The 116,899-nt window shown below is 39.1% G+C and overlaps 2 protein-coding genes, 1 non-coding gene and 1 pseudogene across 3 annotated transcripts; 1 reads left to right on the forward strand and 3 right to left on the reverse strand.

The window, feature by feature from the left end:
- Positions 1-7,909: 7,909 nt before the first annotated feature.
- On the reverse strand, positions 7,910-31,186 carry C11H2orf42 (chromosome 11 C2orf42 homolog). Its single transcript, XM_052647440.1, has 9 exons — positions 31,117-31,186; positions 29,859-30,693; positions 29,037-29,147; positions 23,801-23,905; positions 22,393-22,497; positions 19,014-19,121; positions 17,075-17,175; positions 15,578-15,740; positions 7,910-8,761 (listed from the first exon to the last, which is right to left on the reverse strand). The coding sequence occupies exons 2-9, from the start codon at positions 30,679-30,681 to the stop codon at positions 8,553-8,555; spliced, it is 1,725 nt and encodes a 574-aa protein (XP_052503400.1). The 5' UTR covers positions 30,682-30,693; positions 31,117-31,186; the 3' UTR covers positions 7,910-8,552.
- On the reverse strand, positions 31,134-84,062 carry TIA1 (TIA1 cytotoxic granule associated RNA binding protein). The gene is made up of 13 exons (XM_052647441.1): positions 83,888-84,062; positions 73,335-73,431; positions 70,601-70,699; positions 68,570-68,624; positions 68,367-68,399; positions 67,023-67,110; positions 63,803-63,878; positions 57,455-57,563; positions 56,978-57,073; positions 56,794-56,878; positions 56,291-56,414; positions 55,320-55,465; positions 31,134-31,394 (listed from the first exon to the last, which is right to left on the reverse strand). The coding sequence occupies exons 1-13, from the start codon at positions 83,911-83,913 to the stop codon at positions 31,199-31,201; spliced, it is 1,230 nt and encodes a 409-aa protein (XP_052503401.1). The 5' UTR covers positions 83,914-84,062; the 3' UTR covers positions 31,134-31,198.
- A 387-nt stretch (positions 84,063-84,449) lies between these two features.
- On the reverse strand, positions 84,450-84,520 carry TRNAG-CCC (transfer RNA glycine (anticodon CCC)). The gene has a single exon. It is a non-coding gene; the product is annotated as a tRNA-Gly (tRNA).
- A 1,630-nt stretch (positions 84,521-86,150) lies between these two features.
- LOC128055715 (phagosome assembly factor 1-like) lies at positions 86,151-87,520 on the forward strand (annotated as a pseudogene).
- The last annotated feature ends 29,379 nt before the right edge of the window (positions 87,521-116,899 follow it).

A 116,899-nucleotide genomic window follows, 5' to 3' on the forward strand; every position in this document is an offset into this window, starting at 1 on the left:
GCACATCTGACATACTATATAGCCCTTCATCCAACCTTTCTTCTTTCCCACCTTCCTTCCATAGTCTTTCTCCTCACTAGAGAGAAAGGTAGGGCTTTTGTTTGTTTTGTTCACTTCTATATCCCCCGGACACAGCTCAGTGCCTGGCACATACTAAAAACTCAAGACATGTTAAATAAACAAGCTGCTGACTAAACAGTTCATTTTCTCTCCTTTTCTCTGGGGCCTACCACTCCCTCTCCTGCCACAACAGTGTTTTTTTTCTTTGGCTTAACAGCTAAGAGATCAGATGACCATACATTTTACATCAGCTCTAGAGGGACTTCACTGAAATGGCAGAGGATATTTCTTCTCCATCTCCAACATCTCCATCTATTGAAATCCTATCCATTTGGCAAATCTTACCCACCTCTTCTGTGACACCAACTTTTCTTTAACCTCTCACAGCAATCTCCCACCTTGGAATCCATAGCACTTGATGCCTGTATCCCTCATCTAGAATTTAACACTTTCTGCCCTGTGCTGATAGTTTTCCTGAAAGTGATTGCAAAAGGAAGGTCAACAATAAGACAAGGGTAGTATTTCCTTGGCAAAGCTGGCTTCCTGCCCCTCCTCCCCAACTTAATTTCTTGCTGATTTAACAAGACCCAGATCTGGGCCTTACACCTTTAAGCCATCCCATGTGAAGGGATCCACCTCTAAAACACCTATTAACCAAGTTCACACAGAGGTTGCAAGGCATACAAACCAAATGCCAATGTAAAGATTGATACCAAGGAACTGTGGACATTCTAATGGACTAGAATGCTTGAACTGGCCTGACTGGCTGATCTTTTCCTCAAGGGCTAAAGAGTGCTTGGTTAACAGAAACTGAGAATAAAATTAATCAACCTAAAGTCACATCTCTCTTTATGGCAGGGCCCCCTTCCCTGCTACAGGGAGCAGTTTGATCAAGGCCATCACAGTGCTCAAGTTCCCTCAGATAAGGCCTGCCCTTCCTTAGGTAGCACCAGGGACAATGCTCTACTTCCAAAGATGGCCAAACCCCTTCTGCTCAGTTTAGACTCTAAACTGCTTTATCACTTAACCTAAATTACAACCACGTTCCAGCCTTTTCTTCTTGAGACTGCTCCCAGACATCTGATTAGTGCTTGGAGTGTCCTCAACCATTTGGGCAACAAATTTACACTTTCTAGGTTTACTCTCATGGAGAGCTCATCATCCTTTACATGTGGATTTTACTGGTATGAAGGCAAACTTATTTCTTGTCACTGTGGTGTGTAAACTGCACTGACAAAATAGAAGACATTTCTCCAAATAAGCATCTGGGGGACCATGCCTTGTAGGTTTCAAACTAAGGTCCTAAGACAGGACAGAAAGAATTGCTTTGGCAGCAAAGAGGAAGAAAAAAAACACCTTCCATTTAAAGTGGCCCAGGGTCAACTAACAAGGCTCATCTGCTCTCTCAATCTGAAACACAACAGCTACCTACCTTGTTCAAAACGAGGGAATATTTACCTACAAAGTCCTGGGCTTTGAGGAGTGACTTCAAAATACCTGGGCCTTTATCAGTTTGCCTTATCCCGGGAATGCGTCTATCTTCTGCTCTAGCCAAGTTCAAGATTTTACAAAAAGAAAGGAAACAAAAGAAAATGGAGAGAGGACTTATGCCTTTGTTCTTTTACTCGGGTCTCTTGCAGTCCTACAAACAATGAGCAGTGGGTACAGGTTGTCATTCTCAGGATGAAGTTCAGAGAACACCTCTCTGAGATAGCAGTAAACCTAACTTACACTCACCACACTTCTTTCACACTGCTGACTGGCAAATGAGCAATGGTTTGTACATGGAGCAGGTGCAGGAGAGGTGGCTTCTGCCAGATGGTGCTAAAAAAAGGCCCCAGTCTGATACACAAGTCTTTCCATTAACCCATCCATGACCAAAGCAAAGTGGGTATCGGGAGTGGTGATCCTTTGTCTTTGCGGACTTCTAGGGTCTCAAAGGCTGCCCTTCAGTGTTCCATCACTTAACCTGCTTTTTTGCCTTATACACATGGCAGGTGTAGCCAAGAGACTGGGATATGGAGAGGGTTTTAGTGTAATATGCCTTCACTCTTATCCTCTGGGTGGTCCTGAGCACCTCATACTCTAGAAAAGGGCTGACTCTTACTGTCTCTTTCTTGCCCGAGTCCTGCAATGGAACTTTAGTAGGGCCTCTGAGATCACTTGCTCTGACATTCTTGCTGTAAGAAGTGATGCACACCATTTACCCTGTTGAACCAGTTTCCTCCTCTCTATAAAAGGATAATTCAAACCTAGCTCACAGGACCAGCTGTGGGAATCTAATGAACTAACTTGTGTGAAAAGGCAAATACAGTCCCTGCTACAGAAGCACTCCAGGATATATTCGTTTTCTTCCTTCCAGGAGATAGTCCTACATTGTTTACTGTTAGACCAGCTTACTATAAGCTACTGGTGAGTGGCTTGTCCCCATGGCTCACTCATGCCATCCCAGGAAATATCCATAGCACTGTAACATGAGATGAAAAATTCTAGGAAGGAGCAGCTAGAACAGAAAGACAACTGCACAGTGCCACAAGGCAGTGTGCCCTAGACAAGGCTCCCAGCAGGAAATCCTGTGGCCTCGCAGTATCACAGGTGCTGGGGCCCAGAGAAAATTCCCCTAACCACCCTTCCGTGAATTCTCATCAGGCCCCACATTCAACTCATCAGCTAATGGATGAGCCCTCTGTCACCTTTTCTTCTACAGCCACTCACTGGGCAGGCTGTGGAGCTCATGCTAGGAAAAGGGAAGTTTCTCTCCATTAGAACCACACAAAGCATTTTAAGAACTACGCAGGGATTAACGGCCCTGCAACGTGGCTCTAAGGGTTAGGGTGACTCTAGGCCGGTGGGAAAAAGTGGAAAAGCAACTTTTTACATTTTGACTGGCCGACTACTACTAGGCTGCTAGGCACAGACTAGTGAGTCTGGGGAGTGGACCGTGTTTTGAAAAGGAGATCTGAACGACTCGCTCAGGGCAGACAGGCCAGCCAGAGGCCACGCACTCTTCTCCTTCCACACCAGGCAGGACAGCCAGGGCGAGGCTTGGGCGGGGAGGGGCCCGAGGTCTGGCGCGGCAGCTCTGGGTGCAGTCAAGCCCCACGTGCCCCGCCGCCCCGGCGGACCAGCCGGCCAGAGTCCAGGATGGGCCCCAACAGCGCGAGGATAACAGGAAGTCGGTGCCCGGCCTCACATAGGATGTGAAGGTTAGGGTGACGCCTGGGCGGCCTGGCCGGCTAAAGACCTCAGGGGAGATCCACGCCGGGCCGCCAGCACCCCTCCCCTCCGAGCCCGCCTCCTCAGCACCTTTGCCGCAGCTCGGGCAGCCGGCCCGGCCCCACAGTGGGTCACGAGGCAGCGTCGGCGGGCGTGGCCCGGTCAGTCCCGGCAGGACCTGTGCCCGGCGCCACCCACGGCCCCCACCCGGCGCGCGCCACGTCCGCGGCTCCGCCCCGGCCCCCGAGAGCCACGCGGGGAACCCCGGTGACGTCACCGTCCTCCAGCTCGCGCCTTCCCGCGCTCTCCAGAAAAGACGCGAAGGTGGTGACGTGTCCGAGGCTTTGACGCGGCTGCGCAAGAGACGTCGACAACAGAACGTCCTGCGGCGCCGCCTGGTGGAAGAAAAGCCCCAAGGTGGCCGGAAGCGGCGGAGCCGGCGAGAGGAGAACGTGACTGACGTCAGCTTGCGGAGCCGAGGGGGCGGTGGCCGCGTGACCAGCCTCCGCCCTCGGCGCCGGAGCGTCTTTCTTTTGCTGCTTTTATCAGTACAGTGTGGTAGCTTATTCCCCTTTCTTTTAAGGTTATAACCGTGCCTTTTCTCGAGCTCAACAATGTAAGTTACATTGTTGGTTATAGAAAACTTGGGGGGAAAAAGCAAAGGAAAATATATGAAGGAAAGGAATAGCAATATCCTTTTTCGTGTTTACTTCTGGCCTGCCTTTTGCTTTAATCAGGTTGTGAACTCGCTGTAGGGCGATGGTTTTAAGTACAAAAGCTCTTGAGGGACGAAAAGCACCAAAACCAAGTTAGAAAAACACGATAGAGGAGAAACAGAACAATAGGTTAAGGGTAATAGTATTTAATGAACGTTTAACAGACTGTCTCATTTGCTATGCATATCATCCACAGGAGGAAACCGGCTCAGAGATTTAAAAACTTGCCTAAGGTTACACGGCTCATAAACGGGTAACGGAGTAAGGGGTTTGAACCCAGCGGTTGAACTCTGAACCCTAAGATGGTAGTCTGGGGAGAGGGTGAAAAATTGCATGGAAAATCGATGGTGGCGGACCGGCTTTGTATTTCTATAACCGTCAGATGGTGACTAGTTCCCAGGAGCAAGGCTTCATCCATAGGATCAGCTTTGCAGTAGTGTGCCATAAAACAGCTCCCACTAATATGTGCCTTGAACCACATAGCTATATGCTTGTTACTGACCAGAAGCACTGCCCTCTCCCATTAGCAATGAAAGGTGAGGGTCTGCACCAGCGCTGGTATTAGATCCTGCAATTCGAAGTGCAACCTGCACTCTAGCAGCATTGCTTCAGTCCAGCAACTTGCATCATCCAGCTGGATGATAAAATTGCAGACTCTTGGACCCCACCCTGGAATTTCTGAATATATGGTCTGACTATATCCGTGGGTGATTTCTGTGCACATTAAAGCACTAGTGTAAACATGTCCTCCTCCTGCCCTTTCTTGTTGAGATAGGTGGGATGGTAGAAAGATGTGAAGGGAGCCTTGATGTGGGAGGGCAGGCAGATAGGAGATTTTGTTTTTTTTGTTTACCTGGGCCACATGACTTGTGGAATCTCAGTTTCCTGACCAGGGATTGAACCTGTGCCACAGCAGTGAAAGCCTGGACTCCTAACCACTAGACTACCAGGGAACTCCCTGTAAGGAGGTTTTAAAAGAGGATCAAATAAGGAATGTCAGGAACTATCAAGAGATGGGCCAGAAGAAAAGTAGGAAATCAGAATCTGTAAGATTAAAAAAAAAAAGGGACTATGTTGAGTTAAGCAGGTTCATCTTGGGAAATTCACCAACAAAATAGACACAGGACTGTTCTCTGTGACTGACTTTTCTGTGTTGTCTGTGACTTTTGGCTGAGAGAGTCCATTCATTCAAAGGGCTGGAGGAGGGCAGCCCCTGCCCATTCATTCCTTCCCCTTCAGTGGATAAAGCAGGAGTTCCCTGAATTCTAGTGGAGGGCAAATCTTGGCCTGTTTCTGACATAGGAGACCAGGAAGTGATAGAGGAGTTCCTCTGGGATGACATATACAGGTTGCACTCTGTAAGTGGCCTGGCATGGGGGCTGCTGTGGGTGCCTGTGTATGCACATGTGGGCTGGAGGGAAAGGGAAGTGATTGGCTGACCAGACAGAACAGGAATCAGTGAGAGAAGACTTCCCAGAAAGTCACAGAACTGATGACCTCTGGTACCTTGAGAGAGCCAGGTGGCAGGCCTACAGAACTTCCCTTAGGTGGGTGGTTCTTAGAGTCAGATTTTCTGAAGGTCTCTGAGTGGCCTCTCATGCCTCTGAATAGTGGCAAGCAGTTGAGATGCTAGCAATTTTGGTAGAGGCAGATGTGAACCAAAGTGTCCTGGGTGTAGGAGTAGCAAGTAGTTCTCACCATGCACACTGTGTTAGGGGCTTGGCTGTGTTGCCTGAAGGAGGAGTTAGGATGCCCATCAGTATACATTCAGTCTGAGGATGGTCAGTCTGTGCAGTAGGCAGCAGGCTGTGTGGACATGGGAAGATTTTGCACTGCCCACTCCAGAATACAAACAGTGACTGCAGCATGGAAAGGCAGCAGATGGGCAGCCCTCAGAGTTGGGAGAGGCCAACAATTAATGGAGGAGGTGTGCAGCAGATGGTACAGGTGGGAGTGTGTATGGGTGGGTGCAGGGTTTGAAGAGCACTGGACTGATGGGAGTATCTAGGCCCACTCTACTCTTGTAGTGAGGGGCAGGTCTGAAATGAGGTCACTGCTGATGGTGTCCCAAAGGTATTTGGATGCTGGGAGTGGTGCAGCAACCCTACTGGTACTCTTAGGACTGTGCTCGACCTGGTAGAGGGTGTCAGTGTAACTCTGAACCCATGCCAGATTTTGATGGACTGTGTTGATGGGCCAGGGGGGTCCTGGGTGAATACCCCAGCACTGGAGGGGGAGCCTCTTTGGGTAAATTATTTGCCCTAGCTATGTATTTTATGGCCCATGTGGTTCTAATGGCCAAGATTAGAGTCAAGTACTGCTAGATTGAGCCAGGATTTGCCTGTCACTCACAGGTTTAGCTTGATCAAAAAACTGTCACTGATGTCCTCAAAGACTGAAGGACTTAGAAAAGGCCAGCCACTGTTTCCCTGGGTATTTTTACTTTTCAGGCAGGCACTCTGCCTTACCTAGTTTTAATGTCTCCTCTTCCCTATACTTATCCAAGCCTTTCCTATCCTTTTTTATTTTGTCCACGTGGCAGGGTTTGTGGGATCTTAGTTCCCCGACCAGAAATCAAACCCGTGTCCCCTGCAATGGAAGCATGGAACACCAGGGAATTCCCCTTTTCCTCTCTTTTAGAGCCCAGCACAAAGTCTAATTCTCCCTAGACCTCGGGGTTCTCCTCAACGATCTTCCCCATTGTCTGAAGCACTTGAGAACTCTCCACACAAGCCAGCCCCTCAATTGTAGAGGACAAACAACCCTTAATTTGCCTACCCATTTCCTTCATGTAGGGGCACAGGTCCTTCTTTTACCAAAAATGCTTACAGACCAGTCTCCCACCTCAATTAGGTCCATCAGAGCTTTCTTTGGGGATTTTGGACTTTGTACTTTCGAGTTGAGCAGAGCAGTCAGTCCTGCTCTAGAGCGGAAGTGAAAGCCATAGTTTCACGTGCATTTATTGTTGTTGTTCAGTCACTAAGTCTTTTCTGACCCTTTGTGACCCCATGGGCTGCAGCACACCAGGCTCCCCTGTCTTTTACCATCTCTTGGAGTTTGCTGAAATTCATGTCCATTGACTCGGTGATGCTATCTTAACATCTAATCCTCTGTTGTCCCCTTTCTCCTTTTGCCTTCAGTCTTTCCCAGCATCAAAGTCTTTTCCAATGAGTTGGCTCTTCACATCAGGGGGCCAAAGTATTGGAGCTCCAGCTTCAGCATCAGTACTCCCAATGAATATTCAGGACTGATTTCCTTTAGGGTTGAATGATTTGATCTCTTTGCTGTCCAGGATGTGTTAGGAATCAGATATCCTACCAGAAGGAGCTGCATTGCGTTGATGGTAATGAAGCCTCAAGAGAGGTAGAGATGGGTCAGATGGACCCTGGCTGCAGGGGTTCTGAGGCCTAACCACACCCCTGCTCTACCCGAGGATAGTTGTCTAGCCCTATTTTAGTGTCCATGAACCAGTCATTCATTCCTGTTTTTGCCTGAGCTGGTTAGAGTTGGCTTTTTGTTATGTGTAATCAAAAATGCCTACCTATACACTTTTCTTGTCTTCCAAAGATAATGAATTATTAACAATTTATATTATAAAGCAATATGATAAAGTGGAAAGAACATGCACTTTGGAATAAAATGAAACATTTTTAATGCTATTTCCAGTAAGATACTTAATCTCAGAAAGACTGTTTAACTTTATAAAAGGAGTGGTGGCTAAATTCAAATAATGATGAGGACTAAATGAGAAAAATGATTAAGTGAGATTATAAATGAAAATGCCTGGGATGTAACAGGCAAATAGGAAATGTTCCATTCTCTTCTCCTTAAAGGCAGGCTTCTATTCTGTGACTTTCAGTATCTCCATTCTGTGATCAATGAATTAAAAAATATAAACTGAATTTTACCACCTGTTAAGCTTTTTGGAGAGTGAAGAGGGAAATAAAAATCAAGTGAACGAGCAATTACAAGCGTTAGTTTGAAATGTCAATCAATATTGCCTTGATACCTGAATCTCTTTTTCCAAGTTCACTATCACCTAAATCTCCCAAAAGGTTTATACTTTTATAATTAGGCCAACACAAGATATAATTTATAAAAACTAGTGACACTGTGCTTTATTTGAGAAGAAAATAAAAGGATATGATTGGAACTCTGTCAGGATGATCTTCAACATTTTGCCCTAACCAAGGTATTATTAATTTTCCAACATGTTAGTATAAGGTGGAGTGCTGCTGACTTCTTAGAACATTAGAAAAAGGTTGAAACAAACTCTAAAGGTGAGTCCTTCAGGAAGGTAAGTGAGCTGGTTTTCTGTTTCTTTAGAAACTACCCAGGAATATCATCCAAGTTAAATGAAGACTATACACAGCAGCACCAAAAGGGCTATTTACAAGAAGAGTTTTTCTTCAAAAGAATTCACTTGAATGCACTGAGAAACTGCATCTTAGCTAAGAGTAGTTCACTAAGGAACAGAGCCATCTAAGTGTCTAACTAGTATTTAAAGTTGTCAAAGGGTGGGGATGTGCAAATTTAGCAGCAAAAGACTCTTGTTTTGCTTCAAGGGAAAGTGATGGTGGTCAGAGGGGCCAGTTCCAAGGGCTGATCCAAGGGGGGCCGCTGGTCTTGGTACTCTGCCACATGCCCATTGCGGTGGTGCCCATACTCAAACTTGATTCGAAGCTCACCAATCTTGGATTGGGGAAGAATATCTGGGATCCACTCGATGATGAAAGGTGTTGGCTCCTTTTGATCTGGGGAAGTGTTGCCTGAAGATAAAAAAGAAAAAGAATTGATTAGTACAATTTTGAAATAAATTTTCACAAATTTTAAAAGGAATAAGAAGTAAAAAAAAAAAAAAACTATATGAGAAGGAAAAAAGGTGGGGGGGCGGGCAACAAGAAGAATCAAGACAAGCGAAAAGTGATTACTGCTCTATCTATCCAAAACAAAATTTCAGGGAACTGTCTGGTATTCTCAAATACAGTAAGACCCAGCCTTTAGGAAAATAGGGCCAAAGGAATCATAAGGAGAGGCCAAGCTAAGAGGAAAAGACAGCTGGATGAGATGAAAAGGCAGACTAGCAAGAAAAGGTCAAGTTTCAAGGAAACCAGAAAGAAACAGAATTAAAATCCAAATGGTTCTAAAATGTATTACAAATCCATAATAACCACAAGAGTGTTGTACTGGCATATATCTTGACAGACGAAAAGAACAAAACAGAAAGATCCAAAATGGATACAAAAAGAAGAATTTAAGATAAGGCCAAAATGGTATTTTCAATTAGTGTAAGAAATATAAGTGTTTCTTATAACAAATGGGGTGCATCAACTACATAATTATCTGGAAGAAACTAAAAGATGACAGAATCTTACTTCATAACTTACATGAAGATAAAGTCCAGAATATTAAAGGTTTAAATGTGAAAAACTCAGGTTAAAGAATGCTCTTCAATAAATATAAAGTACTAGCAGAATTAAAAATAAGCATATGGTATCACCTCTAAAACACGGAGACAATAAACATAGAAAACATAGTCCATTTAGCAAAAAACAGAAAAAAACAAAAAGAGGGGGCTTTCCTGGTGGCTCAATGGTATAAAGATTCTGCCTGTCAATGCTGGAAACACAGGTTCAGTCCCTGATCTGGGGAGATCCCACGTGCTGAGGACCAACAAAGCCCATGAGCCATAACTATTGAGCCTGTGCTCTAAGCCAGGGAGCCGCAGCTACTGATGCCTGTGCACTCTAGTGCCCATGTTGTGCAACAAGAGAAGCCGTTGCTATGAGAAGTCTGCACAGGGCAACTGGAGAGTAGCCCCTGCTTGCTGCAACTAGAGAAAAGCCTGCACCGCAAAGACCCAGCACAGCCAAAAATAATAAATAATAATAATAAAAAACCAAGAAGACAGCAGAACAACTATATTAATTATAGTAAAGGGGATATATTAAAATCAGAAAAAATTAATATAATACTGATAGATTCAACAAGAACAAAGTGTCACAAAAAAGTTAAAAGGATGGCAATCATCAGAAAAATGTAAAACGAAAGCTGGTGTCACTGTTGTAATACTGAATAAAGACAAATTAAGGGCAAATGTTATTTTTAAACTGATGAACTGTTGCTATAGTCTGAATCTATATTCTCTAAAATTTCTGCCTAATATTATTGTATCCTCCCCAAATTCATAAATTGAAAACCTAATCCCCAGGGTGACAGTACTTGGAGGCAGGGCCTTTGGGAGGTGATTAAGTCATGAGGGAAGAGCCCTGATGAGTGAGATGAATGCCCTTATTTAAGACCCCAGAAATGCCCTTTCTGAAATGTGAGGACACAGAGAGAAGGCTGCTGATGGCTATCTTTGAACCAGGATGCAGGCCCTCATCAGACATCGAATCTGTAGGAATCTTGGACTTCCCACCCTGCAGAACTGTGAGAAAGAAATCTCTGTTGTCTAAGTCACCCAGTATTTACAGTATTTACAGTATTCTGTTATAGCAGTCCAAATGGACTAAGATAATATATTTACATTGACATCTGTCAATAACTCTAATGTACCGAAAAACATTGCATTGCAATACTTAAAGGCTTTTGCAAGCTCAGAAGGCATTTAGAGAAACAAAACTGTAGTAGGAAATTGTATTACAACTCTATCTAAGTTTTATAAATCTTAAAGCTATACAAAATTTTATATTGGATAAATAATAACACATTTGCTAGCACAAATTCATATCGTACATTAGGTTAGTGAGAAAATATTTTTAAATTCCTTTAAAAATTTGAAAAGGTACATCTTCGGAACTCAAAGTAATAAAAGTAGGAATGGAGACTTAAGAATATAGAAATCAAAAGCCTCAACCAAATTGAAAATTTAAATACAAAGTACTGGGAACACAGAAACTAAACTATGATTATAGACTATCTAGATATTAATAATTACCTTAAATGTTCCTATTATCAAACATGAATTTTAAAAATTAACTGATAATTCCAAAAGGCATAAAAATTAAAAAGTTCCAAGAAAATGTTAGAAAAAGTTTTTAAAGAGTTTGTAAAGTTTAACAGACAAAAGTGGAAAATAGTTCAAAACATACAAATCATTTTCTATATAACTATTACCAAGACCCAAAAAAGATAGCCTCCAAAAAAGAAATTGTAGGCAATTAATAACCCTCTTGATGAAAGTGAGAGAGGAGAGTGAAAATGTTGGCTTAAAGCTCAACATTCAGAAAACTAAGATTATCGTATCTGGTCCCATCACTTCATGGGAAATAGACGGGGAAACAGTGGCTGAATTTATTTTTCTGGGCTCCAAAATCACTGCAGATGGTGATTGCAGCCATGAAATTAAAAGATGCTTACTCCTTGGAAGGAAAGTTATGACCAACCTAGACAGCATATTAAAAAGCAGAGACATTACTTTGCCAACAAAGGTCCGTCTAGTCAAGGCTATGGTTTTTCCAGTGGTCATGTATGGATGTGAGAGTTGGACTATAAAGAAGGCTGAGCGCAGAATTGATGCTTTTGAACTGTGGTGTTGGAGAAGACTCTTGAGAGTCCCTTGGACTGCAAAGAGATCCAACCAGTCCATTCTAAAGGAGATCAGTCCTGGGTGTTCATTGGAAGGACTGATGTTGAAGCTGAAACTCCAATACTTTGGCCACCTGATGTGAAGAGCTGACTCATTTGAAAAGACCCTGATGCTGGGAAAGATTGAAGGCAAGAGGAGAAGGGGACAACAGAGGATGAGACGGTTGGATGGCATCACTGACTCAATGGACATGGGTTTGGGTGGACTCCGGGAGTTGGTGATGGACAGGGAGGCCTGGCATGCTGTGATTCATGGGGTCGCAAAGAGTCAGAAATGACTGAGCGACTAAACTGAACTGAATACTTATGAATAGATAATAAAAAATCCTAAATAAAGTATTAGCAATTAGAATCTACATATATATTAAAAGAAAAAAGACCACATAGGATTTATTCCAGAAATGTAAGATTATTTCAGTATTAGAAATTGATTCCTAAAATTCATATTGGACATCAACTGTACTTAAATTTCATTGCACTTGGGTCTTTAGAGGTTTCTCAAAAGATGGTAAAAAGATATTTTAAAAAATTCAATTCCAGGGAGCTGCCTGGTGGTCTAGTGGTTAGGATTCAGCACTTTCACTGCTATGGCCCAGGTTCAATTCCTGGTTGGTGAACTCCTGCAAGCTGTGTGGCAAGGCCAAAAAATAAATGAATAAATAGAAATATTAAAAAAAAAACTATATTAAAAATAAATTATAGCTCTGAATAAAAATAACTTAAACTAAGAATATGATATGCTATGAAATAAAAAATTTCATCTGAAATTATTAATCAGTTCAGTTCAGTTCAGTCGCTTAGTCGTGTCCGATTCTTTGCGACCCCATGAATCGCAGTACGCCAGGCCTCCCTGTCCATCACCAACTCCCGGAGTTCACTCAGACTCATGTCCATCGAGTCAGTGATGCCATCCAGCCATCTCATCCTCTGTCGTCCCCTTCTCCTCCTGCCCCCAATCCCTCCCAGCATCAGAGTCTTTTCCAATGAGTCAACTCTTCGCATGAGGTGGCCAAAGTACTGGAGTTTCAGCTTTAGCATCATTCCTTCCAAGGAAATCCCAGGGCTGATCTCCTTCAGAATGGATTGGTTGGATCTCCCTGCAGTCCAAGGGAGTCTCAAGAGTCTTCTCCAACACCACAGTTCAAAAGCATCAATTCTTCGGCGCTCAGCCTTCTTCACAGTCCAACTCTTACATCCATACATGACCACAGGAAAAACCATAGCCTTGACTAGACGGACCTTAGTCGTCAAAGTAATGTCTCTGCTTTTTAATATGCTGTCTAGGTTGGTCATAACTTTTCTTCCAAGGAGTAGCTTTTTCCAGAAATGTATTCTATATGAAATACTAATGGCATTCCCCTGAAAAGAGTCCACTGGTCAAATAAATTGGGGAAAATTTAAGTTACATAAAGTTCAATACAAATCTTTATTTCAAGATCTGTTTAATATGCAAATTTATAGGATGAGTTACTAAGAGAGATACATTATATTTGATAGTAATTATACCAAAATCTGTAGAAGGGCATGGCAACCCACTCCAGTATTCTTGCCTGGAGAATCCCATGGACAGAGGAGCCTGGCAGGTTACACATTCTCTGGGGTTGCAAAGAGTCAGACACGACTGAAGTGACTTAGCGTGCATGCATACCAAAATCAAGAGCTTCCCATACACTGGCAGTAACAAGTTAGACACATGATAAACATCTTACTCACAAGAGCAGCCAAAAATATATTTCACAGGAGTCTGACAAAATAATTACAAATTCTAAATTTCTCCATGACATAGTTCACTGCCCTGAAAGTGCCTATAGCCCAGTTAGTGGAAAGACAGGTGAGTGAGTACTGGATGGCCAGGGGTGAAGGCTCTGACTGCCTGGGGTTGAAGATCAGCTCTACCACTTCACTAGCTGTGTAACTCTGGGCAGGTAACTGTACCTAACTTCACCTCGGTTTATCCATCTGTAAATGGGGATCGCAGTATCTACCCGAGTAGGCCGATGAGCATTAAATGAATTAATCTGTGTAAAGCACTTAAAATAACAGCCAGCACAGAGCTCATTAAGTGCATTTTGTTGCAGGTGTCATTACTATTAAAATACCTCAGTTAAAAATAGACAAAGCAAAAGCAATTCATCAAATACAAATGACTAATTGAAAAACTTACTCTCATTAATATTTGAGGGTAATGTAAATTAAAAGAATGATAGGATATTTTTTGCCTATCAGATCAACAAAGATTAAAAAAGAGAAACTTTCATACATGGTTAGCAGGAGTAAACTGTAGAATTAGCACCATCTTTCTGGAGAGCAGTGTGACAAAAAAAATCAAAAGTCCTAAAAATGTAAATAAACGTTGACTCTCCAATTTCACTTTTCTTTTTTAAAATAATTTTATTTATTTCTAGTTGTGCTGGATCTTCATTGCTGTGCAAGGGCTTTCTCTAGTTGTGGTGACTGGGGGCCACTCTCTGGTTGTGGTGCTCGAGCTTCTCATTGTTGTGGCTTCTCCTGTTGCACAGCTCAGGCTCTGGAGTGCGGCCTCAGTAGTTGTGGCACCCAGTCCAGTCTTAGTTGCTCCGAGGCATGTGGAAACTTCCCAGACCAGGAATCGAACCTGTGTCAGGTTTGATTGGCAGGTGGGTTCTTTTCCACTGTGTCACCGGGGAAGTCCTCCAATTTAACTTTTAAGAATTTATCCCCCAAAATATCCTAAATAAGTTGGGAAATAATTAAGGCCATAAAAGGTTTTTCTAAAAGGAAGTTAAATATAAAAGGAAGCATTGTTTATAATAGCAAAAAGTTTGATATAACTTAAACTCAGGGTTGATGAGAGTGAGATAACTTAATGAATGAATTTTATGCAGCTGTTTAAAAATGTCATTTTCACAACAGCCAAAAGATCAAGCAATCCAAGTATCCAGACAGATGAATGGATACACAAAGTGTAGGCTATACATATAATGAAACATTTCTCAGCCTTAGAAAGAAAATTTGACATATGCTACAACGTGGATGAACATTGAAGACATTATGGTACATGAAATAAACCAGTAACAAAAGGGCAAAAACTGTATGATTCTAACTAAAGTAGTCAAATTCATACAGACAGAAAGTGGAATGGTAACTAGGGTTGGGGGAGGCAGGAATGCAGATTAGTATTTAATGGGGACAGTTTCAGTTGAGGAAGATGAAAAACTTTTGGGGATGAATGGTAGTGATGGTTGCATAACAATGCCAAAGCACTTTATGGCAGAAAAATTTTATGCTTAAAAATGGTTAAAATGTTAAGTTTTATATTATATATGTTTTATAATAATAAAAAAGTCTAAAATAATGTTGAAGACAGACATGGAAAGTTGTTCATGACATACTTTTAAGTGGAAAAAGCTATTTAGATATGATACCATGTTTCAGAAACTCTTTCTATGCACAGAAAAAAAAAAAGAGTGTACGCCAAAATCTTAATGGTGATGTCATCTATGGTGGGTGGGATCGTGCTGTGTGCTAAGTCACTTCAGTCATGTCTAACTCTTTATGACCCCATGGACAGAGGACCCTGGTGGGCTTTTCCTGCAGGCTGCCAGGCTCCTCTGTCCACAGGATTTTCCAGACAAGAATACTGGAGTGGGTTGGCATTTCCTCCTCCAGGAGATCTTCCCGTCTTCTCTCTTATGTCTCCTGCATCGGCAGGCGGGTTCTTTACCACTAGTGCCACTTGGGAAGCATGGTGGGTGGGATTATCGGTGGTTTTTATTTTTCTTTATGCTCTATAGTGAAATCTATGATTTCTATATAATGAACAGGTATTACTTCTCTAATTTTATTTTAAAAGCAGTGGCTCAAATGAAACAAAACACCTTATCCCATGACTGCCTTTATAAAATGTATGAATGTGTCTTTTTTGCTTAAGGTCAAGACCCAAAGTCCAGGACAGCATAGTACACACAGGTGACCTTCAGAGGAAGATGTGCTATTGAAACCACCAACTTACTTACCAACTTTGAGAAAAGTTTTTAGTTCCAAGGGTCGCAGCACTGGTTGCTTTTCTATACGACCGTAGGTTTCTGCTATGCTCTCTACTTCTACTTTAGGACATTTAAACAGCTCATAGGTCCCATCTCGGTTCTGGATAAAACTCCGGGTGATTTCCAAAGGCATCTGGATATGGAGACAATACCAAGAAAGGTGAGAAAGGAAAACCTTCACAAGTAGACAAACACTGGATGACAGTAGGTTTTATTCATGCTTTCAAGTGCACTCAAAACTTTTCCTTGCATTTTCAAGTAAAGTTTTTCAACAATTCTGCCTTTTCTCCTATATATTGTTAATGGCTTTCCCTTTTTTTCTACAACTTTAATTTGAACTCCTGCCAAACCCTAGTGAACTGAACCCCTAACACCTTCATGGCTACCTAACTGCTACTGGCACAGATCTGCTCTAAAGTCATTTTATTCCTTCCTCACTGCTCTGCTGGCAGCAGTCTTCTCTTAAAAACTCTACTGACAACACCTATAGCTCATGTCTTGTGTGCTTCCACCATCCTTGGCACTGAGTCAGACAAAGCCTGAACTGAGTTTTATCTTTGCCACTAAACAGCAGGCTGAGCTTCCCACAGCCTGTTTCTCATCTGCAAAACACAGTCCATACCAAGTCATGGCTATGAGCTGGAATAGGGTGACATAGGTAAGTGATGTGCAACAGGCAGAAGCTCAGCAATTTGATTTTACTCTGGGTTGTTTCGGTGCCTCCCTGCACATCATGTGTTTCTTTCTGTGACATCCTGCATTTAAAGAAGTTCCTCCATTGTCTTTAGGGCTAACATAAGTCTTCCCTAGTGTTCACAGGTAAGTTCTACAGATAGCAATTTATTATTTTTCTGAACATAATAATGCCGTGCAATCAAGCTAATCTTAATGTATGAAATCACATGATGTTGAGTTTTCCACAATATTTCATTATCATAGGAAGGGAAAATCCTCAAGTTTTTAGGATCTGGTTTAAAAAAATGTTTAAAATTGTCTAATACTATCCCTGTAAAAAGGAACACAAACTAAGAATCATTTCTTTAATGAGAACTCAATTGCAGTTTGGAGAGGGACACTAAATTGTGCTGGACCTACTGACTTCACAAGTAGCATATCATCTCAAATTATACATATACTTCCCAGGTGCCTGCCAGTTAATCTAGGGCTCACCACAGATAGGAGGAGAGCATTATTTAATTTATAAGAAAAAGCATCCTTGTTTTCTCATCCCAAAGGCAAAGAAAAAAGGATGCTCCAATTTAAAAAAGAATACAACCTCAAGTTGCAGTGAATACCTATTAAAATCAGAGTTGGAACCATAAAGTCACGAATGTTCCTAAATAATCTCTTAGGATGAGCAAAAGGAATTCTCCGTAGTGTCCGCAACTCAACGAGCTGGTGCTTCCTGCACTTGCTTCTTTCTCTTCCCCATTCTGCCCTCCCAGTGTTGTAGAAATCAGCTCTTACCTCCGGGGTATCTAAGATTTGTTTAACCTGCAGGATATTCGTGATATGCCAGGTATACTTGGAAAAGGTTCCCAGTGGCAAGGCATCTTTGCGAACAAAAGCTTTAAGGTAAAAAAAGTGGACAAAATTAGACTACTGAAAAATAATAGCATTACCTGTGTTCTTTCACTGAATTTGTCATTTTAGTTTCTAGAGTGTTCAATGAAGTGATATTTGTGCCTTATAGAATCTTGCCCTCTAAAACAGAAATCCTGGGCTTTCCTGGTGGTGGCTCAGTGGTAAAGAATCTGCCTGCTAATGCAGAAGACATGGGTTCAAGCCCTGGTCCCAGAAGATCCCACATGCTCTGGAGCAACTAAGCCCGTGTGCCACAACTACTGAACGTATGCTCTAGAGCCTGGGAGCTGCAACTACTGGAGCCCGAGCACTCTAGAGCCCATGGTCAGCAACAAGGGAAGCTACTGCTGTCAGAAGCCTGTACAATGTAACTAGAGAGTAGACCCCACTCTGTACAACTAGAGAAAAGCCCACAAACAGCAAGGAAGAGCCAGCACAGCCAAAAATAAAAAAAAATCCTATTTTTTCTTTTTTGGCTGTACTGCATGGCTTGCAGGCTCTTAGTTACCTGACCAGGGATCAAACTCAGGCCCTGGCACTGAAAGCACTGAGTCCTAATCACTGGACCACCAGGGAAATCCCTTAAAAAGGAATTCTAGAAGCAAATCTATAAACAGGGTTTTGGCAAAATGTGGTGAACCATATGATATGGATTTTGCTATATGAAGTCTCTGATGCTTCCCTGAGATACTAATTTTGGGCATCTTAAGAAACTTCTTCCTTTGTTTCATAAAACTACAGACACAAGACTCCATTATAAAACAGCTTCTTACAACTTTAGATACATCAGAGGTCAAATCAGAGTCCTTAAAATAATTACATGGAGTTTAAACTTTGCTCATGTGGTTGTCAATCTGTTACCCTGCCTCCTGATTGTAAAGGAGTTCCACTGAAGGGCCTAAAAACATCTAAGGGATGGGTTAAAATTAATATATTAGATCTCAAGTGTAAATGGGAAGAATCAACATTGTCTCAAACGTTAGAGACATAAGGTGTAAAGATGGGAGATTGTTATGGCCCTAAATGGAGTAATTCACAGTAAGTACCATTTAAAGTGAAAGTGAAAGTGTTAGTTGCTCAGTCGTGTCCAATTCTGTGATCCCGTGGACTGTAGCCTGCCAGGCTGCTATGTGCATGGAATTCTCCAGAATTAAATTTCAGTCCCTATTATATCATCAAATATCAATTTACTGAAGAAATAGCTCTGATTTCCAGCTATAGACACTCTTGGGCTATTTGCCCTTGAGCAATCTTTTCTTCCTCCTTTTTCCTCCCTCATTTTCCTATACTACCTAATAAGTATCTTGAGATCTCTAGTAGAAAGATATTATATAAAATCAAGAAATAAGTACCAGAATACTGTAATGGTAAAATGTACCAACCCTGAGAATCACTCCAAAAAGAAAATCTCCCTCCATCAAAAATCAGGAATCGTGAAAAACAAGTTTTAGTATTTGACAAATACTATAATATCCTTCCAAGAAGTCAGCCCAAATAACAACTAGAGCTGAGCTTGCAATGCTTTTGTTGAAACTGGCTCATATCTAGAAAATACCCAGTTTCTTGGTGGGCACCATCATTGCCCTTCATTGGTGGTTCTTTTATCAAGTTGTGCTTTCTGAATCTTTCCGTCAACTCTTACTAGAATAAGCATGAGGCCTTTGAAGTGTATGATCATTATTCTAAGAGCTGATGGGTTAAGGCTTCATGCTCTGAGCATGTAACTAGAAGAGCTAATCCTGAAAATCCTGCACAGTTTTTCCCAAACATAATTCTGTAAGGTCCAGACATCTACGGCTATTCCTAAAGAAACATCTCGTACCTGTGGTAGAGTTGGGAAGCCGTTTCTTCGCGCTGCCGATGGATATTCTCTGTTGCAGGGCATCAAAAAAGGACTGAGGAATGTGGAAAACCAGTGGCTCTGGTTTGCCTACAGGAAATAAGAACTCATTTAAAGAAATACACGTGGGCTTTCTAGTGTGGAGGGAAAAGTGGAGGAAATGGAACTGATGAGCAGTAATAACTAAAAATACTACCGAGATTTCTTTATAGAGAGGCAAAAACAAGCTTTGATGGACCTTTATGAGTCTAGCACTGTCACTTGCCCTCCTCCTGATCCCTTGCAATTATAACGGATTCTTGTCATCTACCAAAAATAACTTTTCTAGTCCTCAATTTTGTAAATGCCACCACAGCACAGACTTCTCCCTTTAAAGAGGACATGAAATGAGATGAGAACACTGAGGCTGAGATGAGAAGGTAAACTTGATTCACTCCTGCTCACTCTCCCAGGCACTTGCTGCTTGCATTCATGCTCTCAGGTGGCCAGAACTATGAATGCCAGAGACTGCAAAGTTAGGACACTTTATCCAATAAGCATCAGGCTTCTCTCTGATCTGAAGGTAGGAAAACTGTCTGAAAATACTTAACAAACTTCTTTAAAAAACTTGCAAAACACTAGGTTAACAAAATGTCAACAGAAAGACTGTTCAGGGGAGAGGTTGAAAAAAATTCAGAGTTTTTCTTACTAACTCTGCCCAAGGGTCAAGCTCCAACAGAGCAAAAACATCCAGAACCAAGTGGATTAATAGGTAACTTCCACCTCCCTGGATGCAACTTAAAGAACAGTTCTTAAAGACAGTTCAGATACCTTTTTTGAAATAAAGATCAAACCAAGAAAAATAAAAGGTTTTCTGGAATTTCATATTAAGATTTTACATCCTTTCAATTGATTTTACCTGCTTAATTGAATGTGGAATGTTAATAACAAAACTGTCATTGCTTTTGAGCCACTATAATATTAATATAGGGGCCTCCCTGGTGGCTCAGATGGTAAAGAATCTGCCTACAACTCGGGAGACCTGGGTTCAATCCCTGGGTTGGGAAGATCCCCTGGAGGAGGGAATGGCTGTCACTTCAGTACTCTTACCTGGAGAATTCCATGGACAGAGGAGCCTGGTGGGCTACAGTCCACAGGGTCACAAAAAGTTGGACATGACTGAGTGACTAACATACTTTTGAATATTAATATATATACAGTTGATTTTATTTTTAGCCATGTGGCATGACTTGCAGGATCTTACTTCCCCAACCAGGGATTGAACCTTCGCCCTCAGCAGTGAAAAATGTGAAGTCCTAACCACTGGACCACCAGGGAATTCCCATATAGGCAGTTTAGAGAAGTTGCTGAAGAAAGGAATTTTATTTTATTTTATTTTTTTATGGTTTCTAGCCATTCTTTTTTAATATAAATTTATTTAATTTTTAATATAAATTTATTTAAAGAAAGGAATTTTAAAGTCTTTCATCTTGAAATTAGATTACAGGCTACATGCAAAGATCATTACGATTCTAAAAGTGCTAACTCACCAGAACTCAGCTGATGGGATGCTAGGGTTTAGGTTTATAAATTAATTTAAAAAAACCCTTGTAAAAGACACAGAATCACAGTGCTGGAGGGAGCTGATGGTGACTTTGACAAAGGTGGTGGTAATAGAGATGGTGAGAGAGGGTGGTATAAGGAATGAGATGAAAAAGGGCCATAGTTCATAGCTTACATTATTGTCAATGTTCTATTTTATGTTTTGGGAGGTGGGTTAGTAGGTATTTATTATATTATTTCAAACAATATATAAATAAATGAAATTTTAAAAGAAAAGAAAAACAGACTCTCTTTTTAACCTTCCCTAGTTTTTTTTTTTTTAATGATCTTCTATCTTTGCAACATGCAAAATCTTTAGTTGCAACATGTGGGATCTAGTTCCCTGACCAGGGATCAAACCCAGGCCCCCCTGCACTGGGATTGTGTAGTCTTAGCCACTAGACCACTAGGGAAATCCCTAAACTTCCCTAGTCTATTTTGTTTTTCTAAAAGTAACTTCTAAAATTTTATTTCTGAATAAATTTTATTTATTCTGAACCAAGGTATATAAAACTAAGCATGTATTTCAACACCTCCATTCTTGTTCCTTTCTTCACCATGAAGCCACAACTGCTCTAATCCTTCAACTCATCTCCTCCTACTGAGTGTCTGCTGTTGGGCTACTATTCCCTTTGGGGTGTTTTGTATTTAAAATGATATTCATAAACTTCAACATATTCAGCAAAGAACATAAAATGTTGTGAGGTTTATAAATAATGCCATGAGCAGTGTTTGAAGACCTGAGATGTATCACTTGGAAAAGAGAAGACCTGTCATGCAGGCCAGTGGGTGTATGCAGTAGGAGGGACTGTTACTTGAAAACGGGAACAGAAAATTACTCCATGTGGCTGGAGCGCAGACTAAAACCAACAGGAAGTATTATTAGCAAACATTTCCCTTTAGTACGAGGATGACCTTCCTCACAGCTCTCACTGTCCAACAATGTTATGAACTGCCTCAGAAAGGAGTGAGCTGCTCACCACTGCACAAAACCTGAAAACCATCCATCAAGGATGCTTTTCAGGCAATGGGCAAGGCCTGGTAGACGGTCCACTTCTGAAATTGCTGAGGTTCTAGGAGGCTATCATGATCAACCCGAGTCCAGCTTGTGTTCTCCAATCTTCCTTAGCATATCTGAGCTATGTGCTGTGCTTAGTTGCTCAGTCATGTCTGACTCTTTTCGACCCCATGGACTGCAGCCCAACAGGCTTCTCTGACCATGAGGATTTTCCAGGCAAGAATACTGGAGTGGGTTGCTATGCCCTCCTCTAGAGGATCTTCCCAATCCAGGGATCGAACCCAGGTCTCCTGCATTGCAGGCAGATTCTTTACCATCTTTACCATCTAAGGGAAGCCCTTAGCATATCCATGTAATTTTATATAACTATCTTCGTCTCACATGTTTAGATTTTTTCCAAACTTTTTTCCTCCCATGCTTAATCCTCCCATTAAGTTTGAGGATTTAGAATGACCTTCTAAGTAAGGCTTGTTATCTTCCTTATCAAATACACACCCACGCATACCCTAAGACCAAGGCTGTCTACTTTTACTTATTATTTGCTGTGGTTTTTCTTTTCCATCACTAAATTCAATTTTGTTGGTCCTGCATTTTAATTATGTGATTATTCCTTTATTTCATTTAGATTTCTACCGTCTTGTGGTCCAGTGCCCTCTAGACTGAAGCCCAATTACTTTTTTTTCAAGACAGAGTAGAGCTATACACAATCACTTTAATTTCTCTGACTTTCAGCAACAGCGCAGTCAGATGACCAGTACTTACCATCAAATTGATAGTGCATGGTTTGATGGATGCGTTCTGTGACACTGGCCAGCCAGTCTTGGAAGGATAAGGTCACTTGTGCCTCATCTAACAGCTGACCACAGGCTAGGAAAAAAAAAACTCTTCATTAATTTTTATCTTTTCTTACAGAATTTAAGTTAACAGTTAACTGAACTCTGAAAAAGCTAAGGAGTTTATACTATATAAAAGAGCAACAAGCCGAAAATCAATGACAGTAGGTAAATTAAGTGAAATGGAATACTGCAGGATTTTCTTTTTAAAAATCCATCTAGAGAAAGAAAAAAAAGAAATAGAAAGCTCTAAGAGACTAATGGGTTTAAGATTATTAACCACAGAAAGTTTGCAGCCTTTCAGCATCGAACTGCAAACTGAAGAATGGTTGATTTAGAGCCATTAATTGACCAGATTCCTGATGAGTATGTCTATATACTGACCTACCGTTCTATTTCTTATTTCTTCTCCTGAAGAAATGTCTTCAGACACATGAAGACATTTATCCCCTTTTATAAAGACATAAAGATGCCAAAACTACTATCCATTTAAAATTAAAATTCTCATAGGTAAAAGCATCTAATGATAAGCTGGATTAAAAGCTACTGTCTTTTTTCTTTATGTCAAAGTGATACTTTTAATTTGTTTACTTCCTGACCTTCTACCAACATTTGTTCTTGAAATGTGTAAGTTCTTAATTAGTTAGTTAATTAAGATTTGGTCTTGTACTATTTGCTGACATGACTGAAGTAACTTAGCAGGCACACACACATGCACCATCTGCTACTTATGTATTTATTGGTCTTGTCTTCGAAACCAGAGTGTGAGCATAGAGATGAGGTCTAATTTTTAATCGCCCAGCCAAATTATAAGAGAGTTAAGAAGATGTTGATCCCCAAACATACAGGCTTAACTCTTCTGCACAGAAAAGTGATATACATATATATAAATTTATAAGTTATGTTCAAATCCAGTCATTCTGTCTCAAAAATTCAGAATGATATTCCTGTTACTGCCTTTCAGTGTTTTCAAATTTCACTGATTTTGTATTTCTTAACAACTAATTATCATTGTATAACTGTAAAATATGTTTCTTCTTCAGTTTTGAACCACCCATACCAACTACATGTGGGTAATGAGCAACAGAAATAAAATATTCTACAAAATCCATGATGCTAAAGCATGTCAGTAATTTTTGTTGCATTTGTTATTTAAAAGACAATTTGGTTGTGAGCCTGTTTGAGGCAGTGGGAGGGATAGCACAGATCTTGGCCTCGGTGCCTGCTATTGTTTATCTAGGAGGACAACATGCAACATTTCACATGATTATATTGCTCTGGGCTTATTTAGGATAATTTTCCACCTCTTTACCCTATTCTGGGGAAGGGACACTTACCCTGCCTTTTTAATGAAGAAGCAACCACAGGCTTTTTCAGGCCACTTTTCCTTAGATTACTGCTCACTGCATCTGGAGGTAGCAGGGAACTGTTCGTCTGTGCACCTAAACCACAAGCACCATAGTGTTTAACAAGACGTCTGCAGAGTATAAATCAATTCAACAATTTCTGAAGTCTAAAACATATAAAAAGCCTATGCTAATTTCTACATTAGCTTAGCTTCAGTTTCTAAAAGGGATTAGCATTAGCCCTTATATATAACATTTAAAGTGTCTTACACTCTTTACAGGAAGTTGGTGGGGGGACTAGCAGTGAAAGGAAGAAAAGAAATTCACCCTTTGTTCTACGTTTCAGACAATCACTATCAAGTTTCTGGTGAAGCAGCGTCCATTTTCTTTTTTATAAAGAGTTTATTTTGCTGGTTTTGTGATTTTAAGGACCTGTGACTACATCCACCTTCATGAATCACTGCCTTGCCGTGGCGAAGGGGCTTGCGTAACTCAATGAAGCTAAGAGCCAAGCTGTGCAGGGCCACCGAAGACCAATGGGTCACAGTGGAGAGTTCTGACAAAATGTGTTCCACTGGAGGAGGGAATGGCAAACCATTCCAGTATTCTTGCTGTGAGGACCCCACGAACTGCACAAAAAGGCAAAAAGATAAGACAACAAAAGATGAGCTCCACCCCCCTCGCTCCCCGCTGCCCCTGAGCTCAGAAAGTGTCCCCTGTGCTACTGGGGAAAAGTGGAGGGCAATCACTAATAGCTCCAGGAAGAATGAAGCAGCTGGGCCAAAGCAGAAATGATGCTCAGTTGTGGATGTGACTGGTGATGGAAGTAAGTCTGATGCTGAAAAGAACAGTATTGCATAGGAACCTGAAATTTTAGGTCCATGAATCAAGGTAAATTGGATGTGGTCAAGCAGAAGATGGCAAGAGTGTTGAATGTTGACATTTTAGGAATCAGTGAATTAAAATGGATGGGAATGGGTAAATTTAATTCAGATGACCATTATATATCTACTACTGTGGGCAAGAATCCCATAGAAGAAATGCAGTAGCCCTCATAATCAACGAAACTCTGAAATGCAGTACTTGGGTGCAGTCCCACAAATGACAGAATGATCTTGGTTCATTTCCAAGGCAAACCATTTAATATCGCAGTAATCCAAGTCTATACCACAACCACTGACACTGAAGAAGCTAAAGTTGACCAGTTCTATGAGGACTTGCAAGACCTTCTAGAACTAACACCAAAAAAACCGATGTCCTATTCATCATAGGGGATTGGAATGCAAAAGCAGGAGGTCAAGAGATACCTGGAGTAATAGGCAAGTTTGGCCTTGGGAGTACAAAATGAAGCAAGGCAAAGGCTAATAGAATTCTGCTAAGAGAATCCACTGGCCACAGCAAACACCCTTTTCCTACAACACAGAGATGATTTTACACATGGACATCACCAGATGGTCAATACTGAAATCAGATTGATCACATTCTTTGCAGCTGAAGATGGAGAAGCTCTATACAGTCAGCAAAAACAAGACCTGGAGCTGAATGTGGCTCAAATCATCAGCTCCTTATAGCAAAATTCAGGCTTAAACTAGAGAGAGCAGAGAAAACCACTAGGCCATTCAGGTACAACCCAAATCAAATTTCCTGTAATTATACAGTGGAGGTGATGAATAGATTCAAGAGATTAGTTCTGATAAACAGTGTGCCTGAAGAACTATGGACGGAAGTTTGTAATATTGAACAGGAGGCATGGACCAAAACCATCCGCAAGGAAAAGAAATGCAAAAAGGCGAAGTGGTTGTCTGAGGAGGCCTTACAAATAGCTGAGGAAAGAAGAGAAGAGAAAAGCAAGGGAGAAAGGGAAAGGTATACCCAACTGAATGCAGAGTTCCAGAGAACAGCAAGGAGAAACAACAAGTGAAAGTGAAAGTCACTCAGTCGAGTCCGCCTCTTTGTGACCCCGTAGACTATACAGTGGGTAGCCTTTCCCTTCTCCAGCGGATCTTCCTGACCCAGGAATCAAACCAGGGTCTCCTGCATTGCAGGCTATTCTTTACCAGCTGAGCTATCAGGGAAGCACATAGAGAAACAAGAAGGCCTTCTTCAATGAACAATGCAAAGAAATAGAGGAAAACAACAGAATGGGAAAAGACTTGAGATCTCTTCAAGAAAATTGGAGATTACAAAGGAACATTTCCTGTAAAGATGGGCACAACAAAGGACAAAAATGGTATGGACCTAATAGAAGCAGAAGAGATCAAGAAAAGATGGCAAGAATACACAGAACAACTGTATAAAAAAGATTTTATTGACCCAGATAACCACGATGGTGTGGTCACTCACCTAGAGCCAGACATCCCAGAGTGTGCAATCAAGTGGGCCTTAGGAAGCACTGCTGCCAATAAAACTAGTGGAGATCATAGAATTTTAGCACAGCTATTTAAAATCCTAAAAGATGATGCTATTAAAGTGCTGCACTCAATATGTCAGCAAATTTGGAAAACTCAGCAGTGGCCACAGGACTGGAAAAGGTCAATTTTCATCCCAATGCCAAATAAGGGCAGTACTAAAGAATGTTCAAGCTACCAGACAATTGCACTTACTTTCCATGCTAGTAAGGTTATGCTTAAAATCCTTCAAGCTAGTCTTCAGCAGTACTTGAATCAAGAACTTCCAGATGTACAAGCTGGATTTAGACAAGGTAGAGGAACCAGAGATTAAATTGCCAACATTCGCTGGATCATAGAAAAAGTTAGGGAATTCTAGAAAAACATCTTCTGCTTCACTGACTACACTAAAGCCTTTGACTATGTAGATCATAACAAATTGTGGAAAGCCTTTAAAGAGATGGGTATACCAGACCACCTTACCTGCCTCCTGAAAAACCTGTATGTGAGTCAAGAGCAACAGTTAGAACCTTACATGGAACAACTGAACGGTTCAAAATTGAGAAAGGAGTACAACAGGCTGTATATTGTCACTGTGTTTGCTTAACTTATATGCAGAGCACATCAAGCAAAATGCAGGGCTGGATGAGTTGCAAACTGGAAACAAGACTGCTAGGAGAAATATCAACAACCTCAGATATACAGATGATACCACCCTAATGGCAGAAAGTGAAGAGGAACTAAAGAGCCTCTTGATGAGGGTGGAAGAGGAGAGTGAAAAAGCCGGCTTAAAACTCAGTATTGGAAAAATGAAGATCAGGGCACCTGGTCCCATCACTTCATGGCAAATAGGGGAAACAGCAGAAGCAGTGACAGATTTCCTCTTCTTGGGCTCCAAAATCACTGTGGATGGTGACTGCAGCCATGAAATTAGAAGACGACTGCTTCTTGGAAGGAAAGCTATGACAAACTTAGACAGTGTATTAAACAGCAAAGACATCACTTTGCTGACAAAGGTCCACATAGTCAAAGCTATGGTCTTTCCAGTAGTCATGTACAGATGTGAGAGTTGGACCAGAAAGAAGGCTGAGTGCTGAAGAATTGATGCTTTCGAAACTGCGGTGCTGGAGAAGACTCTTGAGAGTCCCTTAGACAACAAGGAGATCAAACCAGTCCATCCTAAAGGAAATCAACCCTAAATACTCATTGGAAGGACAGATGCTGAAGCTGAAGCTCTAATACTTTGGCCACCTGACATGAACAGTGGACTCACTGGAAAAGGCCCTAATGCTGAGAAAGATTGAAGGCAGAAGTAGAAGAGGGCGACAGATGATGAGAAGGCTGGATGGCATCACCAGTTCAACGGACATGAAATTGGGGAAACTCCAAGAGAAGGTGATGGACAAGGAGGCCTGGCAAGCTGCAGTCCATGGGGTCTCAAAGAGTTGAACAACTACAACACCAGTTACACCAGGATTATCAGATTTAGCAAAAAAAAATTGTTTTTAATTTCAAATAATTTTTTATTGTAAATGTGTTCCAAAGATTACATGGGAAATACTTGTACCCAAAAAATTATTCACTGTTTGTACGAAATTCAAATTGAATTGAGTATTCTGTACTTTATCTGGCTACCTGAGTGATCTAACATTTCTACAAACTCCTTACAGTCATTTTTAATGGCTGCCTGGCATTCTATCAAGTGGTTTAACTATCCCCAGTGGTTGGCCCTTAGTTGCTTCTAATTTTTCATTACTATAAACAAATACCCAATGAGCATCTCTGGACAAAATGTTTTTCCTATATCAAGGATTATTTCCTTTAAAAAAGAGTATTTAAAAGTAGAATTACTGAGTTATAGGGTATAAAATTTTTTTTTAAATTTCAAGTTTTCTGGGGAAAGACTTATAAGTAAACATTTAACCACAATCTCTACTCTATATTGCTGCCAGAATTCTCTCTCAAAAACACAGAAATAACCAAGTCGCCGTCTCTCCATCTTTCTCCAACTTTCCAGCACCTAAACCATGCACAACCGCTTGACCCGCCTCCAGCAATACGCCCTCTATCTATAGAAACATTTTTCAAGGTTCTTAACAAATACTGCAAACTACTTTTACAAATGACTAAAGCAACTTACACGACATTAGCCACACTGAAGAGGCCAATTTGCCTGTGGCCTCCACGTAAAAAAAAAAACTTTGCTAACTTGGCATCCAAAAGTATCTTGTTTTAATTCTGTATTTATAAAACATCTGCATTTCTCTCTTCACTAGTGAGCCTAGAGTTTGGTCCACATGTGCAGGCCAGGTAATATTTTCCTTTCATTCAGAGTCTAGGTCTTTTAACACTTATCAACTGTGATACTTTAGCATTTTCACATTGATTTATATGAGTCCTTAACTGACACTGATATATTTGAATTAAAAAAGAAAAAAAAAAACATATAATGCCACCTGCTGAAAATGCAGAAAACAAACTATATTTCTAAATTATCATGGAAAATATAATTAAACACTATCACAAATTTTTAAACAAACACCTATCAATGAAAACTTCGTAAGTCTATCCTAAGGCAGATTAAGGTGTAAAACTAGTCTGAAAATGATTCAGGGATGAACAAACATATCAATAATACAAGCAGAGTTTGAGTGGATCTTATACTTGGCCAACAGAACCAACCCTTAGCTTGACAAAGAATTATCAATAAGGGTAAAACTTTTTCAGACAACAACAACAACATTACCTCTTGTATTTGCGGAGATTCAGTGAAACATATAAAACAGTAAAACAATATCTCAAGGTCGCACCAGCAACAAACAAACAAAACCGCTTCTCACCAGATACTTCCTCCTTTTTCCTCTTCTTTGGCTTAGAGGCGGTAGACTCACAAGCTGATACTGGTGATTCTGAATGGCAACCTAACTGGGGCACAATAACCTCCTTTAGACCTAAAATAAAACAAATTTCTGAATTATTAATACTATCTATGAATAACTATGGGTCCCAACCTAGAGAAAAATTAATTTCTAAAAAATCCAAATCCCCAAAACAAATTATAGCATGACTGCCTGCTTTAAAATCAGTTCCTTTAAAGAACTCCCCAAACATACGTTCTTATTCATGGGCCATTAATATGATAAAACGCTCTACAGAGAAACGTAAAACAAAAAATTTGGGAGTTGCTGCCAGCTGAAGATCATTTAGAAATGAAAATAAAAGCACAAGATGAAAATGTTAAAAACAATGTAAGTCTTGTAGAAACTTTAAAAGATTTTTTGAGCAAAGTACTAGCAAAGTACTAGCACCATCTTCAAAGATAAGAAACAAGCGAGACAAAATAGAAGGTACTTTTTGTTTGTTCTTTGTTTTTACTAACATAGGGCACCTGTAGAAAAGTAAAAAATCAAAGCAAAGGTAACTTTGCTTGATTCATTGTCTCAGTGAAAATGCCCAAGTTTCTTGATTGTTAATTTCAACCAACCAACCAACCAACCTTCATGCAAGTGTGCTGACTGGAATTAAAAGAAGGAATGCTTTTCTTTGGATTTATCTAGCAGCTGCTTCTGAAGGTTGCTAGGACAACCTCCAAATGCCGTCAGTGGGACTCTTTAATTGCTGTTTTAGAAAAACAGAGTAAATGTGTCAACCACACCACCTACCGCTGGAATCAAAGTTTAGGAAGTCTGAGAATTCCTGAGCCAACGTCTCGTCACTGGCAAAGGCACAGATGCAAGCAAAGAAATGAATGCATCTCTGGACTGCCTCATCCTTGGACGCACTTGACTTGTGCGACTTTAGAGTCTGGCAGGAGCAGAAGAAACGGCGTTCAGGCAAGCTTTTGGCACCGATTTTCTGCACAAAGGATGTATGTAAATACCCCAAACTATGCTTCTGGCTTGCTTTGCATTTCACCACCAAAATGTTTTTAGTAATCCTCTGTACAAGGGGACCTGTGGGTTCTGTGGCCAACTGCCAGATGGTTTGCTTGGTTTCTGGGGAGGCCTGCATGGCATTCAGGACCGAGCTCTTTAGAGTCAGAGGGGTGGCCTCTGCCTGGCAGTTCACTGCCAGCTTGATGTGCTGGCACTGGTTCTCCACAACGCCCTGGGTGGCAGCTTTCAGGCATGAGGGCACATAACACCGGCCAGAGCTCAGCTGAGTGATGATGGTCCCATCCACCGTCTGGATGGTCGTCTCTGAAACACCTAGCTCCACAAAGCATCGGTAATCGGGGCCCCGGTCTCTTTGCCGCACTGAGTAGACTTGCAGATCAGAGCCTGTGATGATTTTGACAGCTTCAACACTAGGCTGCTTCCGGGCACCGTACCGGAAAATGGTTCCACAGGTCTTGTTCTTACAGCTCAGTCCCCGGGTCCCATTGTATGTGCCACATCGGGGACACTTTCTGATCCCCCTCAGTGTGGCCTTCCCCAAATCAGACAGGAAAGCTGGAACTTTGGTCCTTAGAGAGCTTGGTTCCATTTTTCACAGGTTCTAGAAAAGACAATAAGCGCATCAGCCTGAGTATACACATACAAACACATACACAGTTAAAATCACTTACAATATCTAGTACAGAAAGTAAAATGAAAAGCTATCCACTATTTTCAAACTGTACTCTCAAAGAAAACGTCCATTTAAACCCTCAAATAAAATAAAAGTGCAGGAAAGTTTATGAAATATTTCTCAAGAGTCAGTCTTGTTTTATACAACAAGCTAGGTTAATCTAATCTTTTTTTGACCACACCAAGGGATCAGTGGCAGTGCAAGCACAAAGTCCTAACCACTGGACTGCCAAGGAATTCCCCAGTTAACCTGATTTCAACATGCACAGATGTTTGACTTGAGCGACTGGAGAATGGGAAAGATGAGTTCTTTCTCTTCCACCATTCCCCACAAAACTCAGACCAATCTTACCTGTATCAATTGCCAGAGTATCCAGAAAACAGTATAACCTGAATTCATAAGACCTAAAAGGTGTTTCATTAGTTTGTGATGATCATAGAAGACAAGTGAAGACGCAACAATTTGCAGAGTAAAAAACACTGTTTAACTCAAGTCTTCTGAAGTTTGAACTCTGTGGTGTAACAATGGAGACATTCTGCCTCCTCCTCCTCGGCCAGCCAATGGCAAAGCTCATGCCCAACGTTCCACAGTCGAAGATTCCCACTGCCCTAAGTGGAGACCATGGCAGCCTGAAAGTAAAACAGGAAAAAACTATTAAAGTTATACAAAGAGTGATTCTTTCCTGTTAGAAAAGGAAAGTCTTTCACAAATATTTGAGAAATATTTGATAGCAATTATCATGGTTGTTTTATACTTCCAATCACAAGAAGGTAAAACAGTGCTAATGTCATTATACAGGGAGCTTTCAAAAACACCTAGAGCCAGGTATATAAATAGTAGAACACTCAGCCTTCCTAATAGTAATGCACTGCATTTTTAGAGCACTTTATGCTTTTCAACATGCTTTTACGTTCATCATTTTATTTTAATCTCTCCATATTAGTGTCTCATTTGAGCCAAACAACAATGGCTTTTCAGATGAAAATCAAAAAGTTAAGTAACTTGCCTGAGGCCACCTATCAAAATCAGCAGTGTGGTTGCCACTAACCCAGTGTCTGCTGAATGTGAATCTCTGTTTCTGATTTCCCCCCAACATTATGAACATTTTTAAACATATAAAAAAATAGAATTATACAGTCAACCTTCATATATCCATCCACTAGATTCTAAAATTAACCTTTTACTATATTTGTTTATTACATATCCCTTTCTTCATTTATCAATCCCTTTCATATTTTGATGCATTTCAAAGTAAGCTGCAGGTATCAGCAGCATGCACATTAACTAAAGTTCAATATTTTTAATGCTTTTTAAAAAGGTAAATCTGCCTATGATTTTGAAGTAAGGTGTGAGCTTTGCTTTTGCTCTCTGACCCTAAAGAACAGTCTTTTTTTTTTTCCCAGGTGTGCTGAGTGTTGCTGTGTGAGGGCTTTCTCGAGTTGCAGTGCATGGGCTTATTTGCTTACTTGCCCTGCAGCATATGAAATCTTCCCAGACCAGGGATTGAACCGATATCCCCTGCATCAGCAGGTGGATTCTTAACTACTGGACCACCAGGGAAGTTCCCAAAGAATGGTCTTGATAAAAGACTCTCCCTTCACATCTTCTCTAGTCCACTGATTAACAAATTGAAAAGTACAAATAAGGAAAGTCTAGGAATGCCTACATTTTGGTGCTAAGAACTAATCCCCCATGTAATATCTGCTGAGTGAATGAAGTTTTGTGAAATATGATTGATAACAGGGTTTCTCCACCTTGGCATCACAGACATTTAAGGCTGGATACTACAGGGAGGGAAAACGGCCCCACCCATCAGCAGAAATTTAGATTAAAGACTTACTGAGCATGGCCTTACCCACCAGAGCAAGACCATTTTCCCCACAGCCAATCCTTCCTATCAGGAAGCTTGCACAAACCTCTTATCCTCATCCATCAAAAGGCAGACAGAATGAAAACCATAATTACAGAAAACTAACCAAACTGATCACATGGATCACAGCTTCGTGTAACTTAATGAAACCATGAGTCCCATGCTGTGTAGGGGAACTCAAGATAGATGGGTCATGGTGGAGAGTTCTGACAAAACGTGGTCCACTGGAGAAGAGAATGCCAAACCACTTCAGCATTCTTGCCTTGAGAACCCCGTGAGCAGTGTGAAAAGGCAAAAAGATGTAATGCTGAAAGATGAAGCCCCCAGGTCGGTAGGTGTTCAATGTGCTACTGGAGAAGAGCAGATAAATAGCTCCAGAAGAAATGAAGAAGTTGAGCTGAAGTGGAGACGACACCCAGATGTAGATGTACTTGGCAGTGGAAGTAAAGTCCGATGCTGTAAAGAACAACATGGCATAAGAACCTGGAATGTTAGGTCCACGAATTAAGGTAAATTGGATGTGGTCAAACAGGAGATGGCAAGAGGAACACTGACATTTTAGTAGTCTGAACTAAAATGGATGGGAATGGGCGAATTTAATTCAGGTGACCATTATATCTACTACTGTGGGCAAGAATGTCTTAGAAGAAATCTCATAGTCAACAAAAGAGTTCAAAATGCAGTACTTGGGTGCAATCTCAAAAATGAGAGAATGATCTTGGTTTGTTCCAAGGCAAACCATTCAATATCACAGTAATCCAGGTCTATGCCCCGACCACTAATGCCAAACAAGCTGGAGTTGACCAGTTCTATGAAGGCCTACAAGACCTTCTGGAACTAACACCAAAAAAAAGATGTCCTTTTCACAATAGGGGAATGTAATGCAAAAGTAGGAAGTCAAGAGATACCTGGAGTAACAGGCAAGTTAAGCAGGGCAAAGGCTAACAGAGTTTTCCTGAGAGAATGCACTGGTCATAGCAAACACACTCTTCCAACAACACAAAAGACAACTCTACACATGGACATCACCAGATGGTCAATACCAAAATCAGACTGATTGTATTCTTTGTGGCCAAAGATGGAGAATTTTTATACAGTCAGCAAAAACAAGGCCAGGAGCTGACTGTGGCTCATATTATGAACTTCTTATTGGAAAATTCAGACTTAAATTGAAGAAAGTAGGGAAAACCACTAGGCCATTCAGGTATGACTTAAATCAAATCCCTAATGATTATACAGTTGAAGTGACAAATAGATTCAAGGGATTAGATCTGACTGAGTGCCTGAAGAATTATGGATGGAGGTTCATCACATTGCACAGGAAGTGGTAACCAAAACCATCCCCAAGAAAAAGAAATGCAAAAATGCAAAGTGGTTGTCTGAAGAGGCCTTTCAAATAGCTGAGAAAAGAAGACAAGCTAAAGGAATCTGAATGCAGAGTTCCAAAGAATACCAAAGAGAGGTAAGAAAGCCATCTTAAGTGAACAATGCAAAGAAATAGAGGAAAACAATAGAATGGGAAAGACTAGAGATCTCTTCAAGAAAAAGGGAACATTTCATGCAAAGATGGGCACAATAAAGGACAGAAACAGTATGGACCTAACAGAAGCAGCAGAAGATATTAAGAAGAGGTAGCAAGACTACACAGAACTATACAAAAAAAGGTCTTAATGACCTGGACAACCACAATGGTGTGATTACTCACCTAGAGCCAGACATCCTAGAGTGTGAAGTCAAGTAGGCCTTAGGAAGTATTGCTAAGAACAAAGCTAGTGAAGGTGATGGAATTCCAGTTGAGGTATTTCAAAATCTAAAAAATGATGCTGTTAGAGTGCTGCACTCGATATGCCAGCAAATTTGGAAAACTCAGCAGTGGCCACAAGACTGGAAAAGGTCAGTTTTCATTCCAGTCCCAAAGAAGGGCAAAGCCAAAGAATGTTCACACTATTGCACAATTGCATTCATTTCACATGCTAGCAAGGTAATACTCAAAATCCTTCAAGCTAGGCTTCAACAGTACGTGAACTGAGAACTTCCAGATGTACAAGCTGGGTTTAGAAAAGGCAGAGGAACCAGAGATCAAATAGCCAACATCTGCTGGATCATAGAAAAAGCACAGAAATTCCAGAAAAACATCTACTTTTGCTTCATTGACCACCCTAAAGTCTTTGACTGTCTGGATCACAACAAACTGTGGAAAATTCTCAAAGAGATGTGAATACCAGACCACTTTATCTGCATCTGAGAAACCTGTATGGAGGTCAAGAAGCAACAGTTAGAACTGGACATGGAAAAACAGACTGGTTCAAAATTGGGAAAGGAGTACGTCAAGGTTGTCCCCTGCTTATTTAACTTATATGGAGAGTACATCATGCGAAATGCCGGGCTGGATGAAGCACAAGCTGGAATCAAGACCGCCGGGGGAAATATCAGTAACCTCAGATACGCAGATGACACCACCATTATGGCAGAAAGCAAAGAGGAACTAAAGACCCTCTTGATGAAAGTGATAGAGGAGAGTGAAAAAGCTGGCTTAAAACTCAACATTCAAAAAACCAAGATCATGGCATCTGGTCTCATCACTTCATGGCAAATAGATGGGGAAACAATGGAAACAGTGACAGACTTTTATTTTCTTGGGCTCAAAAATCACTGCATATGGTGAGTGAAGCCATGAAATTAAAAGATGCTTGCTCCTCAAAAGAAAAGCTATGACCAACCTAGACAGCATATTAAAAAGCAGAGATATTACTTTGCCGACAAAGGTCCATACAGTCAAAGCTATAGTCTTTCCATCGTGTACAGATGTGAGAATTGGACCAGAAAGAAGGCTGAGTGCCTAAGAATTGATGCTTTCTAACTGTGATGCAGAAGACTCTTGAGAGTCCCTTCAACAGCAAGGAGATCAAATCAGTCAATCCTAAAGGAAATCAACCCTGAATACTCATTGGAAGGACTGATACTGAAGCTGAAGCTATAATACTTTGGCCACCTGATGTGAAGAGCTGATTCATTGGAAAAGACCCTGATGCTGGGAAAGACTGAGAGCAGGAGGGAAAGGGGATGACAAAGTATGAGATGGTTGGGTGGCATCACCTACTCGATGGACATGAGTTTGAGCAAATTCCGGGAGATAATGAAGGACAGGGAAGGCTGGCATGCTGTAGTTCGTGGGGGTTACAAAGAGTCAGACACAACTGAGCAACTGAACAAGAACAACAACTATTATGGGGGGCTATCCTACGTGTCATAGGATGTTTAGTAGCATGCCGGGTCTCCACCACTAGATGCCAGTAGCAGTCAACGTGTCCTCCCCAAGTTATAAAAAAACAAAAATGTCTCCAGATATTGCTAAATGTCCTCCTGGGGGGCAAAATCACCCCTTTAAAAACACCTAGAGACATTAGCCTGTTTACACAGCATTTCCTTCTGAGGTCAATACACTTTTTTGGTAGGTATTCTCAATCAGTCAAACGTGGGTTCTTAGGAAAGAATGTTGTTCCAAAGCTGATTATCTCTATGACCAAATCTTTTAAATTCTGAGCTTCAGATTGCTTTATATATAAATCAATTTTAAAATTACACTGATGATGATGATTTCATATTATTATTTAAGTGAAAAAACAGAACTTTGCTCATTAAGGGAGGACCTATTTGCCAGTTATAGTTTATTTTGTAAATAAATCATTTAAGTCTATGATCTTGCCCAAGCAGACTAAAGGACTAATGACCCTTTTATGCCCTACTTTCACTACCCCCACTTGCCCTTCCAGCCCACAAATCCTCACTTTTCAAGAGAAAATACAGTTAACAGGCTGGCATATATCCATCAGACTATTTTCTGTGTTTACGAATAAATATATATATGTACACATGTGGGATTTTGGTTTTAGAAAAACTGAGTTACATTATACTCAGTGTCCTCAAGTTTGCATTCTTAATATTTTACCACAGTTGAACCATCTCTATCAATGAGTTTTAGTTCTAGACAATGTTGCAATTAACATCTTAAACACTGGCTTTAGTATATAGGTGCAAGTATTTCAGTAGAAAAGATTCTGAACATTGTTTCTAGTTTTCTTAATTTATTGGGTACAGAATAAAATTTTATTGGGAGACAGAAGTTTGACTTCTAAAAATGTTATTATTGTCTTATTCATCCTATCTCACTTTCTATACTCAAATACATTCCAAGCAGATAAAATATTCAAACACACAAAAAATGGAACCGTCAATACACTAGAACAAAAAGAGGAGGCAATTTTTTCTTAAAATATTTGTTAAAGATATCAGATTGAAGATGGCCTACATGACACAATACCCAGAATCCAGAAAACAGTAAACATTAAATCTAGAAATGATTAATTTTTCCTATTTATCAGTGTTTTAACTTCTTTATTGAGGTATATTTTACATACCGTAACATAAACCCATTTAAGTGTAAAATTCAATAATACTGTTTATAGAGTTGGGTATCCATCACGACAATTAAATTTTAGAACACTTCTATCACCCCATAAAAAAGCCCTCTTGTCTTCTGGAGTCAATCACCACGCCCACCCTTAGGTAATCACTAACCTGCTTTCCGTCTCTATAGATTTACCTTTCCTGGACACTTCATATAGATGGAATCATACAATATGCGGCCTTTTATGTCTGGCTTCTTTCACTCAACATGTTTTCAAGGTTCTACCATATTGTAGCATGTATCAGTACTTCATTCCTTTACACTGCTGAATGGCATTCCACTGTATGGCTATATCATTTTGTTTATCCGTTGATCACCTTATACATACTTGGATCGTTTCCACTTCAGGGTTATCATGAACAATACTGTCGAGCACATTAACATGCAAGTCTTTGTGTAGACAACTGTCTTCATTTCTCTTGGGTAGAAACCGAGAATTAGAGTTACTGAGTGGTAGGGTAATTTTACATTTACCTCAATAAAGAAGTTAAAGAAAAAAAAAAAACACTGATAAATAGGAGTAGTCAGACTTCCCTGTAGCTCAAATGGTAAAGAATCTGCGTGCAGTGTAGAACAGGGTTTGATCCCTGGGTCAGGAAGTTCATCTGGAGAAAGGAATGGCAATCCATTCCAGTATTTTTGCCTGGAGAATCCCATGGACAGAGAAGCCTGGGGGGCTACAGTTCGTGGGGTCACAAAGAGTCAGACACGACTGAGCGACTAACACTTCAGGGTAAGTTTAAGTGTAACGTTTTAAGAAACTGCCAAAGTGTTTTCCAAAGTGACTGTGCCATTTTACATTGTACCAGCAGCATTATACATTCTCACAAACTTTCTCTATTTCCTGGCCAACATGTGTTATTGTCTCCTTGGTTATGGCCGTTAGATTATAATGGGTGTGAAGTGGTACCTCACTGGGGTTTTTACTGCATTTCCCTAGTGAATAATGATGTTGGTAACATTTCACATGCTTATTTAGTCATATGTCTATCTCTTTGGGGAAATAACTATTCAAATATTTGACCCAGTTTAAAATTATGACTCATTTGATTACATGAAAATGGTATTTTTCTTTATGGAAAAAAGTACCTTAGACTAAGTTCAAAGATGAAACCAAACTAAACAACCAAAGCAGTGGAAGGCTTGCATAGTGAAAACTACAAAACATAATTGAAAGAAATTAAAGACCAAGAAAACGGAAAGGCATCTTTTCATGTTCATGAACCAGAAGAGTTGATCTTATTAAGATGGCAGTACTCTTCAAACTGATCTACAGATCCAGTGTAATGTATTCCTATCAAAATCCTAGATACCTTTTTCTGCAGAAATTGACAAGATGATCCTAAAATTCATATGGAAATGCAAGGGACTTGGAAGAGCCAGAAAATCTTGAGAAAGAACAAAGTAGAAGGACTCTCACTTCCTGATTTCAAAATTTACTACACAGCAAATTAAGACAATGTGGATAGAAAAGGAACAAATACTGTATTACATCACTTACATGTAGAACCTAAAAAAACTAAACTCACAGAAGTAGAATGGAATGCTAGTTGCCAGGGGCCTAGGGCATTGGAGAAACCAGGAGATGTTAGTGAAAGGGTACAAACTTTCAGTTGTAAGATGAATAAGTTCTGGGAATCTAATGTACAACACAGTTACAGTAGTTAAGAATCCACCTTGCAATGCAGGAGACATGGGTTCAATCCCTAGTCCAGAAGATTTCACACACTGTGGGGCAACTAAGCCGGTGTGCCACAACTACTGAGCCCACATTCTAGAGCCTGTGAGCCACAGGCTGTGCACCCTAAAGCCCTTGATTTGCAAGAAGACAAGCCACAGAATGAGCAGCCCACACAGCACAGCTAGAGAGTAGCCCCTGCTCACTGCAACTAGAGAAAGCCTGGGTGCAGTAATGAAGATACAGGGCTTCGAAATCTTTATCCAAAAAGAATAAATGATTTTTTAAAAAGAAATGGTAATTATGTGAAGTGATGGAAGCATTAGGTAATGCTACAGCAGTAATCATTTTGCAATGTACGTGTCTTACACTTTAAACTTACACAACGTTATATGTCAATTACATCTCAATGAAATTGGGGCGGAAACGACAATGTGACAATAGACATACAGACAGATATAGAAACCAATGAAATAGTCTTGAGAATTCAAAAGTAAACTCTCTCATTTACGGTCAGTTGATGTTCAACAAGGATGCCAAGATCCATTAGTGGATAAAGGACAGTCCCACCAACAAATGGTGCTGGGACAATACATAGCCACCTGCAAAGGAATGAAGTTGGATCCCTGTTTCACACTGTATATAAAAATTAACCCAAAGTGGATTGTAGACATAAATGTGAGAGCTTAAACTATAAAACTCTTAGGAAGAAATACAGGCATATATCTTTGTGACCTTGGAATAGGAAACTGTATCTTAGATATGACACCAAAAGCCTGAGTGACAAAAGAAAAAAATAGAAAAATAGATCTTAATCAAAATTAAAAACAACTGTGCATCAAGAAAGTAAAAAACCCACAGAATGGGAGATCATGTTTGCAAGTAATATATATGATAAAGGACTTATATCCTGAATATATAAAAACATTTATAAGTTAACAGTAAAAAGACAAATAACCCAATTTTAAAATGAGCCAATGATATGAATGGATATTTCTCCCAAGAAGATATACCAATAGCCAATAAACACATGAAAAGATGTTCAAAACCATGCCATTAAGGAAATGCAAATCAAAACGAGATGCCATTTCACCAAGATGACTAAAAAAATACAGACAATAATAATGATAAAGAAAAATTGGAACCTTCATACATTGTTGATAATATTATAAAATGCTGTAACCATTTTAGAAAATTGGTGGTTTTGTACATAATGCTCATTGTAGTAGTATTCATAAAAGCCAGAAAGTAGAATCAGTCCAAATGTCCATCAACTGATGAATGGGTAAACAAAAATGTGATATATCCATACAATGGAATATTATTTGGCCATAAAAGGGAATGAAGTTCTGAAACATGCTATGGCATGGATGAATGAACCTTGATATACTATGCTACATGAAAGAAACCAGACATAAGAAGCCATACATTGTAAGATTCCATTTAAGCGAAATATACAGAATCAACAAATGCATAGAGACACATGAGTGGTTGCTAAGCTCTGAGGGGAATGGAGGGGATTACAAGTGACTGCTAATAAGTGTGACGTTTCTATATGGGGTGATGGAAGGTTGCATTACTCTGTGAATATACTAAAATCACCAAATGTAACATTTTAAAAGGGTGAATTTTATGTTATATGATTTATATTTCAATAAATCTGCCACTAAAAACAAAAGGATAAAACTGAAAATCAACAAGGACCTACTGTATAGAACAGGGAACTCTACTCAATACTCTAATTACCTGGATGGGACAAGAATCTGAAAGAGTGGATATATGTATGTATATATATATGTGTGTGTGTGAGTGTACAGAATCACTTTGCTGTGCACCTGAAACTAATACAGTACTGTAAATCAACTATACTCCAAGATAAAGTAAAAATTATATTTAATGGGGAAAAAGAAATATTTGAAATGCAAACAACAAAGGGCTAATTTCCTAAAATAAGAGTTTTTGTAAATCAATAAAAAAGAAGCAATCCCACTAGAAAAAATGAGTAAAGGGCATGGAAAGATAGCTTATTAAAAAAAAAGAAAAAAAATTTTTTCTGGTGGTATGGCTTGTGAGATCTTAGTTCCCCAACCAAGGATTGAATCCAGGTCCTCAGAAGTGGCAGAACAGTGTCCTAACCACCAGACAACCAGGGGATTAAAAATAAAAAAGTTTTAAATGTCCAAAACTCAACCTTGCAATAAGCAAGAAACAAATTAAAACAAGACTTCAGCAAAGTGACAAAAAGATGTTATCACAGGAGGAAGTGGAGAAACACACTCTGCATTGTTTGTAGGAGTGTAAACTGCAATATCGTCTTCAAAGGGATGTAAATAAAATAAAACTTAAAACGCCCTTTGACATAACAATTCCACTTATAAGATTCCATGAGTGCAAGTCTCACATGAACACAAAACATGCACAGGGGTAGTCCATGCAAGGTTGTCCATAACTGCACGAGAACAGAAGCAGTCTAAGAGCTAACTAAATAAATCATGGTGTAACTATAAAATATACTACTACAGAGCCATTAAAAAGTATCAGATCTATATGTATTGATAAGGAATAAATATCAAGATACACTGTGGAGTTAAAAAAAAAAGGTATAAAACTTTGTGTTTAACGTGATACTCCTGGTTTAAAAGAGAAAAAAAAGGAAACAGGGAAGACACACACCCATATCACATATTGCCTCAGAAGAAGTGACTGGGGACTCGGGAAATGGAAAGAGGGAGGGATATGCACATTTCACTGTTTTGTAAAATTTGAATTTTAAACTTGTACTAGTATCACTTAGGATTCCCAGATGGCTTAGTGGTAAAGAATCCGCCTGCCAACATAAGAGATGCAGGAGATGAGGGTTTGATCCCTGGGTCAGGAAGATCCCCTGGAGGAGGAAATGGCAACTCATTCAGTATTCTTGCCTGGAAAACCCCAATAAACAGAGGAGCCTGGCAGGCTACAATCCAAGGGGTCACAGAGTCAGACACGACTAACAACTGAACACGAGTATTACTTCTTAGAGAAAGCATACATGAACAAGTAACACAATTTGTAAATGACACAGATAGAGTAGGATAATTAGTTAAGTTTAGAAATCCCACTATATTTTAGTATAATTTACTAGCATTTTGCTAATATACAAATGACTTAATTAGCACCAGGACAGTCCCAATTAGGCCAGAGAGGGTCGAAGTAGGAACTAATGATGTAAGACCTGATGCAGGTCCAAGAATGGGGAAGGTGGTCTTCTCTCCCCCCCACTTCTCCTTTGATTATAAAAAATGCAGCCCTACTGAATAGTTCTCAGGGTTGTGCTCCCTTGCTGGCTTGCTTGTATATCTCAAAAGCCTCCTATGCTAATAAACTCATTCTTTACCCGACACTTTGCCTCACACTTAACTCTCTGAGCTTCACTAAGTCCTGACACTAGTTGAATGGTTTCAAAGATCAACATAGTGAGTTCCCATTTCCTCTTAAGTCAGGGATCTTGGGTTCAAGTCCGAATTTGAGTGTTGGCTGAGTCCCACCTGAGAAGGAATGCAGATTCATAAAGAATCTGTATTTGAGCTTTGCCTTAAGGGTCTCCTTTTCTGGGCATGTTTTCTAAAAAGCCTCCTCGGATGGTGTACAGGAACTGGGGCTGGAAGAGCTACCCCACGAACACTCCCTGCGGTGGTGGGCTTTCACTCATGTGCCATTTGGCTGTAGAGCTACATTCAGTTCGCTGAATGCTGTTTAATTCTTGTGAAGCACAGTAAGTGAACGAGCACCACGAATAAAGCATAAAACTTGCTAACATTTATTGAGTACAAGTAAGCCCTTCCCATGCATTTACTCCTGTAATGCTCACCACGATCCTTTGAAACTGGTATTTTACCAGTGGCTCAGAGAAAGCAGGGATTTGATTCCTGTTCCTCGGCCAGCCTCTAGATAGAATCTAAGGTGAGTTTGGAATCTGCTGGATTCTTTTGTCAAACCAGACAAGAGAGGAAGGGGCAAGACTAGAGCCAGAACGCTCAACTTCAGGTCCAGGCTGCTTCCGTTTGCCCTGCGCTGCCTCGGAACACCGGAGAAAGGCCAAGATCCCCTGTCACCCGGCCGGCAGGTCCCGCACCTTCCACCTGGCTTCCAGGACGCAGCCCGCCCCCAGACGCATCACCCGGGAACCTACTTCCCGGCATCCTCCCCGTGCGACCGCTCACTTCCGGTCTTAAGTAGGCCCGAGTAGAAGCATTACTCGGCCAGCACCCTGCTCTTGGGAAACGCTATCCGCCGGGATTCCGAGCTGTACGCCCTTGTCCCACTGCCGCCCGCGCCTTTGGTCAACACAGTCCCCTTACCTGCCCTGCGCCCCCCACCCTGCGGCCCCGGGCTCCCACGCTGATGACCGCCCTCACCTCCTCTCTCTTCGCCTGCCGCGGCCTTTTACAAACGCGGCCAAACTGTTCGCTGTAACGACAGTCGTTATTGGTCAGAGCCGCCCCGCCTCAGTTCGTGTTGTCTGACGGGAGTTGTAGTTTACTCGACCTAGAGGCAGCGGACAACTGCTGCCGAATCAGGTGGTGGAACCTGCTCCTACCAGGCGGTTGTACCACATGTTTTTTTTTGCTATGGCAAGCGTGCTCTGGACAACTCTGCTGGTACTGGAAGGCACAGCCAATTCTAGGGCTGGTCATGGCTAGTTCAGGCCTGAGTGAGTCCTGTTTCTGAGTAGAATTCCATCCTTCATTGATGCAAAAGTCAGATTTTCTATATTTTTAGCAACGTCCTCTGCGATTTAGTGTTTTGTCAAGGGAGTGTTGTCCACCAAAGGATTCGCTGTTTCTATCACTTGTGTGTTTGTATCAAGTTACCTTTTCTCCCTTAATTATACTCTGACGTATTACTTGAACGTTTTCCCTTAGGAGGGGTTGGAATTGAGTTAATTGAGTTACAACATGACCTAGTTTTGGTCCATGGAATTGCAGAATAAATCTACATACTCTTTGTTGACAATAGCTGCTGAGTACAAATGTGTTAAGGGTGAGGCTTGTATGTACTGGAAAACCCCGGAATGAGATTTCCTGCACCTTTAGCCTTCATCCTGCTACTTATTAATCATTGCACTGTGGACTGGTCACCTGAGAACTGTCAAATGAAATAATACGAATAAATAAAAAGGTGAGAGCTGTGTTTGTTATATTCAGGGACATACTGAGGACTGTAGTCAATGAGACAGTCTCTCAACTCTGAGGAAGTGATGTGAAGAGGTTGGGGGGGAGGTTAGCACATCTATGATTTTGGAGAAGGGGTATGTGCATCAAGCACACGTTGGTAGAAGGGTGCTTCTGGTGACAAAGCACAGGTATCTTAGTTAATGATTTTAGTGTTTTGCTAAGTATGGAAAGATGCAGGAAACTAGGTTCATAAAATCTGAATATCCATATGAAGTCCTATTCTCCCAATTTTTCCAGAGCACAGAGTGCCTTGTTTCTGATCTCCACCCTGAACTCCCTTCAAGGTGTGTTGAAGGTCAGTGACTGCAGTGGCTAATGACTTAATCCTTACAGAGCCAGATGGTGAGTGACGTTCTTTTGATGGCAGAACCTTAGTCTTCTTAACTATTAATAAGAGAAGGGGTCCCTTCTGTGATTAAGATTTGCTATGTTGTTTCCTAATCTGGAAGTAGGGGGAGAAGGGAACATTTTTTCTTTTCCACGAATTATTTTCCAATTTTGTCTTTCCATTTCAAGTTTTAAAATAATCATCAGAATATCCTGGATCGGGACTTCCCTGGCCATCCAGTGGCTAAGAATCTGCCTTCCTATATACAGGGGAGGTGGGTTAAATCTCTAATTAGGAAACTAAGATCCCACATCATGGAGGGACTAAGCCCCGGCACTGCAACTACTGAACCCACTCGCCCTAGAGCCCATGTGCCACAAGAGAGAAGCCCCCACACACAACTAGAGAAAGTCCACACTATACAATGAAGAGCCTGTGCAGCCAAAAAAAAATTTTTTTAGTATATCCTGGATCATCTAAATGATCACCTAATAATACAGTGGGGTTTCAACATCTGGTTGTGTTTATGATTATATTAGTGCCAAGTGATTACACAAAGCAGTTCTCAGTTGGGAGCACTGCTTACACATCTAGTAGATGCCACAGGTGTTCAAGATCCTCCAACGCACAGGACAGCCCTTACAACAAAGAATTATCTGGACCAAAATGTTAATAGCGTCACAATTAAGAGACTCTGTTGTAAAGAGAGCGTTTAAATTTTTTTCCAATGGAACTGCCCAAATGCATCCTAAGAGATCTGCGGGTTTTCAGCTGATACACATTATATGTATGTTCCAAACAACCTCATTCTAAAAGAGGTTTCTTTCTTCCAATCCAGGCATGCTGGGTTCTTCAATTCCTTTTTCAAATAAGGGCTTTATACAAATAAGGGCCTTCTTTATTTCAGTATGCTAATATTTTTTTTTTCCCACTTAATTCTCTCATTGTTTTTATAGTATTTTTCTAATTGTCATAGGTTTGGGATTTTTCTTTTTCTTTCTTCTTTGGCTCTCCTGGGTTTTCATTGCAGCGTGTGGGCTTCCCTTGGGGAACACAGGCTCTAGAGTGGATGGACTCAGCAGTTGCAGCATGTGGGTTTAGTTGCCCCTAGGCATGTAGGATCTTAGTTCCCTGATCAGGGATCAAAGAAGGTGGATTCTTAACCATTGGACAACGAGGTAAGTCCTGGAAATAATAAATTAATAAGGTAATAGTAGATAACCTTGTCTTCCTGACCTTAAGAATGTTTCTAGTTTCTCCATTTGCATGAACCTAGCTTTCACTCTAGTTATACTTAGTTAAGAAAGATGTCTAGTTCAAAAGTATTGTTTTCAAAACTTCCTCTATTACTTTCAAAGATAAATGTTATCTTTTACCTGCAATTTGCTTTTGTCACTTAACATAAGATACTATGATCATATTTCTTAAAACAAAACAAAACAAAACACTTTTTTTGGCTGTACTGGGTCTCATTGCTCCGAGGGCACTTCTCCAGTTGTGGTGAGTGGGGGCTTCTAATAGTAGTGCACAGGCTTCACTGTGGTGGCTTCTCTCGTAGTGGAGCACAGGCTTTAGGTGCACGGGCTCCTGTAGCTATTTATTATTCAATATGCAATCACTATGTCTAAAAGTCCTTGGAGGTCAAATGGACAAAGGACATAAACAGAAAAGTAACAGAAAAGAAACACAAACAACCAATTACCATGGGAAAAAAATCACTAACTTTACTTGCAATCAGGGAAATAGAAGAGATCATTTTACATGTCTCAGATTGGCAAAAATGAAAGCTTAATAACAATCAGCATTTGTAAAAGCGGGGCAAATGGGTGCTTTCAGACATTTTTGGTTGGAGTGTAAAATGATACAGCTTTTAAGAGGGCAATCTGACAATATATATCATACAATTTTTACACTTTAAATTCTTTAATCCATCTCTCAATTCTAAGTGTCCTAGAGAAATAGTACACACATGCACACAAACACATTCTTGAACTGCTGTTCTAGTTTTTAATATAAAACAGAGGTATTTTTTTGTTGTGTATTTCCAAATGGGTGAACAGTAGAGGTTTTGTTTTTGGTGATCATTTACTTACCTTTGTGATTTATTCATAACTTATTGTTTTGAGATGTTAAAAAAATTATTGCTTTCTTAAACCCATCTGCTCCTTCCTCTCTGCTTCCTTCTCTACAGCCCACTAAATCAGGAAGGCAGTCTGCACTAGTTAAACATCCCCACCTCCCACTCCCTAACCCACTGCATCCACATTTTGTTCCTACTATTTCACTGCAAGTGTTAGTTTTCAAAGTCACCAATTACTTCTTTATTGCTAAATCCAGTGAACATTTTCCCCCTCTGCCACACTTGACCCTTGACTACTATTTCCTTGTTTCCTTCCTCATCTCTGCAACATTATGGGCCTTCAGTATTTCTCCCGCGTCAGGCAGCTCTTCCTTTCTCCTTTGCAAGCTTAGCTGTCTCTGCCCACTTCCATACAGACAGACCTAAGAGTTCTGTCCTCAGTCCTCTTCTCACTCTACTGTCTTTCTGGGTGACTGCCACTCCTTGGGTTGCAGAAAGCCATTTGTTTAAAATGAGACTGAGATAATTAAATTAATTAAATGATTTACTACCTACAGGGTATATATACAGCACTGAAGAAAACAGTCACCAGCTTCTAATGGGGAACACAGATTTTAAAGATATAATCGCATAAATACATAATTTAAAATTATGACAAATGCTCTAAAGGAAAACTATACGATGACTTGAGAGGCTCCTGATTTAGACTGTGGGTAGAGAAAGGAAGAAGTTTTAGAGGAAGAGACATTTAAGTGGAGAGCTGAAGACAAACAGCAGACAGACAAAAGGCATTCACATGGCAGGGTTCTGCAACGGGAGTCCTGATCCCCAATCCACTCTGCTATGCCTTGCTTTGTGAAGCATTTCACCTGTGCCAGCTGGCTCAATATTAGGCTCTGCCAACAGAGGGAACCAGAGGAACATGCAAGGCAATGACAGGAAGGAATGTTCCTTATGGGTTCTGGTTCAATCTTTGTATTCAGTGTACAATCCAATGGATCAGTGTACAGAAGACCCAGGGGTGCTCCCCTCAGTGGTTCTCTGGACCTGCCCCTGCTGCACCCTCAGGCTACACTTTTCCTCACTTGCAGCTGCTTCTATGGCAGCTTTGGGATGCACCAGCCTGTAACACCCTCAAAGGCTGACATAAAATACAGGACACCCAGTTAAACGTGGATTCCAGTTAAACATCATACAACTTTTAGTTTGTTTCATATAATATTTGGGACTGTGCTTTCACTTGCTAAATCTGGCAACCCTAGCTCCCTCACCTGGTGGACCATTTCTAAAGATCACCTCTGGCCAATGGTAGGCAGCTTCTAAGGAACAGGTCTGGCCCACACCTTCTGGCATGTTTCTTACCAGGCTGCAGGTTCCTGCGATAATCAAGTCCACTCTGAAGAGGTTAGAAATTTCAAGTGCCCTCCTAAACCCTTAGCTTCTGCACTGTCCACTCTGCTCAGAAGTAGTAGCTTTTTTTTTTTTTTTTTTGCACTTGCAATTTTTGGACTCCTAGGGGCTAACCATTTTTCACTATTTACACTAAAATTTCCCTTTTCAAATTTTAGTGGTGGTCTCTGTCTCCTGATGGGATTCTGATATATCAAGTGGCTTGCAGTGAAGTTGGATAAACACAGACTACTTTAGAAGACAACTGCAGGCCGTATTAAAGATTTTGGTCTAAAAAAAAAAGTAAAGATTTTGGTCGTTGTTTTTCAGTTTCTCAGTCATGTCAGACTCTGTGACCCCATGGACTGCTGCATGCCAGGCTTCCCTGTTTGTCACCATCTCCCAAGTTTGTTCAAACTCATGTCCACTGAGTCAATGATGCCATCCAACCATCTCATCCTGTTGCCCCCTTCTCCGCCTGTCCTCAATCTTTCCCAGCATCATGGTCTTTTCCAAAGATTTTAGATTACATCCTAAATATAATCTGAAGCAAAGACTTTCAAGAAGGGAAGAGTCATGATCAGATCTACATCTATGAAAGATTCCTTTGGGCTTCTGATTCTGACAGAAAGGTTAGCAGTCTGGTACCTGGATCTTTACCCTTCTCCTGGAAACCACAGGGAGCAATAAGGAAAACCTATGACCACCAACTCCCACAAGCAGTATCTTAAGTGAAACCAGGGATACAGAGAAAACTCAACACATTCCACATTGAGAAGAAGCGTGGTACTGGATGGCAGGCCAGCTGAGTGCTGCGGGGGAAGGACAGGGAGTGAGGAGGGGGCCAGTAGTGGAAGACCTCAGAAATCATTTGCAGATATTCAGTCTGAGAGCCACACCGTGAGTGGAGCCAGCTGTCGGAAGGACTGAACTAGTATGTGAGTACTGGAAGAGGCAGGGAGGGAAGATGTGTTAAGTGCCTAAAGGATCCAGAGGAGATGTCTTTCAGAAAGCAAGTTAGGGGATCTCCTTGAAGACAAGAGTTTTGTCACCTAATGGAGCACATGAAGGAATCAAGGGTGCTCAGCTGGCACAGAACTTCTGAACAGGGCCTCATCCCAGAGAGGAACCATGGCTACACTTTTAAGGAGACAATTCATTGTAGCCACAGAAAAGGGAGGTAAGAAACCCTGACAGGGTCTTTCCCCTTCATCCTCCTGCTGGTACTTGGTCTAGAAAAAAACAACCGTTTCAAATATGAATAAACAGACAGGTGTAAGCACAGCATTTGTACCAAGATACTGTAATTAAAAATAAGAAAGACAGCAAAACTTACCCAGAGTTTCCCCGGAGAAAACTCACAAGAAAATGTTCCCATAAAGCAGTTGAAAATAATACACTGACATTCCAATGTAAATTTTAAAAATCTAATGAAGCAAATGCAGCTAAGAAATACAAGAATTCAGGGAAGAGCTGTCCCTAAAGTGAAACAGAAATTGGTAGAATTTAGGAAACAGAAAAAAATTTTTTTTTCCCCCAGAAATGAAGGTTACATTAAAAGGAACACAACTGAGTCGGGATACCACAGGAAGCACATTAAGGAACAGAGATTAGAGATGAGAAATGCAGGGACTTCCCTGGTGGTCCAATGGTTAAGACTCCACGCTTCCAAAGCAGGGGACGCGGCTTCGATCTTTGCCAGGGAACTAAGATACCGTATGTCACGGTGCAAAAAAAAAAAAGCAAACGAAAAGATAAAAAATAATTAAGAACAAATGATAGAAACTGATGACAGGCAGAGGAAATCCAACATATAGTTGGAGTTGCCAAAGAAAACCAAAGCAGTGGAATAGTACAAATATTTATGAATATAATTCAGGAAAGCAAGAAATATTAGCTTGGTGCATGCACCTGGCTCAGGGAATGCTTCTTTTCTTACACAATGTTTTCCCTGGCTTGTCTCTTCCCATTTGCCTGATTTTCCAGTATTTAAGTCTTCTCACATTCTCCATAGTTCTGTGAAGCTTCTCACAATACATAGCCCGACCTCTAGAGAGCCTCAAGTCTGGCCTGCTGACCATCAATCTGGATTGGCTGCCAGGTCTCTTCACAACTGTAATCCTAAAACTTCCTATTATCTCACTCCTGTTTGATCCTGTTTGTAGATACTACATCGTATTTTTTTTCCTGACTTATTCTTGTTCTGATGGAATTTATCCAGTTTATCCCTGAGAATCAGTCTTCTGTGAACTTACATAATCTAGTCTTTATTCTGTTGTGACCCATGACCATAATTCATTTACACTTCTGAAGACAGTGCCCCACTGATTCCTAGGTTCATTGTTGTCATTGGGTATTTTTCTCAACCCTTTTTCTATCTGGTAAATTTTAGGATGGGCCCCTTATAGGCCTGGCATCCTAAAATTTTATAGTGGTATGGCTTCATATGAATCTTTCCTATTTATTGTGCAAACTCAACATTAGCCTTTCTTCGATCTTAAAACTCAAAAAATCATCAGGGAAATTTTCCTTTATTTAATTAATTCCACCCACTCCCCTATTTTCTGTTTTCTTCTTGGAACACTTATTGATTTTATATTATAAACCTCCTGAATTGATCCATATTTATTTTTTCTACTTTTGATTTCTGTTCCAGAACATCTCCTTGTCTTTTAATACTCCCACTGAATTTATTTATTCTCATTTCTTATTTTGACATTTTATTAGGATTCTGTTCTAATTTCTTGAATACAGTATAAGTTTTCGGACTCTTGAGAGTTGCTATTTAGCTCTACCTTTTGCAGTCAAAGTTTTTCTCAATTTCTGGTGACCTTTGGCTCACTTCATTGAAAAGTGAAGCACTAAAAACCTGTTTGGAAGGTTTGTGTACATGGGCAGGGCTTACTGGTCAACACACTCCACTCTAAGAGGACTGGTGGCCAGTTACTTTTTGGTTTTGTTGCTCAGTTGTGTCCAGCTCTTTGCGACCCCATGGACTACAGCATGCCAGGGTTCCCTGTCCTTCACCACCTCCCGGAGCTTGCTCAAACTCCTGTCCACTGAGTCAGTGAGGACCTTCAAATATCAGCATCTGTCTTTTCACTCAAGAGCAGCTTAGTATTTCCACAGTAGGAGCCTCTAAATCTTGCATGTTTAAGTATGGTTATTGGTCTTCTAGAGCTGAAAACAGATAAGCTAGGCATCTCATTTATCTAGTATGTAAATCTGCTTAACTCCTACATACTGTGCAGTAACTCATTTAAGCATATTAACCCTGAGTCAAAAATCTACTTTGTCCTTTTTTAGGCGAATTACTATTAGAATAACTTCAGCCTCCAACTTCAGAGACCATAGGGTAAAGTACTACTCAACTGAGACTCATTCATATACATTTTACTCAAGGTTCTTAAATTAAAATTTGTTGTTTTAGAGGTATGTTCTTCAAGTTCTAAACAGTCAAAATGTAGTCACTGGAAAAAATGCAATAATCCTGTACACAAAAAAGATTTTGTGTTTAGAAATCATCACTCTTTCATTGAAAGGGTTTGCTCTTTATTTCCTACAAACACAGTTTATTTTTCCAATTCAACTGTAACCTCAAGAGCACCCTGTTATCTCTTAGTAAACTCAATTCTAATTCTCTATGCAAACTAGTCCTTATCAACCGCCTTTTCCAAAGTAATAGAACTCTTAACACACATACAAAAGGAAGTTGAGCAAGCACAGAAACAAAACAAGAATAAAACTAGAATGTGAATCTCATTTTCCACAGGGAGAGAATATCAACAGGGAAAATGAGATCCTGATTTCATATAATAAGTTTTCTACAGCAATTCTTTGCGGTATCCCAATGCAAAGCATGGTTTCTGGAATAAGATTAAAAAGAAATCTAACAAATACCTGAGTGAATATAACAATATGGCTAGACCAAAAAGAAAAAAAAAAAATCTCACACACAATAATCACTGCAAGAAGATCCCAAAGGTTATAGAAAACATAAAGGAACTTTAATATCCAAACAGTCAGGGCAAAGAATACTGGATTAATGAACCCCTTAAGTGTGAACCACTTCAGGTTCTTTACAGTACCAGATGTATTTTAAAGTAAAATCTGAATGCATATTGCAGAGAATGAATTCATTTTAAAAACTGTAATTTCCTTACCGGATACTAATACTAGTATGATTTTTAGACTGTTAATTTTTAAAATGATTTAACACTGAGAATAAGATTTAAAGCAAAGTTAGCAATGTTCCTGAATTGCAAATTTGTTCAGTAGTAACCCTTTGAGTAATACTACTTTCTTCTCAAAAAGTAGTCTGTACATTTTAGAATTGTGCATTAAAAAAATATTGGCTAATAAAAAGTGTTATTACTTGATATAGTCAAAATGAAAGGAAAACTACACTTTTGTTTAGATTATTTATGCCCAAATAATTTACCCTGCAGTCCACAGATGTATAGGACATAAAATTTTTTTGAATATGAGAAAAACAATGAGGGTCCTAAAACAGGAACATAAACCAGAAGAATCTAAAAACAGCATCCTATTATTTCATTTTTTGAGTATTTCATTTAAGCTGCTTTTGGTTGCATGCCCTGATCTGTAGAAGTTAACAAGGAAATAAAATTTCCAAGTGTTTACAACTGCATAGAATTGAGCCCCAGAGAATTATACATTTATGAGCTATCTTTCCTGGGCTCTGGTTTACTGGAGTATTGGCTTAGAGACCAGTTCAGGCTCCTATGCTGCTACCTGGAGAATACAGGCCAGGAATCTCTTAAGATTCTACGGGCCTTTTCTGTTCCTGAACAAAATACCGGGAGCTCTCTGGTCTTAAAAAGAACAACCAAGCATCCGAATAGGTATAGTGGGGATCCTTTTCCTTTGTGAGTCAAACAGGAGAGTTTGTGACTTTTATTGAAAACAAAATAAAACAAAATCTCCCACTATTGTTCTAAGAGACTCTGAAACGTACTAGAAATTTCAAAACTAGAACAATGCCATCAAAGATTAAACTTCTTAATGCTTGGAGCCAACCCAAAATAAAACTGGGAACTCCAGGAAAACAGGTACCAAAAGAATCAAAGTAATGATTGCACTGAGGCTTCTCCTCTTCAAAGGCTGTTTAAGGAGGTAGGATTTCAAGGGTTTTTTGTTTGTTTGTTTGTTTATCTTTTGGCCTCTGAACATTTAAAAAATGCTTTGCCCGGCTGGTCATTCAGGCTAATTTTGGAGTTCACAAGGAACCCCCATGCCTGACCTAAGGATATTCTACAGTTTCACAGCTATCATTTGTACATATTAAAATCAAGCTGATTTACTCTTTTTGAGTAAATATAACTAGAATATGGCAAATTAATATATTTTTTTACATACAACTTTGTGTCTCAAAATTCTGGAAAAACAAGAGCTGATGACTTTGTATTCAAAGACTACCAAAGTGTGTATTTCATATTCACATGCAAACAAAACTTTATAAATCTCCTGTCGACTCTGCATGATGCCTTAAAGGAGGAAATGACATACAAAGTTTGGTAACTGTGCAAAATATTAAATTGCTAAAACATTTTACATAATGAAATAATACATGTAAATATAGAAGTTGACATATGAAATTAACATGGATTCACAAGAACTTATCACATTTCAGAGATTTTCTTTAGTAACAAGTTTTTGTTTTTATAATTCCTGGTACACAGCAAAGTTTATCATGGAAGATAAAAACCCTTTTAAACAGACTCAACAGGGAATTCTTGAGGCACCTTCTCATATAAAACACAAGATGAATACAATTATCAATCCATCTGAGAAAAGTTTTCAATCTAAATGAACATCATTTTTTTTCCATTTAAGTGTATTTTACAGAACTTTAATAAGGCAAGACAAATTTGTGAAAAAATGTAGATACAAAAATGATGTAAACTAATAATTTATATTTAAAAACGGCAGAGGGAAACCGTGGCTATGGGACAGCTCAAACAATGTCTATTTCAAAAAAACCCTAAAACAGAATTGTGCATTAGCTGAAGATTACAAAGAACTTCTAGACTCTGCACAGTTTTGGTTTTTCTTTTTTTTTTTACATCTTTATATTACATGTTTTAAATCATATCAGGAATGCAAACTAGAACTGCACACTACTTCAGTGGAAAAGTTCAACATTGTGCAATTTTCTGCCTCAATTTTAAAAAAAGTGGCAGCAATCCCTGCATTTGTATTTGAAACAAGGATCTGAGAATCTTTATTAAAAAAGGTAATGAAGGCAAAAATTGGCAGACATCCAGCATCTTGTTTCTTTTTAAAACAATGTGGATGATAAGTAATTTCATGATTGAAAAATGAATCTTTTAAATAAATACACTGTATCTGGCATTTGCACTGACTGATTTGATAAATCTGTTAAGTAAACAACGGCTTCACTACTCCCTGTAGCCTTAAGCCCCTGACTTTAGATCCTGGAGTCCTTTTTCACTGGGTTTCATACCCTGCCACTCGATACCCTGCAGGCTGATTAGGCATCATGCTGCCATTCTGTCCTGGAGGTGGCTGCACTCCATAATTTGGTCCCATCCATGGTGGAGAAGACTGTGTCTGACTGGTGGAGAATGTGAAAGAAGCAGAGGGGAAGGGAAATCCACTGATTAAAATAAAATGTAATGCCAAGAAGAAATTACACATATGTGGGAAATATCCTTTTCCTTAAGCCCAAATATAAGAATAATTGTTTAAGTCAGAGAAGGCAAAGGCAAAAGGTTTTTCTTTTAAAAATAAGCATCCATGTAGCTTTAATTTGTACAGTTTAATTCTGTTAGTTTAACTACAGCTAAGAAAATACCCTTTATCTATAAACATTTATTCCCTTTGAACTCAGAAAAACTCATCTCTAATCTCAAAACTGTTCTCCTGGGGTTTGACATACATTGAACAAGCCACTGTCTGAAAGAATCTTGATCATCTGGTATAATACGGACTTGCATTTATATTACTCAAAGAAGAAATTAAAATATTTATTAGTATATGTAAGCTTATAAATATTTCAACATAACAAGATTCATTTTAAATAAAAACTGCAAAGTGTTTTTTCAGAAATTTAAGTAAAACTGCATAATTCAGGATGTATAAAGAAGCTTTTGTATAACAATGTATGAATAAACCCTTTTGCACAGGAAAAAAGCCTAATGAATAAAAGCAACTAGGATCAAAATAACTGTATCCAAGAAAGACTAGTGACCATTAGTCACATAAAAACCTTAACAACTATTAAGTTACTATTTTCTTACTTAAATACTTGTTGAATCATTCAAGCATTACCAAAGTGCTTATAATGCTGGTTATAAATCAAAGCAACACATTTGCAGGCAATTTTTAAAAGATATACACTTAAAACTATAAAGTAAAAAACTCTCTAAAATGCTATGCTTTAGATAGAAGGCCACATTACCTGCTAATTACTTAAAATCTCTTCCTAAGTTCTTGACATTTTCAAAGGTTAATAATAAAGGAAAAGAACAAGTGTGCTTACTTAAATCCTTGCTGGTTCCACGGCTGGCCATACATTCCATATGCAGGTACTTGCCAACCATTAGGCATATACTGGCCAATTTGTTGTGCATTCCCATACCACTGGCCCCACTGGCCATAAGCTTGTGGATATCCAATTTGATTCTGCTATTAAGCAAAGTTATAACAGATAATTTAGTATTATTTGAAATTATAGGTGCATATACAGTCCTTATATACCACAAATACATAACCATAACACATAGGGTCATCATTACAATGAAAACTAAAGGATAAGCAAGAGTAAGTTGTCAATGCTAAAAAACAGCAAGGTCATACTCTTTCAACTCTACAGTGATGCTCTAAATGCCATATTGTTTGAGCCAGCAGGTAATGCCCTAGAAATAAACATTCAACTCAAGAGAACATTTAAGTATTTTGTAAATTATCCATGAGTGTTTCCTTTAGATAAGGAAGATATGAAGACTATATATATTCAGTTTACTTAAGAAAGTTAAATAGTTTAGGATTTTCTCAATCCTATCTTGATGTTTCATTTACTATTTCCTCATAGACATGTTTGTGGGATCAAGTTTGAACTACTAGAGCTGCCTGGAAAAACAAAGGTGGCAAAATCTGGAAGAAAACGCCAAGGTCCTAAATATATTTATAGCTTTTGTTTCAACTGAATTCAAACATGCTTGTGAGTTCTCCAAATAGTATGTAAGTCTACTAAGAATTAGAAAAAACTTTAATACCCTGTTAGGTTTGTTAGAACATTTAAAAATCCAATGTGGTGTGAGCATGAGTCAGTTGAGGCAGTCACATTCATCATTTCACCACGGCATCCATGAACCATCACTCTGGAACTATAATATTATACATGTAGGAAGAGCCCCTATATGCCATCACTGTAGCTAGAAACATTAACAATTTCATTTAAAAATACCTATTAGTCCAGCCATTACTTTGCAAAGTCAAGAACCCTCTCACCTGTTGCACAGGATTTATCATATCAAGAGTTTCTTTGCCCCAGTAGCATTTTACAACATGGCCTTCAATGGTAGTTCCATTAACAGAAACAATTGCATGTGCTGCACTTTCATGGGAATTGAACCTATTGAAAATAATATTAAGAATTACAATGATATTACAATTACAATGATAATACAATTATAATAATATTAAGAATTACAATATAAATTGTTTAAGGTACTTATAAATAAGACATTTGAAAAAATCAAACTGGGCCTGAGGTAAAACAGGAAGTTAATATAAGAGAATAAAATGGCCTATGTTTTCATTTTTTGGAGAAAATTCTCTTAATAGAAAATGATTTGCCTTTGTATTGGAAGGAAGGAGTTATTGTGGCGAATTTAATAAAAGCTAGAGAAATTTCTATTTCTTCATAACCAAAGTAAATTTTAAAGAAAACCACTAAGTTAAAAGTTCAAAAATGATCTGGAGGTAAAAGTTTTTTTAAAAACCACACCTACCGAACAAAAGAATATCCTTTATCTGGAAAGACTCGAATTTCCATTATTTGTCCAAATGGTGAAAAAGTCTGACGCATTAGTTGTTCTGTTAGACAAAATCCAAAACCATATCGCATTAAAATCCTACAAATATCAAGTACTTTAAAATTAACCTTAAGATGCCACATAGGTAAAGTCCCCATACCTGTTAGCCCGGAAGTGACGCCTCCACAGTACACAGTACAGTTGCTTGGACTAGACTGATTTACGACCTCATCATATGATAGCTGTTTGGTGTTTGCTGGGGAGAAAAGTTTAATATTTTTAGTTCATAAAATGTTCAGAAAGAGGAAAGCAATATTAACTATACTACTGTAATGGTAATATTTATCTTGATCAAAATGCTTGTTTAATACATATTACAATTTGATTGAGGATTAAACCTCCCTGAAGAAGGTCTAAATATTACTCAGTATTCTCTAATTAATAGGAGACTTGACATTAGAGATATTACTTAATATTTATAATTACAAAAATGAAAACTAAGTACATTTTTGAACAGTAGTCTTGATTTGCTTCTCATCTATTTCTGCAATAAGTCTCCGGGAACAGCTCTAACACTTAAAATCTAGTGTTTTTCCTCCAAAATTCCACATTTCCTTTTCTTCTCCAATACACCTACACTCATATGTACTCTTTGGAGCTGGAGGCTTTCGGGTTGCCCAGTTAGTTCTGATTTGTCTTCCACCAAGCCACTGGCCACCCATCTGTTGAATGGCGTTTTCAGCATCCTGTTTCACACAACATTAGAAATGACAAAGAAGCCACTGTTAGTTGATGTTAAACAACTGTTTGCAAAAGAGAAAACTCATGGTTGCTTTCCACAAATGTTTTCTTAATGGAATACTTTATGATATACACAATATATGACAGCTTTCCTAAAATACAATGGTGCTTTTATTTATTTTACAATGGTGCTTTTAAATTGTCTTTCTTTTACCTCATAAGGGCTTTTGGGAATTTTATTTTATTTTTTAAATTTTATTTATTTATCTGGCTGCTCTGGGTCTTAGTTGTAGCATGTGGGATCTAGCTCCCTGACCAGGGATCGAACCTGGGCCCCCTGCACTGGGAGCTCAGAGTCTCAGCCACTGGACCACCAGGGAAGTCCCGTGGGAATTTTAATCACCTCAAAGACTCGAGCCCAAAAGCCCCTGTGAGGTAGCCATTGTCAAGTTCACCCAACAACCCAGACTATTATGGATGAAAATCTCACTTTATACAATCCAACAAGCTTTCAACAACAGCATTTGATTACTCATTCATCTTACAAGTAAATACTGAGCAGTCATCATGTTCTAGACAGCAGTTAACGTCAAGTGCTGGGAATACAGTCAAAGAGGCAGACATGGTCTCTGCTGCCATGGAGCTTCCACTTTTTGGAGGGGACAAATAAAGTAATTATTAGTTGTGGTAAGTGCCATGACAGAAACAAAAGGCTGAGAGCAAGAATATGCCATGCTGAGATACAGGGATAAGAATCTACCTTAGGGAACCCACATACACTGTTGGTGGGAATGCAAACTAGTACAGCCACTATGGAGAACAGTGTGGAGATTCCTTAAAAAACTACAAATAGAACTGCCTTATGACCCAGCAATCCCACTGCTGGGCATACACACCGAGGAAACCAGAATTGAAAGAGACATGTGTACCCCAGTGTTCATCGCAGCACTGTCTATAATAGCCAGGACATGGAAGCAACCTAGATGTCCATCAGCAGACGAATGGATAAGAAAGCTGTGGTACATACACACAATGGAGTATTACTCAGCCATTAAAAAGAATACATTTGAATCAGTTCTAATGAGGTGGATGAAACTGGAGCCAATTATACAGAGTGAAGTAAGCCAGAAAGAAAAACACCAATACAGTATACTAACGCATATATAGGGAATTGAGAAAGATGGTAATGATAACCCTGTATGAGAGACATCAAAAGAGACACAGATGCATAGAACAGTCTTTTGGACTCGGGGGGAGAGGGAGAGGGTGGGATGATATGCGAGAATGGCATTGAAACATGTATAATATCATATATGAAACGAATCGCCAGTCCAGGTTTGATGTATGATACAGGATGCTTGGGGCTGGTGCACTGAGATGACCCAGACGGATGGTACGGGGAGGGAGGAGGGAGGGGGGTTCAGGATTGGGAACATGTGTACACCTGTGGCGGATTCATGTTGATGTATGGCAAAACCAATACAATATTGTAAAGTAATTACCCTCCAATTAAAATAAATAAATTTATATTTAAAAAAAAAGAATCTACCTTAGGGCAGCACAATTAGGGAAGGTCTCTTAGAAATGACTTTTAAGCTGAGGAAAAGGAGCTAGAAAAGTCAAAAACCCAGAGTGTTCCTGGTAGAGGGAAAACCACTGCAAGTATGTTAAGGCAGGCAAGAGTTTGGTACACATCTGAAAGAAGCATGTGAAACACAACTAGTATCACTGGAATCTAGTGTGCCAAAAGGAAAAGTGTGAGAAGAAAAAACTGATTATTTTAAGTAAGAGATTATCATGATCCAATTTATGTCTTAAGAAGGCCATCCTTATGTTTTAAGGAGAACAGTTTGGGGAGATAAGACAGTAAAAAAACACTTTATAAGACTAATGTAATATTCAGATTAAAAAAGAATGTTGGTGACCAGGACTAATACAGTAACAGTGATGTAACCTAAAGGAAGAGTCAATAGAATGGGGGTGGGGGGGCCGTGTGCACAGTAACTAAAAGGGCAGGAATCAAAGCCAACTCCTAGGCTCCTGCTTGGGCAGCAGGGAGGACAGTGCTAGTACTGACGGAAATGAGAAGCCTGGGAGGCAGCGGAGGAACAAGTTTGAGGAAGAAACGATTATTTAAGACACATTAAGTTTCAGATATGTGTAAGACAGCTAAACGAAGATAATTTGTTAGTTAAGTGTGAAGTAAATGGAGCTGCAGGTAGAAGGTTCAGAGCCACGAAGAAAGACTGGAGAGAAAAGAAAGCGTCCTAGGATAGAGCCCTGAAAAACAGCAAAATGTGAGAACTGGATAAAGAAGAAATCGCAAGCTAAGGTGACCAAGAAGGAATAGCTGGTGATGAAGGAAGAAACCCACAACAATGTACTGTCAGAGAGCCAAGCAAGCAGAAATCAATAGGTGAACCTGAAAAGAGTAGGCTTGGTGTAGAGTAAGAATAAAGCCAACTTAAGAGTAGACTGAAAAGGACGTGGGGTTCAGCTTTGGTCAAATGTGCGCTTAACCTAGCACAAAACAACAGGTAAATTTAAGGCTGAAAGTGTTCTTAAGACACGTAAAAAGGAAATGATTCTTGAAAAAACAAATATTGCTTTCCACACTAACCAGTCTGAACTCTGTAAGATGTTTAACAACCATCTGTTGTTGGATGAACTGTGTCACTTAAATTTATATGAAGTCCTATCTATCCAGCCTCGTAACTGTGAAAGTGACCTCATTTGCATTTGAAATAGGGTCTTTGCAGGTGTATTAGTTAAGATGTGGTAATACAAGTTAGGGTGAGCCCTTTTAAAGAAGGGCTGTTGTAAGAAGATGAGAAGTTAACAAGGACACATACAGAGGAAAAGAGGGTCGTGTGTGAAGGCAAAGGTAGAGACTGGAGCAATGCAGCTGCAAGTCAAGGATGCCGAGGACTGCCGGTTACCACCAGAAACTAACGAGGGCAGGAAGGACACTTCCAGCGTCCTCAGATGGAGCATGGCCATGATGACAACCTGATTCCAGACTTCTAACCTCTAGAACGTAGAGAATCTTTTTATTGTTCTAACTCATTCAGCTACTGTGATACAGCAGCCCTAGAAAACAAACATAATCACATGCTCATATACAACTACAGTGGAGGAAAGACTTCTTCCACTGCAACAGCAGAAGAGAGGGAGAAGGTGAGAGCATTTAATGTAGGTTTGGTGGTAGAAAGCTGAGGGAATTTCTGTATGATAGCTTTTACTTTCTCATTTGAAGCTCAGGGTGATGATGGAGAAAAAGAGCGAGGAATATCTGAGGAAAAATGAGGGAGCATGAAAATAGTTTTTCAAAGAACAGGAAATCAATTTTACTAGAGAAACACAGGTTTACAAAGACAGAGCCATGTGTTTATCTATGTGTAACTGCTAAATTAGAAGTGAAACCAGCTGACTCAGTTTCTCTCTAGCAACACTCAGTTACTTCAGAGTAGGCAGGGAGGTATGTTCAACCAGAACTGGAGTTTGCCTAGGACACACAACACAGGAGAGGCAAGGGAGCCAGGGGCAACTGCAATCAGCGCTGTGGCACTTGGCAACACCAGAGAATGCCTGCCAAGCACATAGCACAAATTTATAAAAACGAAAATATAAATTTGGGAAGATTAAACTGTATCACTTATTCAAAGTTATATACCTTTTGTGTGATGATTGTCAGGATTATAATCCATGTCTGGTGACTAGAGGTCACACATGGACATCCTCTGCTATATCTGACTTTCATACTAACTCTGCATTAAATAGTGACATATAGCAGGGGAATATATTCCATAATCCCAAATGCAAAAAAATGAGTTTTTACTCCACTCAAAGACCTCAACCTCTATCACCAAGTATTACAAAACATTGACAACCTATTTATCAACCCTTTAAAGTAAATGTGACTGTCAATTCATTGCATGAGGTATTCTTCTACCTTCCCTAAATATTATGCTGGGATTAACAGTAAAGCTTTAAGAACTAGTTACAGTCTCATAGTTTTTATTTTTTCATCTCCTTTTACACCTGGTAGATGGGACCATACATGACAGAGCTTTTACATCTTCACCTCTCAATATGCTTTACCATTTGCAATTTTTCTTCTAATATACGGATTTTTCCTGACCTCTTAGATTAATACCTGCTTCTGAGAAGACACTTTCACTTCATGAAAGGAAGATGATAGTTAGAATCTGATTGAAAGATACGATGCCACTGTGCGAACAGTTGACACACAATTACAGTGCATTTTACCTTCTTTTGCCTTAACTTAAAAGCCATGTTAAGGACTTCCCAGGTGGTGCAGTGGATAAGAATCCACCTGCCAATGTAGAGGACATGGGTTCGATCCCTGGTCCAGGAAGATTTCACATGCTGCAGAGCAACTAAGCCCGTGTGCCACAAATACTGAAATATGTGTACTCGAGGGCCCGCAACAAAGAGTTGTGCCCCCCACTCTCCACAACTACAGAAATCCCTCTTGCACCAATAAAGACCCAGCACAGACATTAATTTTAAAAGAAAAAGGCCATGTTAACAATTTTAGGGCTGATTTTTTATTTGAAAAGTCAATTCTGGAAAAGTAAAATGGCTGCAAGCTGGCTGTTATAGTGAATATCTGGATAGGGAGGAATAACCAGACATTAGTTTCAATATAAGCAGACACAGGAACTAGAAAATATAGGACAGTTTGACACTAGTTGGCATAACTGCAAACATGTTTTTAAAAACTCAGAAGGAACTGGTACAATAAATGATGCTTATAAGTTTCACCTGAAGTTATCAAGAAATGATATCTATTTCAAATATTCCCTTTACTAAAGAAAATCCTTTCTAAAATACATTTCATAGTATCAAAAATTTTAATGGCTCATTCTAAGGCACTCTTGCACAAAAAATACAGTATTTTTGCACTTCTCACTGGCAAACAATTGTAACATAGAGGCAATACAATAAAATTAAACGTTAATGAAACCTGAGTGTATAATCCAGGATTAATGCATATAAATTCTCCTACCATCCACCCCTATATTTTTAGAAGTGTGGTATCTCTGCATTTAATTGTTTGGAATCTTGAGTTATCACACTAAAAAAACTATTTACTTGAATTAGTAATATATTTACAAGGTTCAAACTTCACATAGTACAATACAGCTAGAAGTTTCTTGCCCTCCTGCCCATGTGCCTCTCATTACCTAGCCCACAAACAGGAAACCTTACAAATGTCTTGTTAATCTCTGCAGGGGGGATGCAGGGGGAAAAGAAATCACCCCCACCCTGCCCCCTGCCATGCATACACATATAATATACTCTCTTATTTTTTACACAAAGTTTTTTTACCTGACAATATCCCATGGAAATCCTTCCATAACCAGTACTTACAGAGGTTCCTCATTCATTTTCCTTTTGTAAACAGCACAGTATTACATTGTATGGAGAACACACCAAAGATTTTATACAGCTGTCATAAACATAAGCCGTTCCTTCTCTATAACGTCCTTTCACCTCTCATTTGAGAAACTATGCTATCCTTCCTTTTCTCTGCAAAACTCAGAAACTTCAAGCCTATGCAAATTCATGTTCAATAGTGTTTACTGAATGAAGGAAATGATGAGACATTTTCAAATACATTAATATACTCTTTTTAGAAAAATTCTGATCCACTGGAACATTTTATTAGCTACTTTTAAATTAACATGGGAATATAAAACAGGGAGATAACAAATCAAATATATGAGATACTCAATATCTATCCTATCTTTGGATGATGATTTAAACACCTCTACTTTTTATATTCTGAAAACATTTTCTTAGTACTTTGCATGCATCAGGTGCTAAACACATGTGCTTAGTTGTTCAGTTGTGTCCAGCTCTTTACGAGCCCATGGACTGTAGCCTGCCAGACCCCTTTGTTCATGGGATTCTCCAGGCAATACATGAGTGAGTGGCCACTCCCTTCTCCGGGGGGTCTTCCTGACCCAAGGATCGAACCCCAGTCTCCTGCATTGCAGAGGGATTCTTTACCATCTGAGCCACCAGGGAAGCCCAAGGTGCTAAATAAATGTTGACTAAATAATCAAACAGGAGAAAGAAGGTATCCTCTAGTAAGAGTACTAATTATCAGTGATATGAACAAATGGTAGATGACAGAAATGACTAATAACTGAAATGAAATGAACATTTTTGTTCTTTCTTCTTATATTGCACATGCACTTTTTATTGAGCTCACCCATTTGTTGAAAAAGGAGACAAAGCCATATCCCTTAGACTTTCCTGTCGCCATGTCTTTTACCACTCGGGCATCTCTGAAATCAGAAACAATCAGAAGTTTAGGTTTGCAAACTCTCCTCTGGGTATCAAGTGAGAATTTCATACACAATTCATTTTCATGTTTCATCTTCATTAAAATGAACCTTTAATACAAATTTACCTTTTATTCTATAAAATTTATCATGTATTAGCAAATGAGGCTTAATTTTATAAACATGCAAATCAAAAACTTCTTAAATATATATGTATACATTTTACAGAAACTGCCTCCCACTTCAAAAAGTTTTTACATTTTTAAATATTAAGCATGGTAAAAGCAGCTATTCACATAAATTACTTAATTTATAGGGTTCACTGGCACACTAAATGAATGGCTTTCTTTAACCATGCAATTTATAATTTGCTATTTTACACTATATACTACCTAATCATTAAAAAATTAAAATAGAAAACTGGAAACTAAAAGAATGAAAAAGTTGTATATTCCCTAACTCAATTAATTTTTTTCATTTTCTCAGATCAGTTCACACCCCCCTTCTGAACTATGGGTAAATTTTGAGAACTTGACATTTTCAGATATGTTAAACTACTGAAGAAAAATACTAGACACACACTTTAGTCTTATTCTATATAAGATTTTATACTAAATTCTAAAATAGCAATAAGATTGATTGGAAACTACAAGATATAAAAGCAAAATTTTAAAAAGTCAGAAAGTAAAAAAGCACGCCAACATTTATCCACTGTGAACCGTAGCTTGTAGTTAGCCAGGGCAATTCTGTCCATTCTTCAGAGATACTCTGCAAAATAACCAGAGCCCTATTATTTGAGATTGAGTGAAAAACCCAGCCATGATAGCTAAAACTCCATACCTCAAAAAATTGGACTCAAATTGTGCTTCGCAGGCAATCTGCTTTTAAGTTAGCCAGGTATGTCACAATGCTTGTTCTCTCAGGACACATGAACAAAACAGGCACTTTCACAACAAAAACCCAAGTCAGAAAGCCATGCAATATAATTTTATATTAAAGTATACATAAGCATATTTTGATAAATTTAGGAGTGATTTATTAAGTGCTTAGGGTCAAAATGACAAAGAGGTGATGGTGAAAGAGGAAAACTAATGCAAGTCACTTCTCAATATGTAAAAATACTTATGGTACACATGCATTTAATTTGTAGCTGACTCTTTCTACAGCAAAATCTGTTAGACTACCCTAAACTCAAGGAACAGGAAAAATTTAAGCTGTATAAGTTAGGGAAAGAAAGTGCTGTAATTTTATACCAAATATTTTAATAGGCCAACATTTACTACACAACTTCTTTAAATCAAGCACTGTTGCAGAATCTACAGACAATACCTGACTATCATGAGAATCTCTCAATATATGTATTTATCAATGTATCTCCTTTAATTAAAAAGAAAAATCAAGAAGTGATGCTACCAACTGAAAATGGTTCCTTCAAATTTAGAAACACTAACTCTTAGAATAACCTAAAGCTTAGACATTATCTCAACTGAAAATTATAAAACTTAAAGGTCTTATCAAGAAAAAATCATATATACATCAGTAATCATAGTAGACTCTAAGAAAATTTACAGACTACAATTATGATACCAACATATTTAACAAAAAGAAATTATTGATTCTTGATTAAAAAGTAATGAAATTACTAAAATTTGGATGTCATTTAACTTACACTCGCCAATTGTTAAACAATCTTTATCTTAACCCCAAACTAAATATTCACGCTTTCAGAAAAGCGACTTCAATCAAAATCTAAATATTTAATAATATAGCATTTAATCTGTTAAAATGTTAGAAAAGCCTTTTCTTCTTAAAGTTAAGTTTTAGGAAATGTTAGCCTTGATTCTTATATTATCTGAAAGAATTCTCTAAGGAAGAAGTAGCAAAGATACAGATCAGAGTTCTTTAATCCTTTACAGTCCTGTGACTACGCTGAAAGTGGAAAAAATTTACAAAGATACTATACACCAAAATGAAAACAAGCACAAAATTTTGCATACAGAAATTTATAGAGCCTTTAAGAGGTCAAAGGTTAAGACTGTCCAATCTAGATATCCGAAAGCCAGCTATCCATCATCAAAACCCTAAAACAGACTAAAAGGAACAATCAAGAAATTAGAACTTTATTTTCCTAAAGTCAGTTCTAAGAGATCAAGAAAAATGTCACCTAAAAGAAGAGCCCACCTATAAACTCTAATCTTGTGACTGCCTTTAAAGTTGGCCCCTTACTTATGATCATTCTTTGGTCACTATCCATTTTCATCCTCCTACCAGTGAACTGAAACTCTTCAAATGAAAATTCCCAAATTCAACATCAATACCACCAGCATTTACTTTCCAGTCTCCTTCTCATTCTCTGCTGTTGGTCTGTCCATCAAACTAAATCAAAGCTAGCATTTCCTTTTTTCTACTCTTCTAGCTGGAACACCAATAATAAAGCAACCAGAAACTCTAAAAACTTTGTTTTCTAGATTCAACAATTACTTCTAAGAAAGTGCAATAATCAACTTATTCTTACTCTATTATAGGCATGCTTTTCAAAATATTAAAGTTCTTTTATGATAAATACTCAAGTGAGCTATTTATAACAGGCCTAAACTGTACAATTAATAACAATGGAAGCAATACAGTGCTTCACAAAATACTAAGAGGCATTATTACTGTTGTTAATAGCAACAATAACAACAAAAGGACAGATATCCTGGAATTAACATTTAATAACTGCTTTTTAAACTATTAAGGTTTCTTTTTGTTAAAATATATTAACAGAAAATGCATGGTATCATAGAAGTGCCAAAGGGTTTAAGCTCCTTAATCACAGCACAAGTTCACTAGATTATGACCAGGCTAGCAAGACACTCATACAAGAAACAGGATGCAGGACAGCACATTCGTCTCTTAAAAGCTAATGCTAACTGAAAAAAAAAATTAAGATAATTGAAGACCAAAGATTTATCAAGGGAAAATAATCTTTGGCTGTTAACTGCTTGAATAGGCTCTAAACAATACATTTATTCAAGTGAATATTAATACATTACATTCAGGTGTCAAAATTAATGTCCAAAAAAATTCACAACAGATTTTTAAATTACTTCTATATAAGATTATTTTTAATTAAAAGCATTTTTAAATTTATCTTCTGTTACTTACGATATTCTTCCAAATGGTGCAAAAGCAGCTTTTATATCTTCAGTTGTAATTTCTGGACTGAGATCACCAACAAAGACATGGAAATGATCTTATAGGGGAAAGGAAGGGGAAGTGAAAAGAAAAATACAATTTTAGAATTTAAAAAAATGCTAAGATCTATTTAATAAAGTATTCTTAAAATAATTTATGTATTACAATAAAGTATAAGTAAAACACTATCCTATATCTAGACAAATTCTATCAGTTTTAAATATAATGAATAATGAATCAAGATGACAATACAGGAAAGATTCTCCTATGATATATCTAATGGGAGACTGATAGTTACATTTCTACTTATAACCAATTATTATACTGGCCAAAATAAACTAGTAATATATAACAAGTTTTGCAAAAAAAAAAAATATATATATATAAATAAATGACTTATTTACCATTCTAATAGTAATTATTCACATTCATTCAGTTTACCACTACATTAAATCTAAACAAATTAAAATAGTGGTATTATGAGTTATTAGGCTAGATTTGCCTCAGTTAAGACAGTTTACTGAAGCTAGCTATGAGATATACTTGGTTTAACCGTATTTTGTGAAGAACAATCAAAGAAATACCTTGCATTGCAACAGTTTGATGTTAAAGTATTTGAGTTTTCTCAAAAGCCAACAGTTTTGGTTGCCCAGACATTACACCATTCAGTTTATGTGAATCCATGTGCAAGTGAACTAAGACTGAAGGCAACAGAATGAAAACAGTAATCCCTTCACTTTATATCAGAGTCATTAAAAAAGCACTGGAGAGAAATAATGATCCCATATATGAAGTTTTCTTAAAAAGACAATGCTCAAAAAAAAAAAAAAAAGAAACACTTTAAATATACAAAATAGTTGGATCAACACTTTAAATGGACATACATATCAATTCTGACAAAGTATATCTGGAAAGAAAAGTTACCCCTACTTGGCAGGCCTTAAGCAACATATTAGGTTGCCATTTGGGAGACACAGTTTCAAGTGAAACTCAAGCAATAAGATCTGGGTATGAATCACAGAACTTGACCTCAAGGAAACAGGGTATCTTGCCCTTCAGTGGTGAAGTATTTCTAAGGCATCAGGGGCTACCAAGGCGGGGAATCAGAGAACTTGAAATAGCACCCAAGAAATGGACAAGCCACACTTGGTCAACACTGGGAAAAAGGGGGAAAAATATTGCCAGAGAGACAAATAGAAATACGATCCCTCCCCTCCCCGCTCCCCCCAACATCAAACAAAAAAAACTTCAGGTGGTTAGTGAATAAATACCCTTTCAAGAGATTTCATTTTATGTTTAAGAAGATACAATTACCTTGTGAACGCTGTGTGCTGACAACGGTACTACCTGATGACAAAGATTAGATTTGTTCTTAAATTTATTAACACAAACACAGTCAATCATATCTTAGGATAACGATCAAAACATTACTGCAAATGCATGATGTTTATATGCTTTACAAGAAAACTACTATGTACAATAAACACAAAAGTTCAAAGAGTATAAAATATACTTACTGCTTGTGTCTTTCTTTTGACTGCTGGGAGTTGTTGCCCAATTCACTTTGACTTCCTAAAAAAATTTTTTCTACATTTATATTTCATAAAAATAAAGGTCATAACCAGGTGTTACAAGATTTGCATCTATGAATACAAAGCTATATGTCTGACAAGAAGCATTCAAAATTTTCTGGTCAAAATTTCAATACTTTTTAAAAAATAATTAACAACTTTGTTTCATTAAGTAAGGACATTAAAAAAGTCATTACCATCTGTTATCATTGCCAATTTTTTTTTTTTGAGAAAAGGCATTTTAACATTAGGAAAAATGTAGAAAGGACATAATATCAGAATTATTTCATTTTTCCCTTCAATACTTATTTTTTAATGTACACTTCTGCAAATATTAACAAACCTAACCATACATAACTTCTCTATTAACATTCAACTAACCTGTCTAATTGCACTTATCTCACACTTTACTTTTGAGTAAAGTAATACTCAAAATTCTCCAAGCCAGGCTTCAGCAATATATGAACCATGAACTTCCAGATGTTCAAGCTGGTTTTAGAAAAGGCATAGGAACCAGAGATCAAATTGCCAACATCCGCTGGATCATGGAAAAAGCAAGAGAATTCCAGAAAACATCTATTTCTGCTTTATTGACTATGCCAAAGCCTTTGACTGTGTGGATCACAATAAACTGTGGAAAATTCTGAAAGAGATGGGAATACCAGACCACCTAACTTGCCTCTTGAGAAACCTATATGCAGGTCAGGAAGCAACAGTTAGAACTGGACATGGAACAACAGACTGGTTCCAAATAGGAAAAGGAGTACGTCAAGGCTGTATATTGTCACCCTGCTTATTTAACTTCTATGCAGAGTACATCATGAGAAACGCTGGGCTGGAAGAAACACAAGCTGGAATCAAGATTGCCAGGAGAAATATTAAATCACCTCAGATATGCACATGACACTGCCCTTATGGCAGAGTGTGAAGAAGAACTAAAGAGCCTCTTGATGAAAGTGAGAGAGGAGAGTGAAAAAGTTGGCTTAAAGCTCAACATTCAGAAAATAAAGATCATGGCATCTGGTTCCATCATTTCATGGGAAATAGATGGGGAAACAGTGGAAACAGTGTCAGACTATTTTTTTGGGCTCCAAAATCACTGCAGATGGCAACTGCAGCCATGCAGAAATTAAAAGACGCTTACTCCTTGGAAGGAAAGTTATGACTAGATGGCATACTAAAAAAGCAGAGACATTACTTTGTGAACAAAGGTCTGTCTAGTCAAGGCTATGATTTTTCCAGTGGTCCTGTATGGATTTGAGAGTTGGACTGTGAAGAAAGCTGAGTGCCGAAGAATTGACGCTTTTGAACTGTGGTGTTAGAGAAGACTCCTGAGAGTTCCTTGGACTGCAAGGAGATCCAACCAGTCCATCCTAAAGGAGATCAGTCCTGGGTGTTCTTCGAAAGGACTGATGCTGAAGCTGAAACTCCAATACTTTGGCTACCTCATGCGAAGAGTTGACTCATTGGAAAAGACCCTGATGCTGGGAGGGATTGGGGGCAGCAGGAGAAGGGGATGACAGAGGATGAGATGGCTGGATGGCATCACCAACTCGATGGACTTGAGTTTGGGTAAACTCTGGGAGTTGGTGATGGGACAGGGAGGCCTGGCGTACTGTGATTCATGGGGTCACAAAGAGTCAGACATGATTGAGCGACTGAGCTGAACTGAACTGAACCTGCCTAAAGTACCAATAAATTTTTTTTTCTTTTATTCTTCCCCATTAGTAGTCAGCATTCCTATATGTTTCAATAAAGCCTGATAATTCAACAGTTACTTTAGTATTTACCATGTGCAAGGCACCATGAAGAATACTAACATAAACACACATACTCTAAAAGCTGTACCTAATCTTTTTCATATTAATTGTGATTGTTTTCTGTAAAACAAATACAATGCTTCTACAATGGAAATAAAACCTTTTACAGCTTAGAATTTTCCAGTGCATGTCACCTTCTTTAATTACGATAGCTTACCTTACCCATTATCTTCCGCCCATTCATAGCAGCTAGCGCTGCAGCTGCATGACGATGCTCATAAAACTCCACAAAACAATATGGATCATTTCCAGCTGTCTGTTGAAGAAGAGACACAAAAGTCAGTTTTATGCCTTAAAACTATAAAAAGTTTTATACAGCTCAGTATGAGGCCATGGAGAATGAGGCGCTGTTCTGCAAGTAAATGTTTAAGATAAGACACTAAACAACAACAAAAAATAATTCTTTTTACAGAAAGCTATCTTCTTCAACAGCTTGTATTATACTACTATATGTAATTTAATCTTTTATTAATGGTTAAACGTTCTAATTAAAAAAAAAACGTTCTAACTAACCTTCTTAAACCTGTTACTAAAAACTGAAGACATTTTCAGATAAGTAAAGGTTTAGAATAGGTTTTAGAATGTGGACTTTCTGACATTCAAAATTTCTGCCTGCTTAAAAGGCCTTTAAAAAAACATTCTTGGGAATTCCCCGGTGGTTCAGTGGTTAGGGCTCCGTGAGCCCACTACAGGGGGCACCGGTTCAATCCCTGATTGGCGAACTAAGATCATGCAAGCCACCGTGCAGTGCAACCAGAAAGAAATTCTCTCCTCTCTTCTGTTGGTGTTCAAAGTGGTTGAAGCCTGATGACAGGCAAAGCCTGGATGTTTTCTTATAAGGAAGTAGAAAAAATACCCAATATTTTCACACCTCCTGGTGTAAAACACCAAATGGCTTCATAGCCCATTTTAAAATTCTTTCCATAACTGCCCAAGCAGAATTGTTAAAATAAGAAACTAATTCAAAAGACTAGAATAATAATAAAGAAATATGCCATTTTATTTCATGCACAATTAACAGTTTAAAAAAAGTGTCCCTGACAATGATTTCAAAGAATTTTAGAGTAAAGAGGCAACCACCAAATTGATGACATTGAAACTATCCATTATTTATTTTTAAAAGCATTAGAGAATATATAAGTGTTTTTAAAATTGTGTAATTCAAACTAATGCTATTCTTAATGGGAGTTTTACTACCAAGATCCACGTTGACAGGCATCAGAATCAGAAAAGTGGTTAAAAAAGTGGCTTACAGCTAAGAGTATGGCAATCAAATAAATAAGAATGTTCATTTCACTTGTGTCCAGAAAAATAAAAACTATACTTTTTAGATTAAAAAAAATTCTAAGCATATGCATTATCAGCCTTTGTACTCTAAAGTCTTAGTCACTCAGTCATGTCAAATTCTTTGTGACCCCATGGATTGTAGCCTGCCAGACTCCTCTGTCCATGGGATTTCTCAGGCAAGGACACTGGAGTATTCCTTCTCCAATTCGTCCTCTATGGAGTATAAAATTAATAAATATGAACATCAGTCCAACAGTGTGAACAGACTGGAATTTAGACTTTAATAATAATAAAATAATGTTAAGAAGCAGGAGAAAGAGTAGTCAACCTAAGTCTTTGAGTGATGAAAGTCCAATTTATACAAAGTGGCAGAGGCTCCCCTAGCTAGTCTTTTTCTGTAGGTGCAGCAGTCACTAACACTGTGCTAGCGATTTTTACCAGAAAACTGAGAAAGACCTAGACAGAGAATAGCAGCCTATAGACCTATGGAGAGAACAGATCAATCTGGGTTTACATCCTTGCTTTGCCTCATTTCTGTATATATTAAATAGGAATAACATTTGCTTTATAATGTTTCTGCTGAGTATTTCTGATGAGGCATCAGTATGAAAATGATAGGCAGTAAGTATTTCGTAAATGCTACTACTAAGATAAGGAAGGAGACCCAGATGAAGGAAAGACTGGTTTTAAATTCTCCATCATTTCCCTTTAAATCTCCCTCTTATCTTTCTCTATGGGCACGGGAATCTTTTATTCATTATCCAAAGGCATACAGATATTAAATATGATTAACAGAACATTTTAGAAGAGTGTAAAGAATAAAAACATCTGTTGAATCCATCTGTATTATGTGTAGGTGACTCTGCCACATTAGGAGAAGTTTTGACATTTTAAAATACAAGACAACAAACCAAAGCCACCTGGCTAAATAATTACTTAAAAATACGAAGTTAAAAAAAGTTAAACTGGAATATAATACAAGAGAAAGTAGTAGATACTGATACATAATGACTTTCTTTCCTGGAGAAACAAAAACTTTGAAGTTTAAATGCAGGAAAGACCATGGGATAAAAGGATTTCTCTTTAGTACTGTTTTTCTCATCAAGAGAATTTGAAGCTACCTTTTTACACATATTATGACTCAGGATTAATACCAATTACATGAGTGAATTGATGTTTTTTCTATACATTAAGGTCTGATGAATGGGCACTGCCACAATCCAAGAAAAACTTGAATTGTGACCTTTAAAAATAAAGTTTAAAACATCTTCACAGTATCAAAGTCTATTATCTCTTTTGCCTAATTTCCCATTTTAATTAATAATTGAATTTCTATATTTGCCAATCAACTGACACCACATAACAATTCTGATGCCTCAATACATTTTAAAACAAGAGCCCCACATATAGTTCTCATCTGTTTTGGAAATGATTAGATCTAGTCTCTCTTTATTGAGTAAAACAAACTCGGTGGCCAAAATGGACTTAAATCTTTATGAATTTACACTGTATAAACCAACTTAGGAGATCCTGGAAGTAATGGATTTAAAGAATGTACTAAAAAAAAAAAGAAGAAGAAAGTTAACTAAGTAAAATACCCTTACATCCATAATCATTTTGCAGTTTTTACATGGTCCAATCTGGCTAAAGAGCTGGAGAATTAGAGCTTCTGTGACATCTCTGGAAAGGTTACCAACATATCTGAAACACAAAGAAAAACAATTCACCACTTAAAATTTTGCTTCTTTTAAATCAGTTCCTAAAGTTGAACACTGAACAATGAATTGGGGGAATAGGCAGATCTTTGCTGTGTACTACACTATTGAGGAACTTATAAAAGCTTGAAAACTTCAAAATCTCTTACAGAACAGATGTAATATATGTTACTTACAAATATACTAGACAGTTAGTAGAGGGAAACTAGTAAGTATCTGTTTTTAGTGAAGGTTGCACAAATAAAACCTGTTGCTTTTATTTAAGTTTCTAGGCTTACCTTAGGAAGATATGCCTAAAATCCCTCAAATGAATCATTTGACATGTATAACAGTTTATATAATCAATGCTAGAAAACTCTGCAATTATTCTCTTTCTACAGTATTACTGAGAACATTAAATAAAATTTCCTCAATGTTTAATTCACATGATTGTCCTTCAAGTGTCCAATTGAGGTATACTTTGGTTTAGACAGTAAACTTATTTTTGAAAGATGAATCAATCACTATCAACTGTTATACATGCTCACAAAAGAAAGGGAAGCCTTTTAATAAATATCACTGATCAGTGGAAGCAGAAAGGGAGTAGAAAGATTCTAGGAGACTTTTAACAGATAATGTAAGTTGGTGACTAACAAAATTACTGTAAATAATGTATTACAAGACAACATGACTGGGATTATCCTTACTTTTTTAGGAGGGAGGAGGATGATCCTTACTTAAAGGGCTTATAAACATTCAAAATGGGATTTTGAAATGAGATTACCTCCAGGTATGTTAGTTTAATTACTTCTGAAATCAGAGAATGTAGTCTGCCAACAACTGTAGATGTTTTAATTCTTCTGCTAAGAATCCTTCAGGGAATGTGATGAAAGGTATGGACCCTCTCCCCAGAAAAATAAAACACCTATATGTACCAGAAAGTGTGGATTCAACTCCTTCCTTCTATTTACCCATTCAACAGACTATTGAATGCTTACTATGAAGGCATAGGAATAGGCTAAAATGGCAAAGAGAGAAGCGCCAAGTCTTAAGAACAATGAACAATTCCTTTACAGAAAAATGCTAGACAATAATTATAAACTAAAATGGCAAAGAGAGAAGTGCTGAGTCTTAAGAACAATGAACAATTCCTTTACAGAAAAATGCTAGACAATAATTGCAGACAGCATTAAATTAATGATGTGCAAACCCTACTGAAATCATTGATTCAGTCATGAACCATCAATAGATGTAAACTTAGGTGAAAGGCTGGTAAGAAAATGGATATGTGCAGGGTGCCTAAGATGTCACATAGATTACTTAACAAACACAAAGGGAAAACTCACCTTAAAAGTGAGAACTCTATACTGGTCAGAATGGCCATCATCAAAAAGTCTACAAACAATAGATGCTGGAGAGGGTGTGGAGAAAAGGGAACACTTTTGCACTGTTGGTGGGAATGTAAATTGATACAGCTACTATGGAAGATGGTATGGAGATTCCTTAAAAAAAAAACACTAGGAATAAAACCACCATATGACCCAGCAATCCCACTGCTAGGGATATACCCTGAGGAACCCAGGGTTGAAAAAGACACATATATCCCACTGTTCATTGCAGCACTATTTACAATAGCTAGAAAATGGAAGCAACCTAGATGTCCATCGACAGATGAATGGATAAAGAAGTTGTAGTACATATACACAATGGAATATTACTCAGCCATAAAAAGGAACTCATTTGAGTCCGTTCTGATGAGGTGGATGAACCTAGAACCTATTACACAGAGTGAAGTGAGTGAGAAAGATAAATATCGTATTCTAATGCACATATACGGAATATAGAAAAATTTTACTTATTTACAGGGCAGCAATGGAGACATAGAGAATAGACTTATGGACATGGGGAGGGGAGGAGTGTAAGATGTACGGAAAGAGTAACATGGAAACTTATATTACCATATGTAAAATAGATAGCCAACGGGAATTTGCTGTATGGCCCAGGAAACTCAACAGGGGCTCTGTATCAACCTAGACGGGTGGGATGGGGGGATGGGAGGGAGGTTCAAAAGGCAAGGGATATATGTATACCTGTGGCTGATTCATGTTGAGGTTTGATAGAAAACAACAAAATTCTGTAAAGCAATTATCCTTCAATAAAAAATAAAAGAAAAAAGTGAGATCTCTAGGCCACTTTGACCTGGTGATCAAACTTTAAATCATGTTATGAACGAACAATGAGACATTGTGTATACAATATGAATTATACAGTATCATATATTAAATATTCAAGTCAGAAAGATCTAACTTGAATTTAGCTAAGCTTAAATTCAGATCTAAGTTTACAGGATATTGGGCATATAAAACAATTACACAAATTCAGATCTGGGATATTATATAAGGTGCCTTATTTGATATCTTAAAGATTACCGTCCTTTAAAAAAAAAAGGAAGACTACTTTTGATTAAGAGGGACTTAAAAGACACTGACAACTTAATATTTACCATGAATAATCCTTGACTGAATACTACATTAGGGAGGAGGTGAGAAATCGCTTTTCTTACAGAATTCTAATTAATAAATGTACCAGAAATGAGGGAAATCATCATTAAAACACCTTAGTAATAATGTTACAGCTAAGAATTCTTTGATACACCTCCCTCTATGAAGTGAACCTTAACTTCCCTCTCCTTGAGTGTGGGCAACTCTCAGTGACTCAATTCTGACAGGGTATGTTGAGAAAAAAGGTAGTCACTATACAGTGGAGATAAGATCACGGCATACGGTCCAATCACTTCAAGGGAAATAGGAAAACAATGGAAACAGTGACAGACTATTATTTTGGGCTCCAAAATCACTGCAGATGGTGACTGCAGCCATGAAATTAAAAGACGCTTGCTCCTTGGAAGGAAAGCTATGATCAACCTAGACAGCATAATAAAAAGCAGAGTTATTACTTTGCCAACAAAGGTCTGTCTAGTCAAAGCTATGGTTTTCCAGTAGTCATGTATAGATGTGAGACTTGGGACTATAAAGAAAGCTGGGCACTGAAGAATTGATGCTTTTGAACTGTGGTGTTGGAGAAGACTTGAAAGTCCCTTGGACTGCAAGGAGATCCAACCAGTTCATCCTAAAGGAAATCAGTCCTGAATATTCATTGGAAGGACTGATGCTGAAGCTGAAACTCCAATACTTTGGCCACCTGATGTGAAGAACTGACTTGCTAGAAAAGACCCTGATGCTGGGAAAGATTGAAGGCAGGAGGAAAAGGGGCCAACAGAGGATGAGACGGTTGGATGGCACCACTGACTCAACGGACATGAGTTTTGAGTAAGCTCTAGGAGTTGGTGATGGACACGGAAGCCTGGCGTGCTGCATGCAGTCCATGGGGTCGCAAAGAGTTGGACACGACTGAGCGACTGAACTGAAAGGATAGAGAGGAACAGTACCCTTCATAAGTGCCACCATGAAAGATATCTCCTCACATATTACAGGAAAGGAAAGAGACATGACAACTAAACACAATGTATTTTGGATTAGATGTTGGAATAGAAAAAGAACATTAGTGGAAAAACTGGGGAAAACAGTAATAAAACTTGCAGTTAATAGTATTGTACCAATCTATTAACTTCTTAGTTTTGATAATCATACTATGGTTATGTAAGATCTTAACATTAAGGGAAGGGTAAAGGTCAAGTGAAAACTCTGAACCATCTCTTTAACTCTTCACTGTCTATTTTTACCCAACTCATGTGCCTATAAGAAACCCTAAGGACTGCGTATGTCTAAAGGAAAAAATGGCTCTTCTGAAAATTTAATTCTAACATCTACTTTGCTAAAGCTAGGTAATCCAGTGATAAACTGACAGTATGTAGGGAACCTGGAGTCTGTCATTTACTCTGCAAAACTTCAAGATTTTTCTCAGAAAAAAATTATCAAATTTTTTCTCAGAAACTCAAAATTTCTAAGTGATTTTCCTAGTTTGAAGATATCTAATAATAAAAGCTACTATAAGAAGCATTAAGGTCTGTACAGCTTTTGTATTTAATGTGGCCTGCTATATAATGTAAATTCCTGGAGCCTTTATCAATTAACTTCACACAGCTGTTTATTAAGTCTCTTCAGAGCAAGTTATACAAACAACTTGCTCTCAACCTTTGACACCAATAAACCGTAAGTTAACATATGTCTCAGTTTTATAAAACAAGTTCCTTTAGTTATCCCATACTTTGTCACATATTACTGTTTCTTAAGCAAAGGATTTCCTATTAACAGCATAGATTAAGTTACATATGTAAGGTTTTTTTCTTTCAAGGCTGCCAAACATCTTCCTACATTTAGAGAAATCTTCACCCTATGGCAAAGCCTGACTCCTCTTCAAAAGATGAAAGGCTAAATATGGTTATATAGTCTACCATGCATATGATCTGGGCTAGTCCAATACTTTGGCCACCTCATACGAAGAGTTGACTCATTGGAAAAGACCCTGATGCTGGGAGGGACTGGGGGCAAAAGGGGACAGAGAATGAGATGGCTGGATGGCATCACCGACTTGATGGACATGAGTTTGAGTAAACTCCAGGAGTTGGTGATAGACAGGGAGGCCTGGCATGCTGCAATTCATGGGGTCGCAAAGAGTCAGACACAACTGAGCGACTGAAATGAACTGAGGTCATATTAGAGATACCAGCCCTGAACACAGAAGACAAAGACAGGGGTTAGAAGCAGAAACTGAAGCGAATACACTTTGGTGGCAAACAGCAGCAGAGTCCCATGTCCAGTGGAAGCTGAAGTTGCAATATCAGGCCCTCACTGTATGTGGTAGGAGTATCCTTTCTGGGATGGTCTGTAGCTTGACTAGGACTGTGTGCCTGACAGTTGTCTCTTTCCTGAACATTTTCTAAGCCAGGTTCCATAAACTTCCTCCAAATTCTGAAAGTGTCCTCTCTCTCTCTCTCTCTCTATATATATATATATATATTTTTTTTTAAGAAGCATGATTGAACAATTCTGAAGCTCCTTTTTGAAATTCTAAGACTGAACAAATAAGTAAATATAATGGTAATATATATACTGGCAATAGAAGCCAAGTTCTTCACAGTTGGGAGAATGGAGTTACGAATACAGAGAGGGGAAAGAACAGAATGAACTCCGTAGCATCAGACTAGAATTGGAACTATCAGTGAAACTCTTGGTCATGTGTATCTCATTCATTTCCCAGCTTTAACCTCCAAGTGGGCCTGGTTCAAGGACCTAATGAAGCTCAGGTTCTTGATGTCTCACTGCAGAAAGAACTCAGTGAGACAAAGTGACAGGTAACAAGTGGATTTATTCACAGAGAAACACTTCACAGACAAGAGTATGGCCCCAGTATATATATATATTTTAAAACAAATTCCTTTCATGCTTAAATTTTTTTTGCAGCAATGCATTTAAAGAAATTCTGATGGATACCAAAATTGATTCTGCAGCAGCTAAAAACCAAGATTTCTTGTCACCATGTTGAATAGACTACTAAATCAAAATGTAAATTTCTTACATTTATGTAGTTATAGTTTTTCAAGATGCTTTTTATTAAAAAACATTAAAATATCCTTTTCTAGGTGTTCCATGAACTTGTTAACAGCCTAGATTGAAGTATCTCACGTTGATATTTATAACATCACCTCTGAGATCATGCACCAATCTCATACAAAACTGGAAAGTAAATGTTCTCCTTGGGCAACTGGATAAAATATGAACTATGTATTGGTTAAAAACACTCTATCAATGTAGTTTCCTTAGTATGAAAATTATATTGTGGTTATATAAGAGAATGCCCCAATTTTTATTTATTTAAGCCCTAAGTGTATAGATGTTTTCTCAAATGGTTCAGCAAATGTGGCTATTATCAATTGGTAATTCCACATGAAAGGTATCTATGTCTTAAATGCACTATTTTTGCTACATTTCCATAGGTTTTAAATTTTTCAAAATAAAAAGTTACCTGAGACGTTTCAATGGAAAAAGTCATCAATGCCAGTGAAAACTTGACAGCTCTGGGATAGGACTTCATGTCAATTTAACATATACATTATTTTAAGGTGATATTAAGTTCAAATAGTTATAACACTGGAATCTAAAACATTTTAAGTATTTATTAGTACAGCTCTAGAAAATTTAACTTACAAAGAAAAATCTGCAAGGCAGAATGCTTTATTGGGTTTGTTTTGAGCCATAATCATTGTATAAAAATGTAGAATTTGATATGAGGCCTCTGAAAATTTAAGTGAAAAACATGAATAAATAGGTTTTAATCTAATGATAAATTTTGTAAGAGTAGAGACATATTTTCATTCATATCTACTATTAGAACTCTGCCTGGAATACTCTTAGGTGTTCTATAAATATTTGTTAAAGAGATAACTGTAGCTGATTCACTCAGCTGTACAGCAGAAACCAATACAACACTGTAAAGCAATTATACTCCAATAAAAAAATAAAAATTTACAAGAGGCAACTGTATTCTCTTAGAATTATTTTTGAACATTTGCAATGTGATGGAAAACTAATCCCATTTTGCTGGAGTTACTCTAGTTCAGGGGTAAAGGTGTATGTCTCTTACTAATTATGAAATTATGGCAAGGATATATTGTACACCACAGGGAATATAGCCAACATTTTATATTAAAATAGCAATATATTTTATAACTATAAATGATTGTACACTAGTAACATATACGGTGTATCAATTATATCTCAATTAAAAAAGGAATTATGTACAACAGTAAACACTTAGTGTACACAGTACATATGTATGTATTAGTTGCTCAGTCGTGTCTGACTCTTTGCGACCCCATGGGCTGTAGCCCGACAGGCTTATCTGTCCGTGGGATTCTCCAGGTAAGAATACTGGAGTGGGCTGCCATCTCCTTCTCCGGGGGATCTTCCTGACCCAGGGACCAAACCCAGGTTTCCTGCATTGCAGGTAGATTCTTTACCATCTGAGCTGCCTGCGAAGCCCTAAAGTGTCTGCAGCTCAAGACAATATTCTGGTTTCCTTTACATTTAAGTCCTTTACCTGGGGTTTGCTTCTGATGGGAGGAGGGACACCTTTTGCTGCCATGATGGGCTGGACAGGCAGAGGAGGATAAAATGGGTACAGGCCAGTGTCTGTTCTTTTCCCATGTGTTGGGGAGATGATTCTGCTCTTGCCGGATGGTATTTAATCTCTCCATGAACAATCTAGCAAGCTCCACTGAAGTTGAGGATGGAACTTGGTAAGAGCCACGTAGTACATAATATAAATATATGCCAGCATCATAACCTTATAACAACTGTCTCTTCTTCACAAAAGACTGCTGCATGATAGCAGAAACCCTCCAATTTTATTAGTTGGCATCTCCTTCACTTGGATATCAGACCATATGCAGTTATCCATCCCTTGTTACTCTGAAGGGATTGGTTCTTGGACCTGCCTCTTCCCATGGGTACCAAAACCCATGGATGCTCAAGTCTCTTACCTTTGGCTTATCATATCAAGGGTTTCACATCAGCGGATACAAACGGCCAATTGTAGACAAATCAGTCTGAAGAAAAGACTTCCCAGGTGGCACAGAGTTAAAGAATCAGTATGCAACGCAAAAGATGAGGGAGAAGGGAGACAACTTCACTCCAGTATGCTTGCCTGGACAATCCCACAGACAGAGGAGCCTGGCGAGCTACAATCCATGAGGTCACAGAGTTGGACACAACTGAGCACACGCAAACATGCCCAGAAGACTTACTGAGACATCCAAGCTCTCAAGGCAGTTCTCATTTTTAATTTTATTTTACAACAAACTAACATTCTAGATGACTGATAATTACGCATTTGTAAATTAAAGTTATTGTCGACTTCACTCTCACATTCAACATCAAACCACTGGCAATTCCTGTAGCTTTATTATTTTCAAAATGTTATCCCGAATCAAATCACTTCTCACAATATGGCTGACCCTTGAACAACATGGGTTTGAACTGTATGGATCCATTCATGTACATGTATTTTTTTCACTAAATATGTACTACACAATCCACAATTGGTTGAATCCACAGATGCAGAGGCCCGACTGTAAAAGTTATGCATGGATTTTTGATTGCTCAAGGGCTACAGTTCCTAACCCTTGCATTGTTCAAGGGTAAACTGTACCATTTCCAGAGTAATGCTGACAAAAACAATCCTGGCGGTCTCTAAAGAGGCAGTGCTGAACATGCATTTGGGGCAAATGAAGATATTTCCTCTGAGCCATTTAGGTACACAGGCAATACTGAAATTCATACTACCTTACCCTCAAGAATGAGTAAAAGCTTGATTCACTGCTTGAAACTGTACCCGTTTTTAAAACAATTTTATTGATCACTTACCATGGATCAGACATTGCTAAGAACATATTAAGAGTCTCTGACTCCCAAGGTTATTCACACAAACATTTTGTATTCAAAGTAAAAACGTTGCTGGCAAAACTTAGGGATGAACACCTACTCTAATATTTAATCAGGACTGGTTTGACTGGCAGAATGGAAGCTTTGGTTGAGAAAGGTAGAAGCAAAGGAGATATTAGGAAATGTTAAAGTATGTACAACTTGGGGAAAAGATTCTTGGATGTGGTGTTCTGGTAGTATAAAGGCAAATTCAGTCATAAACGTGAGTCAAAGTTGAGGACAGCAAAGTGGCAGGCTGATGAACAAAAAGGTACATGACTTGGGATGATTTACTTAAATTCTAATCTTAGCTTTTCCACAAATGCAAAATGGACACATTTACTGCAGAATTCTGATGAGGATTAAACAAGCACATGAAAGGCTTAACAGTGAACACTGAATAAAAGTTCCTTCATTAATTCTCCCACAATGGCTGGTCCTCTGTCCCCAGACTAGGACTGCGTGCTTTTGTAGACTGGCCTGGGAAAGCTGAAGTTGTCTTCATTATTTGATATTCCCAAATCAACATACTAAAAAGATTAAGTTCTCAGATTATTTTTGGCAGTTTCTGAAATTAAAAATTTTGAAATAAGAACCTTGAAGACATTACAATATAAAAAGACAGGCAGTTTCTTAATCTAGTATGCTGTTGGATATCATACTTGTAGTGAAGAGGCAAAAGGAAAAAAGGGTTCCATAAACTATGGGGTTAATGATTTTTTTTTTTTAGGGAGTATTCATCTACAGAGACAATCTTTCAAAAAACAAAAGTCATGTGCTAATTGCTGCATCCTAGTAAAAAGACACTAAAGGTCACTAACATGAAATAAACTAGCAAAAAAAATTGTACGTATTTATTAAGAAAAGAGTGACTATATTTCCCAAAGATAACAAAACTATTTTTTGGCGCTAAAAAAATAATTGACTACATTGTATTTCATAACAACTATAATATCAGAGTTGCAAAAAGAAACCCAAGAGTGTATTTTTTTTTAATGCAGAGGGTTCTCAAATCGCCAGTATTCTAAGAATAAAAATAGGAAAGCTACGTCAAAAATTAATTGGGCTTTTTCTTATTTTCGAGAAAAGCAACAAAGGCAGGATCACCTCATCGGATAGTACTTCGAAAAACAAAGGAGAATGCCTGGGGCGGGGGGAAAGCTACGCTACAAAGAAATGATCCCAAACTAAGCCCACTTAACACTACAAAAATTCACAGAGGTGACTAAACATTTTAGTTAAGGTATTTATCAATTGTTGCTTTATTAAAAACTCCCCGCTCCTTCAACGACATATCAATCACAAAAGTAGCAAGCGAAGATAAAAGAGCATTAAATCCACTTCCCCTCAGTTGATATGTATCTCCGGGCGAGAGTTCCATTTTTAAAAAGCAGTTTCAAAATCCTTAGGGGGTCCGATTTGGGGCTTTTTGATCGGGGATGGGGGGTTGCCACAGAAAAAGAGCCAAAGAGAAGTTTAAGAAAAAACAATTGACTTTTTCCCAGTTGGCAACTGCGAGAATAAAGTTCACACCCATGAAAATGAGTACAAGGATTTTCAAGACAAAAATTCTTATCAATGAAAAGAAAATGAAAGGAAGAGTATCTGGAGAAAATCAAAGTAAAATGAAAGCGAGACGGCTGTAAAAATCAGAATAGGTTAATCGAGAAGCGGGGAGGGGATACGGGAGAGAAAGAAAGCATGGGACAAAAAGGCTGGCCGAGTTCTGAAAAGAGGTTTGAATGAAAGTCTTTTCTGCAGGCCGAAGGCCCGGGACGAGGCCAAAGGCCACGCTGTAGGGGCAGTTACGGTGTATGGACTAGTTTAGAGGCTGAGCCCCATCTCCTTCCATTTCGTCCTCACTGCCTGGGTCTCGGTCCCTAGACATCCAGGTGAGCGCCAGAGAGTAACCTTGATAACGCGGCGTCCACGGGGAACAATAGGCTGGGGAGCGGCGCAGAGCCGAAGGCTCGCTCCGGGACGATCACCATCCCGCCCCCCTCATCGCTGCCCCAGACTCACAGAGTCTTAGGCATTTCGTCCTCCATGGCTGCTGCTGTCGCGGCGGCGCCTCCAGGTCCAGCTCCCTACCCTTTACTACCTCACAAATCTTTTGACCGGCTATGGCTGCGGGATAGCCGGGTTTCTCGGCTGACCGGAGGTTACCCCGCCTCCTTCTTCGGCGGCAATTACACTAAACTGCCGGGCCCAGCGCGAACAATGAAGACCCAAATCAAGATGGCGGCGAGCCGGGAGCCTTGGAGCAGCCAGGGAAGTGACCCGGGCCGCGCAGGCGCAGAAAAATTTTGCACTTTCAACCTCCTGGCCGCCAGGCTACACCTCAGTCCTTATACTCACTTGTTGCGCAGCCGTGCTTCCAACGACGCCAGGGGGTTGTCTCAGACTGCGCAGGCGTAAAGGTTAACTGTTTAATGACTTGAGTAAACATTTTTGAATTCCACCTTCAGATTCGAATGTGTCAACAGTGATTTATAGTAAGATATAAATCTTCATGGAAATGAAAAGTTGTGTTTCTAGAAGAAGAAAGACTAAAAACTACGCAAAACGGAGACAAAAACCAGCGTGCGCCGCCCGGGAATCGAACCCGGGTCGCAAGAATGGGAATCTTGCATGATACCACTACACCAGCGGCGCTGACGGGAACTGGCTCTGTTGAAATACCTTAGAACCAAGTACACGCGGACGTTCGTTCCCAAGTGAGGAAGATTTAGTCATTTAAAAATACGAGTTTACCGAGAGTCTATATAATCTGTTACTTTTCAGGTAAGAGATGATTTCTTTTCTTTCATTTTGGTACGGTTGAATGGATGTTCCTACTTTTTCTGTATGGAAAAATCTCACTTAAAAAAAAATTTTTTTTTTAAACTTAAAATTGAGTTTCCGGGAATTTCCTAGCAGTCCAGTATTTAGGACTCCATGCTTTCACTGCCGAAATCAGGTTTAATCCCTGGTTAAGTATTCCCCAAGTCACGCGGCGAAGCCGGAAGAAAAAAAGGTAAGAGTTTCATTAAGAATTTGTCTTCTTGGTGTTAACCAAATTTTTGAGCCAGGAATATATTTCCAGATCTTTGAGGAATTTTTCTTTATATTTGAATTTCCTTGGTATAATCAGTGTACACTGGAAAATATTTAAGAAACAGTTATTTAATACAGATCAATCCAAGAATTCTAAAACTGAAGGAATAAGAAGATATACAAATTTTTATCCTCTTCCAGGGAGGCAGAAAAATGTACGTCAGTATACTCATTATGCATTTTGTATTGCATTTTAAATTACGTAAAAAAATTTTTAAACATTGGGAAATGTACATGCCCCAAAATGTGATGTTTTCTTTGAAGTAGTTCATTTAGACTGCAGCACTTTTAGATAATCATTTTTAAAATTGAATTTAGAGTCTGTGGTACATTCTTGCGATTTTATTCAAAGACATCAAATAATAATATTTTAAGGGTGAACAATAAAAATTTTTTAAATGTATAATTCAGGCATTTCCTGTGGCCTAAAGGTTAGGGTTCTGGGTTTTTTTTTACTGCCATGGCCTGGGTTCAATCCCTGAGCTGGAAACTTGAGTTACTGTATACGGAAAGTCAAAGGAAAAAAAGTGTATAATCCAATGGTTTTTTAGTATATTTACAGAGGTATGCAGCCACTCTATAATCAATTTTAAAACATTCACCCCTTCCCCCAAAGGAAACCCTTACCAATTAGAAGTCACTCCCAGTACCCCATCTCACTCCTCCTCCCCAATCCACTAATCTTCCCTCTCTATAGATTTGCCTGTTCTGAACATTTCACATTGTCCACAAAAAAATGATTAATGGTTAATCTAGGAAAGAAATAGAGGAATCTCCTTGGTGGTCCAGTGGTTAAGACTCTGTTCCCTCATCAGGGAACTGGATCCCATGTGCCACAACTAAGAATTCAAATGCTACAACTAAAGACTACAACTAAAAATTATGTGTGTATATATATATATATATATATATATATATATATATATATATCCTGCAAATGGCAATTAAGACCTGCTGCAGCAAGATGTTAAATAAATAAGTAACTTTAAAAAAAGAAATAGAGAATTTTATTCAAGCCAATTTATAATCAAGAGGATTATAACCTAGGAGACAGTCTTTCAGCAAACTCTGAGCATTTTCTGCCCATTAGCGGTTAGTGCACAGCGCTGCCCCATGCTGCTGCTGGTGGGGGAGCTCCAGCCCTTGTGCACTGCCTTAGGAAGCCACCCCGGCCTGGTGGGCGCAATCAATGGTGGATCTGGAGGTGGTGCCTGAGCGCTCTCTGGGAAAAGAGCAATAGGTATTGGCACTGGTCTCTTTTAAGCATGACCTTATCCTTAACCTGACTTAGCAGAGGATCAAACTACTGTTTGAAGCTTTCAGTCAGAGACTTAAGGTGATTCAAATGTACCACTTGACTAAAGTACAGTTAAACTATTGTGGTGTGCATTTTAATTGAGCAGATTGACCAATCTTCGGTGCAGCCCATCCTGGAGTGGACAACTCCACTGCACAGCTTTTTCAGCTAAACCTCAGAGGACTGTCTTTCTCTTTTCAGCTAGACTCATGCACCAAGTTTCCCAAGTATGAGCCCAATTTTGCCCATGTTCTGGCTTCTCTCCAGGTACCCTACAGAGCAACTGTGAGATGAATGTACATGTACAGTGGAAACAGCCTACAGGATACCAAGGCTCCCATGATGCCCCTGACATGTTTCCTGGGCAACATGTATGCTGAGAGTGTAGATAATCTTTGTTATGAAAGTGGATCCTCAGGTTTACAACTTTGCCTACTTGCCACAGGTTGTGGACCCAACTTATACCAGATGGCCCAGATGCAGGTATTTGAAATCTTAGTATATTTTGGCGATTCCTGCCAAGATGTTCTTAGCACGCTTGACTCTCCACACAAGGTCTTCTACAAGTCAGAAGACAAGATGAAGATTCTTTCTCCTTTGCCGCACAAGCAAGTTCCATCCAAGTGTAATGACTATTTTTTCTTTTTGGCTGTGCTGAGTCTTCCTTACAGCTTGTGAACTGTTTTGTTGTGGAGCACAGGCTCAAGAGTACATGGGCTTAGTTGCCCTGGACTATGTGGGATCCCACCAAGGATGGAACCCATGTCCTGCTTTGGAAGGTGGATTCTTAGGTACTGAACCACCAGGGAAGTTCCATGACTGCTTTTTAACTACTTCACTCTCAGAATGAACATCTGCTTTAATGGGAATACACACAAAGTGAAGAGGTTTGTCCTACACACCAGTTACCCTAAACATTATAATTTTAATATGTATCACTACAGTGAAGTCAAGATTCCACTAACTGTAAAGAGAGAAAACACAGAGGGTCAGACAGAAACACACATGACCTACAGCAAGTGGGACAACATTCAGGAGCTTCTGTAGGGGAAAAAAAAACAAACAAAACCTGTTGTCTTGCACAAGTCCTCCTGCCCAAACAGTTCCAACCCATTTGGCTCCACGTTCTGCTTTGGCCTTAAACAGATGGTCTCTGAGGTCAGGCAGAACAACCACATTGCCTTGGTGACTCTCTATGGCCTGGTGCCCACCTGAGAACCATGGTGAACCCTAGGAACATCAGGACCCATGCTCCTCCATGAAACTGTGTATCACATACTATTCAGCAGGCCACCCTGTGGGTTTTCTTGGACACCTCACCAGTGTGGAAGGGCTATTAGGATGTGTTAAGGTGGGGCTCAGGCTGGGTGCTCTGCGATGAGGTGAGAGGTCCAGATATTCCTCTGTCCCCCATTCTCACCTGCTGATGCCAACAGGGGACAGAGACTACAAAGAGAAGCACAATGCTGCACCTTGATACCCAGACCCAGGAGCTCTCAACTAACATGTAAGGAGACAGGGCTCTGTCTTTCCTGTCCCACGCACCCTGGGAAAAGTCTTTTTTGGGACTCTTTCTGTGATTGAGGACACAGGCATTCAGGATAAGGACAAGGTCCTGCCTTTGGCCCAATGTGGCCATGTGACCATTAAGGCAAGCAGGGAGCATGTCCATAGTACTTAGTGGTGATTTTTTTTGCACTACATCCACATTAGTTACTTGATGAGCTGGTTGTGGCCAGGATGGCCCACCTACCCGTCCCTGTTTCTTTCTTGTATGTGCTCCCTGCCAGGCCTAGTAGGCACACCCAACTGGTTGAAACACAACTTTCTACCATCAAGGTATGTGCCCGGGCCTGGTTCCCACTGCTCTTGAAGTCATCCTGAAAGGTTGCCTGTTTCCTAACTCTTCCCCAACCTGGCTGGTAGGACTGCATGTTTCCATCCTGTTTGCCTCTTTCATTTAATGCCAAGGCTTTAGCTAAAGACATCTTCCTTCTTTTGTGTGTGTTTCAGCATTCTGTTCTGCACTGTGGGCTTGGCTCTCCTGCCCTGACTCTGGACAGTGTCTCCTGGCCAGGCCTGTTCATGGTGCAAGGCGTCTGGGGCTCAAGGAGGGCTGGGCTGCTTAGTCTCTCTGTGGGATTTGCTGAAGAAAGTAGCATATGTGTTTTAAAAAATTAATCCTTTTGAAAAGTATTGAGAAGTTTATAATTTAACCCTGTTTTTAATATTTTGGCTTAGCAACTTGTGATACATAGATGAGAATTTTGAGAGTTTTTCACCTGTGTGTACAGATTTTTGTAAGTACAACTCTTTTGTAATAAATTCATGTACAGCCTCACCTTGTAGAGTTTTTAACAACGAGTGTGCAGAGGACCTGCCCTGGGTTCCTTTGTGGTGCCCGGGCTGATAGCCAAGCTTGTGTGGCATTCCCATAACTTTGTGACTGATTGTTTTCCTATGTAGACTGTGGCCTGGCCAAAGACCTGCACACATCCCACTCTGGGGCAGCCAGAGCTGTCCCCATCCTCCTAGAATGAGGGAACATTCCTCATGCCCTGCCCATAGTCCTCCTCCTATGGCTTCAGCAACAGCTCACCTTGTGCTGTTGCTGGAATGTTAGCACTTAAAAAAAAAAGAAATTAATGCACAGTTATATGCATTTTGAAGACAAAACAAATGATGACAGTTTGCATCGTCCAAATCTGCATGTACAGATGCAGATTAAAGATTAAGAAAGAAATGTGGGAATTCCCTGGATGTCCAGTGGTTAGGACTCAGTGCTTTCATTGCCCAGGACCATGTTCAGTCCTTGGTTGGGGAACTAAAATCTTGCATGGTATATGGTGCACCCCAATAATAATAATAATAAAATAAGAAGAACATTTGAGCTAGAAATGAAAACCCTCTTCAGTTGAGAAGGAAAAGAAATAAAACACCCCCATGCTCAATCCCTCACATTATATCCTAAGGAATTACTTTTCTGGTGCCAGAAATAATTGCTCTTTACCATCAAGCAGGAATTCCTGTGTCTTTTAAGGAAATCTGGTTAACACATAATTACAGAAGCACAGTGCACACTAAAGAGAAGTAGTGGGCTAAGTGAGCAGAGAGAGTTTTATGTTTAAATTTTTTTTATCGTGCCTTAAAAATGATTTTATTTCATCAACTCCCTCTTTTGATCCTTAATCTTTTGATAGAAGGCATTTGGTAATCAAATATTTGGTCCCTTGATGCCACCCAGAATGGTTGCTTACCTGTTCTAGGTCCATCATATCCCTCCATTCCTGGTTCTAAAAGCCTGCTCTTTCTTTCCTTTTAGGGGGGATTGTACCCACTCCAGTACTCTTGCCTGGAAAATGCATGGACGGAGGAGCCTGGTGGGCTGCAGTCCATGGGGTCATGACTGAGTGACTTCACTTTCACTTTTCACTTTAATGCGTTGGAGAGGGAAATGGCAACCCACTCCAGTGTTCTTGCCTGGAGAATCTCAGGGACGGATGAGCCTGGTTGGCTGCCGTCTATGGGGTCGCACAGAGTCGGACACGACTGAAGCGACTTAGCAGCAGCAGCAGTACTAGTAGAGGGGCTTCCTCTGTGACTGAGTGGTAAAGAATCTGCCTGCAGTGCAGGAGCCACAGGAGACTTGGGTTTGTCCCCTGGGTTGGGAAGAGCCCCTGGAGGATGACATGGCAACCCACTCCAGTATTATTACCTGGAGAATCCCATGGACACAGAAGCCTGGTGGGGTATAGTCCATAGTGTCTAAGAAGAGTTGGACAGGACTGAAGTGAATTAGCACATATGCATGTACATATTGGTAGAATGTCTGGCAAGGACTGACAGTCAATCCAAATTGTCCAATAGAACTTAAGCCAATTTTACATTGTATATACATTGTGAATGTTCATTATTTTATAGGGAACTATAGATGTGATCAATAATTTCAAGCAGTTTAGATGTTACTGTCTTAGTAGAAGTTGGTGATACACAACATGAAATGCAGGAAGCCATCACTTTATAAGTCACACAAACTGTAATCAAAATTACCATCAAGAATAACAATGCCAGGGACTTCTCTGTGGTCCAGTGGCTAAACCTCTGTGCTCCCAATGCAGGGGGCCTGGGTTCGATCCCTAGTCAGGGAATTACATCCTTCATGTTGCAACTAAGACACATGAAAATTGAAAATGCCCTGTGCTGCAACTAAGACCTGGTGCAGCCAAATAAATAAATATGTTAAAAAAAGTAACAATACCGTTAGTAAAGATATGACCTCCTCCTTCCCAAACCAAACCATTTTCCTCGCATCTCCGCTAAACTCGAAAGAAGGTCATTCAGAATGGAAATTGGAGTCTTCATTTGTGTCACAATATGGGTTATATTAGAAGCCTCTTGGGAAGCAGTTAAAATATCAAGGGCCGTGGGATTTTCTCACGGAAACTTCTGAATTAAGCAAGCTAATGGCTTGGTTACTATCATTTAAGGCTTCTGGGTGAGTTTTGTTAAAGTCTCTATGAATAATGACATCTGTTTCAAATGAAGGAATAAATATTGTTGACTAAACGATCATACCCTTGGAAGACTGATCCCTGTGTGTTCACTTTAAAGGCAGATTGACGGGCAGTTTCAAAGGCTACCTCTATGTGATGTTGAGCATGAGTAAAACTAACAGGGCATCTTTCTAACCAGCCTGGGGAGAGCCAAGGCCGTAAATTTGTTCCATGAGTTCACTGGATCTTAGTAGGAGCTAACTAATATACTTAGCATCTAGTGAAAAAGAGTATTTATGGCCATACTCCAGTCAAATGTCATTAACTGGCTGGGTAAGAGAGTCCCACTTAGTGATATCAGCAGTAGCTTATACAGTCCTAGAGTATCTTCTAAAATAAAATTTCTAAGCGTCATCCAATTAGAGCCTTGGAGAGAAGTCCACCACGGTACACTTGGAAAAGTTGGACATAGGCTATTGACTGTAAAACAATTGAGTTAATTTAAAACTCTACATAGGATTTGTGTTCATGATAGAAAAAAGTTGGTTCATACAAAAGTCCAAGAAATCGGTAAAAAACTATAAATGATCATACAAGTCAGGTCCAGCATCTTAGGATAGCTGTCTACCTCTGATATTGTCTTCTTGTCCTAGTGTGGGTGTCATTTCCCTTCTATGTGAGCAATATATTAAAGTGAGCTGAAGTCAACAGGTCTCTCTATATACCAGCCCAGTGCAGGACCCTTTTGAAGTGGGAAATAAGAATCCAAAAGTCAATTTCCTTCAGTTTTACTGTATATGAGTTAGATAAGAATACCTGGTAAGGATCTTCCATCTAGGTTGGAGATAATCCTTTAAATAATGCCTTTCCTAGTATGCATAATCTGCCTGACTGCAGGTCATGCATGGGGTACTTGATCTTCACCCAAAGATAGATTACTGTGATAAGCTTCAGAAAGAAACTTAGAATGCCCTTGAAAAATTTAAAGTTAACAATAGTATAGCATAGTAATGAGAAGCCATTCAGGAAATGAATGTTAGGCAGTAAATTAAAAAAAAAAATTGAACACTAGAATTTAATATCCACAAAGTTATATTGTTGAAACATAATTTTTTTTTCTCTGTAAAATTATCCTCATTTCCTGATTTGAGAGAATAGCACTGAAACGTGTATATGTGAAACAGATCTCCAGCCCAGGTTCCATGCATGAGACAGATGCTTGGGACTGGTGCACTGGGATGACCCTGAGGGATGAGATGGGGAGGAAGGTGGGAGGGGGCTTCAGGATGGGGGACACATATACACCCATGGCTGATTCATGTCAATGTATGGCAAAAACCACTACAATATTGTAAAGTAATTAGCCTCCAATTAAAATAATTAATTAAAAAAATAGATATCTGGAAAAATAAAATTATCCTCATTTCCACCAAATATAGCCAAATTAAGACTAATTTGTTTGCAAAATAAACCTGGTTTCAATAAATTTGTCTTGATTATTTACATAAGGCACTAGTGATAAAGAACCTGCCTGCCAATGCAAGAGACATAAGAGATGTGGCTTCGATCCCTGGGTCAGGAAGATCCCCTGGAGGAGGGCATGGCAGTTCATTCCAGTATTCTTGCTTGGAGAATCCCATGGACAGAGGAGCCTGGCAAGCTACAATCCATAGGGTTGCAGAGTCAGACACGACTGAAGCAACTTAGCAGCAGCAATTGATTCTATAGGCTCTTTAAATTGGCTTTGCTGGAAGTTTTCATAAGGAATCTCAGGCTGAACATTTAAAAGGATTCTCAAGGGTGGGAAAGCCACCTCAAGGGCTTGCTGTTAGATTCTGACTGTGAGGTATCTGTAGATTTCTTGTAGAGGTCTCCAGAATATCTGGAGATTCCTTTACCAGCCAGGAGGTGGACTTCTTTATTTACCTAGTAAGGCTGCTGAGAACCCTGCAAGCAGAGTACCAGGTTGTTTTCCAAGGGGCTTTATGGTGTCATAGTTCAGTTCAGTTGCTCAGTCGTGTCCGACTCTTTGCGACCCCATGAATCGCAGTACGCCAGGCCTCCCTGTCCATCACCAACTCCCGGAGTTCACTCAGACTCGCGTCCATCAAGTCAGTGATGCCATCCAGCCATCTCATCCTCTGTCGTCCCCCTCTCTTCCTGCCCCCAATCCCTCCCAGCATCAGAGTCTTTTCCAATGAGTCAACTCTTCGCATGAGGTGGCCAAAGTACTGGAGTTTCAGCTTTAGCATCATTCCTTCCAAAGAACACCCAGGACTGAGCTCCTTCAGAATGGACTGGTTGGATCTCCTTCCAGTCCAAGGGACTCTCAAGAGTCTTCTCCAACACCACAGTTCAAAAGCGTCAATTCTTTGGCCCTCAGCCTTCTTCACAGTCCAACTCTCACATCCATACATGACCACAGGAAAAACCATAGGCTTGACTAGATGGACCTTAGTCGGCAAAGTAATATCTCTGCTTTTGAATATGCTATCTAGGTTGGTCATAACTTTCCTTCCAAGGAGTAAGCGTCTTTTAATTTCATGGCTGCAGTCACCATCTGCAGTGATTTTGGAGCCCCTCAAGATAAAGTCTGACACTGTTTCCACTGTTTCCCCATCTATTTCCCATGGAGTGATGGGACCGGATGCCATGATCTTTGTTTTCTGAATGCTGAGCTTTAAGCCAACTTTTTCACTCTCCTCTTTCACTTTCATCAAGAGGCTTTTGAGTTCCTTTTCACTTTCTGCCAGAAGGGTGGTGTTATCTGCATATCTGAGGTGATTGATATTTCTCCTGGCAGTCTTGATTCCAGCTTGTGTTTCTTCCAGTCCAGCGTTTCTCATGATGTACTCTGCATAGAAGTTAAATAAGCAGGGTGACAATATACAGCCTTGACGTACTCCTTTTCCTGTTTGGAACCAGTCTGTTGTTCCATGTCCAGTTCTAACTGTTGCTTTCTGACCTGCATACAGATCTCTCAAAGTTCACGTTAGTTCTTCAAAGCTGTTTGGTCGTATTTGATTCTATAAATACCCTGTAATACGACATTCAAATAAAAGCCAAAGTAATATTACCAGTGTTTCCAATTATGCACTGTTATAAGGAAGACAAATTCTTATTAAACTTCTCAAATAACTATATTGCCTAAAAATAAGAATATTTACTAAGAGGTTCCAAATTCTGGAATGAGCAGTTATGGAGAAAGGATAAATATTTAAATTCTGCTTAAAAAGGTACAAGTTTCCCTGGTGCCTCAGATGGTAATCCGACAGAATTACCTGGTGCCTCAGACATAATCTGCCTGCAGTGCAGAAGAACTGGGTTTGATCCCTGGGTCAGGAAGTTCCCCTGGAGAAGGGAATGGCTACCCACTCCACTGTTTTTGCCTGGAGAATTCCATGGACAGAGGAGCCTATGGACAGTCCATAGGGTTGCAAAGAGTTGGACATGACTGAGTGAGTAACACCAAGTTGCTATAAGTCGTTATTAGCTTAAGGGGAAAGATTTCCTTAAAACTGGAAAAGAAATATTGAAAACCAATAATATTTCAGACAAAAAGTCATAAAAATTATAACCATATTCATCAGTTCATTCAGTCCTATTGTAGCTAATTCTTGTTGATCTTGATTGTCTGTTAAGGGTTTATGAAACCATCATCAGTTTTCCATTAGAATTCTTTAATTTTTGCTCAGATTAGTGGTATGATTTGAAAGTTATTAGAAACCTGTACTTGTCAAAAGGTCCTTACTATGAATACTCTTGAAGATGAAGCATCTTTTTCCAAAGCATCAGAGAGCAACAATAGCTGTCTGTTAAATGACAGAAGACTTTAAAAGGGGTGGTTAAAGATCTAATTACAATACAATTGATGAAAGAATCTTGGTTTCATCAAATCAAGTTCTTTTTCTTGGTAATTTTTTTTAAACATATAATAAGATCTTATTTGACTTCTAGTAATGCCCATCACTTCGTGGGAAATAGATAGGGAAACAGTGGAAACAGTGTCAGACTTGATTTTTTTGGGCTCCAAAATCACTGCAGATGGTGATTGCAGCCGTGAAATTAAAAGATGCTTACTCCTTGGAAGGAAAATTATGACCAACCTAGATAGCATGATCATGGCATCTGGTTCCGTCACTTCATGGGAAATAGATGGCGAAACAGTGGAAACAGTGTCAGACTTTATATTTTGGGGGCTCCAAAATCACTGCAGATGGTGACTGCAGCCATGAAATTAAAAGACATTTACTCCTTGGAAGGAAAGTTATGACCAACCTAGATAGCATATTCAAAAGCAGAGACATTACTTTGCCGACTAAGGTCCGTCTAGTCAAGGTGGTCATGTATGGATGTGAGAGTTGGACCGTGAAGAAAGCTGAGCACCGAAGAATTGATGCTTTTGAACTGTGGTGTTGGAGAAGATTCTTGAGAGTCCCTTGGACTGCAAGGAGATCCAACCAGTCCATCCTAAAGGAGATCAGTCCTAGGTGTTCATTGGAAGGAATGATGCTAAAGCTGAAACTCCAGTACTTTGGCCACCTCATGCGAAGAGTTGACTCATTGGGAAAGACTCTGATGCTGGGAGGGATTGGGGGCAGCAGGAGAAGGGGATGATAGAGGATGAGATGGCTGGATGGCATCACCGACTCGATGGACATGAGTCTGAGTAAACTCCGGGAGTTGGTGAAGTTGGTGATGGACAGGGAGGCCTGGCGTGCTGCAGTTCATGGGGTCGCAAAGAGTTGGACACGACTGAGCGACTGAACTGAGCTGAACTGAACTGAAAACTGTTTTTGAGTATTTTTCAAATCATATGAACCTAAAATTCATTTGAGTTAATTTCTTTTCTATTTCTGAGTATTTACGTAAGAGTTTAATTTTCTTTAAGCCAATTAAATGCAGTTAATTTACAAGTTAATTTTGGTAAAGTCATTCACAGTAAAGGTATATCATATCTATAACTTACACACATACAGGACTTCCCAGGTGGCTCAGTGGTGGAAAAATCCACCTGCCAATGCAGGAGCTACAGAAGACACGGATTTGATCCTTTCCTGGAGGAGGAAATGACAACCCACTCCAGTATCGCAGAGTCAGACGCAACTGAGCACGCACACGTATATAGACAGACACAACCAGAGATTTCATGACTTAATTTTCAAATCTAGTCATGAATCAGGTTTTACAGTATAAACTCACTAGTTTGTAAATAGTAATTGGAGTGCTTGCATGCTAAGTTGCTTTAATCGTGTCTGATTCTGTGCAACCCTGCCAGGCTCCTCTGTCCATGGGATTCTCCAGGCAAGAATACTGAACTGGGTTGCCATGGTCTCCTTCAGGAGATCTTCCTGACCCAGGGATCAAACCCACATCTCTTTTGTCTCCTGCATTGGCAGGCAGGTTCTTCACCACTGTGCCATCTGGGAAGCCTCAACAATTGGAGTAGTTAATTTTATTCGCGTGAGTTTTAAAAGACCTTTTTTTCCATTTTTTTCTTCTTAGTCTCAGGAATAGCAGATGGTTTAGATAGGAGTAAGGTAAGCCTTCCTGAGAGCCCTGGTAGAAACAAGGCTTAGGGAGAGAAAAGCGAGTTCCTTCTAGAAGAACTTGTTCCCTTAGGGTCTGAATTCTGAAAAGATGTTGATCAAGCGGGCATTATGTAACTGCATGTGCAAAGCCAGCCTGGAAAGGTGAGAAGAGCCCCAACTTAGTCATTTTGGGGCACAACGTTCTTCAGTTCCCAAATAAATAAGCATTTGCAAGTATTTTATGGTATTTTATCCATAGTTCAGTTCAGTTGCTCAGTCGTGTCCGACTCTACGACCCCATGGACTGTGGTACACCAGACTTCCCTATCCATAAGTGTTGTGCATAAGCCCTACTGGGGTTCCCATAGGTGCCTGTCAGTGAGCTGTTAGGCTTTCGAGGGACAATTTCCTATTATTAATTTGGTACCCTAACTCAGTTACGATTTGAACAATTTTCTGAGAAGAGTGTGGTGGATCAGATGTGTACTGTTTCTGAGTTTAAGCTCCCCAAAGAGTTAGCCTTGGAGTTTTGACTTTTTGACATGTCTCTGTTTTTCCCTCTGGTAGTTTAAAACTGCTTTGGGTGCTCAGGGCACTAGATGATCAATCTTTACATCGTGCGTCTCAGGATGAGCAGCATTTCCTTAATGGTTGTGCTGGGATTCCCTGAGACTGGTCCACGTTGGAAGGATTGATCTTCAGACGCTTCCACTAGGGAAGCTTTTCTCTCCCTAAGCCTTGTTTCTACCAGGGCTCTCAGGAAGGCTTACCTTACTCCTATCTAAACCATCTGCAATTCCTGAGACTAAGAAGAAAAAAATGGAAAAAAGGTCTTTTAAAACTCACGCAAATAAAATTAACTACTCCAATTGTTGCCTGAGGACACCTTGTGGCCAGAAGGAGCAAATGTCCCTTTTCTTCAGAGCAGAATAATTCAACCTTTCATTTCACTAGCAGTTTGTTCAGACCATGTATCTACTTGTTTTTCAATTAAGCCAGATTAAACAAAAACATGGCCACCGATGTTTCCCTGAGCACCCCACTCAGATCCCACTATGTCCCTGCCTAAGAAACGTACCAGTGCCCCTTAAGTCTCCAAGAATAAAATTTTCAGGTCATCATTTGATACGATTTGGGGCTTCCCTGGTGGGTCAGTGGCTAAGACTTTGTGCTCCCAATGCAGTGGTCCTGGGCTCGATGCCTGGTCAGGGAACTAGATACTACATGCTGCAATTGAGTTCACAGGCTGCAACTAAAAGTTCCTGCATGCAGCAATGAAGACCCGGTACAGCCAAATAAGTAAATATTTAAAAACAAACAAACAGTAAGATCTCAGTATGAGAACTCATTGGGATACCTGCAGAGTACTGAGAAGGCAGCTGCGAAGAGTTCATAGAATATGCCACAATTTATTCAATGGCAAATTGAATAAATGACCATAAATAGCATTCATTGACATACATTCAAGGTCCACTGTTTTTATTATTATTATTGTTTTTGTACCTCTTAATCTCACTCATCTATTTCACTCCTGCCCATGAACTCCACCTCTGACAACTACCTGGTCATTCTCTGTATCTACAACTTTGTTTCTGTTTTGTTATGTTTATTCATTTGTTTTGTTTTTTAGATTCCACACAAATGTGTAATCATACAGTATTTCTTCTAAATCCATTCATCTATTGATGGGCACTTAAGATGCGTCCATACCGTGGCTATTTGTAAATAATCCTGCAGTGAGCATGAAGGTGCACACATCTTTTTGGATTTTTTTTTTTCTGGTAAATACTCAGAAGTGAAGCAGTTGAATTGTATAGTAGTTCTGTTGTAATTTTTTTTGTTGTTTTGGGCCGTGTTGCACAGCTGGTGGGTTTTTTTTTTTTTTACTATCCAAATGGTTTACCACAGGGGCTACACCAGGTTACATACCCACCTACAGTGTGCAAGGGTTTCGTTTCTTCTGCATCCTCACAAACAGTTATTATTTGTTGTCATTTTATTTATTTATTTTTTTGGCTGTGCTGCTTGACTTACGGGATCTTAGTTCCCCAGCCAGGTATTGAACCTGGGCCCTCAGCAGTGGGAGTCTTAACCACTGGACCATGAGGGAAGTCCTGGTGAGTGGGATGTTAACATCACTACTATTATTGCATTTCAGTCAATTTCTTCCTTAGGTCTGTTATTATTTTATACCTGTTTTCCCCCCATACTACAAATAATGTTGCAATAAGCATCCTAGTATATATATCCTTGTAACTAACTCTTTTATTTCTATAGAATAGATTTCCTATTTGGAAATTTTTCAAAAATTTTGGATTTTTGAAATATGTGGTATCTCTCTCTACATATCTTAATAACTAATGTTTGTAAAAGGTTTTATTCATTCACATCCACATGAACAAAGTCAGTTCCTGAGATCATCAACTACTTCATCTCATTTTCTTCTGCATTAAATTGTTTTTAGTCTTAATTTTTGCTGATATGATCAATTAAAACTTGTATCTCCCTGTTTGAATTTGCATTCATCTAAAGTACTACTTCCCTTGGGCTTCCCTTGTGGCTCAGCTGGTAAAGAATCTGCCTGCAATGTGGGAGACCTGGCTTCGATCCCTGGCTTGGGAAGATTCCCCTGGAGAAGGGAAAGGCTACCTACTCCAGTATTCTGGCCTGGAGAATGCCATGGACTATATAGTCCATGGGGTCACAAAGAGTCGGACACGAATGAGTGACTTTCACTTTCAAACTGCTGCTGCAGTTTAGCATCTCTTCATGTGTGTTTTTTTGACCAATGGTACTTGCTTTCTCTTTTTTGATTTGCCTTTTATATACCTAGTGTATTTACATTGAGTTGTTTACCTCTTTCTATCCATATGTAGAGCTCTGTGTATGTTTCTGATATAAACTACAATCTTGCCTGTCACATTAGTGACAGATTTTTTCTCATATCTTTTTAAAGACTTAAAAAATTCTATCTCTAGCTATCTGAGAATGTTTCAGTTTTATGCAATCAAATGTGTTTATCTTTTCATATTGCTTCTGAATTTTCTGTTTTGTTGCTGCATCCAGCACAGCGGGTGAGAAAGACCTGAAACAGGGGCAAGCGCAAGGAAAGGACAGACACGTATAATCTGGCGATCAGGGCGTCAGGGCCTTCCTGCTCTCCATGGCAGGAAGACAGAATGGCTACTTTCAGCCCACTCTGTTATTATCAGAAGTCACGTGAGATCATTAGGGAATGGCTATACTGGGGAGTTTGATTAGTGAAGGCTCTGCTGTTGATCAGGAATATCTTGTTTTGTTTCCCTGAGGACGGATACAGGGGTAGGCAGTGAAGTGGAGCAGAGAGCATGTCCTGCCCCAAAAATGTCCCTTCAGCATGCTTGCTAGGACAATCAGGAGGGCACAGTTTGCCGCACCCTCCAGTCACGGGGCAGGTCCTGGTCTATGCCCCGCCAGGCTGCAACACGTTGTCTAAGACAGAGTAAGTAATCATTTAGACTACTTAGAATAAGAAAGAAATGAGCTATGGGGAAATGAGAAGGTAGAAAATGAATTTCTTCAAGGTGGTTTGAAAGAAAGAAACGTGGAGCTTTGGGAGAGTTATAAGTATGTGTTGTCAAAGATGAAAAAAAGTTGGACAATATTATTTAAATTGTAGTCAATAATATACTATCATAATAGGGGAAGGTTCAGTTTGAATACAATGTGGACACTAAGTTTAAATTTATATCAGTAATATACTATTGCAATACAGAAATTCCAATGTGGATTGAAATCAATTTCAGTTTGTACAGGGGGTTCCCTGATAGCTCAGGTTGTGCCCTATTCTTGTATTCTTGAGCTTCCACTGTGGCTCAGCTGGTAAAGAATCCTCCTGCAATGCAGGAGACCTGGGTTTGACACTTGAGTTGGGAAGATCCCCTGGAGGAGGGAAAGGCTACCCACTCTAGCATTCTGGCCTGGAGAATTTCATGGACTGTATAGTCCATGGGGTTGCAAAGAGTTGGACACAACTGAGCGACTTTCACTTCACTTCAGTTTGTTCAGAGATGATCTGCTCTTTTAGAAAGGCACAGAGGATATAGGGAGTGGAATGATCAGGAGCTCAGTAGAGTCAAGGAAGTAAAGCTTTGGAAAATGAGAAGCGAGGATTAATTCAAGTGAAACTCACGGGGTTTCCTTAACTTTTGCTTATCGTAGTTAGACTCATACCATTCCTAAGAGGCTAGAAGATAGGGGCTCTATCTCTCAGGTTGCTCAGTGATAAAGAATCTGCCTATCAACTCAGGAGATGCGGATTTGATCCCTGGGTCAGGAAGACCCCCTGGAGGAGGAAGTGGCAACCCACTCCAATATTCTTGCCTGGAGAATCCCACCGACAGAGGAGCTGGTTGAGCTACAGTCCATGGGGTTGCAAATAGTCAGCTATGACTTAGCGACAGCAGGCATGCACATACTCAACGTGTTTGCTGGAACTGTTATGCCCAGAATCCGAGTCCCCAAAACTAAGAGAATAAGACGTCCACAGCAATGCAAAAGCATGAAGGGGTTTTATTTCTAGCTCGAGCTAGGGCTCCCGCCACATCCAACGCAGTGGAGTGGAGCAAGGAGCCCCGAGCCCAGATTTACAGCAGTATTTATAGGTTTTAGAACAGAGAGTTGGCAAGGGCTGATTGGCTGCAGGAGTTTCCTAGTATTTACTAATTGGCTAATCTTTATTGGCTGCAGGGGCTTCCTGGTATTTACTAATTGGCTATTGGCTGCAGGTGGAGGTCTTTTACGTCCTGATAAACTCAAACCAGGTTACGGGGAGTATGCTGATTAGACAAGTCCTGGCATCCGCGGGGATGACCTCACTGGGCAATGACTCAGCCTTTCCCGTGAGTCTTACCTTAGTCCCTGAAGCCTATCATGGCGTTTGTTAGGTCCCAACAGAACAAACACTCATTTCTTTTTTAAAAATATATTTATTTGTTTGGCTGTGTGGGGTCTTGGTTGTGGCATGTGGGATGGTCATTGCATTATGAAGGATCTTTTGTTGAGGCACATGGACTCACCAGTTACAGTGCATGGGCTCAGTAGTTGTAGTGCACTGGCTCAGTTGGTCCTGGGCATGTGGGATCTGAGTTCCCTGACCGGGGATTGAACCGATATGCCCTGCATTGCAAGGCAGATCCTTAACCACTAGATTACCAGGGAAGTTCCCACAAACAGTAATTTCTTTTGGCAGTTTTGTGTTTTCTCAAGCACTAGAAAGGGCAGCAGGGTCATCCCAAAGATGCAGCTTTGAGCTGTTAGTAACTATGCTCATGTCTTGTTTGCATTTTTTTTTTCATTTTTTTCTTAAAGATACAATTGACTTAGAGCACTGTAAATTTAAGGTATACAACATAGTGATTTGACTTACACTATGAGGTAATGATCATAGTAAATTTATGAAACATCCATCATCTCATATAGATACAAAGTTAAAGAAACAGAAGAATATATGTATTTCCTTGTGTCCAGAACTCAGAATCTATCCTCTTAACAACTTTCATATATAACATAGAGCAGTGTTAATTATATTTATCATGTAGCACATTATATTCCTACTACTTATTTATTTTGTAACTGGATGTTCATACTTAACTACTGACTGCATCCAGTATTCCCTCTCCGTATCCACCTCTGATCTCTGATCTCTTTTTCTAAGAATTTGTTTGTTTTGAAATGCAATTTACCTGTAATACTGTTACTATTAGATACAATACCAGTACAATACCAATACTGTTGGGTCCTGCTGTATAACATAGTGATTCAATATTTCCAGGCATTAAAAAGTAGTCACCACAATAATTCTAGTCATAAGTCAACATACAAAGATACCACATAGTTTGACTGTAATCGCCACACTGTGTGTTTCATGTCTGTTACTCATTTATTTCGCAACTGGAAGTGTATACCTTCTTACTCGCCCTCACCTATTTCTTTCCTCTCCCCAGTCCCTCCCCAATGACAACCACTTGCCAACTGTCTGTTTCTATGATACTATTATGCTTGTTCATTTGTTTTGGCTTTTATTTTTTTAAATTATATTTATTTATTTATTAAGGCTGTTGCATGACTTGTGGGGTGTTAGTTCCCTGACTAGGGATTGAACCCAGGTCCTCAGCAGTGAGACTGTGGAATCCTAACCACTGGATCACCAGGGAATTCCTTGTTTTGTTTTGTTTTTAGATTCCACATATAAGTGAAATCACACAGTATTTGTTTTTGTCTGTCTGGCTTATATCACATTGCATAATATCTTCGAGGTCCCTCTATATTGTTGCAGATGACAAGATTTCATCCTTTTTTGTGGGTGAGAAATATTCCATTATTTATACCACAGCTTCTTTATCCATTCATCTACTGATGACATTTAGGTTGCTTCTGTATCTTGGCTACTATAAATAATCCTGTAATGATAATAGGGGTTCATACAAGTTTTCTAATTAGTATTTTAATTTTCTTTAGTTAATATCTAGAATTGGATAGTAGTTCTGTTTTAATTTTGTGAGGAGTTTCTGTAGTGTTTTCCACAGTGGCTGCATCAATTTACATTCTCACTGATACTGTACAAGGATTCCTATTTCTTTACATCCATGCCAACATTTGTGATTTGTTGTCTTTTTTATAATAGCCATCTGACAGGTGTGAGGAGATATTTCATTGTGGTTTTGATTTGCATTTTCAAATGGTTGGTAAAGTTGACCCTCTTCATGTACTTGTTGGTCATCTGTATGTCTTCTTAGGAAAAATGTCTGTTCAGAGCCTCTACCCATTATGAATTTTTTTTTAATGTTGAGTTGTCTATGTTCTTTGTATATTTTGGATATTAACCTCTTATTGAATATATCATTTGCAAATATGTTCTCTCATTCAGTTGATGACCTTTTTATTTTATCGATACTTTCTTTCACATGCAAAAGTTTGTAACTTGATATAGTGTCATTTGTTTATATTTGCCTTTATTTCCCTTGCCTGAGGAGACATACCCAAAAGAATACTGCTAAGACTGTTGTCAAAGAACTTACTGCTTATGTTTTCCTCTGGTTTAGGGTTTATGGTTCAAATCTTACATTTAGTCTTTAATCCATTCTGAATTTATTTTTGTGCATGGTATTAGAGAGTAGTTGCATTTGATTTTTTTGCATGTAGCTGTCCAGTTTTCCCAAAACCATTTATTGAAGAGGCTGTCTTTCCCCTATTGTGTATACTTGCTTCCTTTGTCATAGATTAACTGCCCATGTAAGTGTGGGTTCATTTCTGGGTTCTCTGTTTTGTTCCATTGATCTACGTGTCTGTTTTTTGTGTGCCAGTACCATACTGTTTTCATTACTGTGATTCTGTAGCAAGGAGCATGATACCTGCAGCTCTATTCTTCTTTCTCTAGACTGGTTTGGCTCTTTGGAGTCATTTGTGTTTCCATCCAGATTTTTAAATTATTTGTTTTAGTTTTGTGAAAAATGACACTGACGCTTTGATATGGATTACTGTGAATTCATAAATTGCCATGGGTAGTATGGTCATTTTAACAGTATGAAATCTTCCAACCAATGAACATAATATATCTTTCCATCTGTTCGTGTCATTTTCAATTTCTTTCTTCATTGTCTTATAATTTTCCAAGTACAGGTCTTTTACCCTCTTATTTAGGTTTATTCTTAGATATCTTATTCTTTTTTATGAAACTGTAAATGGGATTGTTTTCTTAACTTCCCTTTCTAGTGGTTTGTTGTTAGGTCTTAGAAATGCAACATATTTCTGTATATTAATTTTGGATCCTGCAACTTTACTGAATTCTTTGATGAGTTCTAGTAGTTTTCTGGTATTGTCTTTAGGATGATCAGTGTGTGGTATCATGTCATTTGCTAACAGTGACAATTTTACTTCTTCATTTCCAATTTGTATTTATTTTATTTCTCTTTCTTACTAATTGCTGTGGCTAGGAGTCCCAATATTACTCTCAGTAAGTGTGGCAAGAGTGTTCATTCTTGTCTTATTCTTGATCTTAGAGGAAATACTTTCAGCTTTTTACCATTGACTATGATGTTAGCTATGGGTTTGTCATATATGGCCTTTATTATGTTGATGTATGTTTCCTCTAAGCATGCATTGTTGAGAGATTTAATCATAAACAAATGTTCAGTTTTGTCAAAAGATATTTCTCCATCTATAAGATTATCATATTATTTCTATTTTTTTAATTAACGTGGTATACCCTATGATTGATTCAGTTCAGTTCAGTTCAGTCGCTCAGTCGTGTCCGACTCTTTGCGACCCCATGAATCGCAGCACGCCAGGCCTCCCTGTCCATCACCAACTCCTGGAGTTCACTCAGACTCACGTCCATCAAGTCAGTGATGCCACCCAGCCATCTCATCCTCTGTCGTCCCCTTCTCCTCCTGCCTCCAATCCCTCCCAGCATCGGAGTCTTTTCCAATGAGTCAACTCTTCGCATGAGGTGGCCAAAGTACTGGAGTTTCAGCTTTAGCATCATTCCTTCCAAAGAACACCCAGGACTGAGCTCCTTCAGAATGGACTGGTTGGATCTCCTTCCAGTCCAAGGGACTCTCAAGAGTCTTCTCCAACACCACAGTTCAAAAGCATCAATTCTTTGGCCCTCAGCCTTCTTCACAGTCCAACTCTCACATCCATACATGACCACAGGAAAAACCATAGGCTTGACTAGATGGACCTTAGTCGGCAAAGTAATATCTCTGCTTTTGAATATACTATCTAGGTTGGTCATAACTTTTCTCCCAAGGAGTAAGTGTCTTTTAATTTCATGGCTGCAGTTACCATCTGCAGTGATTTTGGAGCCCCCCAAAATAAAGTCTGACACTGTTTCCACTCTTTCCCCATCTATTTCCCGTGAAGTGATGGGACCGGATGCCATGATCTTTGTTTTCTGAATGCTGAGCTTTAAGCCAACTTTTTCACTCTCCTCTTTCGCTTTCATCAAGAGGCTTTTGAGTTCCTCTTCACTTTCTGCCATAAGGGTGGTGTCATCTGCATATCTGAGGTGATTGATATTTCTCCCAGCAATCTTGAGTCCAGCTTGTGTTTCTTCCAGTCCAGCGTTTCTCATGATGTACTCTGCATAGAAGTTAAATAAGCAGGGTGACAATATACTTGACGTACTCCTTTTCCTATTTGGAACCAGTCTGTTGTTCCATGTCCAGTTCTAACTGTTGCTTCCTGACCTGCATACAGATTTCTCAAGAGGCAGGTTAGGTGGTCTGGTATTCCCATCTCTTTCAGAATTTTCCACAGTTTCTTGTGATCCACACAGTCAAAGGCTTTGGCATAGTCAATAAAGCAGAAATAGATGTTTTTCTGGAACTCTCTTGCTTTTTCCATGATCCAGCGGATGTTGGCAATTTGATCTCTGGTTCCTCTGCCTTTTCTAAAACCAGCTTGAACATCAGGGAGTTCACGGTTCACGTATTGCTGAAGCCTGGCTTGGAGAATTTTGAGCATTACTTTACTAGCATGTGAGATGAGTGCAACTGTGCGGTAGTTTGAGCATTCTTTGGCATTGCCTTTCTTTGGGATTGGAATGAAAATTGACCTTTTCCAGTCCTGTGGCCACTGCTGAGTTTTCCAAATTTGCTGGCATATTGAGTGTAGCACTTTCACAGCATCATCTTTCAGGATTTGAAACAGCTCAACTGGAATTTCATCACCTCCACTAGCTTTGTTCGTAGTAATGCTTTCTAAGGCCCACTTGACTTTACATTCCAGGATGCCAGGCTCTAGGTGAGTGATCACACCATCGTGATTATCTGGGTCATGAAGATCTTTTTTGTACAGTTCTTCTGTGTATTCTTGCCACCTCTTCTTAATATCTTCTGCTTCTGTTAGGTCCAGACCATTTCTGTCCTTTATCGAGCCCATCTTTGCATGAAATGTTCCCTTGGTATCTCTAATTTTCTTTTTTTTTTTCTTCCATAATAATGTTTTATTTAAAAAATAAGACACAACAGACCCAAAATAGTAACTTCCAATTTTTACGTGATTGACACATTCTAACTGTGGATCATAAATCCTGAAGCTGGTATTGGAAATAAACCACAACAAGGAGCAGGGATTCTGAGAAACAGGTGCTTCTGATTTGGGTTCCATTCTCATTTGGGGGATCATGAAGCTGAAAGTCACATTTCAGACTCTTTCTTCTGGGGTCAGTAAGGGCAGGCGGTCCCTGCTCAGGATCTAGGGATGGAAGGAAACCAGACTGTGTTCTACAAACCCATCTCCAGAGGGGCTCAGAGGAAAGTCTCTGCAGGGTGCGGGGACAGGTAAATGCTGACTTAAACTATTACTTCAGTACATGTCTCACCTACAAAGGTTTTTTTTTTTTTTTTTTTTTAAAGCAAAAACTCAAATGCAGTGTGTCTCCCAGCACAGCCAGGTAGAGCGGCTGGCCCGGTGTGAGGACAACATTGTCTTGCAGTCAGGGAAAGCCAGGGAAAGCCCCTAAGCAGCAGGGAAATGCTGGCCCAGCCTCACGTCTCCATGTCCCTGCAGCCCTCCAGGCTTGCACCCCAGCCCTGGGGAGTCCTGACCACTGTCACCACGGTCTAGAGTGAGGTCATCACAGAGATTCCTTATGAAACGAGGTCAGAGTTCTCTAGTGCTCAATCAATTGGGGTGTGCTAAGGATACTTCTCATTTTTCTCAGGAGGTCAGATGTCCACTTTCGACATGCTCTTCTGAACCAGCACCAGCAGGCACCCAACAGGCATGCCAGGCTGGCACTGAGCGAGCCAGAGGGCTTGCTTGCTTTTTCATCTGTCTTAAGTCCTCCTGAAAATTACTCTGTCCACCACTTACTAAGGCCTTACTGTTTCTCCAGTAGCTTTAGGCCCTAAGGAATCAAAGTTAAAAGCACCTGGATTAGAACTCACGGTCCAGCAGGGAAACGCATCTGTCAACCAGACTTCCTGCTCAAACAAACGTGGCCTTGGTGCTCTCTATGGAGGGCTGTGTCCGCAGGTGACCTGATGGCGCCCCCACGGTCCCCTCCTCCTTTTACCCTCACGAAGCAGTCCATGGCAGCGCCAGCATCAGGAACCAAGCTTCATGGGTGCTCAGCCCAGTGTTCCTTTCCACTGTTCTCAGGCCTCCTCAGGAGGAGGGCAGCTGAGATCTCATGGCCCGAGTGTGACCTCCCCACGAGTGCCCCCATCCCCACCCCACCCCACCCACCTGCCTGTACCTGAACTGCTGTTTCTGATTCCAGCTGTACCTCTGACTTCCCATCTCAATGACAGTCTGTCTGCTTTCCCTAAGCCAGTGGTTCTCAAAGTCTGGTCTTCAGAAAACCTGAGAACTTATTGGACGCACACAAGTCCTCAGGCCCCACCCTAGACCTACTGGATCTAAAACTCTGGGGGTGGGTTTTGTGAACCCTCTGGGTGAATCTGCTGCGTGCTAGATCTTCAGAACCAAGCTGCTGCTGCTGCTAAGTCACTTCAGTCGTGTCCGACTCTGTGCGACCCCAGAGATGGCAGCCTACCAGGCTCTTCTGTCCCTGGGATTCTCCAGGCGAGAACACCGGAATGGGTTGCCATTTCCTTCTCCAAGGCATGAGAGTGAAAAGTGAAAGTGAAGTTGCTAAGTCGTGTCCAACTTCGCGATCCCATGGACTGCAGCCCACCAAGCTCCCTCCATCCATGGGATTTTCCAAGCAAGAATACTGGAGTGGGGTGCCATTGCCTTCTCCGTCTAATTTTCTTGAAGAGATCTCTAGTCTTTCCCATTCTGTTCTTTTCCTCTATTTCTTTGCATTGATCGCTGAAGAAGGCTTTCTTTTCTCTTCTTGCTATTCTCTGGAACTCTGCATTCAGATGCTTATAGATAACTGATTATCAGATATTAAACCTTGCTTCCATCCCTGAGATAAAGCCCACTTGATCAAGATGTATGGTCCTTTTAATATATTGTTGAAATTTGGTTTGCTAATATTTCATTGGACATTTTTATGTTCATCAGTGATATAATTTTAATTTTATAATTATAATTTTCTTATAATTTTAATTTCTTTTTTTGCTTATAATTTTCTTTCTTTTTGTTTTGTATGTAATTTTCTTTTTTTGTGATATCTTTCTGTGGCTTCTTATCTCTTGGCCTTGCAGAATAAAATTGGATTCATTCTTTCCTCCACAATTTTTTGGAGTAGTTTGAGAAGGCTGTGTTAACTGTTCTCTGTTTGGTAGAATTCACCTGTGAAACTGTGTAGTCTTGGGCTTTTGTTTGTTGGGAGTTTTTCTATTACTGATTCAATTTCATTGCTGGTAATTTGTTTGCTCATATTTTCTATTTCTTCCTAATTTAGTCCTAGAGTATTGCACATTCCTAGGAATTTGTCAGTTTCTTTTAGGTTGTCTGTTTAATTGGCCTATGGTTGTTAATAGTACTTTCAGATGATCATCTACATTTCCGTGCTATTGGTTATATCCTCTCCTTTTGCATTTCTGACTTTATTTGATCCCTTTCTCTTATTTCTGTTGATGAATCTGACTAAAAGTTTGTCAGTTTTGTTTTATCTTTTCAATGAACCAGCTCTTAGTTTTACTAGTATTTTTTATTGTTTCTTAGTTTCTTTTTAATTAATTCTGCTCTGTAAATTTATGATTCTTTCCTTCTACTGACTTTGAATTTGTTTGTTGTTTCAATAGTCCCCTTAGGTGTAAGGTTAGGTTGTTTATTAGAGGTTTTTCTTGTTTCTTGAGGGGGATTTCTATTGCTGTAAACTTACCTCTTAAATTGCTTTTGCTGCATCCCATAGCTTTTGGGTCATTGTGTTTTTGTTTTTTCATTTGTCTTCAGGGCTTTTTTATTTCCTCTTTGATTTCTTTAGTCTTTGAGTAGCATATTGTTTAGCCTCCACATGTGTGTATTGTGGGGTTTTTTTGGCATATTTCTCCATTGTTGTTGATTTCTAGTCTCATGGTGTTGTGGTTGTAAAAGGCATTTGACATGATTTCAATCTTTTAAATTTTACTGAGACTTATTTTGTGACCTATCATGTCACCTGTCTTGCACTTGAAAAGAATGCATGTTCTGTTGTTGGATGCAATTTTCTTTTTTTTATTTATTAAGTCCGACTGATCTGCTGTGTCATTTAAGACCAGTGTTTCTTTATCAGTTTTTTGTCTGGAAGATCTGTCCATTGATGTGAATGTGGTGTTAAATTCTCCAATATTTCTGTGTTTTGGTCAATTTCCCCCTTTATATCTGTTTGAATTATACATCTTCCAAATCAGTATTGCATTAAGAATCCTGGAACATATATCCTTAAGACTTATTCTTTAAATTCTGTTGAATAAATTACTGAACATGAGATTTCTGAATTAAATGGTATCTCTCTCTATATATATCTTACTAAATAATTGTCTTTAAAAAGTTATAGTCATCCATAACACCAATAGTTAGTATCTGAAAACCCCACCCAGTCCACCTCAGTTTTTCTTGTATTAAGATGTTCTTATCATTAATTTTTGCCAATATAAATGATGAAACTAGTATCTCTTGTTTGAATTTGCTTTTGTCTAAAGTGCTGTCGGAGTTATCATCCATTCATGTGTGGGTTTGTTTTTTTTTCCGCTCAATGGTACTTGCTCTTTCTTCTGTGATTTCCCTACTCATGTATTTAGTCTGTATTTATATTGAGTTGTTTAACCCTTCTTATCCATTTGGAGAGCTCTTTGTATGTTTGTGATATCAACTGCAATCTCATCTATCATTTAAAAATATTTATTTATTTGGCTGTGTTGGTCCTTCGGTGTGGTATGCACGATACTCATTGCATCATGTGGGATCTTGCATTGCGGCACACGGATTCTCTAGTTGTGGTGCATGGGCTCCAGAGAGCACAGGCTTCAGTAGCTGTGGCATGTCGACTCCCTAGTTGTGGCATGTGGGCTCTGGAGTGTGCAGGCTCAGTAGTTGTGGTGCATGGGCCTTTAGAAGCTCATGGCATGTGGGATCTTGGTTACCCAACCAGGGATCAAACCTGCACTGCCTGCATTGCAAGGCAGATTCTTAACCACTGGACCACCAGGGGATTCCCTCATCTGCCATTTTGATGGCAAATATTCATTCTCATGCATTTTTTAACTTTTAAAATTTTATCTCTTGCCATCTGAAAATGTTTATGTTTTATGTAATCAAATATGTTCTCATATTGCCTCAGAATTTCCTTTTATTCCTAAGACAGAATAAATGTCATTTGGACTATTTAGAATAAGAAGAAAATCAGATGTGTGGAAATTATAAGTTGTAAAATGAAATTCTTTCAAGGTAGTTTCAAAGACAAAAACAAAACAAAAATCAAACCAAAACCAAAAAGCCTATGGAGCAGTGTTGGAATTATTGACTTGAGGGCTGTCATTGATGAACAATGCCAGACTCAAGTTAATGTTTAAATTTTAGTCAGCAATATGCTGTTGCTCTAGGGAAAAGTCCAATGTGAATTGTACAAATCAGGTTTGACTTGTACAGGGCTGATATTTTTTTTTTTAGGGGTGATATTTTGATTTAAAAGGAGAATGAGGAAATAGGGAGGGAGATGAACAGAGGCCTAGTAGAGTCAGGGAAATGTAAGATTACAAAAATTGAGAAGCAGGGATTAGTCTAAGTGAAACTCTTCTGTTTTCTTTAACTGGTACTTATCAAACTTAAACTCTGACCTGAATAATATTCTATTGTGTGAATGTATATGTACCATATCTTTTTAATCTTTGCTTGCTTCCATATCTTGGCTGTTATAAATAATGATGCAATGAACTTAGCAGTGCATACATATTTTCTAATTAATGTCTTCATTTGGGGGCGATAAATAACCAATAATGAAATTGCTGGACTCTTTGGCAATTCTATTTTAATTTTCTGAGGACTCTCCATACAGTTTTCCACAGTGACTATACCAATTGACATTCCTACCAACAGTACCAGGCTCCTCAGGTGGCACTTGTGCTGAAGAACCTTCCTGCCAATTCAGGAGGGGTAAGAGAAGTGGGTTCCATCCCTGGGTCGAGAAGATCTCCTGAAGGAGGAAATGGCAACCTACTCCAGTATTCTTGCCTGGAGAATCCCATGGGCAGAGGAACCTGGTGGGCTACAGTCCATAGGGTTGCAGAGTCGGACACAATTGAAGCAACTTAGCACGTACCAATAGTTCCAGACGATCTCTGTTTTTTCCTTTTTTCCATGCCTGTTATTGCCAACACTTATTTGTTGTCTTTTTAAAAATAGCCATTCTGACAGGTGTAAGGTGATTGCTTGGTGGTTTTGATTTGTTTCTTTAATGATTAGCAGAGTTGACCCCTTTTCATGTGCCCGTTGGCCATCTGTATGCCTTCCTTGGAAAAATGTCTGTTCAGAGCCTCTGCCCATTTTCCAGTAGGGCAGAAGCTCTGAACAGACATTATTTTTTTAATGTTGAGTTATATATGTTCTTTATATATTTTGGATATTAACCCCTTGTTGGATATAGCATTTGCAACTATCTTCTCTGATTCAGTAGGTAGCATTTTTGTTTTGTTGACAGTTTGCTTCACTGTACAAAAGTTCTGACTTCAAGGTAGTCCCATTTGTTTATTTTTGCTTTTGTTTCCCTTGCTTGAGAAGACATATAAAAAATATTGTTAAGACAGATATTAAAGACTTACTACCTATGATTTCTTCTGGAAGTTTTATGGTTCAGGTCTTAACATTTATGTCTTTAATTCATTTTGTATTTATTTTTGTGTATGGAGTGAGAGAGTAGACCAGTTTGATTTTTTGCATGTCACTGTTCAGTTTTCTTGTTGTCATTTATTGAAGACGTTGTCTCTCCCCCATTGTGTATTCTAGCCTCCTTTGTCATCATTTAATAGCCCATGTGGGTGGGTTCATTTCTGGACTCTCCATTCTGTTCCATTGAGCTATGTATTTTTTTGTGTGTGTATGTCATTACTATACTGTTTTCATTAATGTGGCCTTGTAGTGTAATCTGAAGTCAAGGTGCATGACACCTAAAATTCTGTTCTTTCTTAAGATTTTTTTTTTTTTGCTATTCAGGATGTTTTGTGTTTCCATATAAATTAAAAAAAATATGTCCCAGTTCTGTGAAAAATGCTATTGGTAGTTTGATAGGCAATGTATTGATTCTATAGATTGTCTTGGGTAGTACAGTCATTTTAACAATATGAAATTGTTCCATTCATTAGCATGGTATATCTTTTCATCTGTTCATGTTGTCTGTAATTTTTTCATCAGTTTCATATAATTTTCTGAGTGCAGGTCTTTTACCTCCTTATTTAGACTTATTTTTAGGTATTTTATTCTTTTTAATGTGCTTATAAGTGGGATTTCCCCTAAATTTCTTTTAATAATTTGTTGTTAGTAATAGAAGTTCAACATATGTCTCTATATTAAATTCATACTCTTTATTAGTTCCTTTAGGATTTTCTATGTATATGGTGTCGTGTTATCTAATAGTGATAGTTTTACATCTTCCTATCCAGTTTGGATTCTTTTTGTCTCTTTTACTTGTCTGATTGGGGTAACTTCCACTAATATGTTGGATAAAAGTGGCAAGAGCAATTTCCTTGTTCCTGATGGCAGAAGAAATGCTTTCAGCTGTTCATTGTTGAGTGTGATATTAACTGCGGGCTTGTCATATATGGCCCTTATTGTGTTGAATTTTATTTTCTCTGTATACAGTTTGTTGGGATTTTTAATTCTAAATGCATGTTGGATATTGTAAAAAACTTTTCCTGTATCTTTCAAGATGATCATATGATTTTTATTCTTCAATTTGTTAACTTGGTGTGTCATATAGATTAATTTTTGAATACTGAGCCATCCTTGCATCCCTGGGATAAATTCTTGATCACGCTGTATGATACTTTTAATGTAACTGTTGAATTCAGTTTGGTCATATTTTCTTGAGCATTTTTGCCTCAGTGTTCACAAGTGATATTGGCCTATACTTTTTGGTGTGGTATCTTTGTGTGTTTTGTTTTCAGAGTGATACTGGTCTTGACATGTATTTGGAAGCACTGCTTCCTCTGCAATTTTTTAGAATAGTTTTTTAAAAATTAAAAATTTTTTAAAAGTTAGGTGTTAACTGTTCTCTAAATGTTTGGTAGAATTCACTGGTGAAGTTACCTGGTCCTGGACTTTTATTTGATGGGAGTTTTTCTATTACTGTTTCAGTTTCGTTGCTGATAATTGGTTTGTGTATATTTTCTGTTTTTCATATTTTCTATTTCCTCCTGATTCAGTCTTGGGATATTACACATTCCTAGGAATTTGTCAGTTTCTTCTAGGTTGCCACTTAACTGGCATATAACTGTTCCTAGTACTCTCTTTTGAAGGCTTCCCAGGTGGCGCTAGTGGTAAAGAACCCGCCTGCCAATGCAGGAGACATAAGAGATGTGGGTTCAATCCCTGGGTGGAGACTATCCCCTAGAGGAGGGCGTGGCAACCCACTCCAGTATTCTTGCCTGGAGAATCATATGGGCAGAGGAGCCTGGTGGGCTACAGTCCATAGAGCCACAAAGAGCTGGACATGACTGAAGTGGTTTAGCACTCAGACATTCTCATGATCCTTTGTATTTGTATGGCATTAGTTGTATCCTCACCTTTTTCATTTCTGACTTTATTTATTTGGTCCCTCTCTCTTTTTTTTCTTGATGAGTCTGGCTAAAGGTTTGTCAATTTTGTTTTCTCTTTTCAATGAACCAGATGTTAGTTTCACTAGTATTTTCTTTTTTTTAGTTTCTACTTAGTTAGTTCTTCTCTGAGTTTATAATTCTTTCCTTCTACTAACCTTAGATTTATTTGTTCTTTTATTAGTTTCCTTAGATGTAAGTATAGGTTGTTTATTAGAGATTTTTCTTGTTTCTTGAGGTAGGCTTCTGTTGCTATATAATTATCTCTTACAACGACTCTTTTACATCCCATAGCTTTTGAGTCATTGCATTTTTGTTTTATCATGTGTCTTCAGGTATTTTTTTATTTCCTCTTTGATTTCTGTAGTGATCCATTGTTTGTTCAGTAGCGTATTATTTTGCTTCCATGTGTTTGTATTGTATTTTCTGCACATTTCCTCCTTGTAGTTGATTTCTAGTCTCATAGTTTTGTAATTGGTAAAGATGTTTGATATGATTCAAAGTTGTAAACTTTTATTTTATGGCCTATTATGTGATCTATCCTGGAGAATGATGCAAATGCACTTGAATGTGTATTCTGCTGTTCTGAATACAATTTTTTAAATATAATTATAAAATCCAACTGGTTTACCATGTTGTTTAAGACCAGTGTTTCCATACTGATTTTCTGTCTGGAGATCTGTCCATTGATGTGAGTGTGGTGTTAAATGTCCCCCAATTTTTGGACATTCCCTGGTAGCTCAGTGGTAAAGAATCCAGCTGCCAGTGCAGAGACACTGGTTCCATCCCTGGTCTGCGAACATCCCACATGCCACAGAGCAACTGAGCCTGTGTGCCACAACTGCTGAGCCCATGCTCGATAGCCCGAGTCACTCTACAGCAAGAGAAGTGACTACAGTGAGAAGCTCACACACCGCCACTAGAAAGTAGCCCTTACTCGCAGCAACTAGAGAAAAGTCCGTGCAGCAATGAAGACTCAACATAGCCAAAAATAAACAGAACAAATAAATAAAATTATTTTAAAAAATTCCCCCTAATTTTTGTGTTGCAGTGAATCTCTCCCTTATGTCTGCTAGTATTTATGCCTGTTCCTCCTCCCTACCGCCCGATCCTGGCCCTCAAGCAATGTTGCAGTAAGCATGCTAAGTTAAGTCACTTCAGTCATGTCTGACTCTGTGCAGCCCCATAGACGGCAGCCCACTAAGCTCCTCCGTCCCTGAGATTCTCCAGGCAAGAATATTGGAATGGGTTGCCATTTCCTTCTCCAATGCATGAAAGTGAAAAGATATATCCTTATGACTGATTCTTTAATTTCTTTTGAATAGATTTCCAAACATGGGATTTGTGAATTAAATGTTATCTTTATATGTATCATAATAAATAATTGTTTTTAAAAGGTTTTGTCACTCACACTCCAACAAACATAGTACCTGAGATCTATATCTATTCTGCCTTGTTTTTTCTGCATTTAGATGTTATTTTTATTAATTTTTCCTAATATGATTGATGAAAGTTGGTTTCTCCTTATTTGCAGTTGCATTCTTCTAAACTACTACTGGAGTTGAACATCATGTCTTTTTTGACGAATGACACTTGCTTTCTCTTTTTTGATTTACTTAACTATGTACTTAGTCTGTATTTATATTGAGTATGGAACCCTTTGTATGTGATATAAACTACCATCTTGTCTGTCATTTTAGAGGCAAATATTAATTCTCATGTATTTTTTTTAACTTTTAAAATTCTATTTCTTGCCATCTGAAAATCTTTATGTTTTATGTAATCAAACGTTTATCTTTTCTCATATTGCCTCTGAATTTCCTTATCTTACCTAAGGCAATAAATATCATTTATACTATTTAGAATAAGAAAGAAATGAGATGTGTGGAAGTAAGAACATGTGAAAATGAATTTCTTCGAGTTAATTTCAATCAAGAAAAAAACCTGGAGATGTGGTAGTGTTATCAATTTGAGTAAAAGACGAACAAAGCCATACACTAGTTACATTTTTATTGCCATCAGTAATATACTATTTCACTGGGGAGAAGTGCAGTATGAATACAAACTCAGACACTTATCAGTATTTAAATTTTAATCAATAGTATACTATTGCAATAGGGAAAAGTCCAGTGTGAATTGTAGAAATCAACTTTGATTTGTACATAGATGATCTCATGTTTTAAAAGGAGAATGAGGGGATGGAAGTTGGGGAATTAGCATGGGCCTGGTAGAGTTAGGGAAGTGAAAAATTACAAAAATTGAGAAGCAGCCATTAGGCAAGTGAAATCACTTTGCTTTCGTTAACTGTTCCTTATCAAATTTAGTCTCCTGTCCTTCCACTAAGACTAGAAGATAGGAGCTCTCTATCTTCATTTGTTACCTGGAACCAATACTAAATTTTTTTGGCAGCCTTGAGTTTTTCTCAAATAGGCACTTTAAGGGAAGCCAGGCTCATTCTTACAAGGAAGTGTTTAGTTCTTGTGTGACTTGCATCTTGTTCCATTAACGCCTCTGTGTTCCACTGGCTGTTCCACAAACACTCCAGGCTTTTCCCTTGCTTAGAAAGGTCTTTCTTTCCTTAGCTCACTTTCTTACTTACTGCAAGTATTAGTCACTCAGTTGTTTCTGACATTTTGTGACCCCATGGACTGTAGCCCATCAGGCTCCTCTGTCCATGGAATTCTCCAGGCAAGAGCCCTGGAGTGGGTAGCCATTTACTTTTGATCAAATGCCATTCTGCTCAATGAAGCCTTGTCTGACCACCCTATTTAAAATTGCAAGCCGTTCCCCATTTCTCTTTCCCCACACGACATCATTTGCATGTTTATTCTAGTTGTCATCGGTCTCCTTCCACTAGAATGTCTGTGTCAGTATAATTAATATTTTTTAAAAACACTATTTTGTTCACTGGTTTCTCTCAAGTACCT

Source organism: Budorcas taxicolor, chromosome 11 (genome assembly GCF_023091745.1).
Source record: "Budorcas taxicolor isolate Tak-1 chromosome 11, Takin1.1, whole genome shotgun sequence".
NCBI lineage: Eukaryota > Metazoa > Chordata > Mammalia > Artiodactyla > Bovidae > Budorcas > Budorcas taxicolor.

What these genes read in the sequence shown, in the direction of transcription:
- C11H2orf42 (XM_052647440.1), bottom strand. Translation starts at nt 30,681, where the DNA reads ATGGAACCAAGCTCTCTAAGGACCAAAGTTCCAGCTTTCCTGTCTGAT. An exon ending in AAATCTTAGATACCCCGGAG is followed by an intron (nt 15,741 to 17,074) that starts GTAAGAGCTGAT and finishes CTCCATATCCAG; the next exon opens with ATGCCTTTGGAAATCACCCG. An exon ending in AAAAACTTTTCTCAAAGTTG is followed by an intron (nt 8,762 to 15,577) that starts GTAAGTAAGTTG and finishes TTTTATCTTCAG; the next exon opens with GCAACACTTCCCCAGATCAA.
- TIA1 (XM_052647441.1), bottom strand. Translation starts at nt 83,913, where the DNA reads ATGGAGGACGAAATGCCTAAGACTCT. An exon ending in GGCGGAAGATAATGGGTAAG is followed by an intron (nt 68,625 to 70,600) that starts GTAAGCTATCGT and finishes AAATTTTTTTAG; the next exon opens with GAAGTCAAAGTGAATTGGGC. An exon ending in AAAGGATATTCTTTTGTTCG is followed by an intron (nt 56,415 to 56,793) that starts GTAGGTGTGGTT and finishes TATTTTCAATAG; the next exon opens with GTTCAATTCCCATGAAAGTG.